Source organism: Oryctolagus cuniculus, unplaced genomic scaffold, assembly GCF_964237555.1.
Source record: "Oryctolagus cuniculus unplaced genomic scaffold, mOryCun1.1 SCAFFOLD_43, whole genome shotgun sequence".
In the NCBI taxonomy this organism is placed as follows: domain Eukaryota; kingdom Metazoa; phylum Chordata; class Mammalia; order Lagomorpha; family Leporidae; genus Oryctolagus; species Oryctolagus cuniculus.
Genome location: NW_027208207.1, coordinates 1,217,046 through 1,361,224, shown reverse-complemented (window position 1 = coordinate 1,361,224; position 144,179 = coordinate 1,217,046).

Sequence of the window (144,179 nt, the reverse complement as noted above, 5' to 3'; positions counted from 1 at the left end):
ATGTAAGGTTTTGTTTTTAGCTACCAAACGCTAATTGGTTCCACCTGGAGTCAAATCCTCCTCACATTTGAGTTTTCTAGGAAGAAAGCCTCAGAAACCTGAGAAAACATGATATTTCTTTCTGTAAACATGACATTGGATGCATTTGCCGAACAGGAAGATTGTGCTTTTCTCCAAAACCACTTTCATGGTTTTTTGGTTAAATTTCACTTCAAAGTACAACAATTTGTCCAGATACTCCTGGATGAAAACAAAACTATCTGGTGTGTTGTGGCTATCTCAATCCCAGATCTTGCTACAGCCTCTGTGTTTGTTTGTGTTTTCTGGACATTCTCTATGGACTTGACGGTTTTGAATGCACTTTAGCATGTAAGTTTTTGTTTTTAGCTGCCAAACGCTAATAGGTTCCACCTGGAGTCAAATCCTCCACACATTCAAGTTTTCTAGGAAGAAACCTTCAGAAACCTCAGAAAACATGATATTTCTTTCTGTAAATATGACATTGGATGCATTTGCCCAACAGGAAGATTGTGCTTTTCCCCAAAACCACTTTCACGGTGATTTTTGGGTTAAATTTGAACCAAAATCCACAACAATTTGTCCTGATACTCCTGGAGGACAACAAAACTATCTGGTGATTTTTAGCTATCTCAATCCCAGATCTTGCTACACCCTCTGTGTGTGTTTGTGTTTTCTGGACATTCTCTATGGACTTCATGGTTTTGAATGCATTTAAGCAGGACCCTTTTTGTTTTCTGCTGGCAAATGCAAATTGGTTCCACCTGGAATCAAATCCTCCACACATTCGAGTTTTCTAGGAAGAAAGCTTCAGAAACCTGAGAAAACATGATATTTCTTTCTGTAAACATGACATTGGATGCATTTGCTGAACAGGAAGTTTGTGCTTTTCTCCAAAACCACTTTCACGGTGATTTTTGCTAATTTTCACTTCAAAGTACAACAATTTGTCCAGATACTCCTGGATGAAAACAAAACTATCTGGTGTGTTGTGGCTATCTCAATCCCAGATCTTGCTACAGCCTCTGTGTTTGTTTGTGTTTTCTGGACATTCTCTATGGACTTGACGGTTTTGAATGCACTTTAGCATGCAAGTTTTTGTTTTCAGCTGGCAAACGCTAATTGGTTCCACCTGGAGTCAAATCCGCCACACATTCGAGTTTTCTAGGAAGACAGCTTCAGAAACCTGGGAAAACATGATATTTCTTTCTGTAAACATGACATTGGATGCATTTGCCGAACAGGAAGATTGGTATTTTCCCCAAAACCACTTTCACGGTGATTTTTTTGTTAAATTTCACTTCAAAAGTACAACAATTTGTCCAGATACTCCTGGATGAAAACAAAACTATCTGGTGTGTTGTGGCTATCTCAATCCCAGATCTTGCTACAGCCTCTGTGTTTGTGTTTTCTGGACATTCTCTATGGACTTTATGGCTTTGAATGCATTTTAGCATGTAAGGTTTTGTTTTTAGCTGCCAAACGCTAATTGGTTCCACCTGGAGTCAAATCCTCCACACATTCGAGTTTTCTAGGAAGAAAGCTCCAGAAACCTGAGAAAACATGATATTTCTTTCTGTAAACATGACATTGGATGCATTTGCTGAACAGGAAGATTGTGCATTTCTCCAAAACCACTTTCACGGTGATTTTTTGGTTAAATTTCACTTCAAAACTACAAGAATTTGTCCAGATACTCCTGGCTGAAAACAAAACTATCTGGTGTGTTGTGGCTATCTCAATTCCAGATCTTGCTACAGCCTCTGTGTGTGTTTGTGTTTTCTGGACATTCTCTATGGACTTTACGGTTTTGAATGCATTTTAGCATGTAAGTTTTTGTTTTTAGCTGCAAACGCTAATTGGTTCCACCTGGAGTCAAATCCTCCGCACATTCGAGTTTCCTAGGAAGAAAGCTTCAGAAACCTAAGAAAACATGATATTTCTTTCTGTAAACATGACATTGGATGCATTTGCTGAACAGGAAGATTGTGCTTTTCTCCAAAACCACTTTCACGATGATTTTTGTTAAATTTCTCCCGAAATCCACAACAATTTGTCCAGATACTCCTGGATGAAAACAAAACTATCTGGTGTGTTGTGGCTATCTCAATTCCAGATCTTACTACAGCCTCTGTGTGTGTTTGTGTTTTCTGGACATTCTCTATGGACTTTACAGTTTTGAATGCATTTTAGCATGCAAGGATTTGTTTTTAGCTGCCAAACGCTAATTGGTTCCACCTGGAGTCAAATCCTCCACACATTCGAGTTTCCTAGGAAGAAAGCTTCAGAAACCAGAGAAAACATGATATTTCTTTCTGTAAACATGACATTGGATGCATTTGCTGAACAGGAATTTTTTGCTTTTCTCCAAAACCACTTTCACGGTGATTTTTGTTAAATTTCACCCGAAATCCACCAGAATTTGTCCAGATACTCCTGGATGAAAACAAAACTATCTTGTGTGATGTGGCTATCTCAATCCCAGATCTTGCTACAGCCTCTATGTGTTCGTGTTTTCTGGACATTCTCTATGGACTTTACGGTTTTGAATGCATTTTAGCATATAAAGTTTTGTTTTTAGCTGCCTAGCGCTAATTGGTTCCACCTGGAGTCAAATTCTCCACACATTCGAGTTTTCTAGGAAGAAAGCTTCAGAAACCTGAGAAAACATGATATTTGTATTTGTGAACATGACATTGGATGCATTTGACGAACAGGAAGATTGTGCTTTTCTCCAAAACCACTTTCACGGTGATTTTTGTTAAATTTCACCCGAAATCCACAACAATTTGTCCAGATACTCCTGGATGAAAACAAAAATATCTGCTGTGTTGTGGCTATCTCAATTCCAAATCTTGCTACAGCCTCTGTGTTTGTTTGTGTTTTCTGGACATTCTCTATGGACTTCATGGTTTTGAATGCATTTTAACAGGACCCTTTTTTGTTCTGCTTGCAAACGCCAATTGGTTCCACCTGGAGTCAAATACTCCACACATTCGAGTTTTCTAGGAAGAAAGCTCCAGAAACCTGAGAAAACATGATATTTCTTTCTGTAAACATGACATAGGATGCATTTGCCGAACAGGAAGATTGTGCTTTTCCCCAAAACCACTTTCACAGTTATTTTTGGGTTGAATTTCACTTCAAAACTACAACAATTTGTCTAGATAATCCTGGATGAAAACAAAGATATCTGGTGATTTTTAGCTATGTCAGTGCCAGATATTGCTACAGCCTCTGTGTGTGTTTGTGTTTTCAGGACATTCTCTATGGACTTTAAGGTTTTGAATGCATTTTAGCAGGACTCTTTTTGTTTTCTGCTGGCAAACGCTAATTGTTTCCACCTGGAGTCAACTCCTCCACACATTCGAGTTTTCTAGGAAGAAATCTTCAGAAACCTGAGAAAACATGATATTTCTTTCTGTAAACATGACATTGGATGCATTTGCCGAACAGGAAGATTGTGCTTTTCCCCAAAACCACTTTCACAGTTATTTTTGGGTTGAATTTCACTTCAAAACTACAACAATTTGTCCAGATACTCCTGGATGAAAAGAAAACTATCTGGTGTGTTGTGGCTATCTCAATCCCAGATCTTGCAACAGTCTCTGTGTGTGTTGTGTTTTCTGGACCTTCTCTATGGACTTGAAAGTTTTGAATGCATTTTAGTATGTAAGGTTTTGTTTTTAGCTGCCAAACGCTAATTGGTTCCACCTGGAGTCAAATCCTCCTCACATTCGAGTTTTCTAGGAAGAAAGCTCTAGAAACCTGAGAAAACATGATATTTCTTTCTGTAAACATGACATTGGATGCATTTGCCGAACAGGAAGATTGTGCTTTTCCCCAAAACCACTTTCACAGTTATTTTTGGGTTGAATTTCACTTCAAAACTACAACAATTTGTCCAGATACTCCTGGATGAAAACACAACTATCTGGTGTGTTGTGGCTATCTCAATCCCAGATCTTGCAACAGTCTCTGTGTGTGTTGTGTTTTCTGGACCTTCTCTATGGACTTGAAAGTTTTGAATGCATTTTAGTATGTAAGGTTTTGTTTTTAGCTGCCAAACGCTAATTGGTTCCACCTGGAGTCAAATCCTCCTCACATTCGAGTTTTCTAGGAAGAAAGCTCTAGAAACCTGAGAAAACATGATATTTCTTTCTGTAAACATGACATTGGATGCATTTGCCGAACAGGAAGATTGTGCTTTTCTCCAAAACCACTTTCACGGTGAATTTTTGGTTAAATTTCACTTCAAAACTACAAGAATTTGTCCAGATACTCTTGGATAAAAACACAAATATCTGGTGTGTTGTGGCTATCTCAATCCCAGATCTTGCTACAGCCTCTGTGTTTCTTTGTGTTTTCTAGACATTCTCTATGGACTTGAAAGTTTTGAATGCATTTTAGCATGTAAGGTTTTGTTTTCTGCTGGCAAACGCTAATTGGTTCCACCTGGAGTCAAATCCTTCACACATTCGAGTTTTCTAGGAAGAAAGCTCCAGAAACCTGAGAAAACATGATATTTCTTTCTGTAAATATGACATTGGATGCATTTGCCGAATAGAAAGATTGTGCTTTTCCCCAAAACAACTTTCACGGTGAATTTTTGGTTAAATTTCACTTCAAAACTACAACAATTTCTCCAAATACTCCTGGATGAAAACAAAGGTATCTGGTGATTTTTAGTTATCTCAATCCCAGATATTACTACAAACTCTGTGTGTGTTTGTGTTTTCTGGATATGGACATTCTCTATGGACTTTAAGTTTTTGAATGCATTTTAGGGGACCCTTTTTGTTTTCTGCTTGTAAACGCTAATTGGTACCACCTCGAGTCAAATTCTCCACATTTCGAGTTTTCCAGGAAGAAAGCTTAAGAAACCTGAGAAGACATGATATTTCTTTCTGTAAACATGACATTGGATGCATTTGCCAAACGGGAAGATTGTGCTTTTCTCCAAAACCACATTCACGGTGTTTTTTGGTTAAATTTCACTTCAAAACTACAACAATTTGTCCAGATATTCCTGGATGAAAACAAAACCATGGGGTCATTTGTAGCTATCTCAATCCCAGATCTTGCTACAGCCTCTGTGTGTGTTTGTGTTTTCTGGACATTCTCTATGGACTTTATAGTTTTGAATGCAATTCAGCAGGACCCTTTTGGTTTTCTGCTGGCAAACGCTAATTGGTTCCACCTGGAGTCAAATCCTCCACACATTCGAGTTTTCTAGGAAGAAAGCTTCAGAAACCTGAGAAAACATGATATTTCTTTCTGTAAACATGACATTGGATGCATTTGCCGAACAGGAAGATTGTGCTTTTCTCCAAAACCACTTTCACGGTGATTTTTTGGTTAAATATCACTTCAAAACTGCAACATTTTGTCCAGATATTCTGGATGAAAACAAAAATATCTGGTGTGTTGTGGCTATCTCAGTCCCAGATCATGCTACAGCCTCTGTGTGTGTTTGTGTTTACTGGACATTCTCTATGGACTTTACGGTTTTGAATGCATTTTAGCATGTAAGGTTTTGTTTTTAGCTGCCAAACGCTAATTGGTTCCACCTGGAGTCAATTCCTCCACACATTCGAGTTTTCTAGGAAGAAAGCTCCAGAAACCTGAGAAAACATGATATTTCTTTCTGTAAACATGACATTGGATGCATTAGCCGAACAGGAAGATTGTGCTTTTCTCCAAAACCACTTTCACGGTGTTTTTTGGTTAAATTTCACTTCAAAACAACAAAAATTTGTCCAGATACTCCTGGATGAAAACAAAACTATCTGGTGTGTTGTGGCTATCTCAATCCCAGATCTTGCTACAGTCTCTGTGTCTGTTTGTGTTTTCTGGATATTCTCTATGGAATTTACAGTTTTGAATGCATTTTAGCATGTAAGTTTTTGTTTTTGCTGCCAAACGCTAATTGGTTCCACCTGGAGTCAAATCCTCCACACATTCGAGTTTTCTAGGAAGAAAGCTCCAGAAACCTGAGAAAACATGATATTTCTTTCTGTAAACGTGACATTGGATGCATTTCACGAACAGGAAGATTGTGCTTTTCTCCAAAACCACTTTCACGGTGATTTTTGATTAAATTTTACTTCAAAACTACAATTTTTGTCCAGATATTCTGGATGAAAACAAAACTATCTGGTGTGTTGTGGCTATCTCAATCCCAGATCTTGCTACAGCCTCGGTGTGTTTGTGTTTTCTGGACATTCTCTATGGACTTTACGGTTTTGAATGCATTTTAGCAGGACCCTTTTTGTTTTAAGCGGGCAAACGCTCTTTGGTTCCACCTGGAGTCAAATCCTCCACACATTCGAGTTTTCTAGGAAGAAAGCTCCAGAAACCTGAGAAAACATGATATTTCTTTCTGTAAACATGGCATTGGATTCATTTGCCGAACTGAAAGATTGTGCTTTTCTCCAAAACCACTGTCACGGTTATTTTTGGTTAAATTTCAACCAAAATCCACAACAATTTGTCCAGATACTCCTGGATGAAAACAGAACTATCTGGTGATTTTCAGCTATCTCAATCCCAGATCTTGCTACAGTCTCTTTGTGTGTTTGTGTTTTCTGCAAAATTCTCTATGGACTTTAAGGTTTCAAATGCATTTTAACATGTAAGGTTTTGTTTTTAGCTGCCAAACGCTAATTGGTTGCACCTGGAGTCAAAGCCTCCACACATTCGAGTTTTCTAGGAAGAAGGCTCTAGAAACCTGAGAAAACATGATATTTGTATTTGTAAACATGACATTGCATGCATTTGCCGAACAGGAAGATTGTGCTTTTCTCCAAAACCACTTTCACGTTGATTTTTGGTTAAATTTCACCCGAAATCCACAACAATTTGTCCAGATACTCCTGTATGAAAACAAAACTATCTGGTGTGTTGTGGCTATCTCAATCCCAGATCTTGCTACAGCCTCTGTGTGTGTTTGTGTTTTCTGGACATTCTCTATGGACTTTACGGTTTTAAATGCATTTTAGCATGTAAGTTTTTGTTTTTAGCTGGCAAACGCTAATTGGTTCCACCTGGAGTCAAATCCTCCACACATTCGAGTTTTCTAGGAAGAAAGCTTCAGAAACCTGAGAAAACATGATATTTCTTTCTGTAAACATGACATTGGATGCATTTTCCAAACAGGAAGATTGTGCTTTTCTCCAAAACCACTTTCACGTTGATTTTTTGGTTAAATTTCACTTCATAACTACAAAAATTTGTCCAGATACTCCTGGATGAAAACAAAACTATCTGGTGATTTGAGCTATCTCAATCCCAGACCTTGCAACAGCCTCTGTGTGTGTTTGTGATTTCTAGAAATTCTCTATGGACTTTACAGTTTTGAATGCATTTTAGCAGGACCCTTTTTGTTTTCTGCTGCCAAACGCAAATTGGTTCCACCTGGAGTCAAATCCTCCACACATTCGAGTTTTCTAGGAAGAAAGCTCCAGAAACCTGAGAAAACATGATATTTCTTTCTGTAAACATGACATTGGATGCGTTTGCCGAACAGGAAGATTGTGCTTTTCTCCAAAACCACTTTCACGGTGATTTTTTGGTTAAATTTCACCCGCAATCCACCAGAATTTTCCAGATTCTCCTGGATGAAAACAAAACTATCTGGTGATTTTTAGCTATCTCAATTCCAGATATTGCTACAGCCTCTGTGTGTGTTTGTGTTTTCTGGACATTCTCTATGGACTTTACGGTTTTGAATGCATTTTAGCATGTAAGTTTTTGTTTTCAGCTGCCAAACGCTAATTGGTTCCACCTGGAGTCAAATCCTCCACACATTCGAGTTTTCTAGGAAGAAAGCTTCAGAAACCTGAGAAAACATGATATTTCTTTCTGTAACATGACATTGGATGCATTTGCCAAACAGGAAGATTGTGCTTTTCCCCAAAATCACTTTCACGGTGATTTCTTGTTAAATTTCACTTCAAAAGTACAACAAATACTCCAGATACTCCTGGATGAAAACAAAACTATCTGGTGTGTTGTGGCTATCTCAATCCCAGATCTTGCTACAGCCTCTGTGTTTGTTTGTCTTTTCTGGTTTCTCTTTGAACTTTAAGGTTTTGAATGCATTTTATCAGGACCCTTTTTGTTTTCTGCTGGCAAACACTATTTGGTTCCACCTGGAGTCAAATCCTCCACACATTCGAGTTTTCTAGGTAGAAAGATTCAGAAACCAGAGAGAATATGATATTTCTTTCTGTAAACATGACATTGGATGCATTTGCCGACAGGAAGATTGTGCTTTTCTCCAAAACCACTTTCACTGCGATTTTTTGCTTAAATTTCACCCGGATACTGCAACATTTTGTCCAGATATTCTGGATGAAAACAAAACTACCAGGTTGGTTGTGGCTATCTCAATCCCAGATCTTGCTACAGCCTCTGTGTTTGTTTGTGTTTTCCGGACATTCTCTATGGACTTTACGGTTTTGAATGCATTTTAGCATGTAAGTTTTTGTTTTTAGCTGCCAAATGCTAATTGGTTCCACCTGGAGTCAAATCCGGCACACATTCGAGTTTTCTAGGAAGAAAGCTTCAGAAACCTGAGAAAACATGATATTTCTTTCTGTAAACATGACATTGGATGCATTTGCCAAACAGGAAGATTGTGCTTTTCTCCAAAAGCACTTTCACTATGATTTTTGGTTAAATTTCACTTCAAAGCTACAACAATTTATCCAGATACTCCTGGATGAAAACAAAACTATCTGGTGCGTTGTGGCTATCTCAATCCCAGATCTTGCTACAGCCTCCGTGTTTGTTTCTGTTTTCTGGACATTCTCTATGAACTTTAAGGTTTTGAATGCATTTTCGCAGGATGCTTTTTGTTTTCTGCTGGCAAACGCTAATTGGTTCCACCTGGAGTCAAATCGTCCACACATTCGAGTTTTCTAGGAAGAAAGCTTCAGAAACCTGAGAAAACATGATATTTCTTTCTGTAAACATGACATTGGATGCATTTGCTGAACAGGAAGATTGTGCTTTTCTCCAAAACCACTTTCAACGTGATTTTTTGGTTAAATTTCACCCGAAATCCACAAGAATTTGTCCAGATACTCCTGGATGAAAACAAAACTATCTGGTGATTTGTAGCTATCTCAATCCCAGATCTTGCTAGAGCCTCTGTGTGTGTTTGTGTTTTCTGGAAAATTCGCTATGAACTTTACGGTTTGGATTTCATTTTAGCATGTAAGTTTTTGTTTTTAGCTGCCAAACGCTAATTGGTTCCACCTGGAGTCAAATCTCCACACATTCGAGTTTTCTAGGAAGAAAGCTTCAGAATCCTGAGAAAACATGATATTTCTTTCTGTAAACATGACATTGGATGCATTTGCCGAACAGGAAGATTGTGCTTTTCTCCAAAACCACTTTCACGGTGATTTTTTGGTTAAATTTCACGCGAAATCCACCAGAATTTGTCCAGATACTCCTGGATGAAAACAAAACTATCTGGTGTGTTGTGGCTATCTCAATCCCAGATCTTGCTACAGCCTCGGTGTGTTTGTGTTTTCTGGACATTCTCTATGGACTTCACGGTTTTGAATGCATTTTTGCAGGACCATTTTTGTTTTTAGCTGGCAAACGCTAATTGGTTCCACCTGGAGTCAAATCCTCCTCACATTCGAGTTTTCTAGGAAGAAAGCTCCAGAAACCTGAGAAAACTTGTTATTTGTATTTGTAAACATGATATTGGATGTCGCTCCCCCTCTTCATGGAGGAGCAACACAGGACCCTGCGCTGTTCTTTCGTCTGCTCGGCCCTCCCCGGGTTTGCTGCTGGTTCTTCCCGGGTTGGCTACTATCCCTTCCACCTCCGTGGAAGGGCAGTTCCCCCTGGCCGCATTCCCCACTTCCGCAGGGGAGCGGCACCCCGCCGGCCGGTTCTCTCGGGGGCTGCACGGGTTCCCTTAGATGTTCCCCATAGATGTTCCTGGTGCATGCCGTCTCTCTCCTCCTTTATAGTCCTCCTCCGCCAATCCCAACTCGGCTGAGTACGCTGCTCTCCAATCAGGAGCAAGTCCTACAGTTAATTGGTTGAACTGGAGGCAGCTGTGCGGAAGCTGTTTACTTCTCTCCCAGCACCATATTGTGGGAGAGCAGATGCATAGAATAAGTCCTAATTCGAGTAACTTAGTCTAGTCCGGATTGCTCCCCACAGATCCCCCTTTCTTTTTATTTTTTAGCGTTGATACGCGCCTGTCTTCGGTGTCCCGCGGCACACACTCTACTTGCTAGAGTTGCCACAGGCTCTTACAAGTCCTATCAATCAGGAAAACCGAATCCGGGTCCTCTCTTCGCCATTGTGAGGAGGTTTTTAGGCGCTGATGCATGCCTGTGTTCGGTGCCCTGCAGCGCATGCTCTGCTCTGCCTGCAGGGGACTTACAAAACCTATCAGGCAAACCGAATCCAAGCCTTCTCATTGCCTTATTGTGGGGGAGACTTATTAGTGTTGGTTCGTGCCTATCTTCGGTGACCTGCAGCTCATACTCTGGTCGAGCTTTGCTGGCGCTTACCGCCTTAAATCAGGCAGACCGAATCCAAGCCTCCTAATTGTTGCATTGTGGGGAAGCTTTACTGATGTTAATTCGTGCCTGTCTTCGGTGACCTGCGGCTAGCCGCCCAGGTGCTCATCGCCTCACTAATCGGGCAGACCGAATCCAAGCCTTCTAATTGGCATGTTGAGGGGAGGCCTTATTTTTCTCTATTTCTCTATCTCCGGGCATTCCTACCTCTCCCATTTCACTTCTATCTTCCAGCATTCCCATTTCTCTTTTACTTCACTTCCAAACTTCTGTTTCTCTTATCCCCGCGGCTTTCCGGCACCTCGCCCCGCCGGCGGGTTCCCGGCTCTGCGCCGCTTCAGCCCGCGTGCCTCTCTCATCTGCGCAGCTTCCCGGCTTTGCGCGGCTCGGCTTTGCGCGCTCCGCGGTCTCCACGCTTAACCCTTTCGCGTCTGAACCACGGCCTACGCCAGCGTTCCCTATCTATTCACGCCCCGTGCTCTCTCTGCACGCGGCGGCTTCCGCGAGTAACACAGCGTAGCTTGCGTCTCCGCCACTAGGATTCAATCTAAGTTCCCCGGGCTAGCCTGGCGAATTCAACCCAGCGTACGTCTCCGCCCCACGATTTGGCTTCCCGTCCTTTGCTCCCCGGGCTAATCAGACGGATCCCAATCTGGCTTGCGTCTCAGCTTCTGGTTTTAACTTTTCGCCCCCTATTCCCGGGCTAACTTGAGAACCCCAAAGTGGCTTTCGTCTCCGCCTCGGCCTGCCCCCCGCGGCTTCAATTTCCCTAACATTTTTCTCTACCCGGTATGTTTCCCCAAGCTTTCCTCCAACGATATTCCTCCCTCATTTCTCCTGGCCTCTCCCCACAGTCTGCATCCGAGTCTGTTTGTTCTAGCTTTCACTTTCGCTTTCGACCTTAGAGATTTCTCCCAGCTTCCCCCCGTAGTCCGTATCCGAGTCTATGCCTAGGCTTTCAATAGCTTCTTCCGGCACCCTTTTCGTCCGGCTTTTCCCTAGGCTGTTTGCTAATCTCTCTCTCCGGTAATTTCCCAGTTCTTCCCGTTTCTTCCCTCCTAAGTTTGCTATCCGTCCTGGGTTTCCTATCCGAGTCACGGCACCATTATGTCGCTCCCCCTCTTCATGGAGGAGCAACACAGGACCCTGCGCTGTTCTTTCGTCTGCTCGGCCCTCCCCGGGTTTGCTGCTGGTTCTTCCCGGGTTGGCTACTATCCCTTCCACCTCCGTGGAAGGGCAGTTCCCCCTGGCCGCATTCCCCACTTCCGCAGGGGAGTGGCACCCCGCCGGCCGGTTCTCTCGGGGGCTGCACGGGTTCCCTTAGATGTTCCCCATAGATGTTCCTGGTGCATGCCGTCTCTCTCCTCCTTTATAGTCCTCCTCCGCCAATCCCAACTCGGCTGAGTACGCTGCTCTCCAATCAGGAGCAAGTCCTACAGTTAATTGGTTGAACTGGAGGCAGCTGTGCGGAAGCTGTTTACTTCTCTCCCAGCGCCATATTGTGGGAGAGCAGATGCATAGAATAAGTCCTAATTCGAGTAACTTAGTCTAGTCTGGATTGCTCCCCACAATTGGATGCATTTGCCGAACAGGAAGATTGTGCTTTTCTTGAAAACCTGTTACACCGTGATTTTTTGGTTAAATTTCACTTCAAATCTAAAACAATTTGTCCAGATACCCCTGATGAAAACAAAACTATCTGGTGTATTGTTTCTATCTCAATCCCAGATTTTGCTACAGCCTCTGTGTTTGTGTTTTCTGGACATTCTCTATGGACTTTGCGGTTTTGAATGCATTTTAGCAGGACCCTTTTTGTTTTAAGCTGGCAAACGCTAATTGGTTCCACCTGGAGTCAAATCCTCCACACATTCGAGTTTTCTAGGAAGAAAGCTTCAGAAACCTGAGAAAACATGATATTTCTTTCTGTAAACATGACATTGGATTCATTTGCCGAACTGAAAGATAGTGCTTTTCTCCAAAACCACTTTCACGGAGATTTTTTGGTTAAATTTCAACCGAAATCCACAACAATTTGTCCAGATACTGCTGTATGAAAACAAAACTATCTGTTGTGTTGTGGCTATCTCAATCCCAGATCTTGCTACAGCCTCTTTGTGTGTTTGTGTTTTCTGGAAAATTCTCTATGGACTTTAAGGTTTTGAATGCATTTTAGCAGGACCCGTTTTGTTTTCTGCTGGCAAACGCTAATTGGTTCCACCTGGAGTCAAATCCTCCACACATTCGAGTTTTCTAGGAAGAAAGCTTCAGAATCCTGAGAAAACATGATATTTGTATTTTTAAACATGACATTGGATGCATTTGCCGAACAGGAAGATTGTGCTTTTCTCCAAAACCACTTTCACGGTGATTTTTGGTTAAAATTTACTTCAAATTACAACAATTTGTCCAGATAGTCCTGGATGAAAAGAAAACTATCTGGTGTGTTGTGGCTATCTCAATCCCAGATCTTGCTACAGCCTCTGTGTGTGTTTGTGTTTTCTGGACATTCTCTATGGACTTTACGGTTTTGAATGCATTTTAGCAGGACCCGTTTTGTTTTCTGCTGGCAAACGCTAATTGGTTCCACCTGGAGTCAAATCCTCCACACATTCGAGTTTTCTAGGAAGAAAGCTTCAGAAACCTGAGAAAACATGATATTTCTTTCTGTAAACATGACATTGGATGCATTTGCCAAACAGGAAGATTGTGCTTTTCTCCAAAACCACTTTCACAATGATTTTTGTTAAATTTCACGTCAAAGCTACAACAATTTATCCAGATACTCCTGGATGAAAACAAAACTATCTGGTTTCTTGTGGCTATCTAAATCCCAGATCTTGCTGCAGCCTCTGTGTGTGTTTGTGTTTTCTGGACATTCTCTATGAACTTTAATGTTTTGAATGCATTTTAGCAGGACCCTTTTTGTTTTCTGCTGGCAAATGCTAATTGGTTCCACCTGGAGTCAAATCCTCCACACATTCGAGTTTTCTAGGAAGAAAGCTTCAGAAACCTGAGAAAACATGATATTTCTTTCTGTAAACATGACATTGGATGCATTGGCTGAATAGGAAGATTGTGCTTTTCTCCAATACCACTTTCACAATGATGTTTGGTTAAATTTCACCCGAAATCCACAACTATTTGTCCAGATACTCCTGGATGAAAACAAAACTTTCTGATGTGTTTTGGCTATCTCAATCCCAGATCTTGCTACAGCCTCTGTGTGTGTTTGTGTTTTCTGGACATTCTCTATGGACTTTATGCTTTTGAATGCATTTTAGCAGGACCCTTTTTGTTTTCTGCTAACAAACGCTAATTGGTTCCACCTGGAGTCAAATCCTCCACACATTCGAGTTTTCTAGGAAGAAAGCTTCAGAAAACTGAGAAAACATATTTCTTTCTGTAAACATGACATTGGATGCATTTGCCAAACGGGAAGATTGTGCTTTTTTCCAAAAACACTTTCACGGTGATTTTTTGGTTAAATGTCACTTCAAAACTACAACAATTTGTCCAGATACTCCTGGATGAAAACAAAACTATCTGGTGTGTTGTGGCTATCTCAATCCCAGATCTTGCTACAGCCTCTGTGTGTGTTTGTGTTTTCTGGACATTCTCTATGGACTTTACGGTTTTGAATTCATTTTAGCAGGACCCTTTTTGTTTTCTGCTGGCAAACGCTAATTGGTTCCACCTGGAGTCAAATCCTCCACACATTCGAGTTTTCTAGGAAGAAAGCTTCAGAAACCTGAGAAAACATGATATTTCGTTCTGTACACATGACATTGGATTCATTTGCTGAACAGGAAGATTGTGCTTTTCTACAAAACCACTTTCACGGTGATTTTTGGTTAAATTTCACCCGAAATCCACAACAATTTGTCCAGATACTCCTGGATGAAAACAAAACTATCTGATGTGTTGTGGCTATCTCAATCACAGATCTTGCTACAGCCTCTGTGTGTGTTTGTGTTTTCTGGACATTCTCTATGGACTTTACGGTTTTGAATGCATTTTAGCAGGACCTGTTTTGTTTTCTGCTGGCAAACGCTAATTGGTTCCACCTGGAGTCAAATCCTCCACACATTCGAGTTTTCTAGAAAGAAAGCTTCAGAAACCTGAGAAAACATGATATTTCTTTCTGTAAACCTGACATTGGATGTGTTTGCCAAACAGGAAGATTGTGCTTTTCTCCAATACCACTTTCACAATGATGTTTGGTTAAATTTCACCCGAAATCCACAACTATTTGTCCAGATACTCCTGAATGAAAACAAAACTTTCTGATGTGTTTTGGCTATCTCAATCCCAGATCTTGCTACAGCCTCTGTGTGTGTTTGTGTTTTCTGGACATTCTCTATGGACTTTATGGTTTTGAATGCATTTTAGCAGGACCCTTTTTGTTTTCTGCTGGCAAACGCTAATTGGTTCCACCTGGAGTCAAATCCTTCACACATTCGAGTTTTCTAGGAACAAAGCTTCAGAAAACTGAGAAAACATATTTCTTTCTGTAAACATGACATTGGATGCATTTGCCAAACGGGAAGATTGTGCTTTTTTCCAAAAACACTTTCACGGTGATTTTTTGGTTAAATTTCACTTCAAAACTACAACAATTTGTCCAGATACTCCTGGATGAAAACAAATCTATCTGGTGATTTGTAGGTATCTCAATCCCAGATCGTGCTACAGCCTCTGTGTGTGTTTGTGTTTTCTGGACATTCTCTATGGACTTTACGGTTTTGAATGCATTTTAGCATGTAAGGTTTTGTTTTCAGCTGGCAAACGCTAATTGGTTCCACCTGGAGTCAAATCCTCCACACATTCGAGTTTTCTAGGAAGAAAGCTTCAGAAACCTGAGAAAACATGATATTTCTTTCTGTACACATGACATTGGATTCATTTGCTGAACAGGAAGATTGTGCTTTTCTACAAAACCACTTTCACAATGATTTTTGGTGAAATTTCACCCGAAATCCACAACTATTTGTCCAGATACTCCTGGATGAAAACAAAACTATCTGATGTGTTGTGGCTATCTCAATCCCAGATCTTGCTACAGCCTCTGTGTGTGTTTGTGTTTTCTGGACATTCTCTATGGACTTTATGCTTTTGAATGCATTTTAGCCGGACCTGTTTTGTTTTCTGCTGGCAAACGCTAATTGGTTCCACCTGGAGTCAAATCCTCCACACATTCGAGTTTTCTAGAAAGAAAGCTTCAGAAACCTGAGAAAACATGATATTTCTTTCTGTAAACCTGACATTGGATGTGTTTGCCAAACAGGAAGATTGTGCTTTTCTCCAAAACCACTTTCATGGTGATTTTTTGGTTAAATTTCACTTCGAAACTACAACAATTTCTCCAGATACTCCTGGATGAAAACAAAACTATCTGGTGTGTTGTGGCTATCTCAATCCCAGATCTTGCTACAGCCTCTGTGTGTGTTTGTGTTTTCTGGACATTCTCTATGGACTTTACTGTTTTGAATGCATTTTAGCATGTAAGGTTTTGTTTTCTGCTGCCAAACGCTAATTGGTTCCACCTGGAGTCAACTCATCCACACATTCGAGTTTTCTAGGAAGAAAGCTTCAGAAACCTGAGAAAACATGATATTTCTTTCTGTAAACATGACATTGGATGCATATGCCAAACAGGATGATTGTGCTTTTCTCCAAAACCGCTTTCACAATGATTTTTGGTTAAATTTCTCTTCAAAGTTACAACAATTTGTCCAGATACGGTTGGATGAAAACAAAACTATCTGGTGTGTTGTGGCTATCTCAATCCCAGATCTTGCTGCAGCCTCTGTGTGTGTTTGTGTTTTCTGGACATTCTCTATGAACTTTAAGGTTTTGAATTCATTTTAGCAGGACCCTTTTTGTTTTCTGCTGGCAAACGCTAATTGGTTCCACCTGGAGTCAAATCCTCCACACATTCGAGTTTTCTAGGAAGAAAGCTTCAGAAACCTGAGAAAACATGATATTTCGTTCTGTACACATGACATTGGATTCATTTGCTGAACAGGAAGATTGTGCTTTTCTCCAAAACCACTTTCACGGTGATTTTTGGTTAAATTTCACCTGAAATCCACAACAATTTGTCCAGATACTCCTGGATGAAAACAAAACTATCTGATGTGTTGTGGCTATCTCAATCCCAGATCTTGCTACAGCCTCTGTGTGTGTTTGTGTTTTCTGGACATTCTCTATGGACTTTACGGTTTTGAATGCATTTTAGCAGGACCTGTTTTGTTTTCTGCTGGCAAACGCTAATTGGTTCCACCTGGAGTCAAATCCTCCACACATTCGAGTTTTCTAGGAAGAAAGCTTCAGAAACCTGAGAAAACATGATATTTCTTTCTGTAAACCTGACATTGGATGTGTTTGCCAAACAGGAAGATTGTGCTTTTCTCCAATACCACTTTCACAATGATGTTTGGTTAAATTTCACCCGAAATCCACAACTATTTGTCCAGATACTCCTGAATGAAAACAAAACTTTCTGATGTGTTTTGGCTATCTCAATCCCAGATCTTGCTACAGCCTCTGTGTGTGTTTGTGTTTTCTGGACATTCTCTATGGACTTTATGGTTTTGAATGCATTTTAGCAGGACCCTTTTTGTTTTCTGCTGGCAAACGCTAATTGGTTCCACCTGGAGTCAAATCCTTCACACATTCGAGTTTTCTAGGAACAAAGCTTCAGAAAACTGAGAAAACATATTTCTTTCTGTAAACATGACATTGGATGCATTTGCCAAACGGGAAGATTGTGCTTTTTTCCAAAAACACTTTCACGGTGATTTTTTGGTTAAATTTCACTTCAAAACTACAACAATTTGTCCAGATACTCCTGGATGAAAACAAATCTATCTGGTGATTTGTAGGTATCTCAATCCCAGATCTTGCTACAGCCTCTGTGTGTGTTTGTGTTTTCTGGACATTCTCTATGGACTTTACGGTTTTGAATGCATTTTAGCATGTAAGGTTTTGTTTTCAGCTGGCAAACGCTAATTGGTTCCACCTGGAGTCAAATCCTCCACACATTCGAGTTTTCTAGAAAGAAAGCTTCAGAAACCTGAGAAAACATGATATTTCTTTCTGTAAACCTGACATTGGATGTGTTTGCCAAACAGGAAGATTGTGCTTTTCTCCAAAACCACTTTCATGGTGATTTTTGGTTAAATTTCACTTCGAAACTACAACAATTTCTCCAGATACTCCTGGATGAAAACAAAACTATCTGGTGTGTTGTGGCTATCTCAATCCCAGATCTTGCTACAGCCTTTGTGTTTGTTTGTGTTTTCTGGACATTCTCTATGGACTTTACGGTTTTGAATGCATTTTAGCATGTAAGGTTTTGTTTTCTGCTGCCAAACGCTAATTGGTTCCACCTGGAGTCAACTCCTCCACACATTCGAGTTTTCTAGGAAGAAAGCTTCAGAAACCTGAGAAAACATGATATTTCTTTCTGTAAACATGACATTGGATGCATATGCCAAACAGGATGATTGTGCTTTTCTCCAAAACCGCTTTCACAATGATTTTTGGTTAAATTTCTCTTCAAAGTTACAACAATTTGTCCAGATACGGTTGGATGAAAACAAAACTATCTGGTGTGTTGTGGCTATCTCAATCCCAGATCTTGCTGCAGCCTCTGTGTGTGTTTGTGTTTTCTGGACATTCTCTATGAACTTTAAGGTTTTGAATTCATTTTAGCAGGACCCTTTTTGTTTTCTGCTGGCAAACGCTAATTGGTTCCACCTGGAGTCAAATCCTCCACACATTCGAGTTTTCTAGGAACAAAGCTTCAGAAACCTGAGAAAACATGATATTTCTTTCTGTAAACATGACATTGGATGTATTGGCTGAATAGGAAGATTGTGCTTTTCTCCAAAAGCACTTTCACGGTGATTTTTGGTTAAATTTCACCCGAAATCCACAACTATTTGTCCAGATACTCCTGGATGAAAACAAAACTATCTGATGTGTTGTGGCTATCTCAATCCCAGATCTTGCTACAGCCTCTGTGTGTGTTTGTGTTTTCTGGACATTCTCTATGGACTTTACGGTTTTGAATGCATTTTAGCCGGACCTGTTTTGTTTTCTGCTGGCAAACGCTAATTGGTTCCACCTGGAGTCAAATCCTCCACACATTCGAGTTTTCTAGAAAGAAAGCTTCAGAAACCTGAGAAAACATGATATTTCTTTCTGTAAACCTGACATTGGATGTGTTTGCCAAACAGGAAGATTGTGCTTTTCTCCAAAACCACTTTCATGGTGATTTTTTGGTTAAATTTCACTTCGAAACTACAACAATTTCTCCAGATACTCCTGGATGAAAACAAAACTATCTGGTGTGTTGTGGCTATCTCAATCCCAGATCTTGCTACAGCCTTTGTGTTTGTTTGTGTTTTCTGGACATTCTCTATGGACTTTACGGTTTTGAATGCATTTTAGCATGTAAGGTTTTGTTTTCTGCTGTCAAACGCTAATTGGTTCCACCTGGAGTCAACTCCTCCACACATTCGAGTTTTCTAGGAAGAAAGCTTCAGAAACCTGAGAAAACATGATATTTCGTTCTGTACACATGACATTGGATTCATTTGCTGAACAGGAAGATTGTGCTTTTCTCCAAAACCACTTTCACGGTGATTTTTGGTTAAATTTCACCTGAAATCCACAACAATTTGTCCAGATACTCCTGGATGAAAACAAAACTATCTGATGTGTTGTGGCTATCTCAATCACAGATCTTGCTACAGCCTCTGTGTGTGTTTGTGTTTTCTGGACATTCTCTATGGACTTTACGGTTTTGAATGCATTTTAGCAGGACCTGTTTTGTTTTCTGCTGGCAAACGCTAATTGGTTCCACCTGGAGTCAAATCCTCCACACATTCGAGTTTTCTAGGAAGAAAGCTTCAGAAACCTGAGAAAACATGATATTTCTTTCTGTAAACCTGACATTGGATGTGTTTGCCAAACAGGAAGATTGTGCTTTTCTCCAATACCACTTTCACAATGATGTTTGGTTAAATTTCACCCGAAATCCACAACTATTTGTCCAGATACTCCTGAATGAAAACAAAACTTTCTGATGTGTTTTGGCTATCTGAATCCCAGATCTTGCTACAGCCTCTGTGTGTGTTTGTGTTTTCTGGACATTCTCTATGGACTTTATGGTTTTGAATGCATTTTAGCAGGACCCTTTTTGTTTTCTGCTGGCAAACGCTAATTGGTTCCACCTGGAGTCAAATCCTTCACACATTCGAGTTTTCTAGGAACAAAGCTTCAGAAAACTGAGAAAACATATTTCTTTCTGTAAACATGACATTGGATGCATTTGCCAAACGGGAAGATTGTGCTTTTTTCCAAAAACACTTTCACGGTGATTTTTTGGTTAAATTTCACTTCAAAACTACAACAATTTGTCCAGATACTCCTGGATGAAAACAAATCTATCTGGTGATTTGTAGGTATCTCAATCCCAGATCGTGCTACAGCCTCTGTGTGTGTTTGTGTTTTCTGGACATTCTCTATGGACTTTACGGTTTTGAATGCATTTTAGCATGTAAGGTTTTGTTTTCAGCTGGCAAACGCTAATTGGTTCCACCTGGAGTCAAATCCTCCACACATTCGAGTTTTCTAGGAAGAAAGCTTCAGAAACCTGAGAAAACATGATATTTCTTTCTGTACACATGACATTGGATTCATTTGCTGAACAGGAAGATTGTGCTTTTCTACAAAACCACTTTCACAATGATGTTTGGTTAAATTTCACCCGAAATCCACAACTATTTGTCCAGATACTCCTGGATGAAAACAAAACTATCTGATGTGTTGTGGCTATCTCAATCCCAGATCTTGCCACAGCCTCTGTGTGTGTTTGTGTTTTCTGGACATTCTCTATGGACTTTACGGTTTTGAATGCATTTTAGCCGGACCTGTTTTGTTTTCTGCTGGCAAACGCTAATTGGTTCCACCTGGAGTCAAATCCTCCACACATTCGAGTTTTCTAGAAAGAAAGCTTCAGAAACCTGAGAAAACATGATATTTCTTTCTGTAAACCTGACATTGGATGTGTTTGCCAAACAGGAAGATGGTGCTTTTTTCCAAAAACACTTTCACGGTGATTTTTTGGTTAAATTTGACTTCGAAACTACAACAATTTCTCCAGATACTCCTGGATGAAAACAAAACTATCTGGTGTGTTGTGGCTATCTCAATCCCAGATCTTGCTACAGCCTTTGTGTTTGTTTGTGTTTTCTGGACATTCTCTATGGACTTTACGGTTTTGAATGCATTTTAGCATGTAAGGTTTTGTTTTCTGCTGCCAAACGCTAATTGGTTCCACCTGGAGTCAACTCCTCCACACATTCGAGTTTTCTAGGAAGAAAGCTTCAGAAACCTGAGAAAACATGATATTTCTTTCTGTAAACATGACATTGGATGCATATGCCAAACAGGATGATTGTGCTTTTCTCCAAAACCGCTTTCACAATGATTTTTGGTTAAATTTCTCTTCAAAGTTACAACAATTTGTCCAGATACGGTTGGATGAAAACAAAACTATCTGGTGTGTTGTGGCTATCTCAATCCCAGATCTTGCTGCAGCCTCTGTGTGTGTTTGTGTTTTCTGGACATTCTCTATGAACTTTAAGGTTTTGAATTCATTTTAGCAGGACCCTTTTTGTTTTCTGCTGGCAAACGCTAATTGGTTCCACCTGGAGTCAAATCCTCCACACATTCGAGTTTTCTAGGAAGAAAGCTTCAGAAACCTGAGAAAACATGATATTTCGTTCTGTACACATGACATTGGATTCATTTGCTGAACAGGAAGATTGTGCTTTTCTCCAAAACCACTTTCACGGTGATTTTTGGTTAAATTTCACCTGAAATCCACAACAATTTGTCCAGATACTCCTGGATGAAAACAAAACTATCTGATGTGTTGTGGCTATCTCAATCCCAGATCTTGCTACAGCCTCTGTGTGTGTTTGTGTTTTCTGGACATTCTCTATGGACTTTACGGTTTTGAATGCATTTTAGCAGGACCTGTTTTGTTTTCTGCTGGCAAACGCTAATTGGTTCCACCTGGAGTCAAATCCTCCACACATTCGAGTTTTCTAGGAAGAAAGCTTCAGAAACCTGAGAAAACATGATATTTCTTTCTGTAAACCTGACATTGGATGTGTTTGCCAAACAGGAAGATTGTGCTTTTCTCCAATACCACTTTCACAATGATGTTTGGTTAAATTTCACCCGAAATCCACAACTATTTGTCCAGATACTCCTGAATGAAAACAAAACTTTCTGATGTGTTTTGGCTATCTCAATCCCAGATCTTGCTACAGCCTCTGTGTGTGTTTGTGTTTTCTGGACATTCTCTATGGACTTTATGGTTTTGAATGCATTTTAGCAGGACCCTTTTTGTTTTCTGCTGGCAAACGCTAATTGGTTCCACCTGGAGTCAAATCCTTCACACATTCGAGTTTTCTAGGAACAAAGCTTCAGAAAACTGAGAAAACATATTTCTTTCTGTAAACATGACATTGGATGCATTTGCCTAACGGGAAGATTGTGCTTTTTTCCAAAAACACTTTCACGGTGATTTTTTGGTTAAATTTCACTTCAAAACTACAACAATTTGTCCAGATACTCCTGGATGAAAACAAATCTATCTGGTGATTTGTAGGTATCTCAATCCCAGATCGTGCTACAGCCTCTGTGTGTGTTTGTGTTTTCTGGACATTCTCTATGGACTTTACGGTTTTGAATGCATTTTAGCATGTAAGGTTTTGTTTTCAGCTGGCAAACGCTAATTGGTTCCACCTGGAGTCAAATCCTCCACACATTCGAGTTTTCTAGGAAGAAAGCTTCAGAAACCTGAGAAAACATGATATTTCTTTCTGTACACATGACATTGGATTCATTTGCTGAACAGGAAGATTGTGCTTTTCTACAAAACCACTTTCACAATGATGTTTGGTTAAATTTCACCCGAAATCCACAACTATTTGTCCAGATACTCCTGGATGAAAACAAAACTATCTGATGTGTTGTGGCTATCTCAATCCCAGATCTTGCTACAGCCTCTGTGTGTGTTTGTGTTTTCTGGACATTCTCTATGGACTTTACGGTTTTGAATGCATTTTAGCCGGACCTGTTTTGTTTTCTGCTGGCAAATGCTAATTGGTTCCACCTGGAGTCAAATCCTCCACACATTCGAGTTTTCTAGAAAGAAAGCTTCAGAAACCTGAGAAAACATGATATTTCTTTCTGTAAACCTGACATTGGATGTGTTTGCCAAACAGGAAGATTGTGCTTTTCTCCAAAACCACTTTCATGGTGATTTTTGGTTAAATTTCACTTCGAAACTACAACAATTTCTCCAGATACTCCTGGATGAAAACAAAACTATCTGGTGTGTTGTGGCTATCTCAATCCCAGATCTTGCTACAGCCTTTGTGTTTGTTTGTGTTTTCTGGACATTCTCTATGGACTTTACGGTTTTGAATGCATTTTAGCATGTAAGGTTTTGTTTTCTGCTGCCAAACGCTAATTGGTTCCACCTGGAGTCAACTCCTCCACACATTCGAGTTTTCTAGGAAGAAAGCTTCAGAAACCTGAGAAAACATGATATTTCTTTCTGTAAACATGACATTGGATGCATATGCCAAACAGGATGATTGTGCTTTTCTCCAAAACCGCTTTCACAATGATTTTTGGTTAAATTTCTCTTCAAAGTTACAACAATTTGTCCAGATACGGTTGGATGAAAACAAAACTATCTGGTGTGTTGTGGCTATCTCAATCCCAGATCTTGCTGCAGCCTCTGTGTGTGTTTGTGTTTTCTGGACATTCTCTATGAACTTTAAGGTTTTGAATTCATTTTAGCAGGACCCTTTTTGTTTTCTGCTGGCAAACGCTAATTGGTTCCACCTGGAGTCAATTCCTCCACACATTCGAGTTTTCTAGGAACAAAGCTTCAGAAACCTGAGAAAACATGATATTTCTTTCTGTAAACATGACATTGGATGTATTGGCTGAATAGGAAGATTGTGCTTTTCTCCAAAAGCACTTTCACGGTGATTTTTGGTTAAATTTCACCCGAAATCCACAACTATTTGTCCAGATACTCCTGGATGAAAACAAAACTATCTGATGTGTTGTGGCTATCTCAATCCCAGATCTTGCTACAGCCTCTGTGTGTGTTTGTGTTTTCTGGACATTCTCTATGGACTTTACGGTTTTGAATGCATTTTAGCCGGACCTGTTTTGTTTTCTGCTGGCAAACGCTAATTGGTTCCACCTGGAGTCAAATCCTCCACACATTCGAGTTTTCTAGAAAGAAAGCTTCAGAAACCTGAGAAAACATGATATTTCTTTCTGTAAACCTGACATTGGATGTGTTTGCCAAACAGGAAGATTGTGCTTTTCTCCAAAACCACTTTCATGGTGATTTTTTGGTTAAATTTCACTTCGAAACTACAACAATTTCTCCAGATACTCCTGGATGAAAACAAAACTATCTGGTGTGTTGTGGCTATCTCAATCCCAGATCTTGCTACAGCCTTTGTGTTTGTTTGTGTTTTCTGGACATTCTCTATGGACTTTACGGTTTTGAATGCATTTTAGCATGTAAGGTTTTGTTTTCTGCTGTCAAACGCTAATTGGTTCCACCTGGAGTCAACTCCTCCACACATTCGAGTTTTCTAGGAAGAAAGCTTCAGAAACCTGAGAAAACATGATATTTCGTTCTGTACACATGACATTGGATTCATTTGCTGAACAGGAAGATTGTGCTTTTCTCCAAAACCACTTTCACGGTGATTTTTGGTTAAATTTCACCAGAAATCCACAACAATTTGTCCAGATACTCCTGGATGAAAACAAAACTATCTGATGTGTTGTGGCTATCTCAATCACAGATCTTGCTACAGCCTCTGTGTGTGTTTGTGTTTTCTGGACATTCTCTATGGACTTTACGGTTTTGAATGCATTTTAGCAGGACCTGTTTTGTTTTCTGCTGGCAAACGCTAATTGGTTCCACCTGGAGTCAAATCCTCCACACATTCGAGTTTTCTAGGAAGAAAGCTTCAGAAACCTGAGAAAACATGATATTTCTTTCTGTAAACCTGACGTTGGATGTGTTTGCCAAACAGGAAGATTGTGCTTTTCTCCAATACCACTTTCACAATGATGTTTGGTTAAATTTCACCCGAAATCCACAACTATTTGTCCAGATACTCCTGAATGAAAACAAAACTTTCTGATGTGTTTTGGCTATCTGAATCCCAGATCTTGCTACAGCCTCTGTGTGTGTTTGTGTTTTCTGGACATTCTCTATGGACTTTATGGTTTTGAATGCATTTTAGCAGGACCCTTTTTGTTTTCTGCTGGCAAACGCTAATTGGTTCCACCTGGAGTCAAATCCTTCACACATTCGAGTTTTCTAGGAACAAAGCTTCAGAAAACTGAGAAAACATATTTCTTTCTGTAAACATGACATTGGATGCATTTGCCAAACGGGAAGATTGTGCTTTTTTCCAAAAACACTTTCACGGTGATTTTTTGGTTAAATTTCACTTCAAAACTACAACAATTTGTCCAGATACTCCTGGATGAAAACAAATCTATCTGGTGATTTGTAGGTATCTCAATCCCAGATCGTGCTACAGCCTCTGTGTGTGTTTGTGTTTTCTGGACATTCTCTATGGACTTTACGGTTTTGAATGCATTTTAGCATGTAAGGTTTTGTTTTCAGCTGGCAAACGCTAATTGGTTCCACCTGGAGTCAAATCCTCCACACATTCGAGTTTTCTAGGAAGAAAGCTTCAGAAACCTGAGAAAACATGATATTTCTTTTTGTACACATGACATTGGATTCATTTGCTGAACAGGAAGATTGTGCTTTTCTACAAAACCACTTTCACAATGATGTTTGGTTAAATTTCACCCGAAATCCACAACTATTTGTCCAGATACTCCTGGATGAAAACAAAACTATCTGATGTGTTGTGGCTATCTCAATCCCAGATCTTGCCACAGCCTCTGTGTGTGTTCGTGTTTTCTGGACATTCTCTATGGACTTTACGGTTTTGAATGCATTTTAGCCGGACCTGTTTTGTTTTCTGCTGGCAAACGCTAATTGGTTCCACCTGGAGTCAAATCCTCCACACATTCGAGTTTTCTAGAAAGAAAGCTTCAGAAACCTGAGAAAACATGATATTTCTTTCTGTAAACCTGACATTGGATGTGTTTGCCAAACAGGAAGATGGTGCTTTTTTCCAAAAACACTTTCACGGTGATTTTTTGGTTAAATTTGACTTCGAAACTACAACAATTTCTCCAGATACTCCTGGATGAAAACAAAACTATCTGGTGTGTTGTGGCTATCTCAATCCCAGATCTTGCTACAGCCTTTGTGTTTGTTTGTGTTTTCTGGACATTCTCTATGGACTTTACGGTTTTGAATGCATTTTAGCATGTAAGGTTTTGTTTTCTGCTGCCAAACGCTAATTGGTTCCACCTGGAGTCAACTCCTCCACACATTCGAGTTTTCTAGGAAGAAAGCTTCAGAAACCTGAGAAAACATGATATTTCTTTCTGTAAACATGACATTGGATGCATATGCCAAACAGGATGATTGTGCTTTTCTCCAAAACCGCTTTCACAATGATTTTTGGTTAAATTTCTCTTCAAAGTTACAACAATTTGTCCAGATACGGTTGGATGAAAACAAAACTATCTGGTGTGTTGTGGCTATCTCAATCCCAGATCTTGCTGCAGCCTCTGTGTGTGTTTGTGTTTTCTGGACATTCTCTATGAACTTTAAGGTTTTGAATTCATTTTAGCAGGACCCTTTTTGTTTTCTGCTGGCAAACGCTAATTGGTTCCACCTGGAGTCAAATCCTCCACACATTCGAGTTTTCTAGGAAGAAAGCTTCAGAAACCTGAGAAAACATGATATTTCGTTCTGTACACATGACATTGGATTCATTTGCTGAACAGGAAGATTGTGCTTTTCTCCAAAACCACTTTCACGGTGATTTTTGGTTAAATTTCACCCGAAATCCACAACAATTTGTCCAGATACTCCTGGATGAAAACAAAACTATCTGTGGATTTTTAGCTATCTCAATGCCAGATCTTGCTACAGCCTCTGTGTGTGTTTGTGTTTTCTGGACATTGTCTATGGACTTTACGGTTTTGAATGCATTTTAGCAGGACCCGTTTTGTTTTCTACTGGCAAACGCTAATTGGTTCCACCTGGAGTCAAATCCTCCACACATTCGAGTTTTCTAGGAAGAAAGCTCCAGAAACCTGAGAAACCATGATATTTCTTTGTGTAAACATGACATTGGATGCATTTTCCAAACAGGAAGATTGTGCTTTTCTCCAAAACCACTTTCACGGTGATTTTTTGGTTAAATTTCACTTCAAAACTACAACAATTTGTCCAGATACTCCTGGATGAAAACAAAATTATCTGGTGTGTTGTGGCTAACTCAATCCCAGATCTTGCTACAGCCTCTGTGTGTGTTTGTGTTTTCTGGACATTCTCTATGGACTTTACGGTTTTGAATGCATTTTAGCAGGACCCTTTTTGTTTTCTGCTGGGAAACGCTAATTGGTTCCACCTGGAGTCAAATCCTCCACACATTCGAGTTTTCTAGGAAGAAAGCTTCAGAAACCTGAGAAAACATGATATTTCTTTCTGTAAAGATGACCTTGGATGCATTTGCCGACAGGAAGATTGTGGTATTCTCCAAAACCACTTTCACGGTGATTTTTTGGTTACATTTCACTTCAAAACTACAACAATTTGTCCAGATACTCCTGGATGAAAACAAAACTATCTGGTTTGTTGTCGCTATCTCAATCCCAGATCTTGCTACAGCCTTTGTGTTTGTTTGTGTTTTCTGGACATTCTCTATGGACTTTACGGTTTTGAATGCATTTTAGCATGTAAGGTTTTGTTTTTAGCTGCCAAACGCTAATTGGTTCCACCTGGAGTCAAATCCTCCACACATTCGAGTTTTCTAGGAAGAAAGCTGCAGAAACCAGAGAAAACATGATATTTATTTTTGTAAACATGACATTGGATGCATATGCCAAACAGGAAGATTGTGCTTTTCTCCAAAAAACTTTCACGATGATTTTTTGGTTAAATTTCACCTCAAAACTACAACAATTTGTCCAGATACTCCTGGATGAAAACAAAACTATCTGGTTTGTTGTCGCTATCTCAATCCCAGATCTTGCTACAGCCTTTGTGTTTGTTTGTGTTTTCTGGACATTCTCTATGGACTTTACGGTTTTGAATGCATTTTAGCATGCAAGGTTTTCTTTTTAGCTGCCAAACGCTAATTGGTTCCACCTGGAGTCAAATCCTCCACACATTCGAGTTTTCTAGGAAGAAAGCTTCAGAAACCTGAGAAAACATGATATTTCTTTCTGTAAACATGACATTTGATTCATTTGCTGAACTGGAAGATTGTGCTTTTCTCCAAAACCACTTTCACAATGATTTTGGTTACATTACACTTCAAAGCTACAACAATTTATCCAGATACTCCTGGATGAAAACAAAACTATCTGGTGTGTTGTGGCTATCTCAATCCCAGATCTTGCTACAACCTCTGTGTTTTTGTGTTTCCTGGATATTCTCTATGAACTTTAAGGTTTTGAATGCATTTTAGCAGGACCCTTTTTGTTTTCTGCTGGAAAACGCTAATTGGTTCCACCTGGAGTCAAATCCTCCACACATTCGTGTTTTCTAGGTAGAAAGCTTCAGAAACCTGAGAAAACATGATATTTCTTTCTGTAAACATGACCTTGGATGCATTTTCCAAATAGGACGATTGTGCTTTTCTCCAAAACCGCTTTCACGGTGATTTTTTGGTTAAATTTCACTTCAAATCTACAACAATTTGTCCAGATACTCCTGGATGAAAACAAAACTATCTGGTGTGTTTTGGCTATCTCAATCCCAAATCTTGCTACAGCCTTTGTGTTTGTTTGTGTTTTCTGGCCATTCTGTATGTACTTTACGGTTTTAATGCATTTTAGCATGTAAGTTTTTGTTTTGAGCTGCCAAACGCTAATTGGTTCCACCTGGAGTCAAATCCTCCACACATTCGAGTTTTCTAGGAAGAAAGCTTCAGAAACCTGAGAAAACATGATATTTCTTTCTGGAAACATGACATTCGATTCATTTGCCGAACAGGAAGATTGTGCTTTTTTCCAAAACCACTTTCACAATGATTTTTGGTTAAATTTTACTTCAAAGCGACAACAATTTATCCAGATACTCCTGGATGAAAACAAAACTATCTGGTGTGTTGTGGCTATCTCAATCCCAGATCTTGCTACAACCTCTGTGTGTGTTTGTGTTTTCTGGACATTCTCTATGAACTTGAACGTTTTGAATGCATTTTAGCAGGACCCTTTTTGTTTTCTGCTGGCAAACGCTAATTGGTTCCACCTGGAGTCAAATCCTCCACACATTCGTGTTTTCTAGGAAGAAAGCTTCAGAAACCTGAGAAAACATGATATTTCTTTCTGTAAACATGACATTGGATGCATTTGCGGACAGGAAGATTGTGCTTTTCTCCAAAACAACTTTCCCTGTGATTTTTTGGTTAAATTTCACCCGCAATCCACAAGCATTTTTCCAGATACTCCTGGATGAAAACAAAACTATCTGTGGATTTTTAGCTATCTCAATGCCAGATCTTGCTACAGCCTCTGTGTGTGTTTGTGTTTTCTGGACATTCTCTATGATTTTACGGTTTTGAATGCATTTTAGCATGTAAGTTTTTCTTTTTAGCTGCCAAACGCTGATTGGTTCCACCTGCAGTCAAATCCTCCACACATTCGAGTTTTCTAGGAAGAAAGCTACAGAAACCTGAGAAAACATGATATTTCTTTCTGTAAACATGACATTGGATTCATTTGCTGAACAGGAAGATTGTGCTTTTCTCCAAATCCACTTTCACAATGATTTTTGGTTACATTTCACTTCAAAGCTACAACAATTTATCCAGATACTCCTGGATGAAAATAAAACTATCTGGTGTGTTGTGGCTATCTCAATCCCAGATCTTGCTACAACCTCTGTGTGTTTTTGTGTTTTCTGGACATTCTCTATGAACTTTAAGGTTTTGAATGCATTTTAGCAGGACCTTTTTTGTTTTCTGCTGGCAAACGCTAATTGGTTCCACCTGGAGTCAAATCCTCCACACATTCGTGTTTTCTAGGAAGAAAGCTTCAGAAACCTGAGAAAACATGATATTTCTTTCTGTAATCATGACCTTGGATGCATTTGCCGACAGGAAGATTGTGCTATTCTCCAAAACCACTTTCACGGTGATTTTTTGGTTAAATTTCACCCGAAATCCACAAGAATTTTTCCAGATACTCCTGGATGAAAACAAAACTATCTGTGGATTTTTAGCTATCTCAATGCCAGATCTTGCTACAGCCTCTCTGTGTGTTTTTGTTTTCTGGACATTCTCTATGGACTTTACGGTTTTGAATGCATTTTAGCAGGACCCTTTTTGTTTTCTACTGGCAAATGCTAATTGGTTCCACCTGGAGTCAAATCCTCCACACATTCGAGTTTTCTAGAAAGAAAGCTTCAGAAACCTGAGAAAACATGATATTTCTTTCTGTAAACATGACATTGGATGCATTTGCCAAACAGGAAGATTGTGCTTTTCTCCAAAACCACTTTCACGGTGATTTTTTGGTTAAATTTCACTTCAAAACTACAACAATTTGTCCAGATACTCCTGGATGAAAACAAAACTATCTGGTGTGTTGTGGCTATCTCAATCCCAGATATTGCTGCAGCCTTTGTGTTTGTTTGTGTTTTCTGGACATTCTCTATGGACTTTATGGTTATGAATGCATTTTAGCAGGACCCTTTTTGTTTTCTGCTGGCAAACGCTAATTGGTTCCACCTGGAGTCAAATCCTCCACACATTCGAGTTGTCTAGGAAGAAAGCTTCAGAAACCTGAGAAAACATGATATTTCTTTCTGGAAACATGACTTTGGATGCATTTTCCAAACAGGAAGATTGCGCTTTTCTCCAAAACCACTTTCATGGTGATTTTTTGGTTACATTTCACTTCAAAACTACAACAATTTGTCCAGATACTCCTGGATGAAAACAAAACTATCTGGTGTGTTGTGGCTATCTCAATCCCAGATCTTGCTACAGCCTCTGTGTGTGTTTGTGTTTTCTGGACATTCTCTATGAACTTTAAGGTTTTGAATGCATTTTAGCAGGACCCTTTTTGTTTTCTGCTGGCAAACGCTAATTGGTTCCACCTGGAGTCAAATCCTCCACACATTCGTGTTTTCTAGGAAGAAAGATTCAGAAACCTGAGAAAACATCATATTTCTTTCTGGAAACATGACATTGGATGCATTTGCGGACAGGAAGATTGTGCTTTTCTCCAAAACAACTTTCCCTGTGATTTTTTGGTTAAATTTCACCCGCAATCCACAAGCATTTTTCCAGATACTCCTGGATGAAAACAAAACTATCTGTGGATTTTTAGCTATCTCAATGCCAGATCTTGCTACAGCCTCTGTGTGTGTTTGTGTTTTCTGGACATTCTCTATGATTTTACGGTTTTGAATGCATTTTAGCATGTAAGTTTTTCTTTTTAGCTGCCAAATGCTGATTGGTTCCACCTGCAGTGAAATCCTCCACACATTCGAGTTTTCTAGGAAGAAAGCTACAGAAACCTGAGAAAACATGATATTTCTTTCTGTAAACATGACATTGGATTCATTTGCTGAACAGGAAGATTGTGCTTTTCTCAAAAACCACTTACACAATGATTTTTGGTTACATTTCACTTCAAAGCTACAACAATTTATCCAGATACTCCTGGATGAAAATAAAACTATCTGGTGTGTTGTGGCTATCTCAATCCCAGATCTTGCTACAACCTCTGTGTGTTTTTGTGTTTTCTGGACATTCTCTATGAACTTTAAGGTTTTCAATGCATTTTAGCAGGACCCTTTTTGTTTTCTGCTGGAAAACGCTAATTGGTTCCACCTGGAGTCAAATCCTCCACACATTCGTGTTTTCTAGGAAGAAAGCTTCAGAAACCTGAGAAAACATGATATTTCTTTCTGTAAAGATGACCTTGGATGCATTTGCCGACAGGAAGATTGTGGTATTCTCCAAAACCACTTTCACGGTGATTTTTTGGTTAAATTGCACCCGAAATCCACAAGAATTTTTCCAGATACTCCTGGATGAAAACAAAACTATCTGTGGATTTTTAGCTATCTCAATGCCAGATCTTGCTACAGCCTCTGTGTGTGTTTGTGTTTTCTGGACATTCTCTATGACTTTACGGTTTTGAATGCATTTTAGCATGTAAGTTTTTGTTTTTAGCTGCCAAACGCTGATTGGTTCCACCTGGAGTCAAATCCTCCACACATTCGAGTTTTCTAGGAAGAAAGCTACAGAAACCTGAGAAAACATGATATTTCTTTCTGTAAACATGACATTGGATGCATTTGCCAAACGGGAAGACTGTTCTTTTTTCCAAAACCACTTACACGGTGATTTTTGGTTAAATTTCACCCGAAATCCACAACAATTTCTCCAGATACTCCTGGATGAAAACAAAACTTTCTGTGGATTTTTAGCTATCTCAATCCCAGATCTTGCTACAGCCTCTGTGTGTGTTTGTGTTTTCTGGACATTCTCTATGAACTTTAAGGTTTTGAATGCATTTTAGCAGGACCCTTTTTGTTTTCTGCTGGCAAACGCTAATTGGTTCCACCTGGAGTCAAATCCTCCACACATTCGTGTTTTCTAGGAAGAAAGCTTCAGAAACCTGAGAAAACATGATATTACTTTCTGTAATCATGACCTTGGATGCATTTGCCGACAGGAAGATTGTGCTATTCTCCAAAACCACTTTCACGGTGATTTTTTGGTTAAATTTCACCCGAAATCCACAAGAATTTTTCCAGATACTCCTGGATGAAAAGAAAAGGATCTGGTGTGTTGTGGCTATCTCAATCCCAGATCTTGCTACAGCCTTTGTGTGTGTTTGTGTTTTCTGGACATTCTCTATGAAGTTGAACTTTTTGAATGCATTTTAGCATGACCCTTTTTGTTTTCTACTGGCAAATGCTAATTGGTTCCACCTGGAGTCAAATCCTCCACACATTCGAGTTTTCTAGAAAGAAAGCTTCAGAAACCTGAGAAAACATGATATTTCTTTCTGTAAACATGACATTGGATGCATTTTCCAAACAGGAAGATTGTGCTTTTCTCCAAAACGACTTTCACGGTGATTTTTTGGTTAAATTTCACTTCAAAACTACAACAATTTGTCCAGATACTCCTGGATGAAAACAAAACTATCTGGTGTGTTGTGGCTATCTCAATCCCAGATCTTGCTACAGCCTTTGTGTTTGTTTGTGTTTTCTGGACATTCTGTATGTACTTTATGGTTTTAAGGCATTTTAGCATGTAAGTTTTTGTTTTGAGCTGCCAAACGCTAATTGGTTCCACCTGGAGTCAAATCCTCCACACATTCGAGTTTTCTAGGAAGAAAGCTTCAGAAACCTGAGAAAACATGATATTTCTTTCTGGAAACATGACATTCGATTCATTTGCTGAAAAGGAAGATTGTGCTTTTTTCCAAAACCACTTTCACAATGATTTTTGTTAAATTTTACTTCAAAGCTACAACAATTTATCCAGATATTCCTGGATGAAAAAAAACCTGTCTGGTGTGTTGTGGCTATCTCAATCCCAGATCTTACTACAGCCTCTGTGTGTGTTTGTGTTTTCTGGACATTCTCTATGAACTTTAAGGTTTTGAATGCATTTTAGCAGGACCCTTTTTGTTTTCTGCTGGCAAACGCTAATTGGTTCCACCTGGAGTCAAATCCTCCACACATTCGAGTTTTCTAGGAAGAAAGCTTCAGAAACCTGAGAAAACATGATATTTCTTTCTGGAAACATGACATTGGATGCATTTGCCGAACAGGAAGATTGTGCTTTTCTCCAAAACAACTTTCCCTGTGTTTTTTTGGTTAAATTTCACCCGCAATCCACAAGAATTTGTCCAGATACTCCTGGATGAAAACAAAACTATCTGTGGATTTTTAGCTATCTCAATGCCAGATCTTGCTACAGCCTCTGTGTGTGTTTGTGTTTTCTGGACATTCTCTATGACTTTACGGTTTTGAATGCATTTTAGCATGTAAGTTTTTGTTTTTAGCTGCCAAACGCTGATTGGTTCCACCTGGAGTCAAATCCTCCACACATTCGAGTTTTCTAGGAAGAAAGCTACAGAAACCTGAGAAAACATGATATTTCTTTCTGTAAACATGACATTGGATGCATTTGCCAAACGGGAAGATTGTTCTTTTTTCCAAAACCACTTACACGGTGATTTTTGGTTAAATTTCACCCGAAATCCACAACAATTTCTCCAGATACTCCTGGATGAAAACAAAACTATCTGTGGATTTTTAGCTATCTCAATCCCAGATCTTGCTACAGCCTCAGTGTGTGTTTGTGTTTTCTGGACATTCTCTATGACTTTACGGTTTTGAATGCATTTTAGCATGTAAGTTTTTGTTTTTAGCTGCCAAACGCTGATTGGTTCCACCTGGAGTCAAATCCTCCACACATTCGAGTTTTCTAGGAAGAAAGCTACAGAAACCTGAGAAAACATGATATTTCTTTCTGTAAACATGACATTGGATGCATATGCCAAACAGGAAGATTGTGCTTTTCCCCAAAACCTCTTTCACGGTGATTTTTTGGTTAAATTTCACTTCAAAACTACAACAATTTGTCCAGATACTCCTGGATGAAAACAAAACTATCTGGTGTGTTGTGGCTATCTCAATCCCAGATCTTGCTACAGCCTTTGTGTTTGTTTGTGTTTTCTGGACATTCTCTATGGACTTTACGGTTTTGAATGCATTTTAGCATGTAAGTTTTTGTTTTTAGCTGCCAAACGCTAATTGGTTCCACCTGGAGTCAAATCCTCCACACATTCGAGTTTTCTAGTAAGAAAGCTTCAGAAACCTGAGAAAACATGATATTTCTTTCTGTAAACATGACATTGGATTCATTTGCTGAACAGGAAGATTGTGCTTTTCTCCAAAACCACTTTCACAATGATTTTTGGTTACATTTCACTTCAAAGCTACAACAATTTATCCAGATACTCCTGGATGAAAATAAAACTATCTGGTGTGTTGTGGCTATCTCAATCCCAGATCTTGCTACAACCTCTGTGTGTTTTTGTGTTTTCTGGACATTCTCTATGAACTTTAAGGTTTTGAATGCATTTTAGCAGGACTCTTTTTGTTTTCTGCTGGCAAACGCTAATTGGTTCCACCTGGAGTCAAATCCTCCACACATTCGTGTTTTCTAGGTAGAAAGCTTCAGAAACCTGAGAAAACATGATATTTCTTTCTGGAAACATGACATTGGATGCATTTTCCAAACAGGAAGATTGTGCTTTTCTCCAAAACCACTTTCACGGTGATTTTTTGGTTAAATTTCACTTCAAAACTACAACAATTTGTCCAGATACTCCTGGATGAAAACAAAACTATCTGGTGTGTTGTGGCTATCTCAATCCCAGATATTGCTGCAGCCTTTGTGTTTGTTTGTGATTTCTGGACATTCTCTATGGACTTTATGGTTTTGAATGCATTTTAGCAGGACCCTTTTTGTTTTCTGCTGGGAAACGCTAATTGGTTCCACCTGGAGTCAAATCCTCCACACATTCGAGTTTTCTAGGAAGAAAGCTTCAGAAACCTGAGAAAACATGATATTTCTTTCTGGAAACATGACATTGGATGCATTTGCCAAACAGGAAGATTGTGCTTTTCTCCAAAACCACTTTCATGGTGATTTTTTGGTTACATTTCACTTCAAAACTACAACAATTTGTCCAGATACTCCTGGATGAAAACAAAACTATCTGGTGTGTTGTGGCTATCTGAATCCCAGATCTTGCTACAGCCTTTGTGTTTGTTTGTGTTTTCTGGACATTCTGTATGTACTTTACGGTTTTAATGCATTTTAGCATGTAAGTTTTTGTTTTGAGCTGCCAAACGCTAATTGGTTCCACCTGGAGTCAAATCCTCCACACATTCGAGTTTTCTAGGAAGAAAGCTTCAGAAACCTGAGAAAACATGATATTTCTTTCTGGAAACATGACATTGGATGCATTTGCGGACAGGAAGATTGTGCTTTTCTCCAAAACAACTTTCCCTGTGATTTTTTGGTTAAATTTCACCCGCAATCCACAAGAATTTGTCCAGATACTCCTGGATGAAAACAAAACTATCTGTGGATTTTTAGCTATCTCAATGCCAGATCTTGCTACAGCCTCTGTGTGTGTTTGTGTTTTCTGGACATTCTCTATGACTTTACGGTTTTGAATGCATTTTAGTATGTAAGTTTTTGTTTTTAGCTGCCAAACGCTGATTGGTTCCACATGGAGTCAAATCCTCCACACATTCGAGTTTTCTAGGAAGAAAGCTACAGAAACCTGAGAAAACATGATATTTCTTTCTGTAAACATGACATTGGATGCATTTTCCAAACGGGAAGATTGTTCTTTTTTCCAAAACCACTTACACGGTGATTTTTGGTTAAATTTCACCCGAAATCCACAACAATTTCTCCCGATACTCCTGGATGAAAACAAAACTATCTGGTGTGTTGTGGCTATCTCAATCCCAGATCTTGCTAGAGCCTTTTTGTTTGTTTGTGTTTTCTGGACATTCTCTATGGACTTTATGGTTTCGAATGCATTTTAGCAGGACCCTTTTTGTTTTCTACTGGCAAACGCTAATTAGTTCCACCTGGAGTCAAATCCTCCACACATTCGAGTTTTCTAGGAAGAAAGCTTCAGAAACCTGAGAAAACATGATATTTCTTTCTGTAAACATGACATTGGATGCATATGCCAAACAGGAAGATTGTGCTTTTCTCCAAAACCACTTTCACGGTGATTTTTGGTTGAATTTCACCCGAAATCCACAACAATTTGTCCAGATACTCCTGGATGAAAACAAAACTATCTGGTGTGTTGTGGCTATCTCAATCCCAGATATTGCTGCAGCCTTTGTGTTTGTTTGTGTTTTCTGGACATTCTGTATGTACTTTACGGTTTTGAATGCATTTTAGCATGTAAGGTTTTGTTTTGAGCTGCCAAATGCTAATTGGTTCCACCTGGAGTCAAATCCTCCACACATTCGAGTTTTCTAGGAAGAAAGCTTCAGAAACCTGAGAAAACATGATATTTCTTTCTGGAAACATGACATTGGATTCATTTGCTGAACAGGAAGATTGTGCTTTTTTCCAAAACCACTTTCACAATGATTTTTGTTTAAATTTTACTTCAAAGCTACAACAATTTATCCAGATATTCCCGGATGAAAAAAAACCTGTCTGGTGTGTTGTGGCTATCTCAATGCCAGATCTTGCTACAGCCTCTGTGTGTGTTTTTGTTTTCTGGACATTCTCTATGAACTTGAACGTTTTGAATGCATTTTAGCAGGACCCTTTTTGTTTTCTGCTGGCAAACGCTAATTGGTTCCACCTGGAGTCAAATCCTCCACACATTCGTGTTTTCTAGGAAGAAAGCTTCAGAAACTTGAGAAAACATGATATTTCTTTCTGGAAACATGACATTGGATGCATATGCCAAACAGGAAGATTGTGGTATTCTCCAAAACAACTTTCACGGTGATTTTTGGTTAAATTTCACCCGCAATCCACAAGAATTTGTCCAGATACTCCTGGATGAAAACAAAACTATCTGATGTGTTGTGGCTATCTCAATCCCAGATCTTGCTACAGCCTCTGTGTGTGTTTGTGTTTTCTGGAGATTCTCTATGGACTTTATGGTTTTGAATGCATTTTAGCATGTAACTTTTTGTTTTCTGCTGGCAAACGCTAATTGGTTCCACCTGGAGTCAAATCCTCCACACATTCGAGTTTTCTAGGAAGAAAGCTTCAGAAACCTGAGAAAACATGATATTTATATTTGTAAACATGACATTGGATGCAATTGCCGACAGGAAGATTGTGCTTTTTCCCAAAACCACTTTCACTGTGATTTTTTGGTTAAATTTCACCCGAAATCCACAAGCATTTGTCCAGATACTCCTGGATGAAAACAAAACTATCTGTGGAATTTTAGCTATCTCAATGCCAGATCTTGCTACAGCCTCTGTGTGTGTTTGTGTTTTCTGGACATTCTCTATTTCCTTTATGGTTTTGAATGCATTTTAGCAGGACCCTTTTTGTTTTCTGCTGGCAAACGCTAATTGGTTCCACCTGGAGTCAAATCCTCAACACATTCGAGTTTTCTAGGAAGAAAGCTTCAGAAACCTGAGAAAACATGATATTTCTTTCTGTAAACATGACATTGGATGCATATGCCAAACAGGAAGATTGTGCTTTTCCCCAAAACCACTTTCACGGTGATTTTTTGGTTAAATTTCACTTCAAAACTACAACAATTTGTCCAGATACTCCTGGATGAAAACAAAACTATCTGGTGTGTTGTGGCTATCTCAATCCCAGATCTTGCTACAGCCTTTGTGTTTGTTTGTGTTTTCTGGACATTCTCTATGGACTTTATGGTTTTGAATGCATTTTAGCATGTAAGTTTTTGTTTTGAGCTGCCAAATGCTAATTGGTTCCACCTGGAGTCAAATCCTCAACACGTTTGAGTTTTCTAGGAAGAAAGCTTCAGAAACCTGAGAAAACATGATATTTCTTTCTGTAAACATGACATTGGATTCATTTGCTGAACAGGAAGATTGTGCTTTTCTCCAAAACCACTTTCACAATGATTTTTGGTTACATTTCACTTCAAAGCTACAACAATTTATCCAGATACTCCTGGATGAAAATAAAACTATCTGGGGTGTTGTGGCTATCTCAATCCCAGATCTTGCTACAACCTCTGTGTGTTTTTGTGTTTTCTGGACATTCTCTATGAACTTTAAGGTTTTGAATGCATTTTAGCAGGACTCTTTTTGTTTTCTGCTGGCAAACGCTAATTGGTTCCACCTGGAGTCAAATCCTCCACACATTCGTGTTTTCTAGGTAGAAAGCTTCAGAAACCTGAGAAAACATGATATTTCTTTCTGGAAACATGACATTGGATGCATTTTCCAAACAGGAAGATTGTGCTTTTCTCCAAAACCACTTTCACGGTGATTTTTTGGTTAAATTTCACTTCAAAACTACAACAATTTGTCCAGATACTCCTGGATGAAAACAAAACTATCTGGTGTGTTGTGGCTATCTCAATCCCAGATATTGCTGCAGCCTTTGTGTTTGTTTGTGATTTCTGGGCATTCTCTATGGACTTTATGGTTTTGAATGGATTTTAGCAGGACCCTTTTTGTTTTCTGCTGGCAAACGCTAATTGGTTCCACCTGGAGTCAAATACTCCACACATTCGCGTTTTCTAGGAAGAAAGCTTCAGAAACCTGAGAAAACATGATATTTCTTTCTGGAAACATGACATTGGATGCATTTGCCAAACAGGAAGATTGTGCTTTTCTCCAAAACCACTTTCATGGTGATTTTTTGGTTACATTTCACTTCAAAACTACAACAATTTGTCCAGATACTCCTGGATGAAAACAAAACTATCTGGTGTGTTGTGGCTATCTCAATCCCAGATCTTGCTACAGCCTTTGTGTTTGTTTGTGTTTTCTGGACATTCTGTATGTACTTTACGGTTTTAATGCATTTTAGCATGTAAGTTTTTGTTTTGAGCTGCCAAACGCTAATTGGTTCCACCTGGAGTCAAATCCTCCACACATTCGAGTTTTCTAGGAAGAAAGCTTCAGAAACCTGAGAAAACATGATATTTCTTTCTGGAAACATGACATTCGATTCATTTGCTGAACAGGAAGATTGTGCTTTTCTCCAAAACCACTTTCACAAGGACTTTTGGTTAAATTTTACTTCAAAGCTACAACAATTTATCCAGATATTCCCGGATGAAAAAAAACCTGTCTGGTGTGTTGTGGCTATCTCAATCCCAGATATTGCTGCAGCCTCTGTGTGTGTTTGTGTTTTCTGGACATTCTCTATGAACTTGAACGTTTTGAATGCATTTTAACAGGACCCTTTTTGTTTTCTGCTGGCAAACGCTAATTGGTTCCACCTGGAGTCAAATCCTCCACACATTCGAGTTTTCTAGGAAGAAAGCTTCAGAAACCTGAGAAAACATGATATTTCTTTCTGGAAACATGACATTGGATGCATTTTCCAAACAGGAAGATTGTGCTTTTCTCCAAAACCGCTTTCACGGTGATTTTTTGGTTACATTTCACTTCAAAACTACAACAATTTGACCAGATAATTCTGGATGAAAACAAAACTATCTGGTGTGTTGTGGCTATCTCAATCCCAGATCTTGCTACAGCCTTTGTGTTTTTTTGTGTTTTCTGGACATTCTGTATGTACTTTACGGTTTTGAATGCATTTTAGCATGTAAGGTTTTGTTTTGAGCTGCCAAATGCTAATTGGTTCCACCTGGAGTCAAATCCTCCACACATTCGAGTTTTCTAGGAAGAAAGCTTCAGAAACCTGAGAAAACATGATATTTCTTTCTGGAAACATGACATTCGATTCATTTGCTGAACAGGAAGTTTGTGCTTTTTTCCAAAACCACTTTCACAATGATTTTTGGTTAAATTTTACTTCAAAGCTACAACAATTTATCCAGATATTCCCGTATGAAAAAAAACCTGTGTGGTGTGTTGTGGCTATCTCAATCCCAGATCTTGCTACAGCCTCTGTGTGTGTTTTTGTTTTCTGGACATTCTCTATGAACTTGAACGTTTTGAATGCATTTTAGCAGGACCCTTTTTGTTTTCTGCTGGCAAACGCTAATTGGTTCCACCTGGAGTCAAATCCTCCACACATTCGAGTTTTCTAGGAAGAAAGCTTCAGAAACCTGAGAAAACATGATATTTCTTTCTGTAAACATGACATTGGATGCATATGCCAAACAGGAAGATTGTGCTTTTCTCCAAAATCACTTTCACGGTGATTTTTGGTTAAATTTCACCCGAAATCCACAACAATTTGTCCAGATACTCCTGGATGAAAACAAAACTATCTGATGTGTTGTGGCTATCTCAATCCCAGATCTTGCTACAGCCTCTGTGTGTGTTTGTGTTTTCTGGAGATTCTCTATGGACTTTATGGTTTTGAATGCATTTTAGCATGTAAGTTTTTGTTTTCTGTTGGCAAACGCCAATTGGTTCCACCTGGAGTCAAATCCTCCACACATTCGAGTTTTCTAGGAAGAAAGCTTCAGAAACCTGAGAAAACATGATATTTATATTTGTAAACATGACATTGGATGCAATTGCCGACAGGAAGATTGTGCTTTTCCCCAAAACCACTTTCACTGTGATTTTTTGGTTGAATTTCACCCGAAATCCACAAGAATTTGTCCAGATACTCCTGGATGAAAACAAAACTATCTGGTGTGTTGTGGCTATCTCAGTCCCAGATCTTGCTACAGCCTCTGTGTGTGTTTGTGTTTTCTGGACATTCTCTATGGACTTTACGGTTTTGAGTTCATTTTAGCAGGACACTTTTTCTTTTCTGCTGGCAAACGGTAATTGGTTCCACCTGGAGTCAAATCCTCCACACATTCGAGTTTAAAAGGAAGAAAGCTTCAGAAACCTGAGAAAACATGATATTTCTTTCTGGAACCATGACATTGGATGCATTTTACAAACAGGAAGATTGTTCTTTTCTCCAAAACCACTTTCAGGGTGTTTTTTGGTTAAATTTCACCCGAAATCCACAAGAATTTGTCCAGATACTCCTGGATGAAAACAAAACTATCTGTGGATTTTTAGCTATCTCAATGCCAGATCTTGCTACAGCCTCTGTGTGTGTTTGTGTTTTCTGGACATTCTCTATGGACTTTACGGTTTTGAATGCATTTTAGCATGTAAGTTTTTGTTTTTAGCTGCCAAACGCTAATTGGTTCCACCTGGAGTCAAATCCTCCACACATTCGAGTTTTCTAGGAAGAAAGCTTCAGAAACCTGAGAAAACATGATATTTCTTTCTGGAAACATAACATTGGATGCATTTGCCAAACAGGAAGATTGTGCTTTTCTCCAAAACCACTTTCACGGTGATTTTTTGGTTAAATTTCACATCAAAACTACAACAATTTGTCCAGATACTCCTGGATGAAAACAAAACTATCTGGTGTGTTATGGCTATCTCAATCCCAGATCTTGCTACAGCCTCTCTGTTTGTTTGTGTTTTCTGGACATTCTCTATGGACTTTACAGTTTTAATGCATTTTAGCATGTAAGGTTTTGTTGTTAGCTGCCAAACGCTAATTGGTTCCACCTGGAGTCAAATCCTCCACACATTCGCGTTTTCTAGGAAGAAAGCTTCAGAAACCTGAGAAAACATGATATTTCTTTCTGTAAACATGACATTGGATGCATTTTCCAAACAGGAAGGTTGTGCTTTTCTCCAAAACCACTTTCAGGGTGTTTTTTGGTTAAATTTCACCCGAAATGCACAACAATTTGTCCAGATACTCCTGGATGAAAACAAAACTATCTGTGGATTTTTTACTATCTCAATCCGAGATCTTGCTCCAGACTCTGTGTGTGTTTGTGTTTTCTGGACATTCTCTATGGACTTTACGGTTTCGAATGCATTTTAACAGGACCCTTTTTGTTTTCTGCTGGCAAACGCTAATTGGTTCCACCTGGTGTCAAATCCTCCACACATTCGAGTTTAAAAGGAAGAAAGCTTCAGAAACCTGAGAAAACATGATATTTCTTTCTGGAACCATGACATTGGATGCATTCTATAAACAGGAAGATTGTGCTTTTCTCCAAAACCACTTTCAGGGTGTTTTTTGGTTAAATTTGACCCGAAATCCACAACAATTCGTCCAGATACTCCTGGATGAAAACAAAACTATCTGTGGATTTTTAGCTATCTCAATGCCAGATCTTGCTACAGCCTCTGTGTGTGTTTTTGTTTTCTGGACATTCTCTATGAACTTGAACGTTTTGAATGCATTTTAGCAGGACCCTTTTTGTTTTCTGCTGGCAAACGCTAATTGGTTCCACCTGGAGTCAAATCCTCCACACATTCGAGTTTTCTAGGAAGAAAGCTTCAGAAACCTGAGAAAACATGATATTTCTTTCTGTAAACATGACATTGGATGCATATGCCAAACAGGAAGATTGTGCTTTTCTCCAAAATCACTTTCACGGTGATTTTTGGTTAAATTTCACCCGAAATCCACAACAATTTGTCCAGATACTCCTGGATGAAAACAAAACTATCTGATGTGTTGTGGCTATCTCAATCCCAGATCTTGCTACAGCCTCTGTGTGTGTTTGTGTTTTCTGGAGATTCTCTATGGACTTTATGGTTTTGAATGCATTTTAGCATGTAAGTTTTTGTTTTCCGTTGGCAAACGCCAATTGGTTCCACCTGGAGTCAAATCCTCCACACATTCGAGTTTTCTAGGAAGAAAGCTTCAGAAACCTGAGAAAACATGATATTTCTTTCTGGAAACATAACATTGGATGCATTTGTCAAACAGGAAGATTGTGCTTTTCTCCAAAACCACTTTCACGGTGATTTTTTGGTTAAATTTCACATCAAAACTACAACAATTTGTCCAGATACTCCTGGATGAAAACAAAACTATCTGGTGTGTTATGGCTATCTCAATCCCAGATCTTGCTACAGCCTCTCTGTTTGTTTGTGTTTTCTGGACATTCTCTATGGACTTTACAGTTTTAATGCATTTTAGCATGTAAGGTTTTGTTGTTAGCTGCCAAACGCTAATTGGTTCCACCTGGAGTCAAATCCTCCACACATTCGCGTTTTCTAGGAAGAAAGCTTCAGAAACCTGAGAAAACATGATATTTCTTTCTGTAAACATGACATTGGATGCATTTTCCAAACAGGAAGATTGTGCTTTTCTCCAAAACCACTTTCAGGGTGTTTTTTGGTTAAATTTCACCCGAAATGCACAACAATTTGTCCAGATACTCCTGGATGAAAACAAAACTATCTGTGGATTTTTTACTATCTCAATCCGAGATCTTGCTCCAGACTCTGTGTGTGTTTGTGTTTTCTGGACATTCTCTATGGACTTTATGGTTTCGAATGCATTTTAACAGGACCCTTTTTGTTTTCTGCTGGCAAACGCTAATTGGTTCCACCTGGTGTCAAATCCTCCACACATTCGAGTTTAAAAGGAAGAACGCTTCAGAAACCTGAGAAAACATGATATTTCTTTCTGGAACCATGACATTGGATGCATTCTATAAACAGGAAGATTGTGCTTTTCTCCAAAACCACTTTCAGGGTGTTTTTTGGTTAAATTTGACCCGAAATCCACAACAATTTGTCCAGATACTCCTGGATGAAAACAAAACTATCTGTGGATTTTTAGCTATCTCAATGCCAGATCTTGCTACAGCCTCTGTGTGTGTTTTTGTTTTCTGGACATTCTCTATGAACTTGAACGTTTTGAATGCATTTTAGCAGGACCCTTTTTGTTTTCTGCTGGCAAACGCTAATTGGTTCCACCTGGAGTCAAATCCTCCACACATTCGAGTTTTCTAGGAAGAAAGCTTCAGAAACCTGAGAAAACATGATATTTCTTTCTGTAAACATGACATTGGATGCATATGCCAAACAGGAAGATTGTGCTTTTCTCCAAAATCACTTTCACGGTGATTTTTGGTTAAATTTCACCCGAAATCCACAACAATTTGTCCAGATACTCCTGGATGAAAACAAAACTATCTGATGTGTTGTGGCTATCTCAATCCCAGATCTTGCTACAGCCTCTGTGTGTGTTTGTGTTTTCTGGAGATTCTCTATGGACTTTATGGTTTTGAATGCATTTTAGCATGTAAGTTTTTGTTTTCCGTTGGCAAACGCCAATTGGTTCCACCTGGAGTCAAATCCTCCACACATTCGAGTTTTCTAGGAAGAAAGCTTCAGAAACCTGAGAAAACATGATATTTATATTTGTAAACATGACATTGGATGCAATTGCCGACAGGAAGATTGTGCTTTTCCCCAAAATCACTTTCACTGTGATTTTTTGGTTAAATTTCACCCGAAATCCACAAGAATTTGTCCAGATACTCCTGGATGAAAACAAAACTATCTGTGGATTTTTAGCTATCTCAATGCCAGATCTTGCTACAGCCTCTGTGTGTGTTTGTGTTTTCTGGACATTCTCTATTTCCTTTACGGTTTTGAATGCATTTTAGCAGGACCCTTTTTGTTTTCTGCTGGCAAACGCTAATTGGTTCCACCTGGAGTCAAATCCTCCACACATTCGAGTTTTCTAGGAAGAAAGCTTCAGAAACCTGAGAAAACATGATATTTCTTTCTGTAAACATGACATTGGATGCATATGCCAAACAGGAAGATTGTGCTTTTCTCCAAAACCACTTTCACGGTGGTTTTTTGGTTACATTTCACTTCAAAACTACAACAATTTGTCCAGATACTCCTGGATGAAAACAAAACTATCTGGTGTGTTGTGGCTATCTCAATCCCAGATCTTGCTACAGCCTTTGTGTTTGTTTGTGTTTTCTGGACATTCTCTATGGACTTTACGGTTTTGAATGCATTTTAGCATGCAAGGTTTTCTTTTTAGCTGCCAAACGCTAATTGGTTCCACCTGGAGTCAAATCCTCCACACATTCGCGTTTTCTAGGAAGAAAGCTTCAGAAACCTGAGAAAACATGATATTTCTTTCTGTAAACATGACATTGGATTCATTTGCTGAACAGGAAGATTGTGCTTTTCTCCAAAACCACTTTCACAATGATTTTTGGTTAAATTTCACTTCAAAGCTACAACAATTTATCCAGATACTCCTGGATGAAAACAAAACTATCTGGTGTGTTGTGGGTATCTCAATCCCAGATCTTGCTACAGCCTCTGTGTGTGTTTGTGTTTTCTGGACATTCTCTATGAACTTTAAGGTTTTGAATGCATTTTAGTAGGACCCTTTTTGTTTTCTGCTGGCAAACGCTAATTGGTTCCACCTGGAGTGAAATCCTCCACAAATTCGAGTTTTCTAGAAAGAAAGCTTCAGAAACCTGAGAAAACATGATATTTATTTCTGTAAACATGACATTGGATGCATTTGCCAAACGGGAAGATTATGCTTTTTTCCAAAACCACTTACACGGTGATTCTTTGGTTAAATTTCACTTCAAAGCTACAACAATTTATCCAGATACTCCTGGATGAAAAAAAAACTATCTGGTGTGTTGTGGGTATCTCAATCCCAGATCTTGCTACAGCCTTTGTGTTTGTTTGTGTTTTCTGGACATTCTCTATGGACTTTATGGTTTTGAATGCATTTTAGCAGGACCCTTTTTGTTTTCTGCTGGCAAACGCTAATTGGTTCCACCTGGAGTCAAATCCTCCACACATTCGAGCTTTCTAGAAAGAAAGCTTCAGAAACCTGAGAAAACATGATATTTCTTTCTGTAAACATGACATTGGATGCATATGCCAAACAGGAAGATTGTGCTTTACTCCAAAACCACTTTCACGGTGAATTTTTGGTTAATTTCACTTCAAAACTACAACAATTTGTCCAGATACTCCTGGATGAAAACAAAACTATCTGTTGTGTTGTGGCTATCTCAATCCCAGATCTTGCTACATCCTCTGTGTGTGTTTGTGTTTTCTGGACATTCTCTATGGACTTTACGGTTTTGAATGCATTTTAGCATGTAAGGTTTTGTTTTTAGCTGCCAAACGCTAATTGGTTCCACCAGGATTCAAATCCGCCACACATTCAAGTTTTCTAGGAATAAAGCTTCAGAAACCTGAGAAAACATGATATTTCTTTCTGTAAACATGACATTGGATTCATTTGCTGAACAGGAAGATTGTGCTTTTCTCCAAAACCACTTTCATGGTGATTTTTGGTTAAATTTCACCCGAAATCCACAAGAATTTGTCCAGATAGTCCTGGATGAAAACAAAACTATCTGGTGTGTTGTGGCTATCTCAATCCCAGATCTTGCTACAGCCTCTGTGTGTGTTTGTGTTTTCTGGACATTCTCTATGGACTTTACGGTTTTGAATGCATTTTAGCATGTAAGTTTTTGTTTTTAGCTGCCAAACGCTAATTGGTTCCACCTGAAGTCAAATCCTCCACACATTCGAGTTTTCTAGGAAGAAAGCTTCAGAAACCTGAGAAAACATGATATTTCTTTCTGGAAACATAACATTGGATGCATTTGCCAAACAGGAAGATTGTGCTTTTCTCCAAAACCACTTTCACGGTGATTTTTTGGTTAAATTTCACATCAAAACTACAACAATTTGTCCAGATACTCCTGGATGAAAACAAAACTATCTGGTGTGTTATGGCTATCTCAATCCCAGATCTTGCTACAGACTCTCTGTTTGTTTGTGTTTTCTGGACATTCTCTATGGACTTTACAGTTTTAATGCATTTTAGCATGTAAGGTTTTGTTTTTATCTGCGAAACGCTAATTGGTTCCACCTGGAGTCAAATCCTCCACACATTCGCGTTTTCTAGGAAGAAAGCTTCAGAAACCTGAGAAAACATGATATTTCTTTCTGTAAACATGACATTGGATGCATTTTCCAAACAGGAAGATTGTGCTTTTCTCCAAAACCACTTTCAGGGTGTTTTTTGGTTAAATTTCACCCGAAATGCACAACAATTTGTCCAGATACTCCTGGATGAAAACAAAACTATCTGTGGATTTTTAGCTATCTCAATGCCAGATCTTGCTACAGCCTCTGTGTGTGTTTGTGTTTTCTGGACATTCTCTATTTCCTTTACGGTTTTGAATGCATTTTAGCAGGACCCTTTTTGTTTTCTGCTGGCAAACGCTAATTGGTTCCACCTGGAGTCAAATCCTCAACACATTCGAGTTTTCTAGGAAGAAAGCTTCAGAAACCTGAGAAAACATGATATTTCTTTCTGTAAACATGACATTGGATGCATATGCCAAACAGGAAGATTGTGCTTTTCTCCAAAACCACTTTCACGGTGGTTTTTTGGTTACATTTCACTTCAAAACTACAACAATTTGTCCAGATACTCCTGGATGAAAACAAAACTATCTGGTGTGTTGTGGCTATCTCAATCCCAGATCTTGCTACAGCCTTTGTGTTTGTTTGTGTTTTCTGGACATTCTCTATGGACTTTACGGTTTTGAATGCATTTTAGCATGCAAGGTTTTCTTTTTAGCTGCCAAACGCTAATTGGTTCCACCTGGAGTCAAATCCTCCACACATTCGAGTTTTCTAGGAAGAAAGCTTCAGAAACCTGAGAAAACATGATATTTCTTTCTGTAAACATGACATTGGATTCATTTGCTGAACAGGAAGATTGTGCTTTTCTCCAAAACCACTTTCACAATGATTTTTGGTTAAATTTCACTTCAAAGCTACAACAATTTATCCAGATACTCCTGGATGAAAACAAAACTATCTGGTGTGTTGTGGGTATCTCAATCCCAGATCTTGCTACAGCCTCTGTGTGTGTTTGTGTTTTCTGGACATTCTCTATGAACTTTAAGGTTTTGAATGCATTTTAGTAGGACCCTTTTTGTTTTCTGCTGGCAAACGCTAATTGGTTCCACCTGGAGTGAAATCCTCCACAAATTCGAGTTTTCTAGAAAGAAAGCTTCAGAAACCTGAGAAAACATGATATTTATTTCTGTAAACATGACATTGGATGCATTTGCCAAACGGGAAGATTATGCTTTTTTCCAAAACCACTTACACGGTGATTCTTTGGTTAAATTTCACTTCAAAGCTACAACAATTTATCCAGATACTCCTGGATGAAAAAAAAACTATCTGGTGTGTTGTGGGTATCTCAATCCCAGATCTTGCTACAGCCTTTGTGTTTGTTTGTGTTTTCTGGACATTCTCTATGGACTTTATGGTTTTGAATGCATTTTAGCAGGACCCTTTTTGTTTTCTGCTGGCAAACGCTAATTGGTTCCACCTGGAGTCAAATCCTCCACACATTCGAGCTTTCTAGAAAGAAAGCTTCAGAAACCTGAGAAAACATGATATTTCTTTCTGTAAACATGACATTGGATGCATATGCCAAACAGGAAGATTGTGCTTTACTCCAAAACCACTTTCACGGTGAATTTTTGGTTAATTTCACTTCAAAACTACAACAATTTGTCCAGATACTCCTGGATGAAAACAAAACTATCTGTTGTGTTGTGGCTATCTCAATCCCAGATCTTGCTACATCCTCTGTGTGTGTTTGTGTTTTCTGGACATTCTCTATGGACTTTACGGTTTTGAATGCATTTTAGCATGTAAGGTTTTGTTTTTAGCTGGCAAACGCTAATTGGTTCCACCAGGATTCAAATCCGCCACACATTCAAGTTTTCTAGGAATAAAGCTTCAGAAACCTAAGAAAACATGATATTTCTTTCTGTAAACATGACATTGGATTCATTTGCTGAACAGGAAGATTGTGCTTTTCTCCAAAACCACTTTCATGGTGATTTTTGGTTAAATTTCACCCGAAATCCACAAGAATTTGTCCAGATAGTCCTGGATGAAAACAAAACTATCTGGTGTGTTGTGGCTATCTCAATCCCAGATCTTGCTACAGCCTCTGTGTGTGTTTGTGTTTTCTGGACATTCTCTATGGACTTTACGGTTTTGAATGCATTTTAGCATGTAAGTTTTTGTTTTTAGCTGCCAAACGCTAATTGGTTCCACCTGGAGTCAAATCCTCCACACATTCGAGTTTTCTAGGAAGAAAGCTTCAGAAACCTGAGAAAACATGATATTTCTTTCTGGAAACATAACATTGGATGCATTTGCCAAACAGGAAGATTGTGCTTTTCTCCAAAACCACTGTCACGGTGATTTTTTGGTTAAATTTCACATCAAAACTACAACAATTTGTCCAGATACTCCTGGATGAAAACAAAACTATCTGGTGTGTTATGGCTATCTCAATCCCAGATCTTGCTACAGCCTCTCTGTTTGTTTGTGTTTTCTGGACATTCTCTATGGACTTTATGGTTTTGAATGCATTTTAGCATGTAAGGTTTTGTTTTTATCTGCCAAACGCTAATTGGTTCCACCTGGAGTCAAATCCTCCACACATTCGAGTTTTCTAGGAAGAAAGCTTCAGAAACCTGAGAAAACATGATATTTCTTTCTGTAAACATGACATTGGATGCATTGGCTGAATAGGAAGATTGTGCTTTTCTCCAAAACCACTTTCACGGTGATTTTTGGTTAAATTTCACCCGAAATGCACAACAATTTGTCCAGATACTCCTGGATGAAAACAAAACTATCTGTGGATTTTTTACTATCTCAATCCGAGATCTTGCTCCAGACTCTGTGTGTGTTGTGTTTTCTGGACATTCTCTATGGACTTTACGGTTTCGAATGCATTTTAACAGGACCCTTTTTGTTTTCTGCTGGCAAACGCTAATTGGTTCCACCTGGTGTCAAATCCTCCACACATTCGAGTTTAAAAGGAAGAAAGCTTCAGAAACCTGAGAAAACATGATATTTCTTTCTGGAACCATGACATTGGATGCATTTTACAAACAGGAAGATTGTGCTTTTCTCCAAAACCACTTTCAGGGTGTTTTTTGGTTAAATTTGACTAGAAATCCACAACAATTTGTCCAGATACTCCTGGATGAAAACAAAACTATCTGTGGATTTTTAGCTATCTCAATGCCAGATCTTGCTACAGCCTCTGTGTGTGTTTGTGTTTTCTGGACATTCTCTATGGACTTTACGGTTTTGAATGCATTTTAGCAGGACCCTTTTTGTTTTCTGCTGGCAAACGCTAATTTGTTCCACCTGGAGTCAAATCCTCCACAGATTCGAGTTTTCTAGGAAGAAAGCTTCAGAAACCTGAGAAAACATGATATTTCTTTCTGGAAACATGACATTGGATGCATTTTCCAAACAGGAAGATTGTGCTTTTCTAAAAAACCACTTTCACGGTGATTTTTTGGTTACATTTCACTTCAAAACTACAACAATTTGTCCAGATACCCCTGGATGAAAACAAAACTATCTGGTGTGTTGTGGCTATCTCAATCCCAGATCTTGCTACAGCCTTTGTGTTTGTTTGTGTTTTCTGGACATTTTCTATGGACTTTACGGTTTTGAATGCATTTTAGCATGTAAGGTTTTGTTTTTAGCTGCCAAACGCTAATTGGTTCCACCTGGAGTCAAATCCTCCACACATTCGAGTTTTCTAGTAAGAAAGCTTTAGAAACCTGAGAAAACATGATATTTCTTTCTGTAAACATGACATTGGATTCATTTGCTGAACAGGAAGATTGTGCTTTTCTCCAAGACCACTTTCACGATGATTTTTGGTTAAATTTTACTTCAAAGCTACAACAATTTGTCCAGATACTCCTGGATGAAAACAAAACTATCTGGTGTGTTGTGGCTATCTCAATCCCAGATCTTGCTACAGCCTCTGTGTGTGTTTGTGTTTTCTGGACATTCTCTATGAACTTTAAGGTTTTGAATGCATTTTAGCAGGACCCTTTTTGTTTTCTGCTGGCAAACGCTAATTGGTTCCACCTGGAGTCAAATCCTCCACACATTCGAGTTTTCTAGGTAGAAAGCTTCAGAAACCTGAGAAAACATGATATTTGTATTTGTAAACATGACATTGGATGCATTTGCCGACAGGAAGATTGTGCTTTTCTCCAAAACCACTTTCAAGGTGATTTTTTGGTTAAATTTCACCCGAAATCCACAAGAATTTGTCCAGATACTCCTGGATGAAAACAAAACTATCTGGTGGGTTATGGCTATCTCAATGCCAGATCTTGCTACAGTCTCTCTGTTTGTTTGTGTTTTCTGGACATTCTCTATGGACTTTACAGTTTTGAATGCATTTTAGCATGTAAGTTTTTGTTTTTAGCTGCCAAACGGTAATTGGTTCCACCTGGAGTCAAATCCTCCACACATTCGAGTTTTCTAGGAAGAAAGCTTCAGAAACCTGAGAAAACATGATATTTCTTTCTGTAAACATGACATTGGATGCATTTTCCAAACAGGAAGATTGTGCTTTTCTCCAAAACCACTTTCAGGGTGTTTTTTGGTTAAATTTCACCCGAAATCCACAACAATTTGTCCAGATACTCCTGGATGAAAACAAAACTATCTGTGGATTTTTAACTATCTAATCCGAGATCTTACTCCAGCCTCTGTGTGTGTTTGTGTTTTCTGGACATTCTCTATGAACTTTAAGGTTTCGAATGCATTTTAACAGGACCCTTTTTGTTTTCTGCTGGCAAACGCTAATTGTTTCCACCTGGAGTCAAATCCTCCACACATTCGAGTTTAAAAGGAAGAAAGCTTCAGAAACCTGAGAAAACATGATATTTCTTTCTGGAACCATGACATTGGATGCATTTTACAAACAGGAAGATTGTTCTTTTCTCCAAAACCACTTTCAGGGTGTATTTTGGTTAAATTTCACCCGAAATCCACAAGAATTTGTCCAGATACTCCTGGATGAAAACAAAACTATCTGTGGATTTTTAGCTATCTCAATCCCAGATCTTGCTACATCCTCTGTGTGTGTTTGTGTTTTCTGGACATTCTCTATGGACTTTACGGTTTTGAATGCATTTTAGCATGTAAGGTTTTGTTTTTAGCTGGCAAACGCTAATTGGTTCCACCAGGATTCAAATCCGCCACACATTCAAGTTTTCTAGGAATAAAGCTTCAGAAACCTGAGAAAACATGATATTTCTTTCTGTAAACATGACATTGGATTCATTTGCTGAACAGGAAGATTGTGCTTTTCTCCAAAACCACTTTCATGGTGATTTTTGGTTAAACTTCACCCGAAATCCACAAGAATTTGTCCAGATAGTCCTGGATGAAAACAAAACTATCTGGTGTGTTGTGGCTATCTCAATCCCAGATCTTGCTACAGCCTCTGTGTGTGTTTGTGTTTTCTGGACATTCTCTATGGACTTTACGGTTTTGAATTCATTTTAGCAGGACACTTTTTCTTTTCTGCTGGCAAACGGTAATTGGTTCCACCTGGAGTCAAATCCTCCACACATTCGAGTTTAAAAGGAAGAAAGCTTCAGAAACCTGAGAAAACATGATATTTCTTTCTGGAACCATGACATTGGAGGCATTTTACAAACAGGAAGATTGTTCTTTTCTCCAAAACCACTTTCAGGGTGTTTTTTGGTTAAATTTCACCCGAAATCCACAAGAATTTGTCCAGATACTCCTGGATGAAAACAAAACTATCTGTGGATTTTTAGCTATCTCAATGCCAGATCTTGCTACAGCCTCTGTGTGTGTTTGTGTTTTCTGGACATTCTCTATGGACTTTACGGTTTTGAATGCATTTTAGCATGTAAGTTTTTGTTTTTAGCTGCCAAACGCTAATTGGTTCCACCTGGAGTCAAATCCTCCACACATTCGAGTTTTCCAGGAAGAAAGCTTCAGAAACCTGAGAAAACATGATATTTCTTTCTGGAAACATAACATTGGATGCATTTTCCAAACAGGAAGATTGTGCTTTTCTCCAAAACCACTTTCACGGTGATTTTTTGGTTAAATTTCACATCAAAACTACAACAATTTGTCCAGATACTCCTGGATGAAAACAAAACTATCTGGTGTGTTATGGCTATCTCAATCCCAGATCTTGCTACAGCCTCTCTGTTTGTTTGTGTTTTCTGGACATTCTCTATGGACTTTACAGTTTTAATGCATTTTAGCATGTAAGGTTTTGTTTTTATCTGCCAAACGCTAATTGGTTCCAACTGGAGTCAAATCCTCCACACATTCGCGTTTTCTAGGAAGAAAGCTTCAGAAACCTGAGAAAACATGATATTTCTTTCTGTAAACATGACATTGGATGCATTTTCCAAACAGGAAGATTGTGCTTTTCTCCAAAACCACTTTCAGGGTGTTTTTTGGTTAAATTTCACCCGAAATGCACAACAATTTGTCCAGATACTCCTGGATGAAAACAAAACTATCTGTGGATTTTTTACTATCTCAATCCGAGATCTTGCTCCAGACTCTGTGTGTGTTTGTGTTTTCTGGACATTCTCTATGGACTTTACGGTTTCGAATGCATTTTAACAGGAACCTTTTTGTTTTCTGCTGGCAAACGCTAATTGGTTCCACCTGGTGTCAAATCCTCCACACATTCGAGTTTAAAAGGAAGAAAGCTTCAGAAACCTGAGAAAACATGATATTTCTTTCTGGAAGCATGACATTGGATGCATTTTACAAACAGGAAGATTGTGCTTTTCTCCAAAACCACTTTCAGGGTGTTTTTTGGTTAAATTTGACCCGAAATCCACAACAATTTGTCCAGATACTCCTGGATGAAAACAAAACTATCTGTGGATTTTTAGCTATCTCAATGCCAGATCTTGCTACAGCCTCTGTGTGTGTTTGTGTTTTCTGGACATTCTCTATGGACTTTACGGTTTTGAATGCATTTTAGCAGGACCCTTTTTGTTTTCTGCTGGCAAACGCTAATTTGTTCCACCTGGAGTCAAATCCTCCACAGATTCGAGTTTTCTAGGAAGAAAGCTTCAGAAACCTGAGAAAACATGATATTTCTTTCTGGAAACATGACATTGGATGCATTTGCCGAACAGGAAGATTGTGCTTTTCTCCAAAACCACTTTCACGGTGATTTTTTGGTTACATTTCACTTCAAAACTACAACAATTTGTCCAGATACTCCTGGATGAAAACAAAACTATCTGGTGTGTTGTGGCTATCTCAATCCCAGATCTTGCTACAGCCTTTGTGTTTGTTTGTGTTTTCTGGACATTTTCTATGGACTTTACGGTTTTGAATGCATTTTAGCATGTAAGGTTTTGTTTTTAGCTGCCAAACGCTAATTGGTTCCACCTGGAGTCAAATCCTCCACACATTCGAGTTTTCTAGTAAGAAAGCTTTAGAAACCTGAGAAAACATGATATTTCTTTCTGTAAACATGACATTGGATTCATTTGCTGAACAGGAAGATTGTGCTTTTCTCCAAGACCACTTTCACGATGATTTTTGGTTAAATTTTACTTCAAAGCTACAACAATTTGTCCAGATACTCCTGGATGAAAACAAAACTATCTGGTGTGTTGTGGTTATCTCAATCCCAGATCTTGCTGCAGCCTCTGTGTGTTTTTGTGTTTTCTGGACATTCTCTATGAACTTTAAGGTTTTGAATGCATTTTAGCAGGACCCATTTTGTTTTCTGCTGGCAAACGCTAATTGGTTCCACCTGGAGTCAAATCCTCCACACATTCGAGTTTTCTAGGTAGAAAGCTTCAGAAACCTGAGAAAACATGATATATGTATTTGTAAACATGACATTGGATGCATTTGCCGACAGGAAGATTGTGCTTTTCTCCAAAACCACTTTCAAGGTGATTTTTTGGTTAAATTTCACCCGAAATCCACAAGAATTTGTCCAGATACTCCTGGATGAAAACAAAACTATCTGGTGGGTTATGGCTATCTCAATGCCAGATCTTGCTACAGCCTCTGTGTGTGTTTGTGTTTTCTGGACATTCTCTATGGACTTTGCAGTTTTGAATGCATTTTAGCATGTAAGTTTTTGTTTTTAGCTGCCAAACGGTAATTGGTTCCACCTGGAGTCAAATCCTCCACACATTCGAGTTTTCTAGGAAGAAAGCTTCAGAAACCTGAGAAAACATGATATTTCTTTCTGTAAACATGACATTGGATGCATTTTCCAAACAGGAAGATTGTGCTTTTCTCCAAAACCACTTTCAGGGTGTTTTTTGGTTAAATTTCACCCGAAATCCACAACAATTTGTCCAGATACTCCTGGATGAAAACAAAACTATCTGTGGATTTTTAACTATCTAATCCGAGATCTTACTCCAGCCTCTGTGTGTGTTTGTGTTTTCTGGACATTCTCTATGAACTTTAAGGTTTCGAATGCATTTTAACAGGACCCTTTTTGTTTTCTGCTGGCAAACGCTAATTGTTTCCACCTGGAGTCAAATCCTCCACACATTCGAGTTTAAAAGGAAGAAAGCTTCAGAAACCTGAGAAAACATGATATTTCTTTCTGCAACCATGACATTGGATGCATTTTACAAACAGGAAGATTGTTCTTTTCTCCAAAACCACTTTCAGGGTGTATTTTGGTTAAATTTCACCCGAAATCCACAAGAATTTGTACAGATACTCCTGGATGAAAACAAAACTATCTGTGGATTTTTAGCTATCTCAATGCCAGATCTTGCTACAGCCTCTGTGTGTGTTTGTGTTTTCTGGACATTCTCTATGGACTTTACAGTTTTGAATGCATTTTAGCATGTAAGTTTTTGTTTTTAGCTGCCAAACGCTAATTGGTTCCACCTGGAGTCAAATCCTCCACACATTTGAGTTTTCTAGGAAGAAAGCTTCAGAAACCTGAGAAAACATGATATTTCTTTCTGGAAACATAACATTGGATGCATTTGCCAAACAGGAAGATTGTGCTTTTCTCCAAAACCACTTTCACGGTGATTTTTTGGTTAAATTTCACATCAAAACTACAACAATTTGTCGAGATACTCCTAGATGAAAACAAAACTATCTGGTGATTTTTAGCTATCTCAATCCCAGATCTTGCTGCAGCCTCTGTGTGTGTTTGTGTTTTCTGGACATTCTCTATGGACTTTACAGTTTTAATGCATTTTAGCATGTAAGGTTTTGTTGTTAGCTGCCAAACGCTAATTGGTTCCACCTGGAGTCAAATCCTCCACACATTCGCGTTTTCTAGGAAGAAAGCTTCAGAAACCTGAGAAAACATGATATTTGTTTCTGGAAACATGACATTGGATGCATTTGCCAAAGAGGAAGATTGTGCTTTTCTCCAAAACCACTTTCACGGTGATTTTTTGGTTAAATTTCACTTCAAAACTACAACAATTTGTCCAGATACTCCTGGATGAAAACAAAACTATCTGGTGTGTTGTGGCTATCTCAATCCCAGATCTTGCTACAGCCTTTGTGTGTGTTTGTGTTTTCTGGACATTCTCTATTGACTTTATGGTTTTGAATGCATTTTAGCATGTAAGGTTTTGTTTTTAGCTGCCAAACGCTAATTGGTTCCACCTGGAGTCAAATCCTCCACACATTCGAGTTTTCTAGGACGAAAGCTTCAGAAACCTGAGAAAACATGATATTTCTTTCTGTAAACATGACATTGGATTCATTTGCTGAACAGGAAGATTGTGTTTTTCTCCAAGACCACTTTCACAATGATTTTTGGTTAAATTTTACTTCAAAGCTACAAGAATTTATCCAGACACTCCTGGATGAAAACAAAACTATCTGGTGCGTTGTGGCTATCTCAATCCCAGATCTTGCTACAGCCTCTGTGTGTGTTTGTGTTTTCTGGACATTCTCTATTTCCTTTACGGTTTTGAATGCATTTTAGCAGGACCCTTTTTGTTTTCTGCTGGCAAACGCTAATTGGTTCCACCTGGAGTCAAATCCTCCACACATTTGAGTTTTCTAGGAAGAAAGCTTCAGAAACCTCAGAAAACATGATATTTGTATTTGTAAACATGACATTGGATGCATTTGCCGACAGGAAGATTGTGCTTTTCTCCAAAACCACTTTCAAGGTGATTTTTTGGTTAAATTTCACCCGAAATCCACAAGAATTTGTCCAGATACTCCTGGATGAAAACAAAACTATCTGGTGTGTTGTGGCTATCTCAATGCCAGATCTTGCTACAGCCTCTGTGTGTGTTTGTGTTTTCTGGACATTTTCTATGGAATTTACGGTTTTGAATGCATTTTAGCATGTAAGTTTTTGTTTTTAGCTGCCAAACGGTAATTGGTTCCACCTGGAGTCAAATCCTCCACACATTCGAGTTTTCTAGGAAGAAAGCTTCAGAAACCTGAGAAAACATGATATTTCTTTCTGTAAACATGACATTGGATGCATTTTCCAAACAGGAAGATTGTGCTTTTCTCCAAAACCACTTTCAGGGTGTTTTTTGGTTAAATTTCACCCGAAATCCACAACAATTTGTCCAGATATTCCTGGATGAAAACAAAACTATCTGTGGATTTTTAACTATCTCAATCCGAGATCTTACTCCAGCCTCTGTGTGTGTTTGTGTTTTCTGGACATTCTCTATGGACTTTACGGTTTCGAATGCATTTTAACAGGACCCTTTTTGTTTTTAGCTGCCAAACGCTAATTGGTTCCACCTGGAGTCAAATCCTCCACACATTCGAGTTTAAAAGGAAGAAAGCTTCAGAAACCTGAGAAAACATGATATTTCTTTCTGGAACCATGATATTGGATGCATTTTACAAACAGGAAGATTGTGCTTTTCTCCAAAACCACTTTCAGGGTGTTTTTTGGTTAAATTTCACCCGAAATCCACAAGAATTTGTCCAGATACTCCTGGATGAAAACAAAACTATCTGTGGATTTTTAGCTATCTCAATGCCAGATCTTGCTACAGCCTCTGTGTGTGTTTGTGTTTTCTGGACATTCTCTATTTCCTTTACGGTTTTGAATGCATTTTAGCAGGACCCTTTTTGTTTTCTGCTGGCAAACGCTAATTGGTTCCACCTGGAGTCTAATCCTCCACACATTTGAGTTTTCTAGGAAGAAAGCTTCAGAAACCTGAGAAAACATGATATTTGTATTTGTAAACATGACATTGGATGCATTTGCCGACAGGAAGATTGTGCTTTTCTCCAAAACCACTTTCAAGGTGATTTTTTGGTTAAATTTCACCCGAAATCCACAAGAATTTGTCCAATAATCCTGGATGAAAACAAAACTATCTGATGTGTTGTGGCTATCTCAATGCCAGATCTTGCTACAGCCTCTGTGTGTGTTTGTGTTTTCTGTACATTCTCTATGGACTTTACGGTTTTGAATGCATTTTAGCATGTAAGTTTTTGTTTTTAGCTGCCAAACGCTAACTGGATCCACCTGGAGTCAAATCCTCCACACATTCGAGTTTTCTAGGAAGAAAGCTTCAGAAACCTGAGAAAACATATTTCTTTCTGTAAACATGACATTGGATTCATTTGCTGAACTGGAAGATTGTGCTTTTCTACAAAACCACTTTCACAATGGTTTTTGGTTAAATTTCACTTCAAAGCTACAACAATTTATCCAGATACTCCTGGATGAAAACAAAACTATCTGGTGTGTTGTGGTTATCTCAATCCCAGATCTTGCTACAGCCTCTGTGTGTGTTTGTGTTTTCTGGACATTCTCTATGAACTTTAAGGTTTTGAATGCATTTTAGCAGGACCCATTTTGTTTTCTGCTGGCAAACGCTAATTGGTTCCACCTGGAGTCAAATCCTCCACACATTCGAGTTTTCTAGGAAGAAAGCTTCAGAAACCTGAGAAAACATGATATTTCTTTCTGTAAACATGACATTGGATGCATTTGCCGACAGGAAGATTGTGCTTTACTCCAAATCCACTTTCACTGTGATTTTTTGGTTAAATTTCACCTGAAATCCACAAGAATTTGTCCAGATACTCCTGGATGAAAACAAAACTGTCTGTGGATTTTTAGCTATCTCAATCCCAGATCTTGCTACAGCCTCTGTGTGTGTTTGTGTTTTCTGGACATTCTCTATGGACTTTACAGTTTTGAATGCATTTTAGCATGTAAGTTTTTGTTTTCAGCTGGCAAACGCTAATTGGTTCCACCTGGAGACAAATACTCCACACATTCGAGTTTTCCAGAAAGAAAGCTTCAGAAACCTGAGAAAACATGATATTTCTTTCTGTAAACATGACATTGGATGCATTTGCCAAACAGGAATATTGTGCTTTTCTCCAAAACCACTTTCACGGTGATTTTTTGGTTAAATTTCACTTCAAAACTACAACAATTTGTCCAGATACTCCTGGATGAAAACAAAACTATCTGGTGTGTTGTGGCTATCTCAATCCCAGATCTTGCTGCAGCCTCTGTGTGTTTTTGTGTTTTCTGGACATTCTCTATGGACTTTATGGTTTTGAATGCATTTTAGCATGTAAGTTTTTGTTTTCAGCTGCCAAACGCTAATTGGTTCCACCTGGAGTCAAATCCTCCACACATTCGAGTTTTCCAGAAAGAAAGCTTCAGAAACCTGAGAAAACATGATATTTCTTTCTGTAAACATGACATTGGATGCATTCTCCAAACAGGAGGATTGTGCTTTTCTCCAAAACCACTTTCACGGTGATTTTTTGGTTACATTTCACTTCAAAACTACAACAATTTGTCCAGATACTCCTGGATGAAAACAAAACTATCTGGTGTGTTGTGGCTATCTCAATCGCACATCTTGCTACAGCCTCTGTGTGTGTTTGTGTTTTCTGGACATTCTCTATGGACTTTACGGTTTTGAATGCATTTTAGCATGTAAGTTTTTGTTTTTAGCTGCCAAACGCTAATTGGTTCCACCTGGAGTCAAATCCTCCACACATTCGCGTTTTCTAGGAAGAAAGCTTCAGAAACGTGAGAAAACATGGTATTTCTTTCTGTAAACATGACATTGGATGCATTCTCCAAACAGGAAGGTTGTGCTTTTCTCCAAAACCACTTTCACAATGATTTTTGGTTAAATTTTACTTCAAAGCTACAATAATTTATCCAGATACTCCTGGATGAAAACAAAACTATCTGGTGTGTTGCGGTTATCTCAATCCCAGATCTTGCTACAGCCTCTGTGTGTGTTTGTGTTTTCTGGACATTCTCTATGAACTTTAAGGTTTTGAATGCATTTTAGCAGGACCCATTTTGTTTTCTGCTGGCAAACGCTAATTGGTTCCACCTGGAGTCAAATCCTCCACACATTCGAGTTTTCTAGGAAGAAAGCTTCAGAAACCTGAGAAAACATGATATTTCTTTCTGTAAACATGACATTGGATGCATTTGCCGAAAGGAAGATTGTGCTTTACTCCAAATCCACTTTCACTGTGATTTTTTGGTTAAATTTCATCTGAAATCCACAAGAATTTGTCCAGATACTCCTGGATGAAAACAAAACTGTCTGTGGATTTTTAGCTATCTCAATCCCAGATCTTGCTACAGCCTCTGTGTGTGTTTGTGTTTTCTGGACATTCTCTATGGACTTTACAGTTTTGAATGCATTTTAGCATGTAAGTTTTTGTTTTCAGCTGGCAAACGCTAATTGGTTCCACCTGGAGTCAAATCCTCCACACATTCGAGTTTTCCAGAAAGAAAGCTTCAGAAACCTGAGAAAACATGATATTTCTTTCTGGAAACATGACTTTGGATGCATTTGCCAAACAGGAATATTGTGCTTTTCTCCAAAACCACTTTCACGGTGATTTTTTGGTTAAATTTCACTTCAAAACTACAACAATTTGTCCAGATACTCCTGGATGAAAACAAAACTATCTGGTGTGTTGTGGCTATCTCAATCCCAGATCTTGCTGCAGCCTCTGTGTGTTTTTGTGTTTTCTGGACATTCTCTATGGACTTTACAGTTTTGAATGCATTTTAGCATGTAAGTTTTTGTTTTCAGCTGGCAAACGCTAGTTGGTTCCACCTGGAGTGAAATCCTCCACACATTCGCGTTTTCTAAGAAGAAAGCTTCAGAAACCTGAGAAAACATGATATTTCTTTCTGTAAACATGACATTGGATGCATTCTCCAAACAGGAAGATTGTGCTTTTCTCCAAAACCACTTTCACAATGATTTTTGGTTAAATTTTACTTCAAAGCTACAATAATTTATCCAGATACTACTGGATGAAAACAAAACTATCTGGTGTGTTGCGGTTATCTCAATCCCAGATCTTGCTACAGCCTCTGTGTGTGTTTGTGTTTTCTGGACATTCTCTATGAACTTTAAGGTTTTGAATGCATTTTAGCAGGACCCATTTTGTTTTCTGCTGGCAAACGCTAATTGGTTCCACCTGGAGTCAAATCCTCCACACATTCGAGTTTTCTAGGAAGAAAGCTTCAGAAACCTGAGAAAACATGATATTTCTTTCTGTAAACATGACATTGGATGCATTTGCCGACAGGAAGATTGTGCTTTACTCCAAATCCACTTTCACTGTGATTTTTTGGTTAAATTTCACCTGAAATCCACAAGAATTTGTCCAGATACTCCTGGATGAAAACAAAACTGTCTGTGGATTTTTAGCTATCTGAATCCCAGATCTTGCTACAGCCTCTGTGTGTGTTTGTGTTTTCTGGACATTCTCTATGGACTTTACAGTTTTGAATGCATTTTAGCATGTAAGTTTTTGTTTTCAGCTGGCAAACGCTAATTGGTTCCACCTGGAGTCAAATCCTCCACACATTCGAGTTTTCTAAGAAGAAAGCTTCAGAAACCTGAGAAAACATGATATTTCTTTCTGTAAACATGACATTGGATGCATTCTCCAAACAGGAAGGTTGTGCTTTTCTCCAAAATCACTTTCACAATGATTTTTGGTTAAATTTTACTTCAAAGCTACAATAATTTATCCAGATACTCCTGGATGAAAACAAAACTATCTGGTGTGTTGTGGTTATCTCAATCCCAGATCTTGCTACAGCCTCTGTGTGTGTTTGTGTTTTCTGGACATTCTCTATGAACTTTAAGGTTTTGAATGCATTTTAGCAGGACCCATTTTGTTTTCTGCTGGCAAACGCTAATTGGTTCCACCTGGAGTCAAATCCTCCACACATTCGAGTTTTCTAGGAAGAAAGCTTCAGAAACCTGAGAAAACATGATATTTCTTTCTGTAAACATGACATTGGATGCATTTGCCGACAGGAAGATTGTGCTTTTCTCCAAAACCACTTTCACAATGATTTTTGGTTAAATTTTACTTCAAAGCTACAATAATTTATCCAGATACTCCTGGATGAAAACAAAACTATCTGGTGTGTTGCGGTTATCTCAATCCCAGATCTTGCTACAGCCTCTGTGTGTGTTTGTGTTTTCTGGACATTCTCTATGGACTTTATGGTTTTGAATGCATTTTAGCATGTAAGTTTTTGTTTTCAGCTGCCAAACGCTAATTGGATCCACCTGGAGTCAAATACTCCACACATTCGAGTTTTCCAGAAAGAAAGCTTTAGAAACCTGAGAAAACATGACATTTGTATTTGTAAACATGACATTGGATGCATTTGCCGAACAGGAAGATTGTGCTTTTCTCCAAAACCACTTTCACGGTGATTTTTTGGTTACATTTCACTTCAAAACTACAACAATTTGTCCAGATACTCCTGGATGAAAACAAAACTATCTGGTGTGTTGTGGCTATCTCAATCCCAGATCTTGCTACAGCCTCTGTGTGTGTTTGTGTTTTCTGGACATTCTCTATGGAATTAACAGTTTTGAATGCATTTTAGCATGTAAGTTTTTGTTTTCAGCTGGCAAACGCTAATTGGTTCCACCTGGAGTCAAATCCTCCACACATTCGAGTTTTCTAAGAAGAAAGCTTCAGAAACCTGAGAAAACATGATATTTCTTTCTGTAAACATGACATTGGATTCATTTGCAGAACAGGAAGATTGTACTTTTCTACAAAACCACTTTCACAATGATTTTTGGTTAAATTTTACTTCAAAGCTACAATAATTTATCCAGATACTCCTGGATGAAAACAAAACTATCTGGTGTGTTGTGGTTATCTCAATCCCAGATCTTGCTACAGCCTCTGTGTGTGTTTGTGTTTTCTGGACATTCTCTATGAACTTTAAGGTTTTGAATGCATTTTAGCAGGACCCATTTTGTTTTCTGCTGGCAAACGCTAATTGGTTCCACCTGGAGTCAAATCCTCCACACATTCGAGTTTTCTAGGAAGAAAGCTTCAGAAACCTGAGAAAACATGATATTTCTTTCTGTAAACATGACATTGGATGCATTTGCCGACAGGAAGATTGTGCTTTACTCCAAATCCACTTTCACTGTGATTTTTTGGTTAAATTTCACCTGAAATCCACAAAAATTTGTCCAGATACTCCTGGATGAAAACAAATCTGTCTGTGGATTTTTAGCTATCTCAATCCCAGATCTTGCTACAGCCTCTGTGTGTGTTTGTGTTTTCTGGACATTCTCTATGGACTTTACAGTTTTGAATGCATTTTAGCATTTAAGTTTTTGTTTTCAGCTGGCAAACGCTAATTGGTTCCACCTGGAGTCAAATCCTCCACACATTCGAGTTTTCCAGAAAGAAAGCTTCAGAAACCTGAGAAAACATGATATTTCTTTCTGTAAACATGACATTGGATGCATTTGCCAAACAGGAATATTGTGCTTTTCTCCAAAACCACTTTCACGGTGATTTTTTGGTTAAATTTCACTTCAAAACTACAACAATTTGTCCAGATACTCCTGGATGAAAACTAAACTATCTGGTGTGTTGTGGCTATCTCAATCCCAGATCTTGCTGCAGACTCTGTGTGTTTTTGTGTTTTCTGGACATTCTCTATGGACTTTACGGTTTTGAATGCATTTTAGCATGTAAGTTTTTGTTTTCAGCTGCCAAACGCTAATTGGTTCCACCTGGAGACAAATACTCCACACATTCGAGTTTTCCAGAAAGAAAGCTTCAGAAACCTGAGAAAACATGATATTTCTTTCTGTAAACATGACATTGGATGCATTTGCCGAACAGGAAGATTGTGCTTTTCTCCAAAACCACTTTCACGGTGATTTTTTGGTTACATTTCACTTCAAAACTACAACAATTTGTCCAGATACTCCTGGATGAAAACAAAACTATCTGGTGTGTTGTGGCTATCTCAGTCCCAGATCTTGCTACAGCCTCTGTGTGTCTTTGTGTTTTCTGGACATTCTCTATGGACTTTACGGTTTTGAATGCATTTTAGCATGTAAGTTTTTGTTTTTAGCTGCCAAACGCTAATTGGTTCCACCTGGAGTCAAATCCTCCACACATTCGCGTTTTCTAGGAAGAAAGCTTCAGAAACCTGAGAAAACATGGTATTTCTTTCTGGAAACATGACATTGGATGCATTTGCCGAACAGGAAGATTGTGCTTTTCCCCAAAACCACTTTCACGGTGATTTTTTTGGTTAAATTACACTTCAAAACTACAACAATTTGTCCAGATACTCCTGGATGAAAACTAAACTATCTGGTGTGTTGTGGCTATCTCAATCCAAGATCTTGCTACAGCCTCTGTGTGTGTTTGTGTTTTCTGGACATTCTCTATGGACTTTACAGTTTTGAATGCATTTTAGCATGTAAGTTTTTGTTTTCAGCTGGCAAACGCTAATTGGTTCCACCTGGAGTCAAATCCTCCACACATTCGAGTTTTCCAGAAAGAAAGCTTCAGAAACCTGAGAAAACATGATATTTCTTTCTGTAAACATGACATTGGATGCATTTGCCAAACAGGATGATTGTGCTTTTCTCCAAAACCACTTTCACGGTGATTTTTTGGTTAAATTTCACTTCAAAACTACAACAATTTGTCCAGATACTCCTGGATGAAAACAAAACTATCTGGTGTGTTGTGGCTATCTCAATCCCAGATCTTGCTGCAGCCTCTGTGTGTTTTTGTGTTTTCTGGACATTCTCTATGGACTTTATGGTTTTGAATGCATTTTAGCATGTAAGTTTTTGTTTTCAGCTGCCAAACGCTAATTGGTTCCACCTGGAGTCAAATACTCCACACATTCGAGTTTTCCAGAAAGAAAGCTTCAGAAACCTGAGAAAACATGACATTTGTATTTGTAAACATGACATTGGATGCATTTGCCGAACAGGAAGATTGTGCTTTTCTCCAAAACCACTTTCACGGTGATTTTTTGGTTACATTTCACTTCAAAACTACAACAATTTGTCCAGATACTCCTGGATGAAAACAAAACTATCTGGTGTGTTGTGGCTATCTCAATCCCAGATCTTGCTACAGCCTCTGTGTGTGTTTGTGTTTTCTGGACATTCTCTATGGACTTTACGGTTTTGAATGCATTTTAGCATGTAAGTTTTTGTTTTTAGCTGCCAAACGCTAATTGGTTCCACCTGGAGTCAAATCCTCCACACATTCGCGTTTTCTAGGAAGAAAGCTTCAGAAACCTGAGAAAACATGATATTTCTTTCTGTAAACATGACATTGGATGCATTTGCCGACAGGAAGATTGTGCTTTACTCCAAATCCACTTTCACTGTGATTTTTTGGTTAAATTTCACCTGAAATCCACAAGAATTTGTCCAGATACTCCTGGATGAAAACAAAACTGTCTGTGGATTTTTAGCTATCTCAATCCCAGATCTTGCTACAGCCTCTGTGTGTGTTTGTGTTTTCTGGACATTCTCTATGGACTTTACAGTTTTGAATGCATTTTAGCATGTAAGTTTTTGTTTTCAGCTGGCAAACGCTAATTGGTTCCACCTGGAGTCAAATCCTCCACACATTCGAGTTTTCCAGAAAGAAAGCTTCAGAAACCTGAGAAAACATGATATTTCTTTCTGTAAACATGACATTGGATGCATTTGCCAAACAGGAATATTGTGCTTTTCTCCAAAACCACTTACACGGTGATTTTTTGGTTAAATTTCACTTCAAAACTACAACAATTTGTCCAGATACTCCTGGATGAAAACAAAACTATCTGGTGATTTTTAGCTATCTCAATCCCAGATCTTGCTACATCCTCTGTGTGTGTTTGTGTTTTCTGGACATTCTCTATGGACTTTATGGTTTTGAATGCATTTTAGCATGTAAGTTTTTGTTTTCAGCTGCCAAACGCTAATTGGTTCCACCTGGAGTCAAATACTCCACACATTCGAGTTTTCCAGAAAGAAAGCTTCAGAAACCTGAGAAAACATGATATTTCTTTCTGTAAACATGACATTGGATGCATTTGCCGAACAGGAAGATTGTGCTTTTCTCCAAAACCACTTTCACGGTGATTTTTTGGTTACATTTCACTTCAAAACTACAACAATTTGTCCAGATACTCCTGGATGAAAACAAAACTATCTGGTGTGTTGTGGCTATCTCAATCCCAGATCTTGCTACAGCCTCTGTGTGTGTTTGTGTTTTCTGGACATTCTCTATGGACTTTACGGTTTTGAATGCATTTTAGCATGTAAGTTTTTGTTTTTAGCTGCCAAACGCTAATTGGTTCCACCTGGAGTCAAATACTCCACACATTCGAGTTTTCCAGAAAGAAAGCTTCAGAAACCTGAGAAAACATGACATTTGTATTTGTAAACATGACATTGGATGCATTTGCCGAACAGGAAGATTGTGCTTTTCTCCAAAACCACTTTCACGGTGATTTTTTGGTTACATTTCACTTCAAAACTACAACAATTTGTCCAGATACTCCTGGATGAAAACAAAACTATCTGGTGTGTTGTGGCTATCTCAATCCCAGATCTTGCTACAGCCTCTGTGTGTGTTTGTGTTTTCTGGACATTCTCTATGGACTTTACGGTTTTGAATGCATTTTAGCATGTAAGTTTTTGTTTTTAGCTGCCAAACGCTAATTGGTTCCACCTGGAGTCAAATCCTCCACACATTCGCGTTTTCTAGGAAGAAAGCTTCAGAAACCTGAGAAAACATGATATTTCTTTCTGTAAACATGACATTGGATGCATTTGCCGACAGGAAGATTGTGCTTTACTCCAAATCCACTTTCACTGTGATTTTTTGGTTAAATTTCACCTGAAATCCACAAGAATTTGTCCAGATACTCCTGGATGAAAACAAAACTGTCTGTGGATTTTTAGCTATCTCAATCCCAGATCTTGCTACAGCCTCTGTGTGTGTTTGTGTTTTCTGGACATTCTCTATGGACTTTACAGTTTTGAATGCATTTTAGCATGTAAGTTTTTGTTTTCAGCTGGCAAACGCTAATTGGTTCCACCTGGAGTCAAATCCTCCACACATTCGAGTTTTCCAGAAAGAAAGCTTCAGAAACCTGAGAAAACATGATATTTCTTTCTGTAAACATGACATTGGATGCATTTGCCAAACAGGAATATTGTGCTTTTCTCCAAAACCACTTACACGGTGATTTTTTGGTTAAATTTCACTTCAAAACTACAACAATTTGTCCAGATACTCCTGGATGAAAACAAAACTATCTGGTGATTTTTAGCTATCTCAATCCCAGATCTTGCTACATCCTCTGTGTGTGTTTGTGTTTTCTGGACATTCTCTATGGACTTTATGGTTTTGAATGCATTTTAGCATGTAAGTTTTTGTTTTCAGCTGCCAAACGCTAATTGGTTCCACCTGGAGTCAAATACTCCACACATTCGAGTTTTCCAGAAAGAAAGCTTCAGAAACCTGAGAAAACATGATATTTCTTTCTGTAAACATGACATTGGATGCATTTGCCGAACAGGAAGATTGTGCTTTTCTCCAAAACCACTTTCACGGTGATTTTTTGGTTACATTTCACTTCAAAACTACAACAATTTGTCCAGATACTCCTGGATGAAAACAAAACTATCTGGTGTGTTGTGGCTATCTCAATCCCAGATCTTGCTACAGCCTCTGTGTGTGTTTGTGTTTTCTGGACATTCTCTATGGACTTTACGGTTTTGAATGCATTTTAGCATGTAAGTTTTTGTTTTTAGCTGCCAAACGCTAATTGGTTCCACCTGGAGTCAAATCCTCCACACATTCGCGTTTTCTAGGAAGAAAGCTTCAGAAACCTGAGAAAACATGGTATTTCTTTCTGGAAACATGACATTGGATGCATTTGCAGAACAGGAAGATTGTGCTTTTCCCCAAAACCACTTTCACGGTGATTTTTTTGGTTAAATTACACTTCAAAACTACAACAATTTGTCCAGATACTCCTGGATGAAAACAAAACTATCTGGTGTGTTGTGGCTATCTCAATCCCAGATCTTGCTACAGCCTCTGTGTGTGTTTGTGTTTTCTGGACATTCTCTATGGACTTTACGGTTTTGAATGCATTTTAGCATGTAAGTTTTTGTTTTCAGCTGGCAAACGCTAATTGGTTCCACCTGGAGTCAAATCCTCCACACATTCGAGTTTTCTAAGAAGAAAGCTTCAGAAACCTGAGAAAACATGATATTTTTTTCTGTAAACATGACATTGGATTCATTTGCAGAACAGGAAGATTGTGCTTTTCTACAAAACCACTTTCACAATGATTTTTGGTTAAATTTTACTTCAAAGCTACAATAATTTATCCAGATACTCCTGGATGAAAACAAAACTATCTGGTGTGTTGTGGTTATCTCAATCCCAGATCTTGCTACAGCCTCTGTGTGTGTTTGTGTTTTCTGGACATTCTCTATGAACTTTAAGGTTTTGAATGCATTTTAGCAGGACCCATTTTGTTTTCTGCTGGCAAACGCTAATTGGTTCCACCTGGAGTCAAATCCTCCACACATTCGAGTTTTCTAGGAAGAAAGCTTCAGAAACCTGAGAAAACATGATATTTCTTTCTGTAAACATGACATTGGATGCATTTGCCGACAGGAAGATTGTGCTTTACTCCAAATCCACTTTCACTGTGATTTTTTGGTTAAATTTCACCTGAAATCCACAAGAATTTGTCCAGATACTCCTGGATGAAAACAAAACTGTCTGTGGATTTTTAGCTATCTCAATCCCAGATCTTGCTACAACCTCTGTGTGTGTTTGTGTTTTCTGGACATTCTCTATGGACTTTACAGTTTTGAATGCATTTTAGCATGTAAGTTTTTGTTTTCAGCTGGCAAACGCTAATTGGTTCCACCTGGAGTCAAATCCTCCACACATTCGAGTTTTCCAGAAAGAAAGCTTCAGAAACCTGAGAAAACATGATATTTCTTTCTGTAAACATGACATTGGATGCATTTGCCAAACAGGAATATTGTGCTTTTCTCCAAAACCACTTTCACGGTGATTTTTTGGTTAAATTTCACTTCAAAACTACAACAATTTGTCCAGATACTCCTGGATGAAAACAAAACTATCTGGTGTGTTGTGGCTATCTCAATCCCAGATCTTGCTGCAGACTCTGTGTGTTTTTTTGTTTTCTGGACATTCTCTATGGACTTTATGGTTTTGAATGCATTTTAGCATGTAAGTTTTTGTTTTCAGCTGCCAAACGCTAATTGGTTCCACTTGGAGTCAAATACTCCACACATTCGAGTTTTCCAGAAAGAAAGCTTCAGAAACCTGAGAAAACATGACATTTGTATTTGTAAACATGACATTGGATGCATTTGCCGAACAGGAAGATTGTGCTTTTCTCCAAAACCACTTTCACGGTGATTTTTTGGTTACATTTCACTTCAAATCTACAACAATTTGTCCAGATACTCCTGGATGAAAACAAAACTATCTGGTGTGTTGTGGCTATCTCAATCCCAGATCTTGCTACAGCCTCTGTGTGTGTTTGTGTTTTCTGGACATTCTCTATGGACTTTACGGTTTTGAATGCATTTTAGCATGTAAGTTTTTGTTTTTAGCTGCCAAACGCTAATTGGTTCCACCTGGAGTCAAATCCTCCACACATTCGCGTTTTCTAGGAAGAAAGCTTCAGAAACCTGAGAAAACATGGTATTTCTTTCTGGAAACATGACATTGGATGCATTTGCCGAACAGGAAGATTGTGCTTTTCCCCAAAACCACTTTCACGGTGATTTTTTTGGTTAAATTACACTTCAATACTACAACAATTTGTCCAGATACTCCTGGATGAAAACTAAACTATCTGGTGTGTTGTGGCTATCTCAATCCAAGATCTTGCTACAGCCTCTGTGTGTGTTTGTGTTTTCTGGACATTCTCTATGGACTTTACAGTTTTGAATGCATTTTAGCATGTAAGTTTTTGTTTTGAGCTGGCAAACGCTAATTGGTTCCACCTGGAGTCAAATCCTCCACACATTCGAGTTTTCTAAGAAGAAAGCTTCAGAAACCTGAGAAAACATGATATTTCTTTCTGTAAACATGACATTGGATTCATTTGAGGAACAGGAAGATTGTACTTTTCTACAAAACCACTTTCACAATGATTTTTGGTTAAATTTTACTTCAAAGCTACAATAATTTATCCAGATACTCCTGGATGAAAACAAAACTATCTGGTGTGTTGTGGTTATCTCAATCCCAGATCTTGCTACAGCCTCTGTGTGTGTTTGTGTTTTCTGGACATTCTCTATGAACTTTAAGGTTTTGAATGCATTTTAGCAGGACCCATTTTGTTTTCTGCTGGCAAACGCTAATTGGTTCCACCTGGAGTCAAATCCTCCACACATTCGAGTTTTCTAGGAAGAAAGCTTCAGAAACCTGAGAAAACATGATATTTCTTTCTGTAAACATGACATTGGATGCATTTGCCGACAGGAAGATTGTGCTTTACTCCAAATCCACTTTCACTGTGATTTTTTGGTTAAATTTCACCTGAAATCCACAAGAATTTGTCCAGATACTCCTGGATGAAAACAAAACTGTCTGTGGATTTTTAGCTATCTCAATCCCAGATCTTGCTACAGCCTCTGTGTGTGTTTGGGTTTTCTGGACATTCTCTATGGACTTTACAGTTTTGAATGCATTTTAGCATGTAAGTTTTTGTTTTCAGCTGGCAAACGCTAATTGGTTCCACCTGGAGTCAAATCCTCCACACATTCGAGTTTTCCAGAAAGAAAGCTTCAGAAACCTGAGAAAACATGATATTTCTTTCTGTAAACATGACATTGGATGCATTTGCCAAACAGGAATATTGTGCTTTTCTCCAAAACCACTTTCACGGTGATTTTTTGGTTACATTTCACTTCAAAACTACAACAATTTGTCCAGATACTCCTGGATGAAAACAAAACTATCTGGTGTGTTGTGGCTATCTCAATCCCAGATCTTGCTGCAGACTCTGTGTGTGTTTGTGTTTTCTGGACATTCTCTATGGACTTTATGGTTTTGAATGCATTTTAGCATGTAAGTTTTTGTTTTCAGCTGCCAAACGCTAATTGGTTCCACCTGGAGACAAATACTCCACACATTCGAGTTTTCCAGAAAGAAAGCTTCAGAAACCAGAGAAAACATGATATTTCTTTCTGTAAACATGACATTGGATGCATTTGCCGAACAGGAAGATTGTGCTTTTCTCCAAAACCACTTTCACGGTGATTTTTTGGTTACATTTCACTTCAAAACTACAACAATTTGTCCAGATACTCCTGGATGAAAACAAAACTATCTGGTGTGTTGTGGCTATCTCAATCCCAGATCTTGCTACAGCCTCTGTGTGTCTTTGTGTTTTCTGGACATTCTCTATGGACTTTATGGTTTTGAATGCATTTTAGCATGTAAGTTTTTGTTTTTAGCTGCCAAACGCTAATTGGTTCCACCTGGAGTCAAATCCTCCACACATTCGCGTTTTCTAGGAAGAAAGCTTCAGAAACCTGAGAAAACATGGTATTTCTTTCTGGAAACATGACCTTGGATGCATTTGCCGAACAGGAAGATTGTGCTTTTCCCCAAAACCACTTTCACGGTGATTTTTTTGGTTAAATTACACTTCAAACTACAACAATTTGTCCAGATACTCCTGGATGAAAACTAAACTATCTGGTGTGTTGTGGCTATCTCAATCCAAGATCTTGCTACAGCCTCTGTGTGTGTTTGTGTTTTCTGGACATTCTCTATGGACTTGAAAGTTTTGAATGCATTTTAGCATGTAAGTTTTTGTTTTCAGCTGGCAAACGCTAATTGGTTCCACCTGGAGTCAAATCCTCCACACATTCGAGTTTTCTAGGAAGAAAGCTTCAGAAACCTGAGAAAACATGATATTTTTTTCTGTAAACATGACATTGGATTCATTTGCAGAACAGGAAGATTGTGCTTTTCTACAAAACCACTTTCACAATGATTTTTGGTTAAATTTTACTTCAAAGCTACAATAATTTATCCAGATACTCCTGGATGAAAACAAAACTATCTGGTGTGTTGTGGTTATCTCAATCCCAGATCTTGCTACAGCCTCTGTGTGTGTTTGTGTTTTCTGGACATTCTCTATGAACTTTAAGGTTTTGAATGCATTTTAGCAGGACCCATTTTGTTTTCTGCTGGCAAACGCTAATTGGTTCCACCTGGAGTCAAATCCTCCACACATTCGAGTTTTCTAGGAAGAAAGCTTCAGAAACCTGAGAAAACATGATATTTCTTTCTGTAAACATGACATTGGATGCATTTGCCGAACAGGAAGATTGTGCTTTACTCCAAATCCACTTTCACTGTGATTTTTTGGTTAAATTTCACCTGAAATTCACAAAAATTTGTCCAGATACTCCTGGATGAAAACAAAACTGTCTGTGGATTTTTAGCTATCTCAATCCCAGATCTTGCTACAGCCTCTGTGTGTGTTTGTGTTTTCTGGACATTCTCTATGGACTTTACAGTTTTGAATGCATTTTAGCATGTAAGTTTTTGTTTTCAGCTGGCAAACGCTAATTGGTTCCACCTGGAGTCAAATCCTCCACACATTCGAGTTTTCCAGAAAGAAAGCTTCAGAAACCTGAGAAAACATGATATTTCTTTCTGTAAACATGACATTGGATGCATTTGCCAAACAGGAATATTGTGCTTTTCCCCAAAACCACTTTCACGGTGATTTTTTGGTTAAATTTCACTTCAAAACTACAACAATTTGTCCAGATACTCCTGGATGAAAACAAAACTATCTGGTGTGTTGTGGCTATCTCAATCCCAGATCTTGCTGCAGCCTCTGTGTGTTTTTGTGTTTTCTGGACATTCTCTATGGACTTTATGGTTTTGAATGCATTTTAGCATGTAAGTTTTTGTTTTCAGCTGCCAAACGCTAATTGGTTCCACTTGGAGTCAAATACTCCACACATTCGAGTTTTCCAGAAAGAAAGCTTCAGAAACCTGAGAAAACATGACATTTGTATTTGTAAACATGACATTGGATGCATTTGCCGAACAGGAAGATTGTGCTTTTCTCCAAAACCACTTTCACGGTGATTTTTTGGTTACATTTCACTTCAAAACTACAACAATTTGTCCAGATACTCCTGGATGAAAACAAAACTATCTGGTGTGTTGTGGCTATCTCAATCCCAGATCTTGCTACAGCCTCTGTGTGTGTTTGTGTTTTCTGGACATTCTCTATGGACTTTACGGTTTTGAATGCATTTTAGCATGTAAGTTTTTGTTTTCAGCTGCCAAACGCTAATTGGTTCCACCTGGAGTCAAATCCTCCACACATTCGAGTTTTCTAGGAAGAAAGCTTCAGAAACCTGAGAAAACATGGTATTTCTTTCTGTAAACATGACATTGGATGCATTTGCCGAACAGGAAGATTGTGCTTTTCCCCAAAACCACTTTCACGGTGATTTTTTTGGTTAAATTACACTTCAAAACTACAACAATTTGTCCAGATACTCCTGGATGAAAACTAAACTATCTGGTGTGTTGTGGCTATCTCAATCCAAGATCTTGCTACAGCCTCTGTGTGTGTTTGTGTTTTCTGGACATTCTCTATGGACTTTACAGTTTTGAATGCATTTTAGCATGTAAGTTTTTGTTTTCAGCTGGCAAACGCTAATTGGTTCCACCTGGAGTCAAATCCTCCACACATTCGAGTTTTCCAGAAAGAAAGCTTCAGAAACCTGAGAAAACATGATATTTCTTTCTGTAAACATGACATTGGATTCATTTGCAGAACAGGAAGATTGTGCTTTTCTACAAAACCACTTTCACAATGATTTTTGGTTAAATTTTACTTCAAAGCTACAATAATTTATCCAGATACTCCTGGATGAAAACAAAACTATCTGGTGTGTTGTGGTTATCTCAATCCCAGATCTTGCTACAGCCTCTGTGTGTGTTTGTGTTTTCTGGACATTCTCTATGAACTTTAAGGTTTTGAATGCATTTTAGCATGTAAGTTTTTGTTTTTAGCTGCCAAACGCTAATTGGTTCCACCTGGAGTCAAATCCTCCACACATTCGAGTTTTCTAGGAAGAAAGCTTCAGAAACCTGAGAAAACATGATATTTCTTTCTGTAAACATGACATTGGATGCATTTGCCGACAGGAAGATTGTGCTTTACTCCAAATCCACTTTCACTGTGATTTTTTGGTTAAATTTCACCTGAAATCCACAAGAATTTGTCCAGATACTCCTGGATGAAAACAAAACTGTCTGTGGATTTTTAGCTATCTCAATCCCAGATCTTGCTACAGCCTCTGTGTGTGTTTGTGTTTTCTGGACATTCTCTATGGACTTTACAGTTTTGAATGCATTTTAGCATGTAAGTTTTTGTTTTCAGCTGGCAAACGCTAATTGGTTCCACCTGGAGTCAAATCCTCCACACATTCGAGTTTTCCAGAAAGAAAGCTTCAGAAACCTGAGAAAACATGATATTTCTTTCTGTAAACATGACATTGGATGCATTTGCCAAACAGGAATATTGTGCTTTTCTCCAAAACCACTTTCACGGTGATTTTTTGGTTAAATTTCACTTCAAAACTACAACAATTTGTCCAGATGCTCCTGGATGAAAACAAAACTATCTGGTGTGTTGTGGCTATCTCAATCCCAGATCTTGCTGCAGCCTCTGTGTGTTTTTGTGTTTTCTGGACATTCTCTATGGACTTTACGGTTTTGAATGCATTTTAGCATGTAAGTTTTTGTTTTCAGCTGCCAAACGCTAATTGGTTCCACCTGGAGTCAAATCCTCCACACATTCGCGTTTTCTAGGAAGAAAGCTTCAGAAACCTGAGAAAACATGGTATTTCTTTCTGGAAACATGACATTGGATGCATTTGCCGAACAGGAAGATTGTGCTTTTCTCCAAAACCACTTTCACGGTGATTTTTTTGGTTAAATTACACTTCAAATCTACAACAATTTGTCCAGATACTCCTGGATGAAATCTAAACTATCTGGTGTGTTGTGGCTATCTCAATCCCAGATCTTGCTACAGCCTCTGTGTGTGTTTGTGTTTTCTGGACATTCTCTATGGACTTTACAGTTTTGAATGCATTTTAGCATGTAAGTTTTTGTTTTCAGCTGGCAAACGCTAATTGGTTCCACCTGGAGTCAAATCCTCCACACATTCGAGTTTTCTAAGAAGAAAGCTTCAGAAACCTGAGAAAACATGATATTTCTTTCTGTAAACATGACATTGGATTCATTTGCAGAACAGGAAGATTGTGCTTTTCTACAAAACCACTTTCACAATGATTTTTGGTTAAATTTTACTTCAAAGCTACAATAATTTATCCAGATACTCCTGGATGAAAACAAAACTATCTGGTGTGTTGTGGTTATCTCAATCCCAGATCTTGCTACAGCCTCTGTGTGTGTTTGTGTTTTCTGGACATTCTCTATGAACTTTAAGGTTTTGAATGCATTTTAGCAGGACCCATTTTGTTTTCTGCTGGCAAACGCTAATTGGTTCCACCTGGAGTCAAATCCTCCACACATTCGAGTTTTCTAGGAAGAAAGCTTCAGAAACCTGAGAAAACATGATATTTCTTTCTGTAAACATGACATTGGATGCATTTGCCGACAGGAAGATTGTGCTTTACTCCAAATCCACTTTCACTGTGATTTTTTGGTTAAATTTCACCTGAAATCCACAAGAATTTGTCCAGATACTCCTGGATGAAAACAAAACTGTCTGTGGATTTTTAGCTATCTCAATCCCAGATCTTGCTACAGCCTCTGTGTGTGTTTGTGTTTTCTGGACATTCTCTATGGACTTTACAGTTTTGAATGCATTTTAGCATGTAAGTTTTTGTTTTCAGCTGGCAAACGCTAATTGGTTCCACCTGGAGTCAAATCCTCCACACATTCGAGTTTTCCAGAAAGAAAGCTTCAGAAACCTGAGAAAACATGATATTTCTTTCTGTAAACATGACATTGGATGCATTTGCCAAACAGGAATATTGTGCTTTTCTCCAAAACCACTTTCACGGTGATTTTTTGGTTAAATTTCACTTCAAAACTACAACAATTTGTCCAGATGCTCCTGGATGAAAACAAAACTATCTGGTGTGTTGTGGCTATCTCAATCCCAGATCTTGCTGCAGCCTCTGTGTGTTTTTGTGTTTTCTGGACATTCTCTATGGACTTTATGGTTTTGAATGCACTTTAGCATGTAAGTTTTTGTTTTCAGCTGCCAAACGCTAATTGGTTCCACCTGGAGACAAATACTCCACACATTCGAGTTTTCCAGAAAGAAAGCTTCAGAAACCTGAGAAAACATGACATTTGTATTTGTAAACATGACATTGGATGCATTTGCCGAACAGGAAGATTGTGCTTTTCTCCAAAACCACTTTCACGGTGATTTTTTGGTTACATTTCACTTCAAAACTACAACAATTTGTCCAGATGCTCCTGGATGAAAACAAAACTATCTGGTGTGTTGTGGCTATCTCAATCCCAGATCTTGCTACAGCCTCTGTGTGTCTTTGTGTTTTCTGGACATTCTCTATGGACTTTACGGTTTTGAATGCATTTTAGCATGTAAGTTTTTGTTTTTAGCTGCCAAACGCTAATTGGTTCCACCTGGAGTCAAATCCTCCACACATTCGCGTTTTCTAGGAAGAAAGCTTCAGAAACCTGAGAAAACATGGTATTTCTTTCTGGAAACATGACCTTGGATGCATTTGCCGAACAGGAAGATTGTGCTTTTCCCCAAAACCACTTTCACGGTGATTTTTTTGGTTAAATTACACTTCAAAACTACAACAATTTGTCCAGATACTCCTGGATGAAAACTAAACTATCTGGTGTGTTGTGGCTATCTCAATCCAAGATCTTGCTACAGCCTCTGTGTGTGTTTGTGTTTTCTGGACATTCTCTATGGACTTTATGGTTTTGAATGCATTTTAGCATGTAAGTTTTTGTTTTCAGCTGGCAAACGCTAATTGGTTCCACCTGGAGTCAAATCCTCCACACATTCGAGTTTTCTAAGAAGAAAGCTTCAGAAACCTGAGAAAACATGATATTTTTTTCTGTAAACATGACATTGGATTCATTTGCAGAACAGGAAGATTGTGCTTTTCTACAAAACCACTTTCACAATGATTTTTGGTTAAATTTTACTTCAAAGCTACAATAATTTATCCAGATACTCCTGGATGAAAAAAAAACTATCTGGTGTGTTGTGGTTATCTCAATCCCAGATCTTGCTACAGCCTCTGTGTGTGTTTGTGTTTTCTGGACATTCTCTATGAACTTTAAGGTTTTGAATGCATTTTAGCAGGACCCATTTTGTTTTCTGCTGGCAAACGCTAATTGGTTCCACCTGGAGTCAAATCCTCCACACATTCGAGTTTTCTAGGAAGAAAGCTTCAGAAACCTGAGAAAACATGATATTTTTTTCTGTAAACATGACATTGGATTCATTTGCAGAACAGGAAGATTGTGCTTTTCTACAAAACCACTTTCACAATGATTTTTGGTTAAATTTTACTTCAAAGCTACAATAATTTATCCAGATACTCCTGGATGAAAACAAAACTGTCTGTGGATTTTTAGCTATCTCAATCCCAGATCTTGCTACAGCCTCTGTGTGTGTTTGTGTTTTCTGGACATTCTCTATGGACTTTACAGTTTTGAATGCATTTTAGCATGTAAGTTTTTGTTTTCTGCTGGCAAACGCTAATTGGTTCCACCTGGAGTCAAATCCTCCACACATTCGAGTTTTCTAGGAAGAAAGCTTCAGAAACCTGAGAAAACATGATATTTCTTTCTGTAAACATGACATTGGATGCATTTGCCAAACAGGAATATTGTGCTTTTCTCCAAAACCACTTTCACGGTGATTTTTTGGTTAAATTTCACTTGAAAACTACAACAATTTGTCCAGATACTCCTGGATTAAAACAAAACTATCTGGTGTGTTGTGGCTATCTCAATCCCAGATCTTGCTGCAGACTCTGTGTGTTTTTGTGTTTTCTGGACATTCTCTATGGACTTTATGGTTTTGAATGCATTTTAGCATGTAAGTTTTTGTTTTCAGCTGCCAAACGCTAATTGGTTCCACCTGGAGACAAATACTCCACACATTCGAGTTTTCCAGAAAGAAAGCTTCAGAAACCTGAGAAAACATGATATTTCTTTCTGTAAACATGACATTGGATGCATTTGCCGAACAGGAAGATTGTGCTTTTCTCCAAAACCACTTTCACGGTGATTTTTTGGTTACATTTCACTTCAAAACTACAACAATTTGTCCAGATACTCCTGGATGAAAACAAAACTATCTGGTGTGTTGTGGCTATCTCAATCCCAGATCTTGCTACAGCCTCTGTGTGTGTTTGTGTTTTCTGGACATTCTCTATGGACTTTACGGTTTTGAATGCATTTTAGCATGTAAGTTTTTGTTTTTAGCTGCCAAACGCTAATTGGTTCACCTGGAGTCAAATCCTCCACACATTCGCGTTTTCTAGGAAGAAAGCTTCAGAAACCTGAGAAAACACGGTATTTCTTTCTGGAAACATGACATTGGATGCATTTGCCGAACAGGAAGATTGTGCTTTTCCCCAAAACCACTTTCACGGTGATTTTTTTGGTTAAATTACACTTCAAAACTACAACAATTTGTCCAGATACTCCTGGATGAAAACTAAACTATCTGGTGTGTTGTGGCTATCTCAATCCAAGATCTTGCTACAGCCTCTGTGTGTGTTTGTGTTTTCTGGACATTCTCTATGGACTTTACAGTTTTGAATGCATTTTAGCATGTAAGTTTTTGTTTTCAGCTGGCAAACGCTAATTGGTTCCACCTGGAGTCAAATCCTCCACACATTCGAGTTTTCTAAGAAGAAAGCTTCAGAAACCTGAGAAAACATGATATTTCTTTCTGTAAACATGACATTGGATTCATTTGCAGAACAGGAAGATTGTGCTTTTCTACAAAACCACTTTCACAATGATTTTTGGTTAAATTTTACTTCAAAGCTACAATAATTTATCCAGATACTCCTGGATGAAAACAAAACTGTCTGTGGATTTTTAGCTATCTCAATCCCAGATCTTGCTACAGCCTCTGTGTGTGTTTGTGTTTTCTGGACATTCTCTATGGACTTTACAGTTTTGAATGCATTTTAGCATGTAAGTTTTTGTTTTCAGCTGGCAAACGCTAATTGGTTCCACCTGGAGTCAAATCCTCCACACATTCGAGTTTTCTAGGAAGAAAGCTTCAGAAACCTGAGAAAACATGATATTTCTTTCTGTAAACATGACATTGGATGCATTTGCCAAACAGGAATATTGTGCTTTTCTCCAAAACCACTTTCACGGTGATTTTTTGGTTAAATTTCACTTCAAAACTACAACAATTTGTCCAGATACTCCTGGATGAAAACAAAACTATCTGGTGTGTTGTGGCTATCTCAATCCCAGATCTTGCTGCAGACTCTGTGTGTTTTTGTGTTTTCTGGACATTCTCTATGGACTTTATGGTTTTGAATGCATTTTAGCATGTAAGTTTTTGCTTTCAGCTGCCAAACGCTAATTGGTTCCACCTGGAGACAAATACTCCACACATTCGAGTTTTCCAGAAAGAAAGCTTCAGAAACCTGAGAAAACATGATATTTCTTTCTGTAAACATGACATTGGATGCATTTGCCGAACAGGAAGATTGTGCTTTTCTCCAAAACCACTTTCACGGTGATTTTTTGGTTACATTTCACTTCAAAACTACAACAATTTGTCCAGATACTCCTGGATGAAAACAAAACTATCTGGTGTGTTGTGGCTATCTCAATCCCAGATCTTGCTACAGCCTCTGTGTGTGTTTGTGTTTTCTGGACATTCTCTATGGACTTTACGGTTTTGAATGCATTTTAGCATGTAAGTTTTTGTTTTTAGCTGCCAAACGCTAATTGGTTCACCTGGAGTCAAATCCTCCACACATTCGCGTTTTCTAGGAAGAAAGCTTCAGAAACCTGAGAAAACACGGTATTTCTTTCTGGAAACATGACATTGGATGCATTTGCCGAACAGGAAGATTGTGCTTTTCCCCAAAACCACTTTCACGGTGATTTTTTTGGTTAAATTACACTTCAAAACTACAACAATTTGTCCAGATACTCCTGGATGAAAACTAAACTATCTGGTGTGTTGTGGCTATCTCAATCCAAGATCTTGCTACAGCCTCTGTGTGTGTTTGTGTTTTCTGGACATTCTCTATGGACTTTACAGTTTTGAATGCATTTTAGCATGTAAGTTTTTGTTTTGAGCTGGCAAACGCTAATTGGTTCCACCTGGAGTCAAATCCTCCACACATTCGAGTTTTCTAAGAAGAAAGCTTCAGAAACCTGAGAAAACATGATATTTTTTTCTGTAAACATGACATTGGATTCATTTGCAGAACAGGAAGATTGTGCTTTTCTACAAAACCACTTTCACAATGATTTTTGGTTAAATTTTACTTCAAAGCTACAATAATTTATCCAGATACTCCTGGATGAAAACAAAACTATCTGGTGTGTTGTGGTTATCTCAATCCCAGATCTTGCTACAGCCTCTGTGTGTGTTTGTGTTTTCTGGACATTCTCTATGAACTTTAAGGTTTTGAATGCATTTTAGCAGGACCCATTTTGTTTTCTGCTGGCAAACGCTAATTGGTTCCACCTGGAGTCAAATCCTCCACACATTCGAGTTTTCTAGGAAGAAAGCTTCAGAAACCTGAGAAAACATGATATTTCTTTCTGTAAACATGACATTGGATGCATTTGCCGAACGGAAGATTGTGCTTTACTCCAAATCCACTTTCACTGTGATTTTTTGGTTAAATTTCACCTGAAATCCACAAGAATTTGTCCAGATACTCCTGGATGAAAACAAAACTGTCTGTGGATTTTTAGCTATCTCAATCCCAGATCTTGCTACAGCCTCTGTGTGTGTTTGTGTTTTCTGGACATTCTCTATGGACTTTACAGTTTTGAATGCATTTTAGCATGTAAGTTTTTGTTTTCAGCTGGCAAACGCTAATTGGTTCCACCTGGAGTCAAATCCTCCACACATTCGAGTTTTCCAGAAAGAAAGCTTCAGAAACCTGAGAAAACATGATATTTCTTTCTGTAAACATGGCACTGGATGCATTTGCCAAACAGGAATATTGTGCTTTTCTCCAAAACCACTTTCACGGTGATTTTTTGGTTAAATTTCACTTCAAAACTACAACAATTTGTCCAGATGCTCCTGGATGAAAACAAAACTATCTGGTGTGTTGTGGCTATCTCAATCCCAGATCTTGCTGCAGCCTCTGTGTGTTTTTGTGTTTTCTGGACATTCTCTATGGACTTTATGGTTTTGAATGCACTTTAGCATGTAAGTTTTTGTTTTCAGCTGCCAAACGCTAATTGGTTCCACCTGGAGTCAAATACTCCACACATTCGAGTTTTCCAGAAAGAAAGCTTTAGAAACCTGAGAAAACATGACATTTGTATTTGTAAACATGACATTGGATGCATTTGCCGAACAGGAAGATTGTGCTTTTCTCCAAAACCACTTTCACGGTGATTTTTTGGTTAAATTTCACTTCAAAACTACAACAATTTGTCCAGATGCTCCTGGATGAAAACAAAACTATCTGGTGTGTTGTGGCTATCTCAATCCCAGATCCTGCTGCAGCCTCTGTGTGTTTTTGTGTTTTCTGGACATTCTCTATGGACTTTGTGGTTTTGAATGCACTTTAGCATGTAAGTTTTTGTTTTCAGCTGCCAAACGCTAATTGGTTCCACCTGGAGTCAAATCCTCCACACATTCGAGTTTTCTAAGAAGAAAGCTTCAGAAACCTGAGAAAACATGATATTTCTTTCTGTAAACATGACATTGGATGCATTCTCCAAACAGCAAGATTGTGCTTTTCTCCAAAACCACTTTCACAATGATTTTTGGTTAAATTTTACTTCAAAGCTACAATAATTTATCCAGATACTCCTGGATGAAAACAAAACTATCTGGTGTGTTGTGGTTATCTCAATCCCAGATCTTGCTACAGCCTCTGTGTGTGTTTGTGTTTTCTGGACATTCTCTATGAACTTTAAGGTTTTGAATGCATTTTAGCAGGACCCATTTTGTTTTCTGCTGGCAAACGCTAATTGGTTCCACCTGGAGTCAAATCCTCCACACATTCGAGTTTTCTAGGAAGAAAGCTTCAGAAACCTGAGAAAACATGATATTTCTTTCTGTAAACATGACATTGGATGCATTTGCCGACAGGAAGATTGTGCTTTACTCCAAATCCACTTTCACTGTGATTTTTTGGTTAAATTTCACCTGAAATCCACAAGAATTTGTCCAGATACTCCTGGATGAAAACAAAACTGTCTGTGGATTTTTAGCTATCTCAATCCCAGATCTTGCTACAGCCTCTGTGTGTGTTTGGGTTTTCTGGACATTCTCTATGGACTTTACAGTTTTGAATGCATTTTAGCATGTAAGTTTTTGTTTTCAGCTGGCAAACGCTAATTGGTTCCACCTGGAGTCAAATCCTCCACACATTCGAGTTTTCCAGAAAGAAAGCTTCAGAAACCTGAGAAAACATGATATTTCTTTCTGTAAACATGACATTGGATGCATTTGCCAAACAGGAATATTGTGCTTTTCTCCAAAACCACTTTCACGGTGATTTTTTGGTTAAATTTCACTTCAAAACTACAACAATTTGTCCAGATGCTCCTGGATGAAAACAAAACTATCTGGTGTGTTGTGGCTATCTCAATCCCAGATCATGCTGCAGCCTCTGTGTGTTTTTGTGTTTTCTGGACATTCTCTATGGACTTTATGGTTTTGAATGCACTTTAGCATGTAAGTTTTTGTTTTCAGCTGCCAAACGCTAATTGGTTCCACCTGGAGTCAAATACTCCACACATTCGAGTTTTCCAGAAAGAAAGCTTTAGAAACCTGAGAAAACATGACATTTGTATTTGTAAACATGACATTGGATGCATTTGCCGAACAGGAAGATTGTGCTTTTCTCCAAAACCACTTTCACGGTGATTTTTTTGGTTAAATTTCACTTCAAAACTACAACAATTTGTCCAGATGCTCCTGGATGAAAACAAAACTATCTGGTGTGTTGTGGCTATCTCAATCCCAGATCTTGCTGCAGCCTCTGTGTGTTTTTGTGTTTTCTGGACATTCTCTATGGACTTTGTGGTTTTGAATGCACTTTAGCATGTAAGTTTTTGTTTTCAGCTGCCAAACGCTAATTGGTTCCACCTGGAGTCAAATCCTCCACACATTCGAGTTTTCTAAGAAGAAAGCTTCAGAAACCTGAGAAAACATGATATTTCTTTCTGTAAACATGACATTGGATGCATTCTCCAAACAGCAAGATTGTGCTTTTCTCCAAAACCACTTTCACAATGATTTTTGGTTAAATTTTACTTCAAAGCTACAATAATTTATCCAGATACTCCTGGATGAAAACAAAACTATCTGGTGTGTTGTGGTTATCTCAATCCCAGATCTTGCTACAGCCTCTGTGTGTGTTTGTGTTTTCTGGACATTCTCTATGAACTTTAAGGTTTTGAATGCATTTTAGCAGGACCCATTTTGTTTTCTGCTGGCAAACGCTAATTGGTTCCACCTGGAGTCAAATCCTCCACACATTCGAGTTTTCTAGGAAGAAAGCTTCAGAAACCTGAGAAAACATGATATTTCTTTCTGTAAACATGACATTGGATGCATTTGCTGAACAGGAAGATTGTGCTTTTATCCAAAACCACTTTCCAAATGATTTTTGGTTAAATTTTACTTCAAAGCTACAACAATTTATCGAGATACTCCTGGATGAAAACAAAACTATCTGGTGTGTTGTGGCTATCTCAATCCCATCTTGCTACAGCCTCTGTGCGTGTTTGTGTTTTCTGGACATTCTCTATGAACTTTAAGGTTTTGAATGCATTTTAGCAGGACCCTTTTTGTTTTCAGCTGGCAAACGCTAATTGGTTCCACCTGGAGTCAAATCCTCCACACATTCGAGTTTTCTAGGAAGAAAGCTTCAGAAACCTGAGAAAACATGATATTTCTTTCTGTAAACATGACATTGGATGCATTTGCCGACAGGAAGATTGTGCTTTTCTCCAAAACGACTTTCACGGTGATTTTTTGGTTAAATTTCACCCGAAATCCACAAGAATTTGTCCATATACTCCAGGATGAAAACAAAAATATCTGTGGATTTTAGCTATCTCAATCCCAGATCTTGCTACAGCCTCTGTGTGTGTTTGTGTTTTCTGGACATTCTCTATGGACTTTACGGTTTTGAATGCATTTTAGCATGTAAGTTTTTGTTTTTAGCTGCCAAACGCTAATTGGTTCCACCTGGAGTCAAATCCTCCACACATTCGCGTTTTCTAGGAAGAAAGCTTCAGAAACCTGAGAAAACATGGTATTTCTTTCTGGAAGCATGACATTGGATGCATTTGCCGAACAGGAAGATTGTGCTTTTCTCCAAAACCACTTAAACGGTGATTTTTTTGGTTAAATTACACTTCAAAACTACAACAATTTGTCCAGATACTCCTGGATGAAAACTAAACTATCTGGTGTGTTGCGGCTATCTCAATCCAAGATCTTGCTACAGCCTCTGTGTGTGTTTGTGTTTTCTGGACATTCTCTATGGACTTTACAGTTTTGAATGCATTTTAGCATGTAGGTTTTTGATTTCAGCTGGCAAACGCTAATTGGTTCCACCTGGAGTCAAATCCTCCACACATTCGAGTTTTCTAGGAAGAAAGCTTCAGAAACCTGAGAAAACATGATATTTCTTTCTGTAAACATGACATTGGATGCATTTGCCAAACAGGAATATTGTGCTTTTCTCCAAAACCACTTTCACGGTGATTTTTTGGTTACATTTCACTTCAAATCTACAACAATTTGTCCAGATATTCCTGGATGGAAACAAAACTATCTGGTGTGTTGTGGCTATCTCAATCCAAGATCTTACTACAGCCTTTGTGTTTGTTTGTGTTTTCTGGACATTCTCTATGAACTTTACGGTTTTAATGCATTTTAGCATGTAAGTTTTTGTTTTTAGCTGCCAAACGCTAATTGGTTCCACCTGGAGTCAAATCCTCCACACATTCGAGTTTTCTAGGAAGAAAGCTTCAGAAACCTGAGAAAACATTATATTTCTTTCTGTAAACATGACATTGGATGCATTTGCTGAACAGGAAGATTGTGCTTTTATCCAAAACCACTTTCACAATGATTTTTGGTTAAATTTTACTTCAAAGCTACAACAATTTATCGAGATACTCCTGGATGAAAACAAAACTATCTGGTGTGTTGTGGCTATCTCAATCCCAGATCTTGCTACAGCCTCTGTGCGTGTTTGTGTTTTCTGGACATTCTCTATGAACTTTAAGGTTTTGAATGCATTTTAGCAGGACCCTTTTTGTTTTCTGCTGGCAAAGGCTAATTGGTTCTACCTGGAATCAAATCCTCCACACATTCGAGTTTTCTAGGAAGAAAGCTTCAGAAACCTGAGAAAACATGATATTTCTTTCTGTAAACATGACATTGGATGCATTTGCCGACAGGAAGATTGTGCTTTTCCCCAAAACCACTTTCACGGTGATTTTTTGGTTAAATTTCACCCGAAATCCACAAGAATTTGTCCATGTACTCCAGGATGAAAACAAAACTATCTGTGGATTTTAGCTATCTCAATCCCAGATCTTGGTACAGCCTCTGTGCGTGTTTGTGTTTTCTGGACATTCTCTATGAACTTTAAGGTTTTGAATGCATTTTAGCATGTAAGTTTTTGTTTTCAGCTGGCAAACGCTAATTGGTTCCACCTGGAATCAAATCCTCCACACATTCGAGTTTTCTATGAAGAAAGCTTCAGAAACCTGAGAAAACATGATATTTCTTTCTGTAAACATGACATTGGATGCATTTGCCGACAGGAAGATTGTGCTTTTCTCCAAAACCACTTTCACGGTGATTTTTTGGTTAAATTTCACCCGAAATCCACAAGAATTTGTCCATATACTCCAGGATGAAAACAAAACTATCTGTGGATTTTAGCTATCTCAATCCCAGATCTTGCTACAGCCTCTGTGTGTGTTTGTGTTTTCTGGACATTCTCTATGGACTTTACGGTTTTGAATGCATTTTAGCAGCACCCTTTTTGTTTTCTGCTGGCAAACGCTAATTGGTTCCACCTGGAGTCAAATCCTCCACACATTCGAGTTTTCTAGGAAGAAAGCTTCAGAAACCTGAGAAAACATGATATTTCTTTCTGTAAACATGACATTGGATGCATTTTCTGAATAAGAATTTTGTGCTTTTCTCCAAAACCACTTCCACGGTGATTTTTGGGGTTAAATTTCACACGAAATCCACAAGAATTTGTCCAGATACTCCTGGGTGAAAAGAAAACTATCTGGTGATTTTTAGCTATCTCAATCCAAGATCTTGCTACAGCCTCTGTGTTTGTTTGTGTTTTCTGGACATTCTCTATGGACTTTACGGTATTGAATGCATTTTAGCATGGAAGATTTGGTTTTCAGCTGGCAAACGCTAATTGGTTCCACCTGCAGTCAAATCCTCCACACATTCGAGTTTTCTAGGAAGAAAGCCTCAGAAACCTGAGAAAACATGACATTTCTTTCTGTAAACATGACATTGGATGCATTTGCCGAACAGGAAGATTGTGCTTTTCCCCAAAATCACTTTCACGGTGATTTTTGGATAAATTTCACCCGAAATCCACAAGAATTTGTCCCAATACTACTGGGTGAAAACAAAACTATCAGGTGTGTTATGGCTATCTCAATCCCAGATCTTGCTACAGCCTCTGTGTGTGTTTGTGTTTTCTGGACATTCTCTATGGACTTTATGGTTTTGAATGCATTTTAGCATGTAAGTTTTGGTTTTCAGCTGCCAAACGCTCATTGGTTCCACCTGGAGTCAAATCCGCCACACATTCGAGTTTTCTAGGAAGAAAGCTTCAGAAACCTGAGAAAACATGATATTTCTTTCCGTAAACATGAGATTGGATGCATTTGCCGAACAGGAAGATTGTGCTTTTCTCCAAAACCACTTTCACGTTGATTTTTTGGTTAAATTTCACCCGAAATCCACAAGAATTTGTCCAAATACTCCTGGATGAAAACAAAACTATCTGGTGTGTTGTGGCTTTCTCAATCCCAGATCTTGCTACAATCTCTGTGTGTTTTTGTGTTTTCTGGACATTCTCTATGGACTTTACAGTTTTGAATGCATTTTAAAATGTAAGTTTTTGTTTTCAGCTGGCAAACGCTAATTGGTTCCACCTGGAGACAAATCCTCCACACATTCGAGTTTTCTAGGATGAAAGTTCCAGATACCAGAGAAAAGGTGATATTTCTTTTTGTATACATGACATTGGATGCATTTGCCGAACAGGAAGATTGTGCTTTTCTCCAAAACCACTTTCACGCTGATTTTTTGGTTAAATTTCACCCGAAATCCAGAAGAATTTGTCCAAATATTACCGGATGAAAACAAAAATTTCTGGTGATTTTTAGCTATCTCAATCCCAATCTTCCTACAGCCTCTGTGTTTGTGTGTGTTTTCTGGACATTCTTTATGGACTTTATGGTTTTGAATGCATTTTAGCATGCAAGTTTTTGTTTTCAGCACGCAAACGCTAATTGGTTCCCCCTGGAGACAAATACTCCACACATTCGAGTTTTCTAGGAAGAAAGCTCCAAAAACTTGAGAAAACATGATATTTGTATTTGTAAACATTACATTGGATGCATTTGACAAACAGGAAGATTGTGCTTTTCTCCAAAACCACTTTCACGGTGATTTTTGTTAAATTTCACCCGAAATCCACAACAATTTGTCCAGATACTCCTGGATGAAAACAAAACTATCTGGTGTGTTGTGGCTATCTTAATCATAGATCTTGCCACAGCCTCTGTGTGTGTTTGTGTTTTCTGGACATTCTCTATGGACTTTACGGTTTTGAATGCATTTTAGCATGTAAGTTTTTGTTTTCAGCTGGCAAACGCTAATTGGTTCCACCTGGTTTCAAATCCTCCACACATTCGAGTTTTCTAGGAAGAAAGCTTCAGAAACCTCAGAAAACATGATATTTCTTTCTGTAAACATGACATTGGATGCATTTGCCGAACAGGAAGATTGTGCTTTTCTCCAAAACCACTTTCACGGTTATTTTTTGGTTAAATTTCACTTCAAAACTACAACAATTTTTCCAGATACTCCTGGATGAAAGCAAAGATATCTGGTTGTTTTTAGCTATCGCAATCCCAGATCTTGCTACAGCCTCTGTGTGTGTTTGTGTTTTCTGAACATTCTCTATCGACTTGAAAGTTTTGAATGCATTTTAGCATGTATGTTTTTGTTTTTAGCTGCGAAACGCTAATTGCTTCCTCCTGGAGTCAAATACTCCACACATTCGAGTTTTCTAGGCAGAAAGCTTCAGAAACCTGAGAAAACATGATATTTGTATTTGTAAACATTACATTGGATGCATTTGACAAACAGGAAGATTGTGCTTTTCTGCAAAACCGCTTTCACGGTGATTTTTTGGTTAAATTTCACTTCAAAACTACAACAATTTGTCCAGATACTCCTGGATGAAAACAAAACTATCTGGTGTGTGGTGGCTATCTCAATCCCAGATCTTGCTACAGCCTCTGTGTGTGTTTGTGTTTTCTGGACATTCTCTATGGACTTGAAAGTTTTGAATGCATTTTAGCAGGGACCTTTTTGTTTTCTCCTGGCAAACGCTTATTGGTTCCACCTGGAGTGAAATGCGCCACACATTCGAGTTTTCTAGGAAGAAAGCTCCAGAAACCTGAGAAAACATGATATTTCTTTCTGTCAACATGACATTGGATGCATTTGCTAAACAGGAAGATTGTGCTTTTCCCTAAAACCACTTTCACGGTGATTTTTGGTTAAATTTCACTTCAAAACTACAACAATTTGTCCAGATACTCCTGGATGAAAACAAAACTATCTAGTGTGTTGTGGCTATCTCAATCCCAGATCTTGCTACAGCCTCTGTGTGTGTTTGTGTTTTCTGGACATTCTCTATGGACTTGAAAGTTTGGAATGCATTTTAGTATGTAAGGTTTTGTTTTTAGCTGGCAAACGCTAATTGCTTCCACCTGGCGTCAAATCCGCCACACAGTCGAGTTTTTTGGAAGAAAGCTCCAGAAACCTGAGAAAACATGATATTTCTTTCTGTAAACATGACATTGGATGCATTTGCCGAAGAGGAAGATTGTGCTTTTCTCCAAAACCACTTTCACGGTGATTTTTTGGTTAAATTTCACTTGAAAACTACAACAATTTGTCTAGATACTCCTGGATGAAAACAAAGATATCTGGTGATTTTTAGCTATCTCAATCCCAGATCTTGCTACAGCCTCTGTGTGTGTTTGTGTTTTCTGGACATTCTCTATGGACTTTACGGTTTTGAATGCATTTTAGCATGTAAGTTTTTGCTTTCAGCTGCCAAACGCTAGTTGGTTCCACCTGGAGTCAAATCCTCCACACATTCGAGTTTTCTAGGAAGAAAGCTCCAGAAACCTGAGAAAACATGATATTTCTTTCTGTAAACATGACATTGGATGCATTTGCCGAACAGGAAGATTGTGCTTTTCTCCAAAATCACTTTCACGGTGATTTTTTGGTTAAATTTCACTTCAAAACTACAACAATTTGTCCAGATACTCCTGGATGAAAACAAAACTATCTGGTGTGTTGTGGCTATCTCAATCCGAGATCTTGCTACAGCCTCTGTGTGTGTTTGTGTTTTCTGGACATTCTCTATGGACTTTACGGTTTTGAATGCATTTTAGCCTGTAAGTTTTCATTTTTCGCTGCCAAACGCTAATTGGTTCCACCTGGTTTCAAATCCTCCACACATTCGAGTTTTCGAGGAAGAAAGCTCCAGAAAGATGAGAAAACATAATATTTCTTTCTGTAAACATGACATTGGATGCATTTGCCGAACATGAAGATTTTGCTTTTCTCCAAAACCACTTTCACGGTGATTTTTCGTTAAATTTCGCACGAAATCCACAACAATTTGTCCAGATACTCCTGGATGAAAACAAAACTATCTGGTGTGTTGTGGCTATCTCAATCCCAGATCTTGCTACAGCCTCTGTGTGTGTTTGTGTTTTCTGGACATTCTCTATGGACTTGAAAGTTTTGAATGCATTTTAGCAGGGACCTTTTTGTTTTCTCCTGGCAAACGGTTATTGGTTCCACCTGGAGTCAAATCCGCCACACAGTCGAGTTTTCTAGGAAGAAAGCTCCAGAAACCTGAGAAAACATGATATTTCTTTCTGTAAACATGACATTGGATGCATTTGTGGAACAGGAAGATTGTGCTTTTCTCCAAAACCACTTTCACGGTGATTTTTGTTAAATTTCACTTCTAAACTAAAAAAATTTGTCCAGATACTCCTGGATGAAAACAAAACTATCTGGTGTGTTGTGGCTATCTCAATCCCAGATCTTGCTACAGCCTCTGTGTGTGTTTGTGTTTTCTGGACATTCTCTATGGACTTTACGGTTTTGAATGCATTTTAGCATGTAAGTTTTCGTTTTTAGCTGCCAAACGCTAATTGGTTCCACCTGGTTTCAAATCCTCCACACATTCGAGTTTTCGAGGAAGAAAGCTCGAGAAAGCTGAGAAAACATGATATTTCTTTCTGTAAACATGACATTGGATGCATTTGCTGAACAGGAAGATTTTGCTTTTCTCCAAAACCACTTTCACGGTGATTTTTCGTTAAATTTCGCACGAAATCCACAACAATTTGTCCAGATACTCCTGGATGAAAACAAAACTATCTGGTGTGTTGTGACTATCTCAATGCCAGATCTTGCTACAGCCTCTGTGTGTGTTTGTGTTTTCTGGACATTCTCTATGGACTTGATAGTTTTGAATGCATTTTAGCAGGGCCCTTTTTGTTTTCTCCTAGCAAACGCTAATTGGTTCCACCTGGAGTCAAATCTGCCACACATTCGAGCTTTCTAGGAAGAAAGCTCCAGAAACCTGAGAAAACATGATATTTCTTTCTGTCAACATGACATTGGATGCATTTGCTAAACAGGAATATTGTGCTTTTCTCCAAAACCACTTTCACGGTGATTTTTTGGTTAAATTTCACTTCAAAACTACAACAATTTGTCCAGATACTCCTGGATGAAAAGAAAACTATCTGGTGTGTTGTGGCTATCTCAATCCCAGACCTTGCTACAGCCTCTGTGTGTGTTTGTGTTTTCTGGACATTCTCTATGGACTTTACGGTTTTGAATGCATTTTAGCATGTAAGTTTTGGCTTTCAGCTGCCAAATGCTCGTTGGTTCCACCTGGAGTGAAATCCTCCACACAGTCGAGTTTTCTAGGAAGAAAGCTTCAGAAACCTGTGAAAACATGATATTTGTATTTGTAAACATGACATTGGATGCATTTGCTAAACAGGAAGATTGTGCTTTTCCCTAAAACCACTTTCACGGTGATTTTTGGTTAAATTTCACTTCAAAACTACAACAATTTGTCCAGATACTCCTGGATGAAAACAAAACTATCTAGTGTGTTGTGGCTATCTCAATCCCAGATCTTGCTACAGCCTCTGTGTGTGTTTGTGTTTTCTGGACATTCTCTATGGACTTGAAAGTTTTGAATGCATTTTAGTATGTAAGGTTTTGTTTTTAGCTGGCAAACGCTAATTGCTTCCACCTGGCGTCAAATCCGCCACACAGTCGAGTTTTTTGGAAGAAAGCTCCAGAAACCTGAGAAAACATGATATTTCTTTCTGTAAACATGACATTGGATGCATTTGCCGAAGAGGAAGATTGTGCTTTTCTCCAAAACCACTTTCACGGTGATTTTTTGGTTAAATTTCACTTGAAAACTACAACAATTTGTCTAGATACTCCTGGATGAAAACAAAGATATCTGGTGATTTTTAGCTATCTCAATCCCAGATCTTGCTACAGCCTCTGTGTGTGTTTGTGTTTTCTGGACATTCTCTATGGACTTGAAAGTTTTGAATGCATTTTAGCAGGGCCCTTTTTGTTTTCTCCTGGCAAACACTAATTGGTTCCACCTGGAGTCAAATCCGCCACACAGTCGAGTTTTCTAGGAAGAAAGCTCCAGAAAACTGAGAAAACATGATATTTCTTTGTGTAAAGATGACATTGGATGCATTTGCCGAACAGGAAGATTGTGCTTTTCTCCAAAACCACTTTCACGGTGATTTTTGGTTAAATTTCACTTCAAAACTACAACAATTTGTCCAGATACTCCTGGATGAAAACAAAACTATCTGGTGTGTTGTGGCTATCTCAATCCCAGATCTTGCTACAGCCTCTGTGTGTGTTTGTGTTTTCTGGACATTCTCTATGGACTTTACGGTTTTGAATGCATTTTAGCATGTAAGTTTTGCTTTCAGCTGCCAAACGCTAGTTGGTTCCACCTGGAGTGAAAACCGCCACACATTCGAGTTTTCTAGGAAGAAAGCTTCAGAAACCTGAGAAAACATGATATTTGTATTTGTAAACATGACATTGGATGCATTTGCTAAACAGGAAGATTGTGCTTTTCCCTAAAACCACTTTCACGGTGATTTTTGGTTAAATTTCACTTCAAAACTACAACAATTTGTCCAGATACTCCTGGATGAAAACAAAACTATCTGGGGTGTTGTGGCTATCTCAATTCCAGATCTTGCTACAGCCTCTGTGTGTGTTTGTGTTTTCTGGACATTCTCTATGGACTTTACGGTTTTGAATGCATTTTAGCATGTAAGTTTTTGTTTTTAGCTGGCAAACGCTAATTGGTTCCACCTGGAGTCAAATCCTCCACACATTCGAGTTTTCTAGGAGGAAAGCTTCAGAAACCTGAGAAAACATGATATTTCTTTCTGTAAACATGACATTGGATGCATTTGCCGAACAGGAAGATTGTGCTTTTCTCCAAAACCGCTTTCACGGTGATTTTTTGGTTAAATTTCACTTCAAAACTACAACAATTTGTCCAGATACTACTGGATGACAACAAAGATATCTGGTGATTTTTAGCTATCTCAATCCCAGATCTTGCTACAGCCTCTGTGTGTGTTTGTGTTTTCTGGACATTCTCTATAGACTTGAAAGTTTTGAATGCATTTTAGCATGTAAGTTTTTGCTTTCAGCTGCCAAACGCTAGTTGGTTCCACCTGGAGTCAAATCCTCCACACATTCGAGTTTTCTAGGAAGAAAGCTTCAGAAACCTGAGAAAACATGATATTTGTATTTGTATACAAGACATTGGATGCATTTGCCGAACAGGAAGATTGTGCTTTTCTCCAAAAGCACTTTCACGGTGATTTTTGGTTAAATTATCCCCGAAATCCACAACAATTTGTTCTGATACTCCTTCATGAAAACAAAATTATCTGGTGTGTTGTGGCTATCTCAATCCCAGATCTTGCTACAGCCTCTGTGTGTGTTTGTGTTTTATGGACATTCTCTATGGACTTGAAAGTTTTGAATGCATTTTAGCAGGGCCCTTTTTGTTTTCTCCTGGCAAACGTTAATTGGTTCCACCTGGAGTCAAATCCGCCACACAGTCGAGTTTTCTAGGAAGAAAGCTCCAGAAACCTGAGAAAACATGATATTTCTTTCTGTAAAGATGACATTGGATGCATTTTCCGAACAGGAAGATTGTGCTTTTCACCAAAACCACTTTCACGGTGATTTTTTGGTTACATTTCACTTCAAAACTACAACAATTTGTCCAGATACTCCTGGATGAAAACAAAACTATCTGGTGTGTTGTGCCTATCTCAATCCCAAATCTTGCTACAGCCTCTGTGTGTGTTTGTGTTTTCTGGACATTCTCTATGGACTTTACGGTTTTGAATGCATTTTAGCATGTAAGTTTTTGCTTTCAGCTGCCAAACGCTAGTTGGTTCCACCTGGAGTGAAATCCGCCACACATTCTAGTTTTCTAGGAAGAAAGCTTCAGAAACCTGAGAAAACATGATATTTGTATTTGTAAACATAACATTGGATGCATTTGCTAAACAGGAAGATTGTGCTTTTCCCTAAAACCACTTTCACGGTGATTTTTGGTTACATTTCACTTCAAAACTAAAACAATTTGTCCAGATAGTCCTGGATGAAAAGAAAACTATCTGGTGTGTTGTGGCTATCTCAATCCCAGATCTTGCTACAGCCTCTGTGTGTGTTTGTGTTTTCTGGACATTCTCTATGGACTTTACGGTTTTGAATGCATTTTAGCATGTAAGTTTTTGTTTTCTGCTGGCAAACGCTAATTGGTTCCACCTGGAGTCAAATCCTCCACACATTCGAGTTTTCTAGGAAGAAAGCTCCAGAAACCTGAGAAAACATGATATTTCTTTCTGTAAACATGACATTTGATGCATTTGCCGAACAGGAAGATTGTGCTTTTCTCCAAAACCACTTTTACGGTGATTTTTGTTTAAATTTCACTCAAAATCCACAAGAATTTGTCCAGATACTCCTGGATGAAAACAAAACTATCTGGTGTGTTGTGGCTATCTCAATCCCAGATCTTGCTACAGCCTCTGTGTGTGTTTGTGTTTTCTGGACATTCTCTATGCACTTTGCGGTTTTGAATGCATTTTAGCATGTAAGTTTTTGTTTTTAGCTGCCAAACGCTAATTGGTTCCACCTGGAGTCAAATCCTCCACACATTCGAGTTTTCTAGGAAGAAAGCTTCAGAAACCTGAGAAAACAAGATATTTCTTTCTGTAAACATGACATTGGATGCATTTGCCGACAGGAAGATTGTGCTTTTCTCCAAAACCGCTTTCACGGTGATTTTTTGGTTAAATTTTACTTCAAAACTACAACAATTTGTTCAGATACTCCTCGATGAAAACAAAACTATCTGGTGTGTTGTGGCTATCTCAATCCCAGATCTTGCTACAGCCTCTGTGTGTGTTTGTGTTTTCTGGACATTCTCTATAGACTTGAAAGTTTTGAATGCATTTTAGCATGTAAGTTTTTGTTTTCAGCTGCCAAACGCTAATTGGTTCCACCTGGAGTCAAATACTCCACACATTCGAGTTTTCTAGGAAGAAAGCTTCAGAAACCTGAGAAAACATGATATTTGTATTTGTAAATATGACATTGGATGCATTTGCCGAACAGGAAGATTGTGCGTTTCTCCAAAAGCACTTTCACGGTGATTTTTGGTTAAATTATCCCCGAAATCCACAACAATTTGTCCTGATACTCCTTGATGAAAACAAAACTATCTGGTGTGTTGTGGCTATCTCAATCCCAGATCTTGCTACAGCCTCTGTGTGTGTTTGTGTTTTATGGACATTCTCTATGGACTTGAAAGTTTTGAATGCATTTTAGCAGGGCCCTTTTTGTTTTCTCCTGGCAAACGCTAATTGGTTCCACCTGGAGTCAAATCCGCCACACAGTCGAGTTTTCTAGGAAGAAAGCTCCAGAAACCTGAGAAAACATGATATTTCTTTCAGTAAACATGACATTGGATGCATTTTCCGAACAGGAAGATTGTGCTTTTCTCCAAAACCACTTTCACGGTGATTTTTTGGTTACATTTCACTTCAAAACTACAACAATTTGTCCAGATACACCTGGATGAAAACAAAACTATCTGGTGTGTTGTGCCTATCTCAATCCCAGATCTTGCTACAGCCTCTTTGTGTGTTTGTGTTTTCTGGACATTCTCTATGGACTTTACGGTTTTGAATGCATTTTAGCATGTAAGTTTTTGCTTTCAGCTGCCAAACGCTAGTTGGTTCCACCTGGAGTGAAATCCGCCACACATTCGAGTTTTCTAGGAAGAAAGCTTCAGAAACCTGAGAAAAGAGGATATTTGTATTTGTAAACATGACATTGGATGCATTTGCCGAACAGCATGATTGTGCTTTCTCGAAAAGCACTTTCACGGTGATTTTTGGTTAAATTTCCCCCGAAATCCACAACAATTTGTCCTGATACTCCTGGATGAAAACAAAACTATCTGGTGTGTTGTGGCTATCTCAATCCCAGATCTTGCTACAGCCTCTGTGTGTGTTTGTGTTTTCTGGACATTCTCTATGGACTTTACGGTTTTGAATGCATTTTAGCATGTAAGTTTTTGCTTTCATTTGCCAAACGCTAGTTGGTTCCACCTGGAGTGAAATCCGCCACACATTCGATTTTTCTAGGAAGAAAGATTCAGAAACCTGAGAAAACATATTTGTATTTGTAAACATGACATTGGATGCATTTGCCGAACAGGGAGATTGTGCTTTTCTCCACAACCACTTTCACTGTGATTTTTGGTTAAATTTCACTTCAAAACTACAACAATTTGTCCAGATACTCCTGGATGAAAACAAAATTATCTGGTGTGTTGTGGCTATCTCAATCCCAGATCTTGCTACAGCCTCTGAGTGTGTTTGTGTTTTCTTGACATTCTCTATGGACTTTAGGTTTTGAATGCATTTTAGCATGTAAGTTTTTGCTTTCAGCTGCCAAACGCTACTTGGTTCCACCTGGCGTGAAATCCGCCACACATTCGAGTTTTCTAGGAAGAAAGCTTCAGAAACCTGAGAAAACATGATATTTTTATTTGTAAACATGACATTGGATGCATTTGCCGAACAGGAAGATTGTGCTTTTCTCCAAAACCACTTTCACGTGATTTTTGTTTAAATTTCACTCAAAATCCACAAGAATTTGTCCAGATACTCCTGGATGAAAACAAAACTCTCTGGTGTGTTGTGGCTATCTCAATCCCAGATCTTGTTACAGCCTCTGTGTGTTTTTGTCTTTTCTGGACATTCTCTATGGACTTTACGGTTTTGAATGCATTTTAGCATGTAAGTTTTTGTTTTCAGCTGGCAAACGCTAATTGGTTCCACCTGGAGTCAAATCCTCCACACATTCGAGTTTTCTAGGAAGAAAGCTCCAGAAACCTGAGAAAACATGATATTTCTTTCTGTAAACATGACATTGGATGCATTTGCCGAACAGGAAGATTGTACTTTTCTCCAAAACAACTTTCACGGTGATTTTTGGTTAAATTTCACCCAAAATCCACAACAATTTGTCCAGATACTCCTGGATGAAAACAAAACTATCTGGTGTGTTGTGGCTATCTCAATCCCAGATCTTGCTGCAGCCTCTGTGTGTGTTTGTGTTTTCTCTACATTCTCTATGCACTTTGCGGTTTTGAATGCATTTTAGCATGTAAGTTTTTGTTTTTAGCTGCCAAACGCTAATTGGTTCCACCTGGAGTGAAATCCGCCACACATTCGAGTTTTCTAGGAAGAAAGCTTCAGAAACCTGAGAAAACAGGATATTTGTATTTGTAAACATGACAATGGATGCATTTGCCGAACAGGAAGATTGTGCTTTTCTCGAAAAGCACTTTCACGGTGATTTTTGGTTAAATTTCCCCCGAAATCCACAACAATTTGTCCTGATACTCCTTGATGAAAACAAAATTCTCTGGTGTGTTGTGGCGATCTCAATCCCAGATCTTGCTACAGCCTCTGTGTGTGTTTGTGTTTTCTGGACATTCTCTATGGACTTTACGGTTTTGAATGCATTTTAGCAAGTAAGTTTTTGCTTTCAGCTGCCAAACGCTAGTTGGTTCCACCTGGAGTGAAATCCGCCACACATTCGAGTTTTCTAGGAAGAAAGATTCAGAAACCTGAGAAAACATGATATTTGTATTTGTAAACATGACATTGGATGCATTTGCCGAACAGGAAGATTGTGCTTTTCTCCAAAACCACTTTCACAGTGATTTTTGGTTAAATTTCCCCCGAAATCCACAACAATTTGTGCTGATACTCCTTGATGAAAACAAAACTATCTGGTGTGTTGTGGCTATCTCAATCCCAGATCTCGTTACAGCCTCTGTGTGTTTTTGTCTTTTCTGGACATTCTCTATGGACTTTACGGTTTTGAATGCATTTTAGCATGTAAGTTTTTGGTTTCAGCTGGCAAACGCTAATTGGTTCCACCTGGAGTCAAATCCTCCACACATTCGAGTTTCCTAGGAAGAAAGCTCCAGAAACCTGAGAAAACATGATATTTCTTTCTGTAAACATGACATTGGATGCATTTGCCGAACAGGAAGATTGTACTTTTCTCCAAAACCACTTTCACGGTGATTTTTGGTTAAATTTCACCCAAAATCCACAACAATTTGTCCAGATACTCCTGGATGAAAACAAAACTATCTGGTGTGTTGTTGCTATCTCAATCCCAGATCTTGCTACAGCCTCTGTGTGTGTTTGTGTTTTCTGGACATTCTCTATGGACTTTACGGTTTTGAATGCATTTTAGCAGAGCCCTTTTTGTTTTCTCCTGGCAAACGCTAATTGGTTCCACCTGGAGTCAAATCCGCCACACAGTCGAGTTTTCTAGGAAGAAAGCTCCAGAAACCTGAGAAAACATGATATTTCTTTCTGTAAACATGACATTGGATGCATTTGCCGAACAGGAAGATTGTGCTTTTCCCCAAAACCACTTTCACGGTGATTTTTTGGTTACATTTCACTTCAAAACTACAACAATTTGTCCAGATACTCCTGGATGAAAACAAAACTATCTGGTGATTTTTAGCTATCTCAATCGCAGATCTTGCTACAGCCTCTGTGTGTGTTTGTGTTTTCTTGACATTCTCTATGGACTTTACGGTTTTGAATGCATTTCAGCATGTAAGTTTTTGCTTTCAGCTGGCAAATGCTACTTGGTTCCACCTGGAGTGAAATCCTCCACACATTCGCGTTTTCTAGGAAGAAAGCTTCAGAAACCTGAGAAAACATGATATTTGTATTTGTAAACATGACATTGGATGCATTTGCTAAACAGGAAGATTGTGCTTTTCCCTAAAACCACTATCACGGTGATTTTTGGTTAAATTTCACTTCAAAACTACAACAATTTGTCCAGATACTCCTGGATGAAAACAAAACTATCTGGTGTGTTGTGGCTATCTCAATCCCAGATCTTGCTACAGCCTCTGTGTGTGTTTGTGTTTTCTGGACATTCTCTATGGACTTAACGGTTTTGAATGCATTTTAGTATGTAAGTTTTTGTTTTTAGCTGGCAAACGCTAATTGCTTCCACCTGGAGTCAAATCCTCCACACATTCGAGTTTTCTAGGAAGAAAGCTCCAGAAACCTGAGAAAACATGATATTTCTTTCTGTAAACATGACATTGGATGCATTTGCCGAACAGGAAGATTGTGCTTTTCTCCAAAACCACTTTCACGGTGATTTTTGTTTAAATTTCACCCAAAATCCACAAGAATTTGTCCAGATACTCCTGGATGAAAACAAAACTCTCTGGTGTGTTGTGGCGATCTCAATCCCAGATCTTGCTACAGCCTCTGTGTGTGTTTGTGTTTTCTGGACATTCTCTATGGACTTTACGGTTTTGAATGCATTTTAGCATGTAAGTTTTTGTTTTTAGCTGCCAAACGCTAATTGGTTCCACCTGGAGTCAAATCCTCTACACATTCGAGTTTTCTAGGAAGAAAGCTCCAGAAACCTGAGAAAACATGATATTTCTTTCTGTAAACATGACATTGGATGCATTTGCCGAACAGGAAGATTGTGCTTTTCTCCAAAACCACTTTCACGGTGATTTTTGGTTAAATTTCACTTGAAAACTACAACAATTTGTCCAGATACGGTTGGATGAAAACAAAACTATCTGGTGTGTTGTGGCTATCTCAATCCCAGACCTTGCTACAGCCTCTGGGTGTGTTTGTGTTTTCTGGACATTCTCTATGGACTTTACGGTTTTGAATGCATTTTAGCATGTAAGTTTTTGTTTTTAGCTGCGAAACGCTAATTGGTTCCACCTGGAGTCAAATCATCCACACATTCGAGTTTTCTAGGAAGAAAGCTTCAGAAACCTGAGAAAACATGATATTTCTTTCTGTAAACATGACATTGGATGCATTTGCCGAACAGGAAGATTGTGCTTTTCTCCAAAACCACTTTCATGGTGATTTTTGTTTAAATTTCACCCAAAATCCACAAGAATTTGTCCAGATACTCCTGGATGAAAACAAAACTCTCTGGTGTGTTGTGGCGATCTCAATCCCAGATCTTGCTACAGCCTCTGTGTGTTTTTGTGTTTTCTGGACATTCTCTATGGACTTTACGGTTTTGAATGCATTTTAGCATGTAAGTTTTTGTTTTCAGCTGGCAAACGCTAATTGGTTCCACCTGGAGTCAAATCCTCCACACATTCGAGTTTTCTAGGAAGAAAGCTCCAGAAACCTGAGAAAACATGATATTTCTTTCTGTAAACCTGAAATTGGATGTGTTTGCCAAACAGGAAGATTGTGCTTTTCTCCAAAACCACTTTCATGGTGATTTTTTGGTTAAATTTCACTTCGAAACTACAACAATTTCTCCAGATACTCCTGGATGAAAACAAAACTATCTGGTGTGTTGTGGCTATCTCAATCCCAGATCTTGCTACAGCCTTTGTGTTTGTTTGTGTTTTCTGGACATTCTCTATGGACTTTACGGTTTTGAATGCATTTTAGCATGTAAGGTTTTGTTTTCTGCTGGGAAACGCTAATTGGTTCCACCTGGAGTCAACTCCTCCACACATTCGAGTTTTCTAGGAAGAAAGCTTCAGAAACCTGAGAAAACATGATATTTCGTTCTGTACATATGACATTGGATTCATTTGCTGAACAGGAAGATTGTGCTTTTCTCCAAAACCACTTTCACGGTGATTTTTGGTTAAATTTCACCTGAAATCCACAACAATTTGTCCAGATACTCCTGGATGAAAACAAAACTATCTGATGTGTTGTGGCTATCTCAATCCCAGATCTTGCTAGAGCCTCTGTGTGTGTTTGTGTTTTCTGGACATTCTCTATGGACTTTACGGTTTTGAATGCATTTTAGCAGGACCTATTTTGTTTTCTGCTGGCAAACGCTAATTGGTTCCACCTGGAGTCAAATCCTCCACACATTCGAGTTTTCTAGGAAGAAAGCTTCAGAAACCTGAGAAAACATGATATTTCTTTCTGTAAACCTGACATTGGATGTGTTTGCCAAACAGGAAGATTGTGCTTTTCTCCAATACGACTTTCACAATGATGTTTGGTTAAATTTCACCCAAAATCCACAACTATTTGTCCAGATACTCCTGAATGAAAACAAAACTTTCTGATGTGTTTTGGCTATCTGAATCCCAGATCTTGCTACAGCCTCTGTGTGTGTTTGTGTTTTCTGGACATTCTCTATGGACTTTATGGTTTTGAATGCATTTTAGCAGGACCCTTTTTGTTTTCTGCTGGCAAACGCTAATTGGTTCCACCTGGAGTCAAATCCTTCACACATTCGAGTTTTCTAGGAACAAAGCTTCAGAAAACTGAGAAAACATATTTCTTTCTGTAAACATGACATTGGATGCATTTGCCAAACGGGAAGATTGTGCTTTTTTCCAAAAACACTTTCACGGTGATTTTTTGGTTAAATTTCACTTCAAAACTACAACAATTTGTCCAGATACTCCTGGATGAAAACAAATCTATCTGGTGATTTGTAGGTATCTCAATCCCAGATCGTGCTACAGCCTCTGTGTGTGTTTGTGTTTTCTGGACATTCTCTATGGACTTTACGGTTTTGAATGCATTTTAGCATGTAAGGTTTTGTTTTCAGCTGGCAAACGCTAATTGGTTCCACCTGGAGTCAAATCCTCCACACATTCGAGTTTTCTAGGAAGAAAGCTTCAGAAACCTGAGAAAACATGATATTTCTTTCTGTACACATGACATTGGATTCATTTGCTGAACAGGAAGATTGTGCTTTTCTACAAAACCACTTTCACAATGATGTTTGGTTAAATTTCACCCGAAATCCACAACTATTTGTCCAGATACTCCTGGATGAAAACAAAACTATCTGATGTGTTGTGGCTATCTCAATCCCAGATCTTGCCACAGCCTCTGTGTGTGTTTGTGTTTTCTGGACATTCTCTATGGACTTTACGGTTTTGAATGCATTTTAGCCGGACCTGTTTTGTTTTCTGCTGGCAAACGCTAATTGGTTCCACCTGGAGTCAAATCCTCCACACATTCGAGTTTTCTAGAAAGAAAGCTTCAGAAACCTGAGAAAACATGATATTTCTTTCTGTAAACCTGACATTGGATGTGTTTGCCAAACAGGAAGATGGTGCTTTTCTCCAAAACCACTTTCATGGTGATTTTTTGGTTAAATTTCACTTCGAAACTACAACAATTTCTCCAGATACTCCTGGATGAAAACAAAACTATCTGGTGTGTTGTGGCTATCTCAATCCCAGATCTTGCTACAGCCTTTGTGTTTGTTTGTGTTTTCTGGACATTCTCTATGGACTTTACGGTTTTGAATGCATTTTAGCATGTAAGGTTTTGTTTTCTGCTGCCAAACGCTAATTGGTTCCACCTGGAGTCAACTCCTCCACACATTCGAGTTTTCTAGGAAGAAAGCTTCAGAAACCTGAGAAAACATGATATTTCTTTCTGTAAACATGACATTGGATGCATATGCCAAACAGGATGATTGTGCTTTTCTCCAAAACCGCTTTCACAATGATTTTTGGTTAAATTTCTCTTCAAAGTTACAACAATTTGTCCAGATACGGTTGGATGAAAACAAAACTATCTGGTGTGTTGTGGCTATCTCAATCCCAGATCTTGCTGCAGCCTCTGTGTGTGTTTGTGTTTTCTGGACATTCTCTATGAACTTTAAGGTTTTGAATTCATTTTAGCAGGACCCTTTTTGTTTTCTGCTGGCAAACGCTAATTGGTTCCACCTGGAGTCAAATCCTCCACACATTCGAGTTTTCTAGGAAGAAAGCTTCAGAAACCTGAGAAAACATGATATTTCTTTCTGTAAACATGACATTGGATGTATTGGCTGAATAGGAAGATTGTGCTTTTCTCCAAAAGCACTTTCACGGTGATTTTTGGTTAAATTTCACCCGAAATCCACAACTATTTGTCCAGATACTCCTGGATGAAAACAAAACTATCTGATGTGTTGTGGCTATCTCAATCCCAGATCTTGCTACAGCCTCTGTGTGTGTTTGTGTTTTCTGGACATTCTCTATGGACTTTACGGTTTTGAATGCATTTTAGCCGGACCTGTTTTGTTTTCTGCTGGCAAACGCTAATTGGTTCCACCTGGAGTCAAATCCTCCACACATTCGAGTTTTCTAGAAAGAAAGCTTCAGAAACCTGAGAAAACATGATATTTCTTTCTGTAAACCTGACATTGGATGTGTTTGCCAAACAGGAAGATTGTGCTTTTCTCCAAAACCACTTTCATGGTGATTTTTTGGTTAAATTTCACTTCGAAACTACAACAATTTCTCCAGATACTCCTGGATGAAAACAAAACTATCTGGTGTGTTGTGGCTATCTCAATCCCAGATCTTGCTACAGCCTTTGTGTTTGTTTGTGTTTTCTGGACATTCTCTATGGACTTTACGGTTTTGAATGCATTTTAGCAGGACCCTTTTTGTTTTCTGCTGCCAAACGCTAATTGGTTCCACCTGGAGTCAACTCCTCCACACATTCGAGTTTTCTAGGAAGAAAGCTTCAGAAACCTGAGAAAACATGATATTTCTTTCTGTAAACATGACATTGGATGCATATGCCAAACAGGATGATTGTGCTTTTCTCCAAAACCGCTTTCACAATGATTTTTGGTTAAATTTCTCTTCAAAGTTACAACAATTTGTCCAGATACGGTTGGATGAAAACAAATCTATCTGGTGTGTTGTGGCTATCTCAATCCCAGATCTTGCTGCAGCCTCTGTGTGTGTTTGTGTTTTCTGGACATTCTCTATGAACTTTAAGGTTTTGAATTCATTTTAGCAGGACCCTTTTTGTTTTCTGCTGGCAAACGCTAATTGGTTCCACCTGGAGTCAAATCCTCCACACATTCGAGTTTTCTAGGAAGAAAGCTTCAGAAACCTGAGAAAACATGATATTTCTTTCTGTAAACATGACATTGGATGTATTGGCTGAATAGGAAGATTGTGCTTTTCTCCAAAAGCACCTTCACGGTGATTTTTGGTTAAATTTCACCCGAAATCCACAACTATTTGTCCAGATACTCCTGGATGAAAACAAAACTATCTGATGTGTTGTGGCTATCTCAATCCCAGATCTTGCCACAGCCTCTGTGTGTGTTTGTGTTTTCTGGACATTCTCTATGGACTTTACGGTTTTGAATGCATTTTAGCCGGACCTGTTTTGTTTTCTGCTGGCAAACGCTAATTGGTTCCACCTGGAGTCAAATCCTCCACACATTCGAGTTTTCTAGAAAGAAAGCTTCAGAAACCTGAGAAAACATGATATTTCTTTCTGTAAACCTGACATTGGATGTGTTTGCCAAACAGGAAGATGGTGCTTTTCTCCAAAACCACTTTCATGGTGATTTTTTGGTTAAATTTCACTTCGAAACTACAACAATTTCTCCAGATACTCCTGGATGAAAACAAAACTATCTGGTGTGTTGTGGCTATCTCAATCCCAGATCTTGCTACAGCCTTTGTGTTTGTTTGTGTTTTCTGGACATTCTCTATGGACTTTACGGTTTTGAATGCATTTTAGCATGTAAGGTTTTGTTTTCTGCTGCCAAACGCTAATTGGTTCCACCTGGAGTCAACTCCTCCACACATTCGAGTTTTCTAGGAAGAAAGCTTCAGAAACCTGAGAAAACATGATATTTCTTTCTGTAAACATGACATTGGATGCATATGCCAAACAGGATGATTGTGCTTTTCTCCAAAACCGCTTTCACAATGATTTTTGGTTAAATTTCTCTTCAAAGTTACAACAATTTGTCCAGATACGGTTGGATGAAAACAAAACTATCTGGTGTGTTGTGGCTATCTCAATCCCAGATCTTGCTGCAGCCTCTGTGTGTGTTTGTGTTTTCTGGACATTCTCTATGAACTTTAAGGTTTTGAATTCATTTTAGCAGGACCCTTTTTGTTTTCTGCTGGCAAACGCTAATTGGTTCCACCTGGAGTCAAATCCTCCACACATTCGAGTTTTCTAGGAAGAAAGCTTCAGAAACCTGAGAAAACATGATATTTCTTTCTGTAAACATGACATTGGATGTATTGGCTGAATAGGAAGATTGTGCTTTTCTCCAAAAGCACTTTCACGGTGATTTTTGGTTAAATTTCACCCGAAATCCACAACTATTTGTCCAGATACTCCTGGATGAAAACAAAACTATCTGATGTGTTGTGGCTATCTCAATCCCAGATCTTGCTACAGCCTCTGTGTGTGTTTGTGTTTTCTGGACATTCTCTATGGACTTTACGGTTTTGAATGCATTTTAGCCAGACCTGTTTTGTTTTCTGCTGGCAAACGCTAATTGGTTCCACCTGGAGTCAAATCCTCCACACATTCGAGTTTTCTAGAAAGAAAGCTTCAGAAACCTGAGAAAACATGATATTTCTTTCTGTAAACCTGACATTGGATGTGTTTGCCAAACAGGAAGATTGTGCTTTTCTCCAAAACCACTTTCATGGTGATTTTTTGGTTAAATTTCACTTCGAAACTACAACAATTTCTCCAGATACTCCTGGATGAAAACAAAACTATCTGGTGTGTTGTGGCTATCTCAATCCCAGATCTTGCTACAGCCTTTGTGTTTGTTTGTGTTTTCTGGACATTCTCTATGGACTTTACGGTTTTGAATGCATTTTAGCATGTAAGGTTTTGTTTTCTGCTGCCAAACGCTAATTGGTTCCACCTGGAGTCAACTCCTCCACACATTCGAGTTTTCTAGGAAGAAAGCTTCAGAAACCTGAGAAAACATGATATTTCTTTCTGTAAACATGACATTGGATGCATATGCCAAACAGGATGATTGTGCTTTTCTCCAAAACCGCTTTCACAATGATTTTTGGTTAAATTTCTCTTCAAAGTTACAACAATTTGTCCAGATACGGTTGGATGAAAACAAAACTATCTGGTGTGTTGTGGCTATCTCAATCCCAGATCTTGCTGCAGCCTCTGTGTGTGTTTGTGTTTTCTGGACATTCTCTATGAACTTTAAGGTTTTGAATTCATTTTAGCAGGACCCTTTTTGTTTTCTGCTGGCAAACGCTAATTGGTTCCACCTGGAGTCAAATCCTCCACACATTCGAGTTTTCTAGGAAGAAAGCTTCAGAAACCTGAGAAAACATGATATTTCTTTCTGTAAACATGACATTGGATGTATTGGCTGAATAGGAAGATTGTGCTTTTCTCCAAAAGCACTTTCACGGTGATTTTTGGTTAAATTTCACCCGAAATCCACAACTATTTGTCCAGATACTCCTGGATGAAAACAAAACTATCTGATGTGTTGTGGCTATCTCAATCCCAGATCTTGCTACAGCCTCTGTGTGTGTTTGTGTTTTCTGGACATTCTCTATGGACTTTACGGTTTTGAATGCATTTTAGCCGGACCTGTTTTGTTTTCTGCTGGCAAACGCTAATTGGTTCCACCTGGAGTCAAATCCTCCACACATTCGAGTTTTCTAGAAAGAAAGCTTCAGAAACCTGAGAAAACATGATATTTCTTTCTGTAAACCTGACATTGGATGTGTTTGCCAAACAGGAAGATTGTGCTTTTCTCCAAAACCACTTTCATGGTGATTTTTTGGTTAAATTTCACTTCGAAACTACAACAATTTCTCCAGATACTCCTGGATGAAAACAAAACTATCTGGTGTGTTGTGGCTATCTCAATCCCAGATCTTGCTACAGCCTTTGTGTTTGTTTGTGTTTTCTGGACATTCTCTATGGACTTTACGGTTTTGAATGCATTTTAGCAGGACCCTTTTTGTTTTCTGCTGCCAAACGCTAATTGGTTCCACCTGGAGTCAACTCCTCCACACATTCGAGTTTTCTAGGAAGAAAGCTTCAGAAACCTGAGAAAACATGATATTTCTTTCTGTAAACATGACATTGGATGCATATGCCAAACAGGATGATTGTGCTTTTCTCCAAAACCGCTTTCACAATGATTTTTGGTTAAATTTCTCTTCAAAGTTACAACAATTTGTCCAGATACGGTTGGATGAAAACAAAACTATCTGGTGTGTTGTGGCTATCTCAATCCCAGATCTTGCTGCAGCCTCTGTGTGTGTTTGTGTTTTCTGGACATTCTCTATGAACTTTAAGGTTTTGAATTCATTTTAGCAGGACCCTTTTTGTTTTCTGCTGGCAAACGCTAATTGGTTCCACCTGGAGTCAAATCCTCCACACATTCGAGTTTTCTAGGAAGAAAGCTTCAGAAACCTGAGAAAACATGATATTTCTTTCTGTAAACATGACATTGGATGTATTGGCTGAATAGGAAGATTGTGCTTTTCTCCAAAAGCACCTTCACGGTGATTTTTGGTTAAATTTCACCCGAAATCCACAACTATTTGTCCAGATACTCCTGGATGAAAACAAAACTATCTGATGTGTTGTGGCTATCTCAATCCCAGATCTTGCCACAGCCTCTGTGTGTGTTTGTGTTTTCTGGACATTCTCTATGGACTTTACGGTTTTGAATGCATTTTAGCCGGACCTGTTTTGTTTTCTGCTGGCAAACGCTAATTGGTTCCACCTGGAGTCAAATCCTCCACACATTCGAGTTTTCTAGAAAGAAAGCTTCAGAAACCTGAGAAAACATGATATTTCTTTCTGTAAACCTGACATTGGATGTGTTTGCCAAACAGGAAGATGGTGCTTTTCTCCAAAACCACTTTCATGGTGATTTTTTGGTTAAATTTCACTTCGAAACTACAACAATTTCTCCAGATACTCCTGGATGAAAACAAAACTATCTGGTGTGTTGTGGCTATCTCAATCCCAGATCTTGCTACAGCCTTTGTGTTTGTTTGTGTTTTCTGGACATTCTCTATGGACTTTACGGTTTTGAATGCATTTTAGCATGTAAGGTTTTGTTTTCTGCTGCCAAACGCTAATTGGTTCCACCTGGAGTCAACTCCTCCACACATTCGAGTTTTCTAGGAAGAAAGCTTCAGAAACCTGAGAAAACATGATATTTCTTTCTGTAAACATGACATTGGATGCATATGCCAAACAGGATGATTGTGCTTTTCTCCAAAACCGCTTTCACAATGATTTTTGGTTAAATTTCTCTTCAAAGTTACAACAATTTGTCCAGATACGGTTGGATGAAAACAAAACTATCTGGTGTGTTGTGGCTATCTCAATCCCAGATCTTGCTGCAGCCTCTGTGTGTGTTTGTGTTTTCTGGACATTCTCTATGAACTTTAAGGTTTTGAATTCATTTTAGCAGGACCCTTTTTGTTTTCTGCTGGCAAACGCTAATTGGTTCCACCTGGAGTCAAATCCTCCACACATTCGAGTTTTCTAGGAAGAAAGCTTCAGAAACCTGAGAAAACATGATATTTCTTTCTGTAAACATGACATTGGATGTATTGGCTGAATAGGAAGATTGTGCTTTTCTCCAAAAGCACTTTCACGGTGATTTTTGGTTAAATTTCACCCGAAATCCACAACTATTTGTCCAGATACTCCTGGATGAAAACAAAACTATCTGATATGTTGTGGCTATCTGAATCCCAGATCTTGCTACAGCCTCTGTGTGTGTTTGTGTTTTCTGGACATTCTCTATGGACTTTACGGTTTTGAATGCATTTTAGCCAGACCTGTTTTGTTTTCTGCTGGCAAACGCTAATTGGTTCCACCTGGAGTCAAATCCTCCACACATTCGAGTTTTCTAGAAAGAAAGCTTCAGAAACCTGAGAAAACATGATATTTCTTTCTGTAAACCTGACATTGGATGTGTTTGCCAAACAGGAAGATTGTGCTTTTCTCCAAAACCACTTTCATGGTGATTTTTTGGTTAAATTTCACTTCGAAACTACAACAATTTCTCCAGATACTCCTGGATGAAAACAAAACTATCTGGTGTGTTGTGGCTATCTCAATCCCAGATCTTGCTACAGCCTTTGTGTTTGTTTGTGTTTTCTGGACATTCTCTATGGACTTTACGGTTTTGAATGCATTTTAGCATGTAAGGTTTTGTTTTCTGCTGCCAAACGCTAATTGGTTCCACCTGGAGTCAACTCCTCCACACATTCGAGTTTTCTAGGAAGAAAGCTTCAGAAACCTGAGAAAACATGATATTTCTTTCTGTAAACATGACATTGGATGCATATGCCAAACAGGATGATTGTGCTTTTCTCCAAAACCGCTTTCACAATGATTTTTGGTTAAATTTCTCTTCAAAGTTACAACAATTTGTCCAGATACGGTTGGATGAAAACAAAACTATCTGGTGTGTTGTGGCTATCTCAATCCCAGATCTTGCTGCAGCCTCTGTGTGTGTTTGTGTTTTCTGGACATTCTCTATGAACTTTAAGGTTTTGAATTCATTTTAGCAGGACCCTTTTTGTTTTCTGCTGGCAAACGCTAATTGGTTCCACCTGGAGTCAAATCCTCCACACATTCGAGTTTTCTAGGAAGAAAGCTTCAGAAACCTGAGAAAACATGATATTTCTTTCTGTAAACATGACATTGGATGTATTGGCTGAATAGGAAGATTGTGCTTTTCTCCAAAAGCACTTTCACGGTGATTTTTGGTTAAATTTCACCCGAAATCCACAACTATTTGTCCAGATACTCCTGGATGAAAACAAAACTATCTGATGTGTTGTGGCTATCTCAATCCCAGATCTTGCTACAGCCTCTGTGTGTGTTTGTGTTTTCTGGACATTCTCTATGGACTTTACGGTTTTGAATGCATTTTAGCCGGACCTGTTTTGTTTTCTGCTGGCAAACGCTAATTGGTTCCACCTGGAGTCAAATCCTCCACACATTCGAGTTTTCTAGAAAGAAAGCTTCAGAAACCTGAGAAAACATGATATTTCTTTCTGTAAACCTGACATTGGATGTGTTTGCCAAACAGGAAGATTGTGCTTTTCTCCAAAACCACTTTCATGGTGATTTTTTGGTTAAATTTCACTTCGAAACTACAACAATTTCTCCAGATACTCCTGGATGAAAACAAAACTATCTGGTGTGTTGTGGCTATCTCAATCCCAGATCTTGCTACAGCCTTTGTGTTTGTTTGTGTTTTCTGGACATTCTCTATGGACTTTACGGTTTTGAATGCATTTTAGCATGTAAGGTTTTGTTTTCTGCTGCCAAACGCTAATTGGTTCCACCTGGAGTCAACTCCTCCACACATTCGAGTTTTCTAGGAAGAAAGCTTCAGAAACCTGAGAAAACATGATATTTCTTTCTGTAAACATGACATTGGATGCATATGCCAAACAGGATGATTGTGCTTTTCTCCAAAACCGCTTTCACAATGATTTTTGGTTAAATTTCTCTTCAAAGTTACAACAATTTGTCCAGATACGGTTGGATGAAAACAAAACTATCTGGTGTGTTGTGGCTATCTCAATCCCAGATCTTGCTGCAGCCTCTGTGTGTGTTTGTGTTTTCTGGACATTCTCTATGAACTTTAAGGTTTTGAATTCATTTTAGCAGGACCCTTTTTGTTTTCTGCTGGCAAACGCTAATTGGTTCCACCTGGAGTCAAATCCTCCACACATTCGAGTTTTCTAGGAAGAAAGCTTCAGAAACCTGAGAAAACATGATATTTCTTTCTGTAAACATGACATTGGATGTATTGGCTGAATAGGAAGATTGTGCTTTTCTCCAAAAGCACTTTCACGGTGATTTTTGGTTAAATTTCACCCGAAATCCACAACTATTTGTCCAGATACTCCTGGATGAAAACAAAACTATCTGATGTGTTGTGGCTATCTCAATCCCAGATCTTGCTACAGCCTCTGTGTGTGTTTGTGTTTTCTGGACATTCTCTATGGACTTTACGGTTTTGAATGCATTTTAGCCGGACCTGTTTTGTTTTCTGCTGGCAAACGCTAATTGGTTCCACCTGGAGTCAAATCCTCCACACATTCGAGTTTTCTAGAAAGAAAGCTTCAGAAACCTGAGAAAACATGATATTTCTTTCTGTAAACCTGACATTGGATGTGTTTGCCAAACAGGAAGATTGTGCTTTTCTCCAAAACCACTTTCATGGTGATTTTTTGGTTAAATTTCACTTCGAAACTACAACAATTTCTCCAGATACTCCTGGATGAAAACAAAACTATCTGGTGTGTTGTGGCTATCTCAATCCCAGATCTTGCTACAGCCTTTGTGTTTGTTTGTGTTTTCTGGACATTCTCTATGGACTTTACGGTTTTGAACGCATTTTAGCAGGACCCTTTTTGTTTTCTGCTGCCAAACGCTAATTGGTTCCACCTGGAGTCAACTCCTCCACACATTCGAGTTTTCTAGGAAGAAAGCTTCAGAAACCTGAGAAAACATGATATTTCTTTCTGTAAACATGACATTGGATGCATATGCCAAACAGGATGATTGTGCTTTTCTCCAAAACCGCTTTCACAATGATTTTTGGTTAAATTTCTCTTCAAAGTTACAACAATTTGTCCAGATACGGTTGGATGAAAACAAAACTATCTGGTGTGTTGTGGGTATCTCAATCCCAGATCTTGCTGCAGCCTCTGTGTGTGTTTGTGTTTTCTGGACATTCTCTATGAACTTTAAGGTTTTGAATTCATTTTAGCAGGACCCTTTTTGTTTTCTGCTGGCAAACGCTAATTGGTTCCACCTGGAGTCAAATCCTCCACACATTCGAGTTTTCTAGGAAGAAAGCTTCAGAAACCTGAGAAAACATGATATTTATATTTGTAAACATGACATTGGATGTATTGGCTGAATAGGAAGATTGTGCTTTTCTCCAAAAGCACTTTCACGGTGATTTTTGGTTAAATTTCACCCGAAATCCACAACTATTTGTCCAGATACTCCTGGATGAAAACAAAACTATCTGATGTGTTGTGGCTATCTCAATCCCAGATCTTGCTACAGCCTCTGTGTGTGTTTGTGTTTTCTGGACATTCTCTATGGAGTTTACGGTTTTGAATGCATTTTAGCATTACCCGTTTTGTTTTCTGCTGGCAAACGCTAATTGGTTCCACCTGGAGTCAAATCCTCCACACATTTGAGTTTTCTAGGAAGAAAGCTTCAGAAACCTGAGAAAACATGATATTTCTTTCTGTAAACATGACATTGGATGCATTTGCCAAACAGGAAGATTGTGCTTTTCTCCAAAACCACTTTCATGGTGATTTTTTGGTTAAATTTCACTTCAAAACTACAACAATTTGTCCAGATACTCCTGGATGAAAACAAAACTATCTGGTGTGTTGTGGCTATCTCAATCCCAGATCTTGCTACAGTCTCTGTGTCTGTTTGTGTTTTCTGGATATTCTCTATGGAATTTACAGTTTTGAATGCATTTTAGCATGTAAGTTTTTGTTTTTGCTGCCAAACGCTAATTGGTTCCACCTGGAGTCAAATCCTCCACACATTCGAGTTTTCTAGGAAGAAAGCTTCAGAAACCTGAGAAAACATGATATTTCTTTCTGTAAACATGACATTGGATGCATTTGCCGAACAGGAAGATTGTGCTTTTCTCCAAAACCACTTTCACGGTGATTTTTGATTAAATTTTACTTCAAAACTACAACATTTTGTCCAGATATTCTGGATGAAAACAAAACTATCTGGTGTGTTGTGGCTATCTCAATCCCAGATCTTGCTACAGCCTCGGTGTGTTTGTGTTTTCTGGACATTCTCTATGGACTTTACGGTTGTGGATGCATTTTAGCAGGACCCTTTTTTTTTTAAGCTGGCAAACGCTCTTTGGTTCCACCTGGAGTCAAATCCTCCACACATTCGAGTTTTCTAGGAAGAAAGCTCCAGAAACCTGAGAAAACATGATATTTCTTTCTGTAAACATGGCATTGGATTCATTTGCCGAACTGAAAGATTGTGCTTTTCTCCAAAACCACTGTCACGGTTATTTTTGGTTAAATTTCAACCAAAATCCACAACAATTTGTCCAGATACTCCTGGATGAAAACAGAACTATCTGGTGATTTTCAGCTATCTCAATCCCAGATCTTGCTACAGTCTCTTTGTGTGTTTGTGTTTTCTGCAAAATTCTCTATGGACTTTAAGGTTTCAAATGCATTTTAACATGTAAGGTTTTGTTTTTAGCTGCCAAACGCTAATTGGTTCCACCTGGAGTCAAAGCCTCCACACATTCGAGTTTTCTAGGAAGAAGGCTCTAGAAACCTGAGAAAACATGATATTTGTATTTGTAAACATGACATTGCATGCATTTGCCGAACAGGAAGATTGTGCTTTTCTCCAAAACCACTTTCACGTTGATTTTTGGTTAAATTTCACCCGAAATCCACAACAATTTGTCCAGATACTCCTGTATGAAAACAAAACTATCTGGTGTGTTGTGGGTATCTCAATCCCAGATCTTGCTACAGCCTCTGTGTGTGTTTGTGTTTTCTGGACATTCTCTATGGACTTTACGGTTTTAAATGCATTTTAGCATGTAAGTTTTTGTTTTTAGCTGGCAAACGCTAATTGGTTCCACCTGGAGTCAAATCCACCACACATTCGAGTTTTCTAGGAAGAAAGCTTCAGAAACCTGAGAAAACATGATATTTCTTTCTGTAAACATGACCTTGGATGCATTTTCCAAACAGGAAGATTGTGCTTTTCTCCAAAACCACTTTCACGTTGATTTTTTGGTTAAATTTCACTTCATAAGTACAATATTTGTCCAGATACTCCTGGATGAAAACAAAACTATCTGGTGATTTGTAGCTATCTCAATCCCAGACCTTGCAACAGCCTCTGTGTGTGTTTGTGATTTCTAGACATTCTCTATGGACTTTACAGTTTTGAATGCATTTTAGCAGGACCCTTTTTGTTTTCTGCTGACAAACGCAAATTGGTTCCACCTGGAGTCAAATCCTGCACACATTCGAGTTTTCTAGGAAGAAAGCTCCAGAAACCTGAGAAAACATGATATTTCTTTCTGTAAACATGACATTGGATGCGTTTGCCGAACAGGAAGATTGTGCTTTTCTCCAAAACCACTTTCACGGTGATTTTTTGGTTAAATTTCACCCGCAATCCACCAGAATTTTCCAGATTCTCCTGGATGAAAATAAAACTATCTGGTGATTTTTAGCTATCTCAATTCCAGATATTGCTACAGCCTCTGTGTGTGTTTGTGTTTTCTGGACATTCTCTATGGACTTTACGGTTTTGAATGCATTTTAGCTTGTAAGTTTTTGTTTTCAGCTGCCAAACGCTAATTGGTTCCACCTGGAGTCAAATCCTCCACACATTCGAGTTTTCTAGGAAGAAAGCTTCAGAAACCTGAGAAAACATGATATTTCTTTCTGTAACATGACATTGGATGCATTTGCCAAACAGGAAGATTGTGCTTTTCCCCAAAATCACTTTCACGGTGATTTTTTGTTAAATTTCACTTCAAAAGTACAACAAATACTCCAGATACTCCTGGATGAAAACAAAACTATCTGGTGTGTTGTGGCTATCTCAATCCCAGATCTTGCTACAGCCTCTGTGTTTGTTTGTCTTTTCTGGTTTCTCTTTGAACTTTAAGGTTTTGAATGCATTTTATCAGGACCCTTTTTGTTTTCTGCTGGCAAACACTATTTGGTTCCACCTGGAGTCAAATCCTCCACACATTCGAGTTTTCTAGGTAGAAAGATTCAGAAACCAGAGAGAATATGATATTTCTTTCTGTAAACATGACATTGGATGCATTTGCCGACAGGAAGATTGTGCTTTTCTCCAAAACCACTTTCACTGCGATTTTTTGCTTAAATTTCACCCGGATACTGCAACATTTTGTGCAGATATTCTGGATGAAAACAAAACTACCTGGTTGGTTGTGGCTATCTCAATCCCAGATCTTGCTACAGCCTCTGTGTTTGTTTGTGTTTTCCGGACATTCTCTATGGACTTTACGGTTTTGAATGCATTTTAGCATGTAAGTTTTTGTTTTTAGCTGCCAAATGCTAATTGGTTCCACCTGGAGTCAAATCCTCCACACATTCGAGTTTTCTAGGAAGAAAGCTTCAGAAACCTGAGAAAACATGATATTTCTTTCTGTAAACATGACATTGGATGCATTTGCCAAACAGGAAGATTGTGCTTTTCTCCAAAAGCACTTTCACTATGATTTTTGGTTAAATTTCACTTCAAAGCTACAACAATTTATCCAGATACTCCTGGATGAAAACAAAACTATCTGGTGCGTTGTGGCTATCTCAATCCCAGATCTTGCTACAGCCTCCGTGTTTGTTTCTGTTTTCTGGACATTCTCTATGAACTTTAAGGTTTTGAATGCATTTTAGGAGGACCCTTTTTGTTTTCTGCTGGCAAACGCTAATTGGTTCCACCTGGAGTCAAATCGTCCACACATTCGAGTTTTCTAGGAAGAAAGCTTCAGAAACCTGAGAAAACATGATATTTCTTTCTGTAAACATGACATTGGATGCATTTGCTGAACAGGAAGATTGTGCTTTTCTCCAAAAGCACTTTCAACGTGATTTTTTGGTTAAATTTCACCCGAAATCCACTAGAATTTTTCCAGATACTCCTGGATGAAAACAAAACTATCTGGTGATTTGTAGCTATCTCAATCCCAGATCTTGCTAGAGCCTCTGTGTGTGTTTGTGTTTTCTGGAAAATTCTCTATGAACTTTACGGTTTGGATTGCATTTTAGCATGTAAGTTTTTGTTTTTAGCTGCCAAACGCTAATTGGTTCCACCTGGAATCAAATCCTCCACACATTCGAGTTTTCTAGGAAGAAAGCTTCAGAATCCTGAGAAAATATGACATTTCTTTCTGTAAACATCACATTGGATGCATTTGCCGTACAGGAAGATTGTGCTTTTCCCCAAAATCACTTTCAACGTGATTTTTTGGTTAAATTTCACTTCAAAAGTACAACAATTTGTCCAGATAATCCTGGATGAAAACAAAACTATCTGGTGTGTTGTGGCTATCTCAATCCCAGATCTTGCTACAGCCTCTGTGTTTGTTTGTGTTTTCTGGACATTTTCTATGGACTTTAAGGTTTCAAATGCATTTTAGCATGTAAGGTTTTGTTTTCTGCTGCCAAACGCTGATTGGTTCCACCTGGAGTCAAATCTTCCACACATTCGAATTTTCTAGGAAGAATGCTCTAGAAACCTGAGCAAACATGATATTTCTTTCTGTAAACATGACATTGGATGCATTTGTTGAACAGGAAGATTGTGCTTTTCTCCAAAACCACTTTCACGGTGATTTTTTGGTTAAATTTCACGTGAAATCCACCAGAATTTGTCCAGATACTCCTGGATGAAAACAAAACTATCTGGTGTGTTGTGGCTATCTCAATCCCAGATCTTGCTACAGCCTCGGTGTGTTTGTGTTTTCTGGGCATTCTCTATGGACTTTACGGTTTTGAATGCATTTCTGCAGGACCATTTTTGTTTTTAGCTGGCAAACGCTAATTGGTTCCACCTGGAGTCAAATCCTCCTCACATTCGAGTTTTCTAGGAAGAAAGCTCCAGAAACCTGAGAAAACTTGTTATTTGTATTTGTAAACATGATATTGGATGCATTTGCCGAACAGGAAGATTGTGCTTTTCTTGAAAACCTGTTACACCGTGATTTTTTGGTTAAATTTCACTTCAAATCTAAAACAATTTGTCCAGATACCCCTGATGAAAACAAAACTATCTGGTGTATTGTTTCTATCTCAATCCCAGATTTTGCTACAGCCTCTGTGTTTGTGTTTTCTGGACATTCTCTATGGACTTTGCGGTTTTGAATGCATTTTAGCAGGACCCGTTTTGTTTTCTGCTGGCAAACGCTAATTGGTTCCACCTGGAGTCAAATCCTCCACACATTCGAGTTTTCTAGGAAGAAAGCTTCAGAAACCTGAGAAAACATGATATTTCTTTCTGTAAACCTGACATTGGATGTGTTTGCCAAACAGGAAGATTGTGCTTTTCTCCAAAACCACTTTCATGGTGATTTTTTGGTTAAATTTCACTTCGAAACTACAACAATTTCTCCAGATACTCCTGGATGAAAACAAAACTATCTGGTGTGTTGTGGCTATCTCAATCCCAGATCTTGCTACAGCCTTTGTGTTTGTTTGTGTTTTCTGGACATTCTCTATGGACTTTACGGTTTTGAACGCATTTTAGCAGGACCCTTTTTGTTTTCTGCTGCCAAACGCTAATTGGTTCCACCTGGAGTCAACTCCTCCACACATTCGAGTTTTCTAGGAAGAAAGCTTCAGAAACCTGAGAAAACATGATATTTCTTTCTGTAAACATGACATTGGATGCATATGCCAAACAGGATGATTGTGCTTTTCTCCAAAACCGCTTTCACAATGATTTTTGGTTAAATTTCTCTTCAAAGTTACAACAATTTGTCCAGATACGGTTGGATGAAAACAAAACTATCTGGTGTGTTGTGGCTATCTCAATCCCAGATCTTGCTGCAGCCTCTGTGTGTGTTTGTGTTTTCTGGACATTCTCTATGAACTTTAAGGTTTTGAATTCATTTTAGCAGGACCCTTTTTGTTTTCTGCTGGCAAACGCTAATTGGTTCCACCTGGAGTCAAATCCTCCACACATTCGAGTTTTCTAGGAAGAAAGCTTCAGAAACCTGAGAAAACATGATATTTATATTTGTAAACATGACATTGGATGTATTGGCTGAATAGGAAGATTGTGCTTTTCTCCAAAAGCACTTTCACGGTGATTTTTGGTTAAATTTCACCCGAAATCCACAACTATTTGTCCAGATACTCCTGGATGAAAACAAAACTATCTGATGTGTTGTGGCTATCTCAATCCCAGATCTTGCTACAGCCTCTGTGTGTGTTTGTGTTTTCTGGACATTCTCTATGGAGTTTACGGTTTTGAATGCATTTTAGCATTACCCGTTTTGTTTTCTGCTGGCAAACGCTAATTGGTTCCACCTGGAGTCAAATCCTCCACACATTTGAGTTTTCTAGGAAGAAAGCTTCAGAAACCTGAGAAAACATGATATTTCTTTCTGTAAACATGACATTGGATGCATTTGCCAAACAGGAAGATTGTGCTTTTCTCCAAAACCACTTTCATGGTGATTTTTTGGTTAAATTTCACTTCAAAACTACAACAATTTGTCCAGATACTCCTGGATGAAAACAAAACTATCTGGTGTGTTGTGGCTATCTCAATCCCAGATCTTGCTACAGTCTCTGTGTCTGTTTGTGTTTTCTGGATATTCTCTATGGAATTTACAGTTTTGAATGCATTTTAGCATGTAAGTTTTTGTTTTTGCTGCCAAACGCTAATTGGTTCCACCTGGAGTCAAATCCTCCACACATTCGAGTTTTCTAGGAAGAAAGCTTCAGAAACCTGAGAAAACATGATATTTCTTTCTGTAAACATGACATTGGATGCATTTGCCGAACAGGAAGATTGTGCTTTTCTCCAAAACCACTTTCACGGTGATTTTTGATTAAATTTTACTTCAAAACTACAACATTTTGTCCAGATATTCTGGATGAAAACAAAACTATCTGGTGTGTTGTGGCTATCTCAATCCCAGATCTTGCTACAGCCTCGGTGTGTTTGTGTTTTCTGGACATTCTCTATGGACTTTACGGTTGTGGATGCATTTTAGCAGGACCCTTTTTTTTTTAAGCTGGCAAACGCTCTTTGGTTCCACCTGGAGTCAAATCCTCCACACATTCGAGTTTTCTAGGAAGAAAGCTCCAGAAACCTGAGAAAACATGATATTTCTTTCTGTAAACATGGCATTGGATTCATTTGCCGAACTGAAAGATTGTGCTTTTCTCCAAAACCACTGTCACGGTTATTTTTGGTTAAATTTCAACCAAAATCCACAACAATTTGTCCAGATACTCCTGGATGAAAACAGAACTATCTGGTGATTTTCAGCTATCTCAATCCCAGATCTTGCTACAGTCTCTTTGTGTGTTTGTGTTTTCTGCAAAATTCTCTATGGACTTTAAGGTTTCAAATGCATTTTAACATGTAAGGTTTTGTTTTTAGCTGCCAAACGCTAATTGGTTCCACCTGGAGTCAAAGCCTCCACACATTCGAGTTTTCTAGGAAGAAGGCTCTAGAAACCTGAGAAAACATGATATTTGTATTTGTAAACATGACATTGCATGCATTTGCCGAACAGGAAGATTGTGCTTTTCTCCAAAACCACTTTCACGTTGATTTTTGGTTAAATTTCACCCGAAATCCACAACAATTTGTCCAGATACTCCTGTATGAAAACAAAACTATCTGGTGTGTTGTGGGTATCTCAATCCCAGATCTTGCTACAGCCTCTGTGTGTGTTTGTGTTTTCTGGACATTCTCTATGGACTTTACGGTTTTAAATGCATTTTAGCATGTAAGTTTTTGTTTTTAGCTGGCAAACGCTAATTGGTTCCACCTGGAGTCAAATCCACCACACATTCGAGTTTTCTAGGAAGAAAGCTTCAGAAACCTGAGAAAACATGATATTTCTTTCTGTAAACATGACCTTGGATGCGTTTGCCGAACAGGAAGATTGTGCTTTTCTCCAAAACCACTTTCACGGTGATTTTTTGGTTAAATTTCACCCGCAATCCACCAGAATTTTCCAGATTCTCCTGGATGAAAATAAAACTATCTGGTGATTTTTAGCTATCTCAATTCCAGATATTGCTACAGCCTCTGTGTGTGTTTGTGTTTTCTGGACATTCTCTATGGACTTTACGGTTTTGAATGCATTTTAGCTTGTAAGTTTTTGTTTTCAGCTGCCAAACGCTAATTGGTTCCACCTGGAGTCAAATCCTCCACACATTCGAGTTTTCTAGGAAGAAAGCTTCAGAAACCTGAGAAAACATGATATTTCTTTCTGTAACATGACATTGGATGCATTTGCCAAACAGGAAGATTGTGCTTTTCCCCAAAATCACTTTCACGGTGATTTTTTGTTAAATTTCACTTCAAAAGTACAACAAATACTCCAGATACTCCTGGATGAAAACAAAACTATCTGGTGTGTTGTGGCTATCTCAATCCCAGATCTTGCTACAGCCTCTGTGTTTGTTTGTCTTTTCTGGTTTCTCTTTGAACTTTAAGGTTTTGAATGCATTTTATCAGGACCCTTTTTGTTTTCTGCAGGCAAACACTATTTGGTTCCACCTGGAGTCAAATCCTCCACACATTCGAGTTTTCTAGGTAGAAAGATTCAGAAACCAGAGAGAATATGATATTTCTTTCTGTAAACATGACATTGGATGCATTTGCCGACAGGAAGATTGTGCTTTTCTCCAAAACCACTTTCACTGCGATTTTTTACTTAAATTTCACCCGGATACTGCAACATTTTGTGCAGATATTCTGGATGAAAACAAAACTACCTGGTTGGTTGTGGCTATCTCAATCCCAGATCTTGCTACAGCCTCTGTGTTTGTTTGTGTTTTCCGGACATTCTCTATGGACTTTACGGTTTTGAATGCATTTTAGCATGTAAGTTTTTGTTTTTAGCTGCCAAATGCTAATTGGTTCCACCTGGAGTCAAATCCTCCACACATTCGAGTTTTCTAGGAAGAAAGCTTCAGAAACCTGAGAAAACATGATATTTCTTTCTGTAAACATGACATTGGATGCATTTGCCAAACAGGAAGATTGTGCTTTTCTCCAAAAGCACTTTCACTATGATTTTTGGTTAAATTTCACTTCAAAGCTACAACAATTTATCCAGATACTCCTGGATGAAAACAAAACTATCTGGTGCGTTGTGGCTATCTCAATCCCAGATCTTGCTACAGCCTCCGTGTTTGTTTCTGTTTTCTGGACATTCTCTATGAACTTTAAGGTTTTGAATGCATTTTAGGAGGACCCTTTTTGTTTTCTGCTGGCAAACGCTAATTGGTTCCACCTGGAGTCAAATCGTCCACACATTCGAGTTTTCTAGGAAGAAAGCTTCAGAAACCTGAGAAAACATGATATTTCTTTCTGTAAACATGACATTGGATGCATTTGCTGAACAGGAAGATTGTGCTTTTCTCCAAAAGCACTTTCAACGTGATTTTTTGGTTAAATTTCACCCGAAATCCACTAGAATTTTTCCAGATACTCCTGGATGAAAACAAAACTATCTGGTGATTTGTAGCTATCTCAATCCCAGATCTTGCTAGAGCCTCTGTGTGTGTTTGTGTTTTCTGGAAAATTCTCTATGAACTTTACGGTTTGGATTGCATTTTAGCATGTAAGTTTTTGTTTTTAGCTGCCAAACGCTAATTGGTTCCACCTGGAATCAAATCCTCCACACATTCGAGTTTTCTAGGAAGAAAGCTTCAGAATCCTGAGAAAATATGACATTTCTTTCTGTAAACATCACATTGGATGCATTTGCCGTACAGGAAGATTGTGCTTTTCCCCAAAATCACTTTCAACGTGATTTTTTGGTTAAATTTCACTTCAAAAGTACAACAATTTGTCCAGATAATCCTGGATGAAAACAAAACTATCTGGTGTGTTGTGGCTATCTCAATCCCAGATCTTGCTACAGCCTCTGTGTTTGTTTGTGTTTTCTGGACATTTTCTATGGACTTTAAGGTTTCAAATGCATTTTAGCATGTAAGGTTTTGTTTTCTGCTGCCAAACGCTGATTGGTTCCACCTGGAGTCAAATCTTCCACACATTCGAATTTTCTAGGAAGAATGCTCTAGAAACCTGAGCAAACATGATATTTCTTTCTGTAAACATGACATTGGATGCATTTGTTGAACAGGAAGATTGTGCTTTTCTCCAAAACCACTTTCACGGTGATTTTTTGGTTAAATTTCACGTGAAATCCACCAGAATTTGTCCAGATACTCCTGGATGAAAACAAAACTATCTGGTGTGTTGTGGCTATCTCAATCCCAGATCTTGCTACAGCCTCGGTGTGTTTGTGTTTTCTGGACATTCTCTATGGACTTTACGGTTTTGAATGCATTTCTGCAGGACCATTTTTGTTTTTAGCTGGCAAACGCTAATTGGTTCCACCTGGAGTCAAATCCTCCTCACATTCGAGTTTTCTAGGAAGAAAGCTCCAGAAACCTGAGAAAACTTGTTATTTGTATTTGTAAACATGATATTGGATGCATTTGCCGAACAGGAAGATTGTGCTTTTCTTGAAAACCTGTTACACCGTGATTTTTTGGTTAAATTTCACTTCAAATCTAAAACAATTTGTCCAGATACCCCTGATGAAAACAAAACTATCTGGTGTATTGTTTCTATCTCAATCCCAGATTTTGCTACAGCCTCTGTGTTTGTGTTTTCTGGACATTCTCTATGGACTTTGCGGTTTTGAATGCATTTTAGCAGGACCCGTTTTGTTTTCTGCTGGCAAACGCTAATTGGTTCCACCTGGAGTCAAATCCTCCACACATTCGAGTTTTCTAGGAAGAAAGCTTCAGAATCCTGAGAAAACATGATATTTGTATTTTTAAACATGACATTGGATGCATTTGCCGAACAGGAAGATTGTGCTTTTCTCCAAAACCAATTTCACGGTGATTTTTGGTTAAAATTTACTTCAAATTACAACAATTTGTCCAGATAGTCCTGGATGAAAAGAAAACTATCTGGTGTGTTGTGGCTATCTCAATCCCAGATCTTGCTACAGCCTCTGTGTGTGTTTGTGTTTTCTCTACATTATCTATGGACTTTACGTTTTTGAATGCATTTTAGCATGTAAGGTTTTGTTTTTAGCTGGCAAACGCTAATTGGTTCCACCTGGAGTCAAATCCTCCACACATTCGAGTTTTCTAGGAAGAAAGCTCCAGAAACCTGAGAAAACATGATATTTCTTTCTGTAAACATGACATTGGATGCATTTGTCGAACAGGAAGATTGTGCTTTTCCCCAAAACCACTTTCACGGTGATTTTTTGGTTAAATTTCACTTCAAAATACAACAATTTGTGCAGATACTCCTGGATGAAAACAAAACTATCTGGTGTGTTGTGGCTATCTCAATCCCAGATATTGCTACAGCCTCTGTGTTTGTTTGTGTTTTCTGGACATTCTCTATGGACTTTACGTTTTTGAATGCATTTTATCATGTAAGATTTTGTTTTTAGCTGGCAAACGCTAATTGGTTCCACCTGGAGTCAAATCCTCCACACATTCGAGTTTTCTAGGTAGAAAGATTCAGAAACCAGAGAGTACATGATATTTCTTTCTGTAAACATGACATTGGATGCATTTGCCGACAGGAAGATTGTGCTTTTCTCCAAAACCACTTTCACGGTGATTTTTTGGTTAAATTTCACCAGAAATCTACAAGAATATGTCCAGATAGTCGTGGATGAAAACAAAACTATCTGGTGTGTTGTGGCTATCTCAATGCCAGATCTTGCTACAGCCTCTGTATGTGTTTGTGTTTTCTGGAAATTCTCTATGGTCTTTAAGGTTTTGAATGCATTTTAGCAGGACCCTTTTTGTTTTCTGTTCGCAAACGCTAATTGATTACACCTGGAGTCAAATCCTCCACACATTCGAGTTTTCTAGGAAGAAAGCTTCAGAAACCTGAGAAAAGATGATATTTCTTTCTGTAAACATGACATTGAATGCATTTCCCGAACAGGAAGATTGTGCTTCTCTCCAAAACCACTTTCACGGTGATTTTTGGTTAAATTTCACACGGATACTGCAACATTTTGTCCAGATATTCTGGATGAAAACAAATCTACCTGATTGGTTGTGGCTATCTCAATCCCAGATCTTGCTACAGCCTCTGTGTGTGTTTGTGTTTTCTGGACATTCTCTATGAACTTGAACGTTTTGAATGCATTTTAGCAGGACCCTTTTTGTTTTCTGCTGGCAAACGCTAATTGGTTCCACCTGGAGTCAAATCCTCCACACATTCGTGTTTTCTAGGAAGAAAGCTTCAGAAACCTGAGAAAACATGATATTTCTTTCTGGAAACATGACATTGGATGCATTTGCTGACAGGAAGATTGTGCTTTTCTCCAAAAGCACTTTCACTATGATTTTTGGTTAAATTTCTGTTCAAAGCTACAACAATTTATCCAGATACTCCTGGATGAAAACAAAACTATCTGGTGCGTTGTGGCTTTCTCAATCCCAGATCTTGCTACAGCCTCTGTGTTTGTTTGTGTTTTCTGGACATTCTCTATGGACTGTACGGTTTTGAGGGCATTTTACCAGGACCCTTTTTGTTTTCTGCTGGCAAACGCTAATTGGTTCCACCTGGAGTCAAATCCTCCACACATTCGAGTTTTATAGGAAGAAAGCTCCAGAAACCTGAGAAAACATGATATTTCTTTCTGTAAACATGACATTGGATTCACTTGCCGAACAGGAAGATTGTGCTTTTCTCCAAAACCACTTTCACGGTGATTTTTTGGTTAAATTTCACTTCAAAACTACAACAATTTGTCCAGATACTCCTGGATGAAAACAAAACTATCTGGTGTGTTGTGGCTATCTCAATCCCAGATCTTGCTACAGCCTTTGTGTGTGTTTGTGTTTTCTGGACTTTCTCTATGGACTTTACGGTTTTGAATGCATTTTAGCAGGACCCTTTTTGTTTTCTGCTGGGAAACGCTAATTGGTTCCACCTGGAGTCAAATCCTCCACACATTCGAGTTTTCTAGGAAGAAAGCTTCAGAAACCTGAGAAAACATGATATTTCTTTCTGTAAACATGACATTGGATTCATTTGCTGAACAGGAAGATTGTGCTTTTCTCCAAAACCATTTTAACGGTGATTTTTTGGATAAATTTCACTTCAAAACTACAACAATTTGTCCAGATACTCCTGGATGAAAACAAAACTATCTGGTGTGTTGTGGCTATCTCAATCCCAGATCTTGCTACAGCCTCTGTGTGTGTTTGTGTTTTCTGGACATTCTCTATGGACTTTACGGTTTTGAATGCATTTTAGCATGTCAGGTTTTGTTTTTAGCTGCCAAACGCTAATTGGTTCCACCTGGAGTCAAATCCTCCACACATTCGAGTTTTCTAGGAAGAAAGCTTCAGTAACCTGAGAAAACATGATATTTCTTTCTGTAAACATGACATTGGATGCATTTGCCAAACAGGAAGATTGTGCTTTTCTCGAAAACCACTTTCACGGTGATTTTTGGTTAAATTTCATTTCAAAACTGCAACAATTTGTCCATATACTCCTGGATGAAAACAAAACTATCTGGTGTGTTGTGGCTATCTCAATCCCAGATCTTGCTACAGCCTCTGTTTGTATTTGTGTTTTCCTGACATTCTCTATGGACTTTACGGTTTTGAACTCATTTTAGCAGGACCCTTTTTGTTTTCTGCTGGCAAACGCTAATTGGTTCCACCTGGAGTCAAATCCTCCACACATTCGAGTTTTCTAGGAAGAAAGCTTCAGAAACCTGAGAAAACATGATATTTCTTTCTGTAAACATGACATTGGATGCATTTGCCAAACGGGAAGATTGTGCTTTTTTCCAAAACCACTTTCACGGTGATTATTGGTTAAATTTCACTTCAAAACTACAACAATTTGTCCAGATACTACTGGATGAAAACAAAACTATCTGGTGTGTTGTGGCTTTCTCAATCCCTGATCTTGCTACAGCCTTTGTGTTTGTTTGTGTTTTCTGGACATTCTCTATGGACTTTACGGTTTTGAATGCATTTTAGCATGTCAGGTTTTGTTTTTAGCTGCCAAACGCTAATTGGTTCCACCTGGAGTCAAATACTCCACACATTCGAGTTTTCTAGGAAGAAACTTCAGAAACCTGAGAAAACATTATATTTCGTTCTGTAAACATGACATTGGATTCATTTGCTGAACAGGAAGATTGTGCTTTTCTCCAAAACCACTTTCACTATGATTTTTGGTTAAATTTCCCTTCAAAGCTACAACAATTTATCCAGATTCTCCTGGATGAAAACAAAACTATCTGGTGTGTTGTGGCTATCTCAATCCCAGATATTGCTACAGCCTCTGTGTGTGTTTGTGTTTTCTGGACATTCTCTATGAACTTTAAGGTTTTGAATGCATTTTAGCAGGACCCTTTTTGTTTTCTGCTGGCAAACGCTAATTGGTTCCACCTGGAGTCAAATCCTCCACACATTCGAGTTTTCTAGGAAGAAAGCTTCAGAAACCTTAGAAAACATGATATTTCTTTCTGTACACATGACATTGGATGCATTTGCTGAACAGGAAGATTGTGCTTTTCTCCAAAACCACTTTCAGGGTGATTTTTGGTGAAATTTCACCCGAAATCCACAACAATTTGTCCAGATACTCCTGGATGAAAACAAAACTATCTGATGTGTTGTGGCTATCTCAATCCCAGATCTTGCTACAGCCTCTGTGTGTGTTTGTGTTTTCTGGACATTCTCTATGGACTTTATGGTTTTGAATGCATTTTAGCATGTAAGTTTTTGTTTTTAGCTGGCAAACGCTAATTGGTTCCACGTGGAGGCAAATCCTCCACACATTCGAGTTTTCTAGAAAGAAAGCTTCAGAAACCTGAGAAAACATGACATTTGTATTTGTAAACATGACATTGGATGCATTTGCCGACAGGAAGATTGTGCTTTTCTCCAAAACCACTTTCAAGGTGATTTTTTGGTTAAATTTCACCCGAAATCCACAAGAATTTGTCCAGATACTCCTGGATGAAAACAAAACTATCTGTGGATTTTTTGCTATCTCAATCCCAGATCTTGCTACAGCCTCTGTGTGTGTTTGTGTTTTCTGGACATTCTCTATGAACTTTAAGGTTTTGAATGCATTTTAGCAGGACCCTTTTTGTTTTCTGCTGGCAAACGCTAATTGGTTCCACCTGGAGTCAAATCCTCCACACATTCGAGTTTTCTAGGAAGAAAGCTTCAGAAAACTGAGAAAACATGATATTTCTTTCTGTAAACATGACATTTGATTCATTTGCTGAAGAGGAAGATTGTGCTTTTCTCCAAGACCACTTTCACGGTGATTTTTGGTTAAATTTCACCCGAAATCCACAACAATTTGTCCAGATACTCCTGGATGAAAACAAAACTATCTGATGTGTTGTGGCTATCTGAATCCCAGATCTTGCTACAGCCTCTGTGTGTGTTTGTGTTTTCTGGACATTCTCTATGGACTTTATGGTTTTGAATGCATTTTAGCAGGACCCTTTTTGTTTTCTGCTGGCAAACGCTAATTGGTTCCACCTGGAGTCAAATCCTTCACACATTCGAGTTTTCTAGGAACAAAGCTTCAGAAAACTGAGAAAACATATTTCTTTCTGTAAACATGACATTGGATGCATTTGCCAAACGGGAAGATTGTGCTTTTTTCCAAAAACACTTTCACGATGATTTTTTGGTTAAAGTTCACTTCAAAACTACAACAATTTGTCCAGATACTCCTGGATGAAAACAAATCTATCTGGTGATTTGTAGGTATCTCAATCCCAGATCGTGCTACAGCCTCTGTGTGTGTTTGTGTTTTCTGGACATTCTCTATGGACTTTACGGTTTTGAATGCATTTTAGCATGTAAGGTTTTGTTTTCAGCTGGCAAACGCTAATTGGTTCCACCTGGAGTCAAATCCTCCACATATTCGAGTTTTCTAGGAAGAAAGCTTCAGAAACCTGAGAAAACATGATATTTCTTTCTGTACACATGACATTGGATTCATTTGCTGAACAGGAAGATTGTGCTTTTCTACAAAACCACTTTCACAATGATTTTTGGTGAAATTTCACCCGAAATCCACAACTATTTGTCCAGATACTCCTGGATGAAAACAAAACTATCTGATGTGTTGTGGCTATCTCAATCCCAGATCTTGCTACAGCCTCTGTGTGTGTTTGTGTTTTCTGGACATTCTCTATGAACTTTAAGGTTTTGAATGCATTTTAGCCGGACCTGTTTTGTTTTCTGCTGCCAAACGCTAATTGGTTCCACCTGGAGTCAAATCCTCCACACATTCGAGTTTTCTAGAAAGAAAGCTTCAGAAACCTGAGAAAACATGATATTTCTTTCTGTAAACCTGACATTGGATGTGTTTGCCAAACAGGAAGATTGTGCTTTTCTCCAAAACCACTTTCACGGTGATTTTTTGGTTAAATTTCACTTCGATACTACAACAATTTCTCCAGATACTCCTGGATGAAAACAAAACTATCTGGTGTGTTGTGGCTATCTCAATCCCAGATCTTGCTACAGCCTTTGTGTTTGTTTGTGTTTTCTGGACATTCTCTATGGACTTTATGGTTTTGAATGCATTTTAGCAGGACCCTTTTTGTTTTCTGCTGCCAAACGCTAATTGGTTCCACCTGGAGTCAACTCCTCCACACATTCGAGTTTTCTAGGAAGAAAGCTTCAGAAACCTGAGAAAACATGATATTTCTTTCTGTAAACATGACATTGGATGCATGTGCCAAAAAGGATGATTGTGCTTTTCTCCAAAACCGCTTTCACAATGATTTTTGGTTAAATTTCTCTTCAAAGCTACAACAATTTGTCCAGATACGGTTGGATGAAAACAAAACTATCTGGTGTGTTGTGGCTATCTCAATCCCAGATATTGCTGCAGCCTCTGTGTGTGTTTGTGTTTTCTGGACATTCTCTATGAACTTTAAGGTTTTGAATTCATTTTAGCAGGACCCTTTTTGTTTTCTGCTGGCAAACGCTAATTGGTTCCACCTGGAGTCAAATCCTCCACACATTCGAGTTTTCTAGGAAGAAAGCTTCAGAAACCTGAGAAAACATGATATTTCTTTCTGTAAACATGACATTGGATGTATTGGCTGAATAGGAAGATTGTGCTTTTCTCCAAAAGCACTTTCACGGTGATTTTTGGTTAAATTTCACCCAAAATCCACAACTATTTGTCCAGATACTCCTGGATGAAAACAAAACTATCTGATGTGTTGTGGCTATCTCAATCCCAGATCTTGCTACAGCCTCTGTGTGTGTTTGTGTTTTCTGGACATTCTCTATGGACTTTACGGTTTTGAATGCATTTTAGCAGGACCCGTTTTGTTTTCTGCTGGCAAACGCTAATTGGTTCCACCTGGAGTCAAATCCTCCACACATTTGAGTTTTCTAGGAAGAAAGCTTCAGAAACCTGAGAAAACATGATATTTCTTTCTGTTAACATGACATTGGATGCGTTTGCCAAACAGGAAGATTGTGCTTTTCTCCAAAACCATTTTCACGGTGATTTTTTGGTTAAATTTCACTTCAAAACTACAACAATTTGTCCAGATACTCCTGGATGAAAACAAAACTATCTGGTGTGTTGTGGCTATCTAATTCCCAGATCTTGCTACAGCCTTTGTGTTTGTTTGTGTTTTCTGGACATGCTCTATGGACTTTACGGTTTTGAATGCATTTTAGCATGCAAGGTTTTGTTTTCTGCTGCCAAACGCTAATTGGTTCCACCTGGAGTCAACTCCTCCACACATTCGAGTTTTCTAGGAAGAAAGCTTCAGAAACCTGAGAAAACATGATATTTCTTTCTGTAAACATGACATTGGATGCATTTGCCAAACAGGATGATTGTGCTTTTCTCCAAAACCACTTTCAAATGATTTTTGGTTAAATTTCTCTTCAAAGCTACAACAATTTGTCCAGATACGGTTGGATGAAAACAAAACTATCTGGTGTGTTGTGGCTATCTCAATCCCAGATCTTGCTGCAGCCTCTATGTGTGTTTGTGTTTTCTGGACATTCTCTATGAACTTTAAGGTTTTGAATGCATTTTAGCAGGACCCTTTTTGTTTTCTGCTGGCAAACGCTAATTGGTTCCACCTGGAGTCAAATCCTCCACACATTTGAGTTTTCTAGGAAGAAAGCTTCAGAAACCTGAGAATACATGATATTTCTTTCTGTAAACATGACATTGGATGCATTGGCTGAATAGGAAGATTGTGCTTTTCTCCAAAAACACTTTCACTTGATTTTTGGTTAAATTTCACCCGAAATCCACAACAATTTGTCCAGATACTCCTGGATGAAAACAAAACTATCTGTGGATTTTTAGCTATCTCAATGCCAGATCTTGCTACAGCCTCTGTGTGTGTTTGTGTTTTCTGGACATTGTCTATGGACTTTACGGTTTTGAATGCATTTTAGCAGGACCCGTTTTGTTTTCTACTGGCAAACGCTAATTGGTTCCACCTGGAGTCAAATCCTCCACACATTCGAGTTTTCTAGGAAGAAAGCTACAGAAACCTGAGAAACCATGATATTTCTTTGTGTAAACATGACATTGGATGCATTTTCCAAACAGGAAGATTGTGCTTTTCTCCAAAACCACTTTCACGGTGATTTTTTGGTTAAATTTCACTTCAAAACTACAACAATTTGTCCAGATACTCCTGGATGAAAACAAAATTATCTGGTGTGTTGTGGCTAACTCAATCCCAGATCTTGCTACAGCCTCTGTGTGTGTTTGTGTTTTCTGGACATTCTCTATGGACTTTATGGTTTTGAATGCATTTTAGCAGGACCCTTTTTGTTTTCTGCTGGCAAACGCTAATTGGTTCCACCTGGAGTCAAATCCTCCACACATTCGAGTTTTCTAGGAAGAAAGCTTCAGAAACCTGAGAAAACATGATATTTCTTTCTGTAAAGATGACCTTGGATGCATTTGCCGACAGGAAGATTGTGGTATTCTCCAAAACCACTTTCACGGTGATTTTTTGGTTACATTTCACTTCAAAACTACAACAATTTGTCCAGATACTCCTGGATGAAAACAAAACTATCTGGTGTGTTGTGGCTATCTCAATCCCAGATCTTGCTACAGCCTTTGTGTTTGTTTGTGTTTTCTGGACATTCTCTATGGACTTTACGGTTTTGAATGCATTTTAGCATGTAAGGTTTTGTTTTTAGCTGCCAAACGCTAATTGGTTCCACCTGGAGTCAAATCCTCCACACATTCGAGTTTTCTAGGAAGAAAGCTGCAGAAACCAGAGAAAACATGATATTTATTTTTGTAAACATGACATTGGATGCATATGCCAAACAGGAAGATTGTGCTTTTCTCCAAAAAACTTTCACGATGATTTTTTGGTTAAATTTCACCCGAAATCCACAACAATTTGTCCAGATACTCCTGGATGAAAACAAAACTATCTGGTTTGTTGTGGCTATCTCAATCCCAGATCTTGCTACAGCCTTTGTGTTTGTTTGTGTTTTCTGGACATTCTCTATGGACTTTACGGTTTTGAATGCATTTTAGCATGCAAGGTTTTCTTTTTAGCTGCCAAACGCTAATTGGTTCCACCTGGAGTCAAATCCTCCACACATTCGAGTTTTCTAGGAAGAAAGCTTCAGAAACCTGAGAAAACATGATATTTCTTTCTGTAAACATGACATTGGATTCATTTGCTGAACTGGAAGATTGTGCTTTTCTCCAAAACCACTTTCACAATGATTTTTGGTTACATTACACTTCAAAGCTACAACAATTTATCCAGATACTCCTGGATGAAAACAAAACTATCTGGTGTGTTGTGGCTATCTCAATCCCAGATCTTGCTACAACCTCTGTGTTTTTGTGTTTCCTGGATATTCTCTATGAACTTTAAGGTTTTGAATGCATTTTAGCAGGACCCTTTTTGTTTTCTGCTGGAAAACGCTAATTGGTTCCACCTGGAGTCAAATCCTCCACACATTCGTGTTTTCTAGGTAGAAAGCTTCAGAAACCTGAGAAAACATGATATTTCTTTCTGTAAACATGACCTTGGATGCATTTTCCAAATAGGACGATTGTGCTTTTCTCCAAAACCGCTTTCACGGTGATTTTTTGGTTAAATTTCACTTCAAATCTACAACAATTTGTCCAGATACTCCTGGATGAAAACAAAACTATCTGGTGTGTTTTGGCTATCTCAATCCCAAATCTTGCTACAGCCTTTGTGTTTGTTTGTGTTTTCTGGACATTCTGTATGTACTTTACGGTTTTAATGCATTTTAGCATGTAAGTTTTTGTTTTGAGCTGCCAAACGCTAATTGGTTCCACCTGGAGTCAAATCCTCCACACATTCGAGTTTTCTAGGAAGAAAGCTTCAGAAACCTGAGAAAACATGATATTTCTTTCTGGAAACATGACATTCGATTCATTTGCCGAACAGGAAGATTGTGCTTTTTTCCAAAACCACTTTCACAATGATTTTTGGTTAAATTTTACTTCAAAGCGACAACAATTTATCCAGATACTCCTGGATGAAAACAAAACTATCTGGTGTGTTGTGGCTATCTCAATGCCAGATCTTGCTAAAGCCTCTGTGTGTGTTTGTGTTTTCTGGACATTCTCTATGAACTTGAACGTTTTGAATGCATTTTAGGAGGACCCTTTTTGTTTTCTGCTGGCAAATGCTAATTGGTTCCACCTGGAGTCAAATCCTCCACACATTCGTGTTTTCTAGGAAGAAAGCTTCAGAAACCTGAGAAAACATGATATTTCTTTCTGTAAACATGACATTGGATGCATTTGCGGACAGGAAGATTGTGCTTTTCTCCAAAACAACTTTCCCTGTGATTTTTTGGTTAAATTTCACCCGCAATCCACAAGCATTTTTTCAGATACTCCTGGATGAAAACAAAACTATCTGTGGATTTTTAGCTATCTCAATGCCAGATCTTGCTACAGCCTCTGTGTGTGTTTGTGTTTTCTGGACATTCTCTATGATTTTACGGTTTTGAATGCATTTTAGCATGTAAGTTTTTCTTTTTAGCTGCCAAACGCTGATTGGTTCCACCTGCAGTCAAATCCTCCACACATTCGAGTTTTCTAGGAAGAAAGCTACAGAAACCTGAGAAAACATGATATTTCTTTCTGTAAACATGACATTGGATTCATTTGCTGAACAGGAAGATTGTGCTTTTCTCCAAATCCACTTTCACAATGATTTTTGGTTACATTTCACTTCAAAGCTACAACAATTTATCCAGATACTCCTGGATGAAAATAAAACTATCTGGTGTGTTGTGGCTATCTCAATCCCAGATCTTGCTACAACCTCTGTGTGTTTTTGTGTTTTCTGGACATTCTCTATGAACTTTAAGGTTTTGAATGCATTTTAGCAGGACCCTTTTTGTTTTCTGCTGGAAAACGCTAATTGGTTCCACCTGGAGTCAAATCCTCCACACATTCGTGTTTTCTAGGAAGAAAGCTTCAGAAACCTGAGAAAACATGATATTTCTTTCTGTAATCATGACCTTGGATGCATTTGCCGACAGGAAGATTGTGGTATTCTCCAAAACCACTTTCACGGTGATTTTTTGGTTAAATTTCACCCGAAATCCACAAGAATTTTTCCAGATACTCCTGGATGAAAACAAAACTATCTGTGGATTTTTAGCTATCTCAATGCCAGATCTTGCTACAGCCTCTCTGTGTGTTTGTGTTTTCTGGACATTCTCTATGGACTTTACAGTTTTGAATGCATTTTAGCAGGACCCTTTTTGTTTTCAGCTGGCAAACGCTAATTGGTTCCACCTGGAGTCAAATCCTCCACACATTCGAGTTTTCCAGAAAGAAAGCTTCAGAAACCTGAGAAAACATGATATTTCTTTCTGTAAACATGACATTGGATGCATTTGCCAAACAGGAAGATTGTGCTTTTCTCCAAAACCACTTTCACGGTGATTTTTTGGTTAAATTTCACTTCAAAACTACAACAATTTGTCCAGATACTCCTGGATGAAAACAAAACTATCTGGTGTGTTGTGGCTATCTCAATCCCAGATATTGCTGCAGCCTTTGTGTTTGTTTGTGTTTTCTGGACATTCTCTATGGACTTTACGGTTTTGAATGCATTTTAGCATGTAAGGTTTTGTTTTTAGCTGCCAAACGCTAATTGGTTCCACCTGGAGTCAAATCCTCCACACATTCGAGTTTTCTAGGAAGAAAGCTGCAGAAACCAGAGAAAACATGATATTTATTTTTGTAAACATGACATTGGATGCATATGCCAAACAGGAAGATTGTGCTTTTCTCCAAAAAACTTTCACGATGATTTTTTGGTTAAATTTCACCCGAAATCCACAACAATTTGTCCAGATACTCCTGGATGAAAACAAAACTATCTGGTTTGTTGTGGCTATCTCAATCCCAGATCTTGCTACAGCCTTTGTGTTTGTTTGTGTTTTCTGGACATTCTCTATGGACTTTACGGTTTTGAATGCATTTTAGCATGCAAGGTTTTCTTTTTAGCTGCCAAACGCTAATTGGTTCCACCTGGAGTCAAATCCTCCACACATTCGAGTTTTCTAGGAAGAAAGCTTCAGAAACCTGAGAAAACATGATATTTCTTTCTGTAAACATGACATTGGATTCATTTGCTGAACTGGAAGATTGTGCTTTTCTCCAAAACCACTTTCACAATGATTTTTGGTTACATTACACTTCAAAGCTACAACAATTTATCCAGATACTCCTGGATGAAAACAAAACTATCTGGTGTGTTGTGGCTATCTCAATCCCAGATCTTGCTACAACCTCTGTGTTTTTGTGTTTCCTGGATATTCTCTATGAACTTTAAGGTTTTGAATGCATTTTAGCAGGACCCTTTTTGTTTTCTGCTGGAAAACGCTAATTGGTTCCACCTGGAGTCAAATCCTCCACACATTCGTGTTTTCTAGGTAGAAAGCTTCAGAAACCTGAGAAAACATGATATTTCTTTCTGTAAACATGACCTTGGATGCATTTTCCAAATAGGACGATTGTGCTTTTCTCCAAAACCGCTTTCACGGTGATTTTTTGGTTAAATTTCACTTCAAATCTACAACAATTTGTCCAGATACTCCTGGATGAAAACAAAACTATCTGGTGTGTTTTTGCTATCTCAATCCCAAATCTTGCTACAGCCTTTGTGTTTGTTTGTGTTTTCTGGACATTCTGTATGTACTTTACGGTTTTAATGCATTTTAGCATGTAAGTTTTTGTTTTGAGCTGCCAAACGCTAATTGGTTCCACCTGGAGTCAAATCCTCCACACATTCGAGTTTTCTAGGAAGAAAGCTTCAGAAACCTGAGAAAACATGATATTTCTTTCTGGAAACATGACATTCGATTCATTTGCCGAACAGGAAGATTGTGCTTTTTTCCAAAACCACTTTCACAATGATTTTTGGTTAAATTTTACTTCAAAGCGACAACAATTTATCCAGATACTCCTGGATGAAAACAAAACTATCTGGTGTGTTGTGGCTATCTCAATGCCAGATCTTGCTAAAGCCTCTGTGTGTGTTTGTGTTTTCTGGACATTCTCTATGAACTTGAACGTTTTGAATGCATTTTAGGAGGACCCTTTTTGTTTTCTGCTGGCAAACGCTAATTGGTTCCACCTGGAGTCAAATCCTCCACACATTCGTGTTTTCTAGGAAGAAAGCTTCAGAAACCTGAGAAAACATGATATTTCTTTCTGGAAACATGACATTGGATGCATTTGCGGACAGGAAGATTGTGCTTTTCTCCAAAACAACTTTCCCTGTGATTTTTTGGTTAAATTTCACCCGCAATCCACAAGCATTTTTTCAGATACTCCTGGATGAAAACAAAACTATCTGTGGATTTTTAGCTATCTCAATGCCAGATCTTGCTACAGCCTCTGTGTGTGTTTGTGTTTTCTGGACATTCTCTATGATTTTACGGTTTTGAATGCATTTTAGCATGTAAGTTTTTCTTTTTAGCTGCCAAACGCTGATTGGTTCCACCTGCAGTCAAATCCTCCACACATTCGAGTTTTCTAGGAAGAAAGCTACAGAAACCTGAGAAAACATGATATTTCTTTCTGTAAACATGACATTGGATTCATTTGCTGAACAGGAAGATTGTGCTTTTCTCCAAATCCACTTTCACAATGATTTTTGGTTACATTTCACTTCAAAGCTACAACAATTTATCCAGATACTCCTGGATGAAAATAAAACTATCTGGTGTGTTGTGGCTATCTCAATCCCAGATCTTGCTACAACCTCTGTGTGTTTTTGTGTTTTCTGGACATTCTCTATGAACTTTAAGGTTTTGAATGCATTTTAGCAGGACCCTTTTTGTTTTCTGCTGGAAAACGCTAATTGGTTCCACCTGGAGTCAAATCCTCCACACATTCGTGTTTTCTAGGAAGAAAGCTTCAGAAACCTGAGAAAACATGATATTTCTTTCTGTAATCATGACCTTGGATGCATTTGCCGACAGGAAGATTGTGCTATTCTCCAAAACCACTTTCACGGTGATTTTTTGGTTAAATTTCACCCGAAATCCACAAGAATTTTTCCAGATACTCCTGGATGAAAACAAAACTATCTGTGGATTTTTAGCTATCTCAATGCCAGATCTTGCTACAGCCTCTCTGTGTGTTTGTGTTTTCTGGACATTCTCTATGGACTTTACAGTTTTGAATGCATTTTAGCAGGACCCTTTTTGTTTTCAGCTGGCAAACGCTAATTGGTTCCACCTGGAGTCAAATCCTCCACACATTCGAGTTTTCCAGAAAGAAAGCTTCAGAAACCTGAGAAAACATGATATTTCTTTCTGTAAACATGACATTGGATGCATTTGCCAAACAGGAAGATTGTGCTTTTCTCCAAAACCACTTTCACGGTGATTTTTTGGTTAAATTTCACTTCAAAACTACAACAATTTGTCCAGATACTCCTGGATGAAAACAAAACTATCTGGTGTGTTGTGGCTATCTCAATCCCAGATATTGCTGCAGCCTTTGTGTTTGTTTGTGTTTTCTGGACATTCTCTATGGACTTTATGGTTATGAATGCATTTTAGCAGGACCCTTTTTGTTTTCTGCTGGCAAACGCTAATTGGTTCCACCTGGAGTCAAATCCTCCACACATTCGAGTTGTCTAGGAAGAAAGCTTCAGAAACCTGAGAAAACATGATATTTCTTTCTGGAAACATGACTTTGGATGCATTTTCCAAACAGGAAGATTGCGCTTTTCTCCAAAACCACTTTCATGGTGATTTTTTGGTTACATTTCACTTCAAAACTACAACAATTTGTCCAGATAATCCTGGATGAAAACAAAACTATCTGGTTTGTTGTGGCTATCTCAATCCCAGATCTTGCTACAGCCTCTGTGTGTGTTTGTGTTTTCTGGACATTCTCTATGAACTTTAAGGTTTTGAATACATTTTAGCAGGACCCTTTTTGTTTTCTGCTGGCAAACGCTAATTGGTTCCACCTGGAGTCAAATCCTCCACACATTCGTGTTTTCTAGGAAGAAAGCTTCAGAAACCTGAGAAAACATCATATTTCTTTCTGGAAACATGACATTGGATGCATTTGCGGACAGGAAGATTGTGCTTTTCTCCAAAACAACTTTCCCTGTGATTTTTTGGTTAAATTTCACCCGCAATCCACAAGCATTTTTCCAGATACTCCTGGATGAAAACAAAACTATCTGTGGATTTTTAGCTATCTCAATGCCAGATCTTGCTACAGCCTCTGTGTGTGTTTGTGTTTTCTGGACATTCTCTATGATTTTACGGTTTTGAATGCATTTTAGCATGTAAGTTTTTCTTTTTAGCTGCCAAATGCTGATTGGTTCCACCTGCAGTGAAATCCTCCACACATTCGAGTTTTCTAGGAATAAAGCTACAGAAACCTGAGAAAGCATGATATTTCTTTCTGTAAACATGACATTGGATTCATTTGCTGAACAGGAAGATTGTGCTTTTCTCAAAAACCACTTACACAATGATTTTTGGTTACATTTCACTTCAAAGCTACAACAATTTATCCAGATACTCCTGGATGAAAATAAAACTATCTGGTGTGTTGTGGCTATCTCAATCCCAGATCTTGCTACAACCTCTGTGTGTTTTTGTGTTTTCTGGACATTCTCTATGAACTTTAAGGTTTTCAATGCATTTTAGCAGGACCCTTTTTGTTTTCTGCTGGCAAACGCTAATTGGTTCCACCTGGAGTCAAATCCTCCACACATTCGAGTTTTCTAGGAAGAAAGCTTCAGAAACCTGAGAAAACATGATATTTCTTTCTGTAAAGATGACCTTGGATGCATTTGCCGACAGGAAGATTGTGGTATTCTCCAAAACCACTTTCACGGTGATTTTTTGGTTAAATTGCACCCGAAATCCACAAGAATTTTTCCAGATACTCCTGGATGAAAACAAAACTATCTGTGGATTTTTAGCTATCTCAATGCCAGATCTTGCTACAGCCTCTGTGTGTGTTTGTGTTTTCTGGACATTCTCTATGACTTTACGGTTTTGAATGTATTTTAGCGGGACCCTTTTTGTTTTCTACTGGCAAATGCTAATTGGTTCCACCTGGAGTCAAATCCTCCACACATTCGAGTTTTCTAGAAAGAAAGCTTCAGAAACCTGAGAAAACATGATATTTCTTTCTGTAAACATGACATTGGATGCATTTTCCAAACAGGAAGATTGTGCTTTTCTCCAAAACCACTTTCACGGTGATTTTTTGGTTAAATTTCACTTCAAAACTACAACAATTTGTCCAGATACTCCTGGATGAAAACAAAACTATCTGGTGTGTTGTGGCTATCTCAATCCCAGATATTGCTGCAGCCTTTGTGTTTGTTTGTGCTTTCTGGACATTCTCTATGGACTTTATGGTTTTGAATGCATTTTAGCAGGACCCTTTTTGTTTTCTGCTGGCAAACGCTAATTGGTTCCACCTGGAGTCAAATCCTCCACACATTCGAGTTTTCTAGGAAGAAAGCTTCAGAAACCTGAGAAAACATGATATTTCTTTCTGGAAACATGACATTCAATTCATTTTCCAAACAGGAAGATTGCGCTTTTCTCCAAAACCACTTTCATGGTGATTTTTTGGTTACATTTCACTTCAAAACTACAACAATTTGTCCAGATAATCCTGGATGAAAACAAAACTATCTGGTGTGTTGTGGCTATCTCAATCCCAGATCTTGCTACAGCCTTTGTGTTTGTTTGTGTTTTCTGGACATTCTGTATGTACTTTACGGTTTTAATGCATTTTAGCATGTAAGTTTTTGTTTTGAGCTGCCAAACGCTAATTGGTTCCACCTGGAGTCAAATCCTCCACACATTCGAGTTTTCTAGGTAGAAAGCTTCAGAAACCTGAGAAAACATGATATTTCTTTCTGGAAACATGACATTCGATTCATTTGCTGAACAGGAAGATTGTGCTTTTTTCCAAAACCACTTTCACAATGATTTTTGGTTAAATTTTACTTCAAAGCTACAACAATTTATCCAGATATTCCCGGAAGAAAAAAAACCTGTCTGGTGTGTTGTGGCTATCTCAATCCCAGATCTTGCTACAGCCTCTGTGTGTGTTTGTGTTTTCTGGACATTCTCTATGAACTTGAACGTTTTGAATGCATTTTAGCAGGACCCTTTTTGTTTTCTGCTGGCAAACGCTAATTGGTTCCACCTGGAGTCAAATCCTCCACACATTCGTGTTTTCTAGGAAGAAAGCTTCAGAAACCTGAGAAAACATGATATTTCTTTCTGGAAACATGACATTGGATGCATTTGCGGACAGGAAGATTGTGCCTTTCTCCAAAACAACTTTCCCTGTGATTTTTTGGTTAAATTTCACCCGCAATCCACAAGAATTTGTCCAGATACTCCTGGATGAAAACAAAACTATCTGTGGATTTTTAGCTATCTCAATGCCAGATCTTGCTACAGCCTCTGTGTGTGTTTGTGTTTTCTGTACATTCTCTATGAATTTTAAGGTTTTGAATGCATTTTAGCATGTAAGTTTTTGTTTTTAGCTGCCAAACGCTGATTGGTTCCACCTGGAGTCAAATCCTCCACACATTCGGGTTTTCTAGGAAGAAAGCTACAGAAACCTGAGAAAACATGATATTTCTTTCTGTAAACATGACATTGGATGCATTTGCCAAACGGGAAGACTGTTCTTTTTTCCAAAACCACTTACACGGTGATTTTTGGTTAAATTTCACCCGAAATCCACAACAATTTCTCCAGATACTCCTGGATGAAAACAAAACTATCTGTGGATTTTTAGCTATCTCAATCCCAGATCTTGCTACAGCCTCTGTGTGTGTTTGTGTTTTCTGGACATTCTCTATGAACTTTAAGGTTTTGAATGCATTTTAGCAGGACCCTTTTTGTTTTCTGCTGGCAAACGCTAATTGGTTCCACCTGGAGTCAAATCCTCCACACATTCGTGTTTTCTAGGAAGAAAGCTTCAGAAACCTGAGAAAACATGATATTACTTTCTGTAATCATGACCTTGGATGCATTTGCCGACAGGAAGATTGTGCTATTCTCCAAAACCACTTTCACGGTGATTTTTTGGTTAAATTTCACCCGAAATCCACAAGAATTTTTCCAGATACTCCTGGATGAAAAGAAAAGGATCTGGTGTGTTGTGGCTATCTCAATCCCAGATCTTGCTACAGCCTTTGTGTTTGCTTGTGTTTTCTGGACATTCTCTATGGACTTTACGGTTTTGAATGCATTTTAGCAGGACCCTTTTTGTTTTCTGCTGGCAAACGCTAATTGGTTCCACCTGGAGTCAAATCCTCCACACATTCGAGTCTTCTAGGAAGAAAGCTTCAGAAACCTGAGAAAACATGATATTTCTTTCTGTAAACATGACATTGGATGCATATGCCAAACAGGAAGATTGTGCTTTTACCCAAAACCACTTTCACGGTGATTTTTTGGTTAAATTTCACTTCAAAACTACAACAATTTGTCCAGATACTCCTGGAAGAAAACAAAACTATCTGGTGTGTTGTGGATATCTCAATGCCAGATCTTGCTACAGCCTCTGTGTGTGTTTGTGTTTTCTGGACATTCTCTATTTCCTTTACGGTTTTGAATGCATTTTAGCAGGACCCTTTTTGTTTTCTGCTGGCAAACGCTAATTGGTTCCACCTGGAGTCAAATCCTCCACACATTCGAGCTTTCTAGGAAGAAAGCTTCAGAAACCTGAGAAAACATGATATTTCTTTCTGTAAACATGACATTGGATGCATATGCCAAACAGGAAGATTGTGCTTTTCCCCAAAACCACTTTCACGGTGATTTTTTGGTTAAATTTCACTTCAAAACTACAACAATTTGTCCAGATACTCCTGGATGAAAACAAAACTATCTGGTGTGTTGTGGCTATCTCAATCCCAGATCTTGCTACAGCCTTTGTGTTTGTTTGTGTTTTCTGGACATTCTCTATGGACTTTACGGTTTTGAATGCATTTTAGCATGTAAGTTTTTGTTTTTAGCTGCCAAACGCTAATTGGTTCCACCTGGAGTCAAATCCTCCACACATTCGAGTTTTCTAGGAAGAAAGCTTCAGAAACCTGAGAAAACATGATATTTCTTTCTGTAAACATGACATTGGATTCATTTGCTGAACAGGAAGATTGTGCTTTTCTCCAAAACCACTTTCACAATGATTTTTGGTTACATTTCACTTCAAAACTACAACAATTTGTCCAGATACTCCTGGATGAAAACAAAACTATCTGGTGTGTTGTGGCTATCTCAATCCCAGATATTGCTACAACCTCTGTGTGTTTTTGTGTTTTCTGGACATTCTCTATGAACTTTAAGGTTTTGAATGCATTTTAGCAGGACTCTTTTTGTTTTCTGCTGGCAAACGCTAATTGGTTCCACCTGGAGTCAAATCCTCCACACATTCGTGTTTTCTAGGTAGAAAGCTTCAGAAACCTTAGAAAACATGATATTTCTTTCTGGAAACATGACATTGGATGCATTTTCCAAACAGGAAGATTGTGCTTTTCTCCAAAACCACTTTCACGGTGATTTTTTGGTTAAATTTCACTTCAAAACTACAACAATTTGTCCAGATACTCCTGGATGAAAACAAAACTATCTGGTGTGTTGTGGCTATCTCAATCCCAGATATTGCTGCAGCCTTTGTGTTTGTTTGTGATTTCTGGGCATTCTCTATGGACGTTATGGTTTTGAATGGATTTTAGCAGGACCCTTTTTGTTTTCTGCTGGCAAACGCTAATTGGTTCCACCTGGAGTCAAATACTCCACACATTCGCGTTTTCTAGGAAGAAAGCTTCAGAAACCTGAGAAAACATGATATTTCTTTCTGGAAACATGACATTGGATGCATTTGCCAAACAGGAAGATTGTGCTTTTCTCCAAAACCACTTTCATGGTGATTTTTTGGTTACATTTCACTTCAAAACTACAACAATTTGTCCAGATACTCCTGGATGAAAACAAAACTATCTGGTGTGTTGTGGCTATCTCAATCCCAGATCTTGCTACAGCCTTTGTGTTTGTTTGTGTTTTCTGGACATTCTGTATGTACTTTACGGTTTTAATGCATTTTAGCATGTAAGTTTTTGTTTTGAGCTGCCAAACGCTAATTGGTTCCACCTGGAGTCAAATCCTCCACACATTCGAGTTTTCTAGGAAGAAAGCTTCAGAAACCTGAGAAAACATGATATTTCTTTCTGGAAAGATGACATTCGATTCATTTGCTGAACAGGAAGATTGTGCTTTTCTCCAAAACCACTTTCACAAGGACTTTTGGTTAAATTTTACTTCAAAGCTACAACAATTTATCCAGATATTCCCGTATGAAATAAAACCTGTCTGGTGTGTTGTGGCTATCTCAATCCCAGATCTTGCTACAGCCTCTGTGTGTGTTTGTGTTTTCTGGACATTCTCTATGAACTTGAACGTTTTGAATGCATTTTAACAGGACCCTTTTTGTTTTCTGCTGGCAAACGCTAATTGGTTCCACCTGGAGTCAAATCCTCCACACATTCGAGTTTTCTAGGAAGAAAGCTTCAGAAACCTGAGAAAACATGATATTTCTTTCTGGAAACATGACATTGGATGCATTTTCCAAACAGGAAGATTGTGCTTTTCTCCAAAACCACTTTCACGGTGATTTTTTGGTTACATTTCACTTCAAAACTACAACAATTTGACCAGATAATTCTGGATGAAAACAAAACTATCTGGTGTGTTGTGGCTATCTCAATTCCAGATCTTGCTACAGCCTTTGTGTTTGTTTGTGTTTTCTGGACATTCTGTATGTACTTTACGGTTTTGAATGCATTTTAGCATGTAAGGTTTTGTTTTGAGCTGCCAAATGCTAATTGGTTCCACCTGGAGTCAAATCCTCCACACATTCGAGTTTTCTAGGAAGAAAGCTTCAGAAACCTGAGAAAACATGATATTTCTTTCTGGAAACATGACATTCGATTCATTTGCTGAACAGGAAGTTTGTGCTTTTTTCCAAAACCACTTTCACAATGATTTTTGGTTAAATTTTACTTCAAAGCTACAACAATTTATCCAGATATTCCCGTATGAAAAAAAACCTGTCTGGTGTGTTGTGGCTATCTCAATCCCAGATCTTGCTACAGCCTCTGTGTGTGTTTTTGTTTTCTGGACATTCTCTATGAACTTGAAAGTTTTGAATGCATTTTAGCAGGACCCTTTTTGTTTTCTGCTGGCAAACGCTAATTGGTTCCACCTGGAGTGAAA